This window comes from Lissotriton vulgaris, chromosome 4_1, assembly GCF_964263255.1.
Source record: "Lissotriton vulgaris chromosome 4_1, aLisVul1.2, whole genome shotgun sequence".
In the NCBI taxonomy this organism is placed as follows: domain Eukaryota; kingdom Metazoa; phylum Chordata; class Amphibia; order Caudata; family Salamandridae; genus Lissotriton; species Lissotriton vulgaris.
In genome coordinates, this window is record NC_141691.1 from 1,196,294,563 (window position 1) to 1,196,438,741 (window position 144,179).

Below are 144,179 nucleotides of genomic sequence, written 5' to 3' on the forward strand. Positions count from 1 at the left end.
CCTGTACAATTCCTTAATACATGATAGCAAAGGTGGATCCACTTCCATATCTTTTAAAAAGCTCCACAATTTATCGTGTTTTACACAATCGAATGCTGAGCTCAAATCAACGAATGACAAAAAAAGGTTTCCCTCCTTTGCTAGTGTATATTTACTTATAATTAAAGTTAAATTAAGACCCTACTCAATTGTGCCAAGCCCCGCACGAAATTCATATTGCAAGTTAGATAACACACCTGTCTCTTCGGCGCATGTTTGGAGTTCGTTTAGAATTACCCTCCCTACTACTTTCAGGAGGGAATCCAACAGGGAGATTGGACGATAGCACCTTGGTTCATTTCTATCCCTTTTTTTACAAATAGGGATCACAATTGCGTCTGATCAGGTAGGAATGAAACCATGTCGGCTACAGTTAATTAAGACATTGTTTAGAAATAGGGCCCATAGCCCAATATTAGTTTTATATACGTCCACTGGGACGACATCCAACCCTGGTGCTTTCCCAGAGGCACTCTCAGTTGTAGCCCTAGTAACTTCCTCGAGAGAAATATCAATATCTATGGGAAATACTATAGACTGTGCACATTCATCGGTCCCCAAAACTACAGAGGATATCTCATTATGACCAATGGCCTCGTCAATATAAAGACCCGCAAAAATTTCGACCCACTTATCCTTGGTAATTGCAATGTTTATAATATCAGTATCCCTATTCACAAAAAAAGGAGCATTAACCGCTGTCCAGAAACCAACATTATCCTTCCTTAAACATGCCTGGTGTAACGCCTGCCACACTTCCATTCTTAATTGTGCCTTGCGCTTTTTTATCGCTTGTCGATATAAGGTTCTCGCTTGTATGATTTTCTACTTACATCTAATTTCACTTTGCAAAGCATTCTTCAGGTGGGTATGGGCCTTACTACATTCTCTATCAAACCAGCCCTGTGACTTATGCAATCCCTGTCTCTGCTCCCTCATGAAAAATTTCTGAACCTCACCTGTAATCTTACAGAAGGCATTAAGAATTTCCTCATCATCCCTTGTCTAAGAAAGACAGACTTCAAGATTGCCACACGACCTATTTACTAGTTGCTGAATAAAAATCACAGGGTCCACTTTTGGCCAGTTTAGAGAATACCCGTTTGTGCTTGAGAGATATTAAAATTATAGTGGGCGTCCTTCTTATTTTTAATTCTCATCGACCTTTTTAGAGAAAGGACCATGCTAACTGGATAATCATCACTTATTATAAAGTCATGGGTTTTAAACGTGTGAACATTACATGAATACCTATTTGACACTAGGATAAAATCAATATTAGAATTGAATCCCCTCTCATTAAAAGTGGGCTCAAAAGGAACAAGGGGAATACACAATTCATTTGCATATCTCAAATCAAACTGAAAGAGTATTACATTGAACAAGTCCCCCAAAGTTGTATGTAAAAAATGAGTCGGCGTATCTACTCTCTCCCTTTCATGCAATGCAGTGCAGCAAACTTGCCTTTCTCCACTGCCTTGTGTAAATTCTTTATAAATATGTCCCCAAGTTTTTTTTTATCATTGTCTGAGCCCCTTTTTCAAGGATTTGATGTTAATGCTTCTGTTGATTTTGGCATTATATTCAGTATAATTAATAAGCATGAAGGCAATGTAGAACCTTTCTGTTGCAAACATCGAGAGGTCACACACGAACGAATAAATGGGAATTCATTTCCTTTTAAAAACATACAGAAAGAATACAATCAACTTGAAATGAAATACATGGTCTGCTTAAAACTCCAATCACCAAAAATGTAACACAAAAAGTCACGCTCAGCATAAATAGGGAAAAAGCATAATAAAATAAAAACACAATGGAAGACAAACAAAATACGTTTTCAATGGAAACTAACGTCAATTGTGACCACAGTAAAATCTACCTGTAAAATTGCACTCTTTATTCATTCTGGGATCACACTTTGTAAATATTAGAAAGCACCATGAACTGGCAACATTCCAAGCAATGTAAGTGGTAAAACATAGTTAGAATTGAACACGAGATAAATATCTCTGTTAAGAAATTATATCGAATGAGGGTCTGGACCTCAATAAAGTTAAGACTCAAAACTAAGGGCCTCATTTATGAGAGGGTTGCGTCGTGTTTCCACCAGACAACATGTACATGAGTGATGCAAACATCTAAGTCAGATTTTTTACCAAAGGTAGCCAATGCGCAAAATTAAATTTCCAACAATTCCTTGTTTTCGAGCAGACGTAGATGGGACTCAGAACTTCCGGCTCCTAACAGACAATATTAGAACGCACAATATCCCTGAGGATTGCAAGAAGTGCGTAGTTAGACAAGCCATGGATCAACTTGAAAGGTACTGCACAAAAAAGACTATCGAGATTGTTGTATAACAATGAAGTATAGGCCCCATTTCTGCGTTGTTTTTTGGGGTTTAACATACATCAAAAATGGCAAGAGGCTTCGAAAATGGGCTTCATTATATTTTTCCAGATATAATCAATATTGACTTGAGGCAGAGTGACTCCTGCAGTTGAGAATAACTGGGCATCACGCAGGCTGTTTATTGAGTGTTACACTAAATTGCGCACTAAACAAATATTAACCTTGACATGTACACAGGATAAATGGTGGTGCTGTAGCCCAAAAAAAGGGGCTTTCAGTTCTCTGTTCTTAATGGGGATCTCTATTGATTATAGGGCATATTATCAAGGGGGTTTATCTCCGCTTTTTTGGCTTTAAAAGCCAAGAAAGCAGAGATAAAATTATCTCCCTATTACCTAGCTGTCGCTAACACCAGTTAGCGACAGCTAGTAGGAGATAGCGACCATCTTGGGCCCCACTTTGCATGTCAGTGATATTTATCACTAATGAGATGCAAAGTGGGCGTGCCAAGATGTTAGAGACTGAAAACAGTCGCTAACATCGCTATCTCCTATTACCAACGTTTGGAGATATTCGCGCTAAGCGGGTATATCTCCAAAAGCTAACACCTGCCCTGAGCAGTTCTTAGCCATGTTATCCAATGGAGGTGGATAACATGGCTAAGAGCATTAGCTCGCTAATGCATGAATATCTCTGACTTTTCAGCGATATTCATGCTTTGCGGCGATTTTTACCGCATTTGCGTTAAACCTTGGTAATACCAAGGTTTATTTGCAGTAAAAATTGCCGCAGCGCTGCGGTAAAGTTTTGTCTCTAACCAAGCAATAGCGATAATTATCGCTATTGCTTGGTAATATGCCCCCATGTTTTTAAATAATTCAGAAGAGACTCGAATTATTGTGTATCAATATTTGAAAAGAAGACGTTATTTATGCGAAATCAAATACTCTGTTTAAATGTTTAATATTTTGTCTTCTTTCACATTAGCAGTATGTAGCTATCATGAATAAACATATTCACTTAGGCGGGTGTAGTGTATATATATTTGCAGCAAATGAAAAAACTACTATATGGACGCGCTGTGGCACAGGCCAAGAAATAAAAAAATGAATATAAATAATGAACAGCCCCAAAAAGTACTGGTGTTGGTGTATTTAAGAATACCTGATTGCTGATTGAAGGGATATTAATGTTTTGGTTGATCCTGGCAAAAAAGAATGTAAGTTGTTACCTCACGATGCATCGGAGTGCAGTATGTTACATTGTGGTAATCACATCAAGATTACAAATACATTGCTATCTTTTACTTGTGGGAGCTATACATTGCTAATGAGGTAGCACGTATCATATCCATGAATGCCCAATCCTGCACCTTACATGGTCGAGGCCCAAATCCTCCTGTGGGCACACCCCCGTGGGTGCCCCAGTCCTTTTTCTAGCTAATGCCCTTCGTCGTGCAGTGACCCATGGCCCCAGTATCCTTTTTTTTGCAGCACCACAGTACTGCTGTACTTTCACAGATTTTCACTGGGGGTCCACGTTAGCTGCTGTGGTAGTATCAAGGTACTGTGATGATGCAAAAAAAAATGTGACCAAAGGTAGGGTCCCCCTGGGAGTCCCACATGCACCAGGGGTCAGGGTACTCTCTACCCTGTCCCTTTATTACTTATTTATTTTTATTTCATATGACACATGGACAAAGTCCCAGAGTCAACAAATGGTAGGAACAAAATGATGTTCAGGTTGTAGCCAGCCAATCAGATCCTGTGTTATGAACTACTGAACAGATTTACACCAAATCTAAAGCAAGCATTCTGGATCAAGATCTAGCTTTGTGCGAAATTTGGTGTAATTCTGTTCAGCTGTTTTGGCTGTGTTACCCTAAAGCCTTCCAGGAAGGAGTTGAGTTAACTTAAATGTTTTTGTGAAGAATCACCAAATTGCATCAAATGTATCAATAAACCAAAACAAATCTATTTCCTATGGAAACCTGGTCCTAACTATAGCTACACAACAAAGAGGCAAAAAATAGGGGGGTCTAAAAATGTTGATTTCCCATGGTAATTCCATTTGGATGTTTTCTGTAGTGGTGCAGAAAAAAATGGTTTCATGGAATTACACCAAATTTGGCAGAAATTTAGAACTTTACACAGAAAGTGTGCTTTGTGTTATTTGGTGCAAAACCAATTAGCCATTTTCAAGAAAATCCATCCTGTTTAAAGAAGTGCTTGGGGTTATCATGAAGGGGTTAAAAAACAGGTATATCTGAGCTGGTGGTGTCCAGATAGGCTTTGATCTGCCATTGAAAGGAGACAAGTTTATCATGATTGGCTAACCATAATCTGAACAATACGTTGTGACAGCCAATTGAGTACTCAGGAAAATGGTCTCAGTGTCCTAAAAATGGCTTACATTTTATGAGAGCAGGGTGAGGACACCCTGACCACAAGGTGTATGTGTTTGGGGTGGGTCCAAAGGAAGCTTCCCTAGATTAACTGCCTGCAATATGAACAACACGTTGTGGCAACCACTACACTGCTTGAGCTCATGGGCCCCATTGGAATACATTGTACTGAATTGCAGTTTTTGAGGGTCACAAAAAGGAGCAAATCTATAAGATAATGACAGATTGTAGTTCCAATATAAATGATTTGTTGCTGCTACCATAGTCATTTTAGGATAAGTGGTGTATTCTAAGGTGTTTTTAACTGTGACAATGCTTATCCAATGTTTGGATTTGATAAACCATGTGTTAGAGAAAACTATTTTCTCCCATAATTTTCTCACAGATGTTATGGAAATGTGTTCCTGAAGCTAAAATGAGACATTTGCTCAATCTTCACAGTATCTTTCTCAGCCATGTGACAATAAAGTGTTACTATCCGAGTAAAACATGTACTTCCAACAGAAGCAACAATCTGTCAATTGACTTCCCAATGTTCTACTTCAGCCTTCTACAGTGTTCTAATGAATGGAGAGCACTAATATTCTGTATTTAACAAATTAGGAGTAATTCAGTTCCTCTGTTTTTTGTTATTGATTCCCAACATTTCCTATGGGAAGCAACATGGAAATCAAATGCTTTGGTACTCCCTATTATTCTTGGCACCCACTTTATGAAGTACCACAAAACGTTTCTGGGCAGGGCTGAAATGGATGAATTGCTTTTTGGAAGGTTAAGTGAGGACTCTTAAATGGCGCCAAAGTTATTAGCAAACCAAAAAAACCTCTTTCCATGGAACCTCTGTTCTAACTACCGCTATCAGGGATTTCATCAATTATGTAATTTGAGATGTAACAGGTGACTGAATGATGATGTCATTTATCATGTCATAAGTAATTTGATATGTGAGGTCATAGGCAGGGCATGGCAAGGGCACAAATTAACTATAACTGGGTAATTTCAGTATATTTGTTTCTTAATCATGTTTTTATAATATTACAACACCTAACTATGATATTACTTTAACCTTTGCTATTTTTAGTACATTTCTAGGGTTATTGAAAAGTACGCTAAAGTGTCCTGTCCAGGTCTTGTGAGTGGCCTAGAGAGAGCGCAAAAAGAAGAACAGCAGCAGCGGACCAAAAGCTGAGCCGCGGGGAGCCAGGAACCGCATGCTGTGAATTGAGAAACGCGAGCCACACCAGAAACAGGGAACTACTGCAAAGCGGAGCCGCAGGTGGCCGGTGGTGTTCACAGCCTGCAGCGGCTGTGGCAAGGCGGTATGGTGGAAAGGAGGAAAGTAGTTGATTCCTGCAGATTCCTGTGGTAGGGACGGAGGGGGCGGCAGCCGGTTAAGCCTCTTGAAGTGAGTCTCGACACCCTGTTCCCCCCCCCCCCCCAGCCACACGAGATAGCAACTTCCAACTTCCTCTGCCATAGGAATAGCCCTTGCTGGACCATGGCGTTTAACCTCAGAGCGTGCTACACTTCCCTCACCTAGTTGTGCAATTAGTTATGTGAATAGTTGTGCGATTAGTGCCTGCTTGCACCTTTGCACCTGCTCCCCCTTGACTGTGCTACTGCTTTGGTAACTGTGAGCAGGAGAAAGCTGCAGAAATTCGGCCACAACATCGTTAGAACCAGTAGCTCTTAGTAGCACCTATGAAACTCCGCCACTACCCCCCTGTAGTGTCCCAGTTACTACTGAAGCTCTTGTCCACCAGAGTGGATTGTTCTCACCTCCTCATAGTAGTTATGTGATTTCTTCACTTCCCAACTCAGGTAACATGGAAAATTCCCCATATAAAATCTCGGCTATTTCTAATGGCCAGAAGTCATCTCTTGCAACCACTTCCATACCACCGTCTAAAAATTGGAAAGCCCGAGGGCCAACTAAAACCAATCACATGCCACTAAGATCTGGGAAGCGCAAAGTGGTGTCCGCAGCTAGCTCTAGTTGTATGGTGCTAGGAAATGTTACAGCTAGTCAGTCTTGCTTAGCGGACTCGTGTGCTCCCTCTGACCCGACCATCGAGGCCGACTTCTGTACTAGGATTGAAGCTAAATTATCGGCACTGATCGGCCCACTTTTAAAGAAGTTGTCCCTGATTGAAGACAGATTAGCTAAAATAGAGCAGGGTCTCACCAAACTCCCCCTCCATCGCGCTAATGGATCATTAGTGGGAGGGGCTCCAACTCAATTGAATAAAAGGTTAGTGGAAGCTGGCACCTGGCCGGCTAGCAGCCTCGGATACTTTGCACCTGTGTCTAGGCCTATTACCCAGGTTGTACATATAGACAACCCGTCGCAAACAACAAACACCGCTCTCCCTCCCTCGAAGCAGGTTGAGAGACAGAGTAGCTATCGAACCCCCTGCCCCCTTATCACAGCCTCACGAGCTCCCAGCCCTTTCTTCACCTACCGCCAGAAGCCACTCCCGACATAGTTGTTTTGACCAACATGCCAGTGCTTGCCGCAGGCGCCCGCGAGCACTGGTCCATGTTAAGAAACAAAGCGTTACATTTGCTGAGTGCCAGGACAGGCATTAGGGAACCCCTATTCCACTAATTTATGATGGTATGCCGAGTCCCATGGGTAGGCAAACCCAACAAGATAGTCCCAGGCGATTGTGCGGTCCTTAGTTTTAGATCACCTAGATTGGTCCGGCGCATATTAGGGAGGACGGGTACACGCCACCTCATTGAGGTTAGCAATATTTGCGTCCCCTTGTTTATTTTAAATAAAATTGAAGCATTCAATGGACATATTGTGGGGAGGGGTGAATGTATCTTGTATGACCAGTTTATGCATCAGAAGTCTGCGTTCCTGATTCCCACTAGAAATCGCTTTGTAGCCCTAAACTCCTTAGAAGAACAGGACTGACTTAAAGCCCCTGGTGGCCTGACTTTAATAGGTACTTCAGGGGTCAGGGAGTCGTTTGGGCTGGCCTTGAGCCCCCATGATCGAACAAGGATAGGGGGTCGGGAATCTGGGAAGTTTTTGACCTTGGCTCTGCACATTCCAGCCCTGTTGACCCTGGCGCAGGTTGTAGCACCGGGGCAACAGTAACATCTGGTCCGGCACAAGGGGATCCTGCTTCGATTTCATTAGTTAAACATACTTGCATTCATGGTGAAGCTAATTTGCATAATACTTTTTCCTCCAAACCTATGGTAGTGTATTACCCTCCTGACTTAAATGTAAAGCAAATAGTCCAACCCACGCTGACTTTCGCCTCCTGGAATATTGCAGGATTGTCGACCAAGTCAGCCTCTGCTGACTGGGCTGAGTTTGTCGACAACTATGATATCTGTTTTTTTCAAGAAACTTGGTCACTGACCCATGTCTTTTTTCCGGGTTACTTGAATTTTTATAAATCCGCACTAGGGGGACAGAGAGGCAGGCCGTCAAGTGGACTCACATGTTGGGTAAGGCAATCAGCTGGTTGGGAGGTGCTGGAAGTTTATGTCGACAGTCTCGACATAATGGCTCTACGGATCAGAAGGGCTGGTGTGTTCGAGGCGTTGGTACTTAATGTCTAAGCCAGAGGGTTGCCTGGGGCTGAGCTTCTCCTGTAGTTGCAGAGCTCAACAGGTTTTTTGGTAACCAGGGGGATGGCTGTAACTTGATTATTGCGGGTGATTTCAACTGTACATTAGAGCCCCTCGACCAAGATGATGGTAATCTCACCATGGAAGAAGACGCCCAATGGAACATCCCGCAATTAAACCTAAGTTCCATCAAAAAGTGGACAGAGGCAGCACTAGAGCTAAAGGGGTTATACATGGGAAGAAGTCTCCGAGCAGCCAACGGCAGGACACATTCGGATGGCAAGGGCGCCCACACGTTCACCAATGGAATCTGAAGAAGTCGTATTGACTATTTCCTCCTTAATGTTGAACATTGGTCCCTTTTGTTAGACATGGAGATCCGGGAGCAGATTGGAAGCAATCACAATCCGCTAATCCTAACCCTCAATGTTCCTGGCTTATCAAGCAATGGCAATGGGCCGGCGGAGGATAGGTTAGTGGAGCCTGTTCTCTCCAACGACCTGAGGAGAGTCAGACGGGCTAGAATGTTGGACAATAAGGGGTATGTGGTCGAGATGAAATCTCTGGTTGGCATGCACTCACCAGTCTACATGGCTGTGATTTCCAGGAGGAGGTTAACTGCATTATCCCTTAGGTGCACAATGTGCTGTTTGATGAGCGTAAAAAGTTTTTCATTAAGCCAAATAAAAAGACGAGGGTCCTATCCACGAAACCAGCCGCATGGTATAATAAATCCTGTAGGGAAGCATACAAGTTTTTGGCCTCGCCATTAAATCACAGGTAGTGGGAGATATAAGAAAAGCCAGATAAAGGTACAAGGCTTCTCAGCTGCAGGTGAAGAAGGACTGAGATGAGTCTTGTTGGCATGATTTGCTAATAGGGAGCAATGAACATAATATGACCCACTTCTGACATCTTGTTAAATGGGGCAGTGGGGCTTTTTCCCCAGCTCCAGTAAATCATGTTGCTCCGGAGGGGTGGGTGTCACACTTTGAGGCTCAATTTACAGCAACTGTCTGTACGGTGTCAGCTATCAACCAATATCTATCTGATGCATGTGCATCATTTACTTGCCTCGAGGTGGTAAATGTGCTAAAGTCAATCCCGCGAGGCCGGGCTCCAGGACCAGACTGTAATCCCGGCTGACCTGTTTGTGTCGGACCAAGAGAACTGGGTTCCCTATATAAATTATCTTGCAAATGCAGTAGCGACTGGCGCCCCATCCTGAGACGTGGCACGGAGCGGAAATTCTTTCTATATACAAGAAGGGTGATCGCTCTTTACCAGGCAACTATAGGCCAATTAGCCTAATTGACTCCATCCAAAAAATTGTTACGAGGCTGGTCTTAGTAAGAATACAGGCTTGGATAGATGAGATGGATATTCTTACACTTCTACAGGCAGGCTTCAGTCCCCACATAAGCACCATTGATCAGGTGTTTAGGTTTGTTCTTGTGTACTGGAAGGTAGTCTTTATTGGAGGTGGTACGATCTATGCGGCTTTTGTAGATCTTAAGACTGCATTTCACCTAGTTCCACGTACAAAACTGTGGAGTGCCCTCCACGTTTTGGGTATGCCCAATGATATATTGAGTATCTTGACTAGACTGCACAAATCAAACTATGTGCAGGTTCGTTGGGGGAAGCAGGGAAACGTTACCAAAAAGTTTGAAGTAACCAAGAGTGTGTGTCAAGGGTGAGTCCTTCCACCAACACTTTTCATCAATAGGGTGGTTGACTATTTTGCTTCCCAGCCTCCACATGTCCCTAGGTTGGCAGGCATGCAAATACCTCATAAACAACTTAGGAGTGACTCAGTGAAACATAAAATATGTGTGATAAGAAAAACAAATAGAAGTGTCAGGTTATTCAGAGGCCCCTACCTAATTATGGCAACGTATATGATTGGGCAATTCCAATCTTAATAATCAGGAGGTAGCAACCCCGTGGACCGGAATGACTGCATCCAACAGGGAAAAACAAACAACCTCTTGTTTAAAAGGGCCCTCACTCACCACTAGTTGGTGACATGCTTCATCATCGGGTCCCCGCTGGGGTGGCTGAATGCCCCCCCAGCGTGCTACAACGCCTGAGTTACAGCGGAGCGGGATGGTGGTGAGTGTAATAGTGATTTAACTCAAAAAATGTGCAAAATATGTGCGTGCAGGATTAAAAAATACACAGTTGGAGCCCAGACAAAATGTTTAATGCGGGCCAACCTGTATTAGGGTTAAAAAACGTGAAAGGCGGACAATCCTGCGTTCTATATTAGGAGACCCGTGTCCTTAATTAAGATATCTGGTCAACATGTTTCTGCTGTAAAAGAGCAGGATCGCACAGCATTCGTCAGGACCACAACTAAATTGCACTCTGGTGGTATGTACGCGCTAAGGTACACCCTCCCGTGAGGCACTTAATGTGAAAAATAGAAAAATAGTAAATGTGTAGTTACTCATGGATATTGCCCGTGCCGGCACACTGTGGATCACAGCAGCCAAAGTTACAGACTGCAAGAAGCAAAGTAACTTCCTGGGTCAGAACGGTGCGGGAAATATTCACGCGGCGTTCAATTTTCTCGCTCGCGACTCCCCACCCGGGAACTACGTTCAAGGACTGCCGTCTGCCCAAAATACCTCTGCTCTTGTTCGCGGATGATACCCATTGCTCTCCAGGACCCAAAAAGGCCTGCAGGTTGCCCTGGAGCGCTTTGGTGTTTTCTGCAGCGAGCATGAGCTTGAGGTAAATGTGGACAAGACGAAGTTTATGGTCTTCCACAGGTCAAAGGTTGTGAAGGGGAGGGTACACATGTACAATGTTCCTTTGGAACAGACCAACACTTTCACTTATCTGGGGTTAACATTGGGAAAGAAATTGAGTTGGAAACCCCAGATAGATCTGCTGACACTCAAGCATTCCCAACTCAATTGAGCATTATTAAAGGAGCATAGGCTCTCAGAAACCAAGCCCATATTTCCCGCACTCAAAATATGCAATCTTAAAGTAGGCTCTTCTGTGTTGTAGGGGGCAGAACTATGGGGTTTTAATGACTTATCTACCCTGGCGGCTGCACAAAAACATTTTCTGACAGTTTTGACTGGCCTACCACAGTCTACTCCTCTGGCCCATATTCCTGGATTTGAGATGCGAAAAAATCATGGACCAGGCACGATTCAGACCGGTAGCTTTCTGGAGAAGACTCTGGACCACTTCGGGGCTTGCCATATATGCCCAAGCTTTTTCCGAAGTCAGGGGGTTGGATTTTACAACTCAAATACCCTGGATGATGAATTAAAAGCATACATTGACTAGACTGGGGATGAGCAAGCTGTGGGAGAATCCAGGAGACGCTGATTTCCCCGCCCAAAAAAAACTGAAAGCAGCCTACTGGAGTATGGTCAGACTGCAGAATTTTTCACAACGTCATTCCTGCTCCCTGACCCGGGTTTTTATCGATCTTAAACAAGAGCCTAATCTCGAACTATGGGGCTCATTAGGATGACGGGTGGACTTTGTCCACCCGCCATTCAGTCGGAATTCAGGACCGCCCGCCATTAGGGCAGGGGTCCAGTGGGGGGTATTAGGATGTGCCCGGCAAAATGGCGGGCTCATCCTGCATTTATAGCAATGTGGCGGGCGTTGCTCTCCGCACCACCCACCACAATTTAAATAAATGTATAAATGCATTTGCATAAACAGAGCGGCAGGCACCGTGCGGTGCCTGCCGCTTTGTTTATCCCCGTGTGCAACCCCCACCCCTCCTTCACTCTGGGGGCCCGCAGGGGGCCCCCAGAGTGAAGACTGCATGCCTTTCCATGGCGGCATTGCCACCACCGAAAGGCATTAGAAATGAGGCATCCTAATATGGCAGACACTGCCACCATAGAAACCCTTTTCCACTCCGGTCGCCTTGCGACCAGGGCGGAAAAACGGCGGACGGTCTTTCCGTCCGCCGCTGTCCCCCCTGCCATTCTAATATGGCGGAGTGGGAATACTGGAGAGGATGTTGGCGGATTGCCCCCGCCAGGCCGGCGGTGGCTACCGCCAGCCTGGCGGGGGCAATCCGCCCGACATCCTAATGGGCCCCTTGTTCAGGACTCGATTACAAGACCAGATGACAGAAAGCTGTATCACCAGTTTAGGGTGGGTTCTCTCCCTATCAAAGTGTTCACAAAAAATTGGCACACCCATGTTGATGATGAATGTCCCTTTTGTCCAGCTGAGGTGGAGTCACTAAGTCATGTTTTCTTTGTCACCCAGGCACAGATGGTTGAAACCGATATGCAAGAATGTGGGCCTCAGAGTAGCAATGGAGGCCCTCAGGATTTTAAAAACTAATACAGATGCCCCCATTATTATAGCAGTGGCTACATTTTTAAGTTGGCTGTGGGCCATCCGACGGAAAAAACTGAAGGGAGTCTAACATAATTTGTACCTCCAATATATAGTTTGTTACTGTTGTTGTAGCTGTTGCACTATTTTTATTTTCTCATTTTTATCTTTTTACTTTGTCATAGCCAATGGTTAACCAAATGTACCTTTTTCTTGCTGCTTACAGTTTTTATGATAGATGGAAAAAACCTCTTTGTGATTTAACCCCTTCACTGCGGCGGCTATTCCGCCGCAGTGCTAAGGGGGCGGGGCAGCCACGCGGCAGCCGCATGTTGGTGACGGAACCGCTCCGTCACCAGCGTCGGTGGCGCTGTGCTTATGACGGAGCGGTTCCGTCATGGCCCGCCCGCTCAATGGAACGCTCAGCGCAGGCGCGGAATTTGCGCCGCGCAGGAGCGCCGAGCGGGCCATGACTGACGGAACCGCTCCGTCATCAGCACAGCGCCACCGCAGCTGATGACGGAGCGGTTCCGTCATCAGCAGGCAAGTTATTTATTGACACTGTAGGTTACAGGACAATTGTGTATCTTTTTTCTACTTTTAATCTAATAGGTATTCAAATAGTTTGAAAGTTTGAAATGTTGGTCATATACGGTCATCATGGTACTGTACCGGGTTATATGGTTTATTGATGTATGATGTCTTTTATGATTTATTTTGTAATTCAAAATAAAGACTTAAGTAAACTGAAACTGTTATTACCTTATCTAATTGTATAATGTCTCTTCATTCTTTGTTTTTTTCAGTGAATTAACTTTTTTTTATCATAATCATCCATATGTCCTGTTGTCCAATCGGGGCAGGGATTGGCCACATGACCTAGCCTGCAGCTAAACCTTGCGATGAACCCCCTGTGGATGGCCAAAACCCCATGCATTTTTACCCAACAACTTACATATTGTTTTAAATAATTGTTTAGCATCATCCACTGGTACTGCAAGACTAGGCACACTTAAGTTTGCTTTAGTTTTGCAATAACTTGTCTCCTGCAGTTGTCACATGGTAACACACAGTTGCTGCATGGGCCCTGGAGGTGGGTTTGTTCCTCTGTTAAAGTGCCTGGGTGTCAGGATACCCCTACTTTTCTCCTTATATGAGTTTCAGATTTTGAATTCTGGACATGAGAATGAGCCGACGTGTCCTGTAATGGCGGACATAACATTTCTCTTCATGTTTCAGTCAACTTATCAGATCACTCGATCAAATAGGTCTGAGGAGACCAATAGGTAAAAAAGTCCTAATCGCTAATCACTCTTGGAAGGTGGATTATTAGTAGGGGTTATAATGCACCTATCACTAGCAATAAGGCCAACAACACAATATATGGTCCAGACAAGGTCTCGGTACATTATTCCCAAGCTCAACCGCTAGAAGCGGGCAATGAGCAGGCAGGCTTAACTTAGGAGACTGGTGTCTGCAGCATTTAAAAACACCAATATATCTAATAAGTAAGACACAACACACAATAAGAGCTAAGTTTCCACTAGGTATTGGTGTAACTTCTCTTGCACACCATGAGTTAGGTTGTGCTCCTTCAGCAACAAACTGTACTGCCCCTCATAAGTACTCACTTGGTTACCACTAATCCAGTTCTGTAGTGCCTTCACTGAGATGTCAAAATAATTTACCAAGGTCTGCGTGTTAACTTTCATGGTGTCCCGGAGCTTAACCTTGTACTGCTCTGGAGTCAGACCAAATTTCCTGACTAAACACTGTCTCATGTGGGAGTAAGATTTTGTTTCTTCCCCCTGTATGGTCAGCAGCCTATTCCTCCCAGCTACTGTGATCAGTTTCCACAGGAATGAACCCCAATACCTAGAGTGGACCCTTCTCCACACAAGTGCCCTTTCAAATGCAGTCAGCCATTTATTGATGTCATCCCTCTCTGTGTACATGGAACCTATTCCCTTGGGAAGCCTGTTAATAAACCCACCTCCCCTGGGCATCTCAGCTTCTTCTTCATTGTTAGTACCAACATTTGCTTTTATTTTTACCTCCTCCCACTCTCTCTAGCTTGTTCTAACTTCTTCTCTTGCAGGGCTACGGAAGGTAAAGAAGCCTGAAGCTCTTGTCTTCTGAGGGCTCTTTTTGTGTCCTCTGTGGAGGAGCCTCTCCTCCTCCTAATAGGTCCTCCTATGCGCTGGAAGTATGAACCTGCTACTAGAAGAAATGGAGGAGTTGTCATCATCCACATCATGGAGGTGGTTGGAGGGGTCACCCGACTTTCCCTCTCTGGAGCTGCCTGTGCCTAGGTCTTGATGGACCTGCTCAACTCTGCCTTCCTAATCTTGTTGCCATTAGGTAGTCCCATAGACCTACACTGAACCCTAAGCTCGGCCACTGTGAGTTTGTTCAGTTTAGCCAGGTCTAGCTCCATTGTATCCCTAGTTTTGAGTTAAAAAAAACTTAGCAAATCAGAAATAGAGCATATTTAGAAAAATAAAAATGATGGATACAAAATCAGCTTTAGTTTAAATTTTAAAAGTTAAAAAATCCATCAGATTTTTACAGATCTTAATTTAATTTACTGTATGGCATAATTTGAACACAAGTATTTATCCCACTACTGCCACCTAGTATCGGAAGGTGGATTATTAGTAGGGGTAGGTATGGACCGACCACTAGCAATATGGTCTCCAATGTACTTTAAGGTCCAGACAATGTCTCAATAAATTATGTCCTTGTTCACCCTTGGCAGGAGGCAACTGGAAGGAAGGCTTAACTTAGGAAACTGTCATGTGAGCATTTAAAAACACCAATACATCTAATAGGCAAGACACACCACACAATAAAAATCCATAATCAATTAATAGAAATGGGGGATAGTTTTATGTTTTCAATGACACCAAAACAACAAAAATATATACAGGGATCTGGACATATGAGTTTTTAAAAAATAATCACTTTCTAGTGCTTGAAACATTTAGCACCAACTTGGGACATCTGATTGCGATTAACAGGACAAAATCAAAATTTGAGGCCAACCGCAATGAAGCCCTGGTTGGTTGCACTAAATGGGAGGCTCTGGTCAGAAATATTACCTTTGTGCTTAGAAACATTTCTGGAGGAATTTCTTCAAGCCAGGATCCGAGTCAACGTGCAGGTTGGCTCAGCATGAGACCTCGGTGAAACCCTGGAAGTCTTGAGCTCTGGAGCTTTCAGTGGAACAAACCTGAACTCCAGACCGGGTCGGGGTTTGACGTCAGCAGCTTGACTTTCGTTGACAGGTCAATCCTCTGATGGAGCATATTTGAAAAGGTGCTTCAAACTTCTCCAAACGTCTGGACCATCTTCCTGAAGTCCAGCTTGAAGGTTCAAAGTGTCCAGCACTCAAATCCAAGAGTCTAGAATCTCTGAGATGAGCCATGGGCGTTTAGGACTGCAATTCCCACAATGCACTTGGTCAAACTCAAAAGTCCAGTGGACACACTCTAAGCAGGGGACTTCTTGGTGGAGACAGTGCAGGCGAGCTCTGTTAACCTGTTACTTTGAGGGAGTCCACTTCTTAATCCTTTTTAAAGCAAGGCAAAGTCCTCAGGTCTGTAGTTCCAAGTGTGAAGTAGGAGCAGTGCTTCAGAGAGCAATCCTTTGTGTTGCAGACCAGGGTTCCAGCAGGGCAGTCCTTCTTCTCCTTATAGTTTCAGGCAGTAGATATGAGTTGATATGTAGCTCTCACATATTTATCCAATGTTCTGGGGTACAGGGAGCCATCTAAAAGCACAACAGCTTCCTCTAAACGTGTGACATATTCTTGTCCCACAAATCACTTTACTTTAAAATTCAAGACGGAGAATTTCTCTCCTTGGGAGTAAGCACTGACTAAGCCAACCTACTGATGTGGCTAATTTCCCTTAATGTTACCTTTCCAGACCTCTTGAAAATTCCATTCCTATGGCTCCCACCTGGCTGGTGGTACAGGAAGAGGGGGTAGGCCTTGCTGGTATTCCTTGCTGTCCTGCTTTCTTTGAAGGCCAGTTTGTTTACCCAGTCCCCTTCCTGGCCTGTTCTCTACAGCTGCAGAGCTATAACCTATGTCTCTATGCAGGCCACTCAACACCTTATCAAAGCAGTTTGACTACGCCTTTGAAGGACTGGATAGTCTGAAGAAGTTGTTAAAAGAATGGATTTTGACTCACAGAAAAAAAATGTTCTACAATATATTTTCCTTATTAGTTATGATAAATTCAACAGCGGCAGGTTGTTTGATTTTTTATTACCAATCTGTTAAGTCATTGAAATATTATTTTAGTTCACTCCTGTCAATAGTTACACTGTATTACGGTATACCCTGGTTAGCCTATTGAGCTAAAATGCTACAATGGTGGGACAGTGAAATTGGTAGTTTTTTCCTCAGCCGGGCATATAACATATTTTTTAAATGCCCCTGCTTATTTTTGCATGGCAGCCTACCCTGGAGGCATCTAGGGTAGGCCTTAGAAGTGACGTATATGTCCAAGTTAGGTTGTTTAATACTCTGGAAGTACCTTTAAATCCAATGTCACATTTTCATGTTATTTCAAATTAAAAGCAGCTTGCAAAGAAGGGTTGACTTTTAATATGGCAGCAGACAATACATCAGTGCACATGCAAGTCCCTCAAAGTTGCTACTCCTCTAAACCTACATGCCCTACCATATGCTAGTTACTTACAGGTAGGTCGTCAGTACCAATTGTAATTATACCTAATTACCATATGCCTTTTTACTCAGTCAGCTACCACTAGCATCAGTCAAACAAATTGAGGGTGATGAGGGCAAAAAGGATGGCTTTCTCACAATTAAGATGCTCTATTTTCAAAATGTGCAGTCATGCAAGAGCATCAATGTACTCCAGTGAGGCACATCATCCAGATATCACTTTAATTTGAACTTTAAATTCTGGAAAATTGCATACAGATGCCTCAAATTACTACAACCCACACCTCAGCTCACATTTTTAAACCTTTAGTATCATGCTTCATGCCTGAATTAACATTTCAATGCTTTTTTGCTCAGTTTGCACTTCGTGAAAGGCTTTACATAAAATAGATATAATATCTGCTATTGCAATAAAATGGGCTCAAGAGTTCCTCAATTTGTCCTGAGTACAAAATATTACTTGCTGGACTTTTTGAAGCCTGTCTGACATGTCCCAACCCAGTCCTGTTCCTATGCTCAAGGATGGGATGAAAGGTCCATTAGAAGATAAATTGATCTTATTTGCCAGCAGGGTGTAGAAAATGTTGATCCAAGCCTGTCCAGAAGCCTGCTCCACTGAGTAGAAGATTTTGGGATGGAATCAAATCAAATTTGAGAAGGCTCATAATAACTCCAGAAAAATGTGCATACCTGACTAACAGCCTTGGTTCTTGTTGAGAAAGAAGAAGAACATATTAGTCATTCATCAAGGCATAGAACCAATAACATACTTTTAGGGTGTAAGAATCTCACCAATGGAACCAGCACCTTTGTGAATATTCTTCAGGCAGAAGCCAGTCTGAATGGAAAAATATAATTTGACAATGCAGTCCAATCAATCAAATCTTATGATGGCAAAAATATCCCTTGGAGTGATAATCTGAAGGAGGGACTTTAGAGCTGTCATTTTAAATAGCGGTTGATGCACCTCGTTTAAGTCAAGCACTGGCTTAAAATATTCTGATAACTTTAGGACCAGAAACAAGTTAGACACCACCCATGTCCCTGCTCTTCATTTGAAACTGAAAGAAGGCATTGGCGTATCAGATGGCAAGGTGGAACTGAAATCTCATTGAAACAATAAATGGGACACCCCAGAAAAATAATCCGTATATTTTTATTGCCATTTGCATAATTCAGCTGTTTGATATTGCATCTTCCCCAATCGGAGTGGCATGGTAAGGATCTAGGGACTGAAGGAATAGGATGTTTGGAGGCTGACTGGAAACAGGTCTTGTCAATATAGTGGCTTCCCAAGCCACAATGCCTGCTCCTAAGGGTCTGACAAGAACGCTTTGCTGATGAGGGAGTTCTGAAGGCTCTCCTTTGCCCAAAACCTCTGCCTCTGGAGGAGGAGCCACTGGGAGTCATGAGCTTATGGTCATCCGAGAACTTTTCGCAAGTTCATCAAGTTTAGATCCAAACAGCTTGGTGCAAGTCAATAGAATATGTGATAAGAGAGCAGCAGCCTTTGATGATCTCATCACTATATGGTGTTTACCCACTATTGATAAACTAGAATCTGTTGCAGCAACAAACAAAATGTCGAACAATATGTGACACAGGAACTTGACCTGCTGTTCCACCAATGATGAGCGCACTGAAAGGCATTCAACGTATAGCAAAATTAGAAACTGAAGAGGTGCACTTAATAGTCACTTCCTGTTTCTTATCTAGAGCATCAGAAGATGATGCCTCTTCAGAACAAAGCCCATCCTCAGATGCAAGGCCAGTCTTTAAGGAGTGCACCATAACACCTGAAGGAAACGCCTCTTGAAAAAACAGTTAAGGGATACATTTAATTTAAAATCATGGAAAACTTGAAAGATGAACTTCTTTCCACTCTCGGTTTCAAATTTTCTACAAAGCATTATGTAGAGGCAGGGAATCTGTGTCTCTACATTGACACTGAAGGAAGCAATGTTGTCCCTTTTTTACTGTAGAAGAGGACAGAACTAAATGTTAACAAAAGCGATGAAAAACCTCAGTGAATTCTTTTTCTTGGACATAATAACTTCTTAAATCAGTATACTCCTCTGCCTCCATGTCCTGATCAAGATTCTGCTCCCATATGGCGTATTAAGGAGGAGGAGGACAGACTCCTGCTCTAGAGACAGCACCCAAAGCTTGATTAATCATGGCTTGAAGCACCTAAATCTAACTGTAGAGTAGACTCCTGGTATAGCTAAGAGGGCCCTTACCCAGGTTCCTGAGGTGAAGTCTCATCACTGTGAAGCATCGCAGAATGCTTTCTGTCCTCTATGAATTTGAAGAAAAGCACATATGGATTGGAAACGCCCTCCCTATCCCCAGATGCTAAGTAATATAAACACTGACCACATGATTAACCTCGTGCAACTGCTGCCATGGATGAATACAGACATAAGTGTTGCTTACCTATTTCCCCATCAGATCGGCAAGCTCAGAGACACTATGATTTAGAGTGTAAAACCCATGCACTCCTTTGAATTCACCTCATGTTGCCCAAATCGGCTCTTAAAAGATAAAAATCACAGGTAATAACTTAACTGCCCCAAGTAGTAAGTGTCTGAATTCCAAACATGAACACCCCTCAGCAATCGTAAAAATGAACGCTGCAGAGTTTTTGATGAAGTTCGATTCCTAATCGCATTTATCCATCAAAAATACATTAAAAATCTATTTGATGAAAATCAAACACAAACTCTGTGACGTGGATATTTTCATTTAGCCCAAATTCACATACTCAGTCATCTGCCTTTTGCCGGACCACTTCCTCGGGCCTGTTGGTGGTCAATTCGTCCCGTCACTACTCTGCGAAGTGGTAGCTCTGCCCTTTTGCCCCTCAGACTGCCTTTCGGGGGTTATTTAACTTTTCAGGGCCCATCTTGTTAGAAAATGTGAGATTGGTGGTTCTAGAGAAATCAGAAGATTCAAATGAAGGACAAAGGTAAGCTGTATTAGGAACACCCCAGCCAGCTGCTCGGAACTCTCCAACTAACACCACCCAGAAAATCATGACAATCCCGGAATGTTGGCAGCGCTCTGTTCCAGAGGGCTCCATGCAAGGAGCAGGTCAAGCACAGGCAGGACCATGTGCTGGAGCAAGACAACACAACATGCAACTGTGATACTGACTAGGCATTATTTTTAGTTTGAGGAGGAATATTTTCTACACATAGGGGGGATTTTATGCCAGATACTGTGCTCCACCCTCACAGCAAATATTTACGTCCATATTTTTAAAGCAACTTCAAAATACAACAACAGAAACCTCTTTAAAGATAACATACTGTTGTGAAGTTGATATAGTGATTGCATGTTGGTTATGTTAGTAGGCTCATTAGAAGCAGCTCAGGAGGTCTAATAGTTTAATAGTACAAAACATCCACATCTATTCCTTAGAATGGGTAAAAATAGAGGAAGAAATAACCTTTCTGGACCTTTTATAAACTGCCACAAATAAAAATTCTCTACGGGTTTGGAAACCAATATATCATTGGTTTTACAAGAGAATGTACTTGTAGGCCAATTCCTATAGGTAAGGAGAAATTGCACAGATTTCTCCACCTACAACTAAGATGCCAAATATCTTGTCAAAAACACAAGAACATATCCTGAAAATGAATACATATGCCTGTAACCATAACAGGGAAATACTTGTTGTCACATGGAAAGCCTAAAACAACATGTTAACATGTGCCTCAACATTCTTCTTGTTGTTCAACAAAGTAAAAAGGATAATACAAACACTGGGGCATTTTAAACATATGTCCTAGGCATGTAGAATGACTTCTCGTCGCTTTTAGGTAAGAATGTACCATGAGAGACCAATTGATTTACTCTAAACCAGGGTACATTTCGTCAGACTGACACACTGCACTTTATGAAACATCCCGCCTTGGATAAGCCACTTACCATGAGGCATTTTCTGCGTGTGTAAAAAACTAAAACATCAAAGAACATAATTTAGCAACAATGTTTAAACACTGACTCCAATATCTATACTGTAATCTGAATGATCATTTTTCAATTTGACTAACACTACATTGTCATGGAAACTTTTATGGATAAAGCCACGATCTTAGAACATAAATGCCATATTAGCTGTGCAAGACTAGCCAACACATTAGTTGCTCACTTCAGGCAAAACCACACTAAGAGGAATATTTCAGGTCGACTGCCATTGAACTAATAACAACCAATGAGAATGTAAGAGGTATATCACATATTTTGTTGGAGAAATAACAGAGAAGAACTTTCTTTAGACATAGGAGACCTGCACGATGCAATAGAGTGTAATTCAGTGCCCTAGCCCATTTATTACCCTCATTTAATACTTATGAGGGTAGAATATATATCATCCAGAACCCATCTTTTGTTTTATTACTTTTTTTTAAGAAACCATGTGTTAGAAATGGGGGCTCCAGTTGGCAGAGGTAGGTACCTTTGTCCAAATGGGAACCCTTGCATCTAGTCAGGGTAAGGGGGATACACACTTTCGATAACCCCTGCAAATCCACAGGGTAGCTTGGCACGAGCTGACAGACTTATCCCAAAGGAAATAGGTAAATTATTCGTACTCAAAACACAGATTAATACAGTGATAACACCACAAATGGACAACACACCAGTTTAGGAAAAATAAAATATCTGTATCTAAACGCCAGAAGACCAAAACTACAAAAATCCAACATACTTGTAATAAGTATTTGACTTTAAAAAGTTTTCAAACAGCTAGGCCCATAAAAAAACTATGGATGCGGGATTTCCGACAAAGTACCTGTAGATGATGCTAAATGCACAAGGCCAAACTGCCGCAGAGATGGGAAGCGTTGAGAAACAAAGAGATGCATCAGTTTCTGAGACCATGGGTAGACGTTGCCACAGTTCTGCTGCACACAGGAGAAGTGATGCGTCAAAACCGGTCTGTAGAGGAAAGTGATTTATTGACTCCAAGATGGTTCTGCTCCACAGGTGATGCATCTGGAAAACTTGCTGCACAGGTGCGATGCCTGGAAATCTGGGATACACCAGAGAACGATACGGCGGGGTCAAGTGGCTCTTCATCAGTATCTTCAGCTGCAATCCCTCGATGAGTCAGTTCTTGCAGTGTGGAAAGGCGCTGTGTTGCTTTCAGCAGCGGCGTGGCAATTTGTGGAGATTCTTTATGACAGAGGTCCTGCACTCAGCAGTGCTGTCGAAACAACAGCTACAAGAAGAGCAATGCTTCGATTTCTTCAGCTCTTTAGGTTTCTTCCCGCTCCCAGCAGCCAGCACAACCTCCAAAGGCCCAGAACTGGAACAGGCAGCTCCTGGCAATTCAGAACTCTCAGCAGAAGGGTTCAGGGGAGCTAAGGGTGAAGTATCTGTGTTCCTGAGACTTCAGAACAGGAGGCCAGCACACACAGGCCCTTGGAGATCTTCTTCAAGCAGGTTCAATCAAAATTCCAGTCTTTGTCTTTTCCTTGGCAGAAACAGCAACTGCAGGCCATCCCCAAACAACACACTGCCAAGGGGCAGTGCTCCTCCTCAGAGCTCCTTAGCTCTTCATCTTGGCAAAGTTTACTCTTGAGTCCAGAAGTAATCTAAAAATCTAAGGTTTCAGGTGTTATACCTATACCTCAAAAAGTGTTTATTCTCCTTGTGCAAGGGTCTCTGAGCCCAGTCCAAACCAGTTCTGTTTTCACTGGTGCAGGACAACCAAAGGGGGGGCAGCACTGTGACAGGCCCTATTCAGATAAAAGGAAATCTCCTCTCACTACTCTAAATGTAGCCAAGCCACCGTTAGCTCAGCTCTGAGTCATCCAGTAAGGGCCAGGCACACCTCAACCCCCCAGTGCCTGTCCACAGTGAATCCACCTCCCCAGCCCCTGTCACTCCAAAACCAGACAGCCAATACACATACAGGCAGAGGCACACAGAATGGTAAACAAGAAAATGCCTACTTTCTAAAAGTGGCATTTTCAAACACACAACTTAAAAACCATCTTTACCAAAATACATGTTATTAAATTCTGACGTCAGAGAGGCTAAACTTTATTTCTATATCTTGTCCTAATGAGAATTTATACTTGCAAGATGTTACAAAGCATTTACCAGTCTATCCTATGGGGAAAGATAGCTTTTCAGTAGTGAAACATGAAATTGGCAGTATTTCACTTTCAGGACATATCATGTCACTCACGCCAGTACATGTTCTACTTTTCACATACACTGCACCAAGTCCAGGTGGGGTTCCTTGGGTCTACCATAGGGGTGCCTTACATGTAAGAAAGAGGGAACGTTAGGGCCTGGCACAAGGGTGCACCTACCAGGTCGACACAATAGTTACAAAGTGTGCACAGACACTGCAATGGCAGGTCTGAGATACCTTCTCAGGGCTACTCATGTGGGTGGCACAATCAGTGCTGCAGGCCCACTAGTAGCATTTGATGTACAGGCCCTGGCATACTCAGTACACTTTACTAGGGACTTACCAGTTAATAAAATGTGCCAATCTGAGAGAACCAATTGTAACAACAATATACACAGGGAGCACTTTCACTTTGACACGGATCAGCACTGGCAAAGTGCCTAAAGCCTCTAAGCCAGCAAAAACGAAATCCAGCCCAGCATCGAAAATACAGGAGGTAGAGGCAAAAATCCAGGGGAAACCACACCAAAGATGCCAAGCCTGACACCATGTTTATTAGGTTTTCCATTTTGTAACACACATGATAAACAAAGCAACAAACTGTAATGTTAGAAGTCAATCCCATAAATCTTCTGTCATAAGCAAAATGCAATTTCTTACCACGCCTACAAGCACAATTGGTCCATTAATTTTCTGTCCTGCAGTATTGTACCAGCATAGACACATACAAAATTACTTTTATGTTCCACCACTTGATTTTCAAGCAAATTTTAATGATGTAACAGAGAGTTCTTCAGATATTTCTAAATGAAAATAATACAAGAAAAATAGCGAATCCACGAATAGATACTATAGATATGCGATGTTATGAATATGTGTTTTGTGCTCTATAACTCATGAGGGTATCCTGGTACATAGCAAGTATGTGGACCCAAATGCATGTTACTCACAGAGCCACGTCTTCAGTTTCTTGTGGAACTCAAGAAGAGAGGAGGAGGAGACTGGTGTGTGATAGAACATTGTTCCATGCTTAAAGAGCCATGTATGAGAATACTTAACCTCTGACTCTCTTTCTGTGAATGCGTGGGGTGTGTGGAAGTAGGAGTCCGTCTGAGCAGAGATGTCCGACTGGTTGGTGGAAGGAAGCCAGTGGAGCTCTCTGGGGTGTGGTTGGATGTGAGCCCTAAAAGGAATGTTGAGGATAAGTATGGCTGCTGGCTTCTGCAGGTTTGTAGTCTTCTGGTGAGTTACTTGGTGATTTAGGAGTATAGGAATAAATACTTGTTTTCTCATTATATCTACACCCTTAAGCTATGTGCATCAATTTAAAAAATGGCAAACAAGAATTAGCATCTTCACAGAAATCAGGAGACTGTACATGGATCAATTGTCCAGGTAAATGAACATGTATGTAGGTCACTCTGAATCTACCTTATGTTGAGGCACTGTTATTGGATTGATTGCAAATATGGTAGATACTAATTCTATGACTACAAAAATTGAGAAAATACAATTTTCTTAATAACCAGCAAAATGTGATAAATAACCATTTTCACCATAATTAAAAAACAAATAGTTCATTAGATACCCTGATTCATGACCAAATATTCCCGCCATAGTTTCCAGTTAATTGATAGCCATCTCGGGGTTAGATGTTATTACAGAAATATCCTCACCATATGCTAATACTTTGGTTTTATACCCCCTGGTAACAGCTGGGTGATATTTGCTTGATAAAAGGGTCAATGTAGGGAGCAAATAATATGTGGGACCATGGGCACCAAGTTCCTCTAGCCACTATTATAGTATCTGATTCTTTGCCCTTTAGCCAAAGTCTGGCATACAGATCTGCATTCATTGCCTTAATGGCTGTTATCGCCCTGGGGCCAAACCTTTTAGCTGCCAGGGCTCCCCATAAATACTCCCACGCCACATGATCAAATACTTTTTTTTGCATCAAGGAAGATCATAGCCAGATGCCCACCAGTTTCTTTGGCGATGTCAAACAGGGCCACAGCTCGGCTTATGTGATCTGTTGTACCCCTTCCGGGTATGAAACCGTGCTGTCATGGTATAACAAATCGTGCTATGACCCCACCAATACGGATTGCCGAGATTTTAGAATACATTTTTGCATCTGTATTTGTTAAGTAGATAGGTCGATAAGAGGTAGGATTGTCGATAGGCTTGTTTTTTAGGAAATATGATAATGTTAGTGCCCTTCCAAGGCTCAGGTGGACAACCAGTATATTGTGATGCTAAAAATAGATCCATTAGCAAGGTGGATAAGTCTGCTTTAAATATTTTGTAGAACTCCAGTGGGATCTTGTCCAGGCCAGTTGCTTGAAGTGAGGCGAGCTGCTGTATAGTATTTTGCACATCTTCCAAATCAAATTCAGATTCCAGCTCTCCTTGACATCAGAACCTAGCTTTCTTCCTTCTTTGCATCGATACCTCTCCTGGAGAACACCTAATGGCCCCTGACCACCAGCATAATAAAGATCCTGATAAAACGTATGAAAAACTCTTAATACATCATCCGGATCTGTATATGTCATCCCCTCCTTTTTTATTTAAGATATCTGGCTGCTACGAGTCCTTTGTCTTATCCTTAGAGCTAGGAGCCTCCATGTTGCCTCCCCAAACTCATATTTCTCAATCATAGGGGTCTGACATTCTGCTGCAATTTTCCGAGTGTAGTATGCATTTATTTCTGCTTTGGTTAACATAATTTCTAGCTGGGTAAGGACTATATCGCCCCTCCTGCACTATCTTTACCAAATGTTCCTTCTCAAATCTAGTCAATTATGCTAATAGCTTCCAGTTCTCTAAATCCTGCTGTTTCCTAATATGAGAGACAAAGCTAACTATCTCCCCCCATCCGTCCCTTAAAGGCATCCCATACCATGATATGTGATGTGCTGTATTTATTAGTATTAAAAAAGTCATTTGTCCAATTTTTAATTTGATCAATGAAATTTGGTCTACCAGTAGTTTTATATCAAACGACCATTGACATTGTTGCTTTAAATTCTGTTGAATCGTTACCTCAAGAATCAGGGGATTGTGGTCTGACGTCAATTTTGGCAATTTTTTATTCCTACCTCAGTCAAAATCTGCTTTGATATTAAGAAATAGTCCAAACTGACATATTTTTTGTGAGGATACGAATAATATGTGTACCCAGGATCTGCGGGGAACTTAAATTCCTAGACATCGGTCAGTCCATGGCTTAAAATGAATTAGGATAGAGCCCTATAGACTCTCGGTTTCCTTACTTGATATCTACTGGTTGCGGTCACCGCTACTGCTTGATGAAGATTCAAATCCCCACACATGATCAAGGGAGTAGGCCAGGATACTAATTCCAACTCCAAGTCTTCTAGTATTTTCGGATCGTCTAGTTTTGAGCCATACACAGTGCCTATTGTTATCCCAACCTCTGGCTCCACCAAGGCCCATCTTCCACATGGATGAACAAGTTTGCGTTTCACCTGCCCTAATTTATTTATGGCTGAGAAGCGACCTCTCTGATGATAGAGCTCTGAGAGGAGCAAGCCAGTAGTGTATAGCCCTTAACCGCAATTAGCTCCATTTTATCCCATAAGATATGTGTCTCTTGCAGGCAGATTATGTCAGTAGCTATGGTTCTTACAATCTCCATGACCCATAAACACTTACTTCCATCAATTAGACCCCCTACATTGACCGAACAGATTGTAATCCTACCTGTTTGGGCCTCATATGCTAGCCAACTCGATTTTTGCACCCATTTTTAATATGGCTTGATAAAAGCTTTCCATATCATCTCTTAACCTTATTACAAACAAATCACTTCTTTTTTTAATTTTAGTTCCTTCTCTGAGATTTTTGTTTTGTTTTATCCCCCTAATACCCAAAGGATAAACCCCGTTCTACATACTTACAGCTCCTTCCAGAATTGGTAGCTCCTCATTCAGGCCCAATGGCTGTACTGCTTTACCCCCCTAGCTTACACCGCCCCGGTCCTGCTGCCTCTGTGTGTGTCTCTGCTGGGGAATGGAGTAGCTCTAGCAGTGTACTGCCAGTCAGGCCTCAACCAGAGGATGCCCAGCCTCTTCCTCCCTTTTCCGACAGTGTTTCACTTCCTGCAGCCGGCTTTGATGGCAGCAGTGTTCGCCTGGGTCCTTTGCGAGCTTTCACGCCTCCTGTAGAGTCCGAATATCCTGGTGGGGTGTGACAGGCTTCCCCTTTGATCGTCCAGCTGCTTTAGGACCCATCTTTTCTGCCGTCAGGCCCCCTTGACACAGATCAAAGCCGGAGTGAATGAGGACTGCCGCGATCAGTCAGCTGAGCATCAACCAGCACTCCTTAATCAGTGATGCTTCAGGACAGTCTTCAACCCCCAGACATCTCCTGCCGACAAAACACGCTGAGTCCAAGGACATGCCACACTGTAAGTAGCTTGCAGCCCTTATTCTGTCCCCTTTTCTTTAAGGTCCAGATTCACGGTTCAGTAAAGCTCTTCTAGGGCCTCAGGCGGCCACCATCTTGCTTCCCCAAAACTAAAAAGACACAGATAATATGCACTGAAAATATCTCCTTTTAAGAACGTTCGGCGAGTAGCCACCACCACATATTTGGAGGTAAAGATAAATCCAAAGGTAGAGACTATTACTCAGATTAATTTTCACCTATTGACAAGTAAAATGGCATTCAATTTGAGGTGTACAAATGCACTACATTTGACTATTATTGGTAGGAATAATGTCCTTAAGATGGTAATGTCACTTAAGATTTTATATTTGTTTAGGGCCCTCCCCGTGGAAATTGAAGGATCTATATTGAAGACACTGGAATCTATTTTCAGCAATTTCAGGACATCCCAGAAATTTCTTTCTCTGCCCCAAACCCGAGGTGGATGGGCTGCTCCTAATATTATTTATCACTGCTGGGCAGCATTAATACAACAAATAAATATACTTTCTTTTTAAATGGCTTTAGCAAGCAGTTTGAAGGGACTGAGGGTCTTCCAACTATATATGAACTTGCACTCAGAGACAGGGCAAGGGCTTTACTACTTCATCAACTAGAACCAAGCTACTACAAGGAGGTGTGATTCAAAATTATCATCAATGGCCGGAAAACCTGGGGGAAAATCTGAAAGCTCATGAAGATAGAAACATACTCCAGGTATACACCACTCTGGCGAACTGCTTTTTTCCCTCAAGCTTTTTATGATATAAAAGGGGGAACAATGGTAGCAGCTTGGCCTTATAACAATTGGGGACATCCACACAATAGACCAATTGTATCCCTTTTCTGAATTACAGAAAGATCATGATTTTACCGATAGGTCTTATTTTAAATATCTTCAAATAAAAGGGGTTTTAAATAAACGTAGACAGGGTACATTGATGGCCAATATCTCTTTTCTCAAAGCACTTGGCAAATTTGACTGTAAAATAAAACATCTATATGGTATAATGTTAGATCAAGTGGCAGACGATACAGAGAAAACTGAAATAAAGTGGGCTAGCAAATTGGAGAATGCTGATATTGATATAGATATTTCACTAGATTTGGCAAAAAAACCCTCTTCTCTCAGCTAACCTGAAGGCGCAACACTTTAAGATGGTTTTTAATTTATATTTTACTCCAGCTCAACTATTTAATTGCAAAAAAGGGAGGATGATAAATGTCCCAGATGTGGGATCGATCCGACTGAATTGGTGCACATGTTTTATGGCTGTACAAAATTATCACTGCTAAAAAGGGTCATGGAGTTCTGGGAGAAGAAACTTGGTAGGAGGGTTGGCTTGACCCCTCCTTTAATGTTACTAGGACAAAACAATAGTTTAGGGCTGCATTATAGTCAGACCTGCTTTGTATTTATTTTAGTTACAGTTGTCAGATTGCTGGTAGCAACTAAATGGAAGGATTTTTATCCCCCAACATTTCAAGCATGGCTGGCTCATTTAATTGCCATCTATAACCTAGAGCGAACGTTATATGATTATAAAGGATGTCAAGCTAGGAAGTAGGGCGAAAAATATGTGGCTTCCAATATCAAAGTGGTTAAACAGGGAAGGAAATGTAGGAGTCTGACTGTAATTTTACAGGCGGTTGGCAGCTCGAGGCTTGACTCATCTGTAGCAGCCACACGCGTCTCCCACGTTGACCCACAGTCGACCCCTAAGGGTACGTTGCACGCACCTGTTGAATTTGTCCTTTGTCTGTCTTTCCTGCTACTTCCCACTGGTCATATGGTAAACCTCCACCGCTTCTGCGTTGCACCGGATCCTGTTGCTGAGTCACACAAGAGAGGAATACATTTCCACAACAGATTGCCATGCCCTCTGTGTTTCCCGCTGCACGGGAGGTCTTACAGCCAGCTACCTGCTCCACCTGCACCCAGGACTACAGGGTCCAGCTTCCCCGGAACTCAGAGGCGTCTTGCCCTGTCCTGCCCTGCCGCGACGTCATCGACCAGCACCTGGCTTAAAGGCAGGCCTCAACTCCTGTAGTGCGGGTTCTTCTTCCTGCCAGATTGCCGTGCCCTCTGCGTTTCCCGCTATTCGGGGGGGTCTTGCAGCCAGCTACCCACTCCAGCTGCACTCAGGACTACAGGGTCCAGCATTCCCCGGACCTCGGCAGCGTTTTGCTCTATCCTGCCCTTCAGCGGTCATCGACCGGCACCTGGAGGCGCTTAAAGGCAGCCCTCAACTCCCGCAAAGCGCGATGCGCGCGGATGAAGCCCGGACCAAGGGCGGGCCCATCTGTGCCCTCCCGAGACCGGTAGAAGCTGGGCCTCCGCTCTTGGTTTTTGTCAACTGGATATTGAGAGGTGCTCCGTGTATGGAGGTAGGCCAAACTTGAAATAACCTCACTCAAAAGACTTTGCTGGACATACTGGGGTATTTTACTAGGTGGTGCTGGCACCGGGTATAGGCTGCAATTGGGAATCAAATCTTATCTTGATTTAGTGTTGGGGATTTTCCGGGGCCTATCATTTGATGCAATACTGGCCTGTGCGTATATTGTATAGATTTTATCCTCCCATTCTTTAGTGCTTGTATGTCTGTGTTTGTGGGTGTTTGCACCCGCGTTGGGACAATAAGTAAGTTCTGTAAGGGTATGGAGAGTAGAAAGGCTCAGACAGGGGCTACCGGGACTAAATCCTAGGCAGGTTTATCTTCCACTGGTTCTACAGTCACTACAATTGACTCTTTCTTCCAGAGAGCATCCCCGTCATTGACAAAGAGATAGAACTCGTGAAGAGGCGTCTTTCTAGATCACCTACCAATTGTCTGGGTCAGTCTCTACACAGTCTCAGAGTGCCTCAGGTTGATCTGACTCCACCCCGTTCTGTTAATTGCCAGGGGTCGCCTACTGTACTTGAGGTCACAGAAGGCTCATCACCTGTTAATGTTACCCCCCGTACAGTGCTTCCAGGACCCCTGCACATCCCCCTTTCCCCAGTTATCATTATTGATAGAAGAGGAAGTACAGTTTTACCTCAAGGAAATGCCAGCGCTAAAGCTCTGTGCCCCACTTTAACTCATCCACTTTCGTAGACCATTTAATCCACTGCCCAGGGAAGTATGAAATGTAAGCTCCATACCATTGGGAGTAAAGCTAAGAGTAAACTAAGTTGACCCCAGTCCCCAAACCTTTAACTAAACCTATGGTGCCCAAACTGGTAGCCTTAAATTTAGATTCACAGACTACCAAGGCTTTAAATGACTTAGTGGCCACATTACTGGACACCAAATTGAGTCAGATTCTGGAGAGACTGTCAGCAATTGAGAAAGGTCTTACGGGGGGGGGCATCTGGAATGTTGAATAAATCATAGGGTTGTCTGTACACAAGTTCCAACAGCAAATCCGAGTATAAGCTCCTCTAGAAATTGACCTAACACCCATACTGAGATGCCATCTGTACAGTTCCAATCAGTGCAGCCAGCAAATAAGGAACACACTGGCCCACAGGATGTTGTTATACCCAGTGGACCTCTGGTAGTTCCCTTGCATAAACAGGTTTCTCAAAGCACGGTAGGAAACCCGGCTGGCAATGCTGTTCTACCAGGGGAAGAATGTCAGATCCTTCCAACTATCCATCTTCCCCCAGAATCTACTCCGTACGTAGTTGTGTTGGGTAATGTCCTCCTCTTCACCCTCATATGTTTGAAGACTATAATACCTTGAAGAATAAGGTACTGCATTGGTTATCAAATAATACTGCCGCAGGCCCAAGATTAGATCGCAGTATTATCATGGTACGGCAAGTGGAATGGGTTGGCAGCTCCCCCAAGGTGGGTGGTGGGGATTGTGTCATAGTTAACTTTAACAGGGCAGCTGTGGCGAAAGAATCCTATCAGGTGCTGGCCAAGTAGGACAATTAACTCATGGTTCCTTAATATAGGCATTAACCCTGGGTTTCTTTTACAGAGTGGAAAGCCACAGGGCCATTAGGGGGAACACAGATAAGGAGCGACCCCAAGATAACTGGCCATATACAACCAACGTAGGCTATAACTATGGACACTTAACATCAAATCATAGGATTAATAACTCGTGGAGTTCCAACTCTAACTTTGTTGTACCCCCCCCCCCCCCAGCATTAGCAAATAGGTTATTTTTGCTATCAGGGTTGGAGGATTGTCACTGACTGGATACCTTGGAGGAGACGGAAGTAGAACCGAGGCACCAGGAGAAGGTCAGTCAGAGTTTGACGATGGAGTCAGAGTCTACTCTCTTGATTCCACCTCTCTTGCCACAAACTGTGCTGCTAACCCCAGAGGCGGTTAACAATGTTATGTCCTGGAATATCGCAGGCCTGACAGACAAGTTTAGTGACCCCCTGTGGCATCAGTTTATTAGGCAGATCTCTGTTATTAGTCTACAAGAGACCTGGCTAGTGGATTATAATCTGCTTCTGGAGGGATTCAAAGGTTATTTTTTTCCCTGTAACCCCCTCAACCAGCGGCAGAGCAAAAGGAGGTCTAGTCATTTACATTTCCCTGGCCGTTGACGGTGTGGTACACATTTGTCCTACTGCCACATCTGATATATTAGCAATTTCTCTTAAGAAGGGGAAAAACAAAATGACCCTTTTGAATTTTTAAAAACCACCCAATGGTAAAAAGGAGGGTAGCATCACTCAATTGAGTCACAGTATAAGGAAGTTGCGTGAACTAAGTTCATATTCTCTGATGGTACTGGGAGATTTTAACATTCACCCATGTGGTGAACCCAAGACCACGAACATGGGTGATAGGGTGATATGGGAGGCCACAGAATGGAGGGGTTTCATTACGAACATTCCATACAGGGGGTCGAATTAAACAACCTAGTCAATGAATTTGATCTGCGGGCATTGATGTCCCTTTCTGCTCCAAATAGCAAAACCTTGATTCCCACCTTTAAAGGGAGAGGCACGGGGTCTTTTATAGACCATATTTTAGTCTCTTCTCCTTTTTGTCCCTCTTTCAGGGGTTTACCATCAAAGACGTAGGTTATAGTGACCACTAACCTTCTTTGTGTGCATTTTTGTGGTTTGTTACTCTCTAGTAAACCTAGGGAAGCAGAAATGGGTAAAATGAGACCTATAGATGGTGGGCGCCGTCTAAAATGCTCCCAGATTGACCCGGATACTTTCTATAGGGAGGTAAGAGACACATGCGTAGTTGAACTTGCCCTCTGCGCTCACCCGGAGCGCCTACCTGGGAATGTTATTAGTGCCTTTAACGCCATTTTATGTAAAGCGGGAGATCTTATGAGGGGTCAAGCCCATAGGGTATTTAATCCTAACCCGAGATGGTTTGATTCCTCCTGTTCGCAAGCAGTACGTAAGTTAAGGGAAGCTTTGAAAAACGTGCCAAGGAACCCTATGCACATTCAGGCCTGCTGGAAAGGTTATAAACTGGCCCTAGCTAAACGTAAAAGTGTAATTAATGAGGAAACGTGGAGGGAGTTGGTGGAGGCAAGCACGCTGAGGACCGGCTCATGGTTCTGGGGCATCGTAAATAGACCGCTGTTCACTGAAGATAAAAGTAATACCCTTGGCTCTCATATACCGGAAGAGGAATGGGTTACCTATTTCCAACTAATGCTTAAGGACCAGATGGGCAACCTTGATCCATCATCCTATTTACCAAGCACTGATCCCATTGTTTTTGAGAGGGAAGAAATAGAGTCAAGAATTGCCGGATTATCGAGCAATAAGCCTCTGGGTCCAGATGGACTTCTGCCAGACATTTTTAAATCGGATCCCTTATTCTGGGCCCCAATCCTGACTGCTGTTTTGAATGCAGCGGCCAGGGTTGGCTGCCCTGCTGCTTGGGCACTTTCTACCATCGTCCCAATATTTGAAAAGGGGAACCGTAAAAACACACATTGTTACCGGCCTATCTCCCTCATCAACTCCGTGGTAAAGGTTATGGGGGGGGCCTTACTGCAGAGGTTATCTTCAGGGGCAGAGGATGGCAACATCATCTCCGATACCCAATATGGGTTCAGGGCAGGGAAGTCTACAGTGGCCCAATGTCTGACTTGTATTTGATTCTAGGCAAGTACACAGTGGCCCGCCTGGGTACAATCTACATGGCCTTCATGGACTTATTGTCCGAATTTGACAGTGTCAAACGGGTCAAGTTATGGCAGTCCATGAGGCCCCTGGGGGTTGAGGCCCCTATTGTGGACTTTCTGAGGGATCTGCATAGAGAAACTAAAGCAAATATTAGATATTCACAGGATCTCCGGGTCTCCATGGAATTTGATATTGAGAGAGGGGTGAGGCAGGACTGCATCCTGGCACCTTTCCTTTTTAATCTATATAGAAAATGACCTAGAGAAATCCCTGGCATCGACAGAGGCTGACTTTCCGCATGTAGGTCGACGGGGTCGCCCTGTCCTCCTATATGGGGATGACGCTGTCCTGATAGCAATAACTGCCAGAGGTTTGCAACGTTTATTGGATGCCTTTCTGAACTGTATGGGGTCCCGTGATCTTAAGATCATTAACGTTAAATCATACATTATGCAAGTGGGACCACGACAAAAGAAGAAGTTCTGTTTCTCAGTAGGCCCAAGAAGATTCCCACAATACCTGTTTTCTCTTATTTGGGGGTAGTGTTGGATGAGCGTCTGAAATGGGGGTCTCTCATTCAAAGGAAAAAGGGGGAGTTTACAAGAATGGTTGCCGCAATTTTCAGCTTTATTGCTAAGATGGGCAAGCGCCCAATTGCAGCGATGCTGAAAATCTATCAAGCGAAGGGTGTATCATCTATAAGTTACGGCAGTGAAGTGTGGGGATACACCGCAGCAGACTCACTGCAAGCGGTAGAAAACAACTTTTTAAAATGCCCGCTGGTAATGCCTAGAGGTTTATCAAATTTGATAGCTCACAAAGAATTAGGGATCCGCTTGCTAAGCGATACTTTTGCTCTGCGTCCCTTAGTTTTTTGGCTCAAGTGTTGGCTCAACACAGAATAAAAATTAACCCAGCAAATCATGATGGACTGTATGTCCCTAGATCATATGTCCAGAATTCCGTGCCTGTGGTATATCAAAGATCGCTTTTTAGAGCTGGGTAATCCTGTCCTCTTTTTAAAACCTTCAATTATCCCCAAAAAAGATGTTGTTTCTGTTAAAGAGGCTTTCCTCTCTAGAAGGAAGCTGGAAAGGGATTATCAGGAACTGTGTACACCTAGCGTTCGTAAATATCTGACCATAAAAACTGAGCCATTAACTGAGCCTTATCTTACGGGGACTTTGTCAACCTACAAGCGTTTTCTGCTGACTAGGTTCCGCCTTGACTATTTCCATCTTTTAATTGCGGTGCCGAAGGGGTCCAGTAAAGGTCAGGTGTTAGCACCCTGTGGCTGCGACAATCTGTCTCTACAGGATCTGCTTCACTTCATGTTCTTCTGTAAACATTATGCTGTGCCCCGGAGACATTTCTTACTCCCCCCTCTGAAGAGGCTTAACTTTAGCCAATTGCGCCCAGCCCTTTTGTACCTACAGTTGTTGAAACCGGAGTGCATTATTTTTATCGTAGGGTACCTGAAAGCATTGATGAGAACTAGGGCCTGTCTAGATTAATAGACAACTGTGGGGTAAGTGGTACCTATGGCTTTAAGCATGTTATTATGTGCCTATTGTGTGAAATTATGACATTCAAACTTTTAGTAATTGCACTGGTAGTACCTTTTTATGTCTTAAAGATATTCATTTTATACGTTTAATGTTTGTATTTAAGGACAGTGTATCTTTTGTATTCTGACTTTTATGGTTTACTTGATGTAAAACCAAAATAAAGTTTATTATTATGATGACTGTAATTTTAGCTCAGTTGAAGGGTATATTGGTTGGCAGAAAAGGATGACCATTGCAATCAACTGCTATAATAATCCATTTTGTATATATCAAGGGTATAGGCTTGATGGAGCACGGGTTCGAGAAAAGTATCCTGCTTGAATTAATACCCCCATAATACAGACTAACAATTGATAGAAAATGAAAACTAACGTGCACATGTATGTACTAATGTGAAATAACATATGAAAGAACTAAAACATATTTGCAGTATGCTTTGAAGAAAACAAAAAATAATGCATGTCTAGGCGGCATATGCATTTCGTAGTTTGCATCTTGCATCTTGCTTTCAAACAATAAGTAATGCTGCTTTCTGCTTAAAGCTTATGCTAGGTAACTCTAATGAGGAATAGTACAAAGGGCGGGTAAACAGTGAAAATTACATTGTCATATAATTAATAAATGGTAATTTTCCATTTATTATAGTGGGCAGATGAAACTCCATTTTTTCTATATTGTCCAATAAGGGAGGGGTCAGAAAGAGGAGTGAAAATGTCATGACAGCGCAGTCAGTAGTGCTGAGTTCTGTAAAGAAACGAACACAAGTTGAAAGTCAATGTGATGATCGTTTGCCAAGAGACGTGCATGATCGTGGCACAAGAAGAACTCTTCCGCGAGCACTGTTTAAAGTCATGTGTATTTAAAACTTGTAATAAAATGTGTGAACGGAACTATTATAATTTGTGGGAATGGTGAAGAAAAATTAATGTGCTTAAAGTTTAATGAATGCACCATGGTGTGAGAGAGCCAATTCCTTAACCCACCAATCCCTGTCAATTTACAAGAAATGTTGCAACAAATGTGGGATTGACATGTAGGTTTAGGGTATAACTGGGGTGCCTTTAGAGGTGTGGTTTACACTTAGGCTGGCAGGAGAGAGAGAGGGGAGATGCGTCGCTGTCCGTAGGTTTGCAGAGAGGCCTAGCTGTTCCTGACCTGACCTCTTCCTGTCCTTTAATCTTTGTTCCATGATTCTATTTTGGGGAACCCCTACCATCATCTAGGCCAAGGGGGTGGTTTTCTGCAGACCATTAGGTTTGTATTAGTCTGACTCATTCTTGCAAAATTACTTACAAATATGTTTTTGTCTCTGAAACTTTTGTTTCTTATTCTATCAACTCCTTCATGCATAATGTCATTGCTTCAACAATGAGTTTGTATTCATTTGAAGTTTGCTGATGTTATTCTCTCCTTTTGTGAGTTTCATGATTTTCATTTTGTGACCATATGGAAATGAGCATTTTCAATAATCTTGAGATAAAGCTTATAAACTTTACTGAGTGTCTGTAAATATTTAGCTACCTGAAGAGTTAGTTAGATAGCATTATCATTAACATCAACTATTCACCTAATTGGTCCATCAGCCTAGTGGAAGGAACGTCGATGTAAAGGTTAGATATATGTCAAAAGATGTCACATTTCAACCTATGAAAGAAAATAAATTGAACGTACATTTAAACTGACCCCTGAGCATCAGGGATTCTGGGTGGATGTGTATGGGCCATTGTAGTATGATGTTATTGAGCATTGACCCCTGATCAGGTATTGGTCTCGCGCTGCATCAGGCTCTCGCTCCAGATTTGTTATAAATTTAACTTCTAATCGTGTAACTTATTAATCATGGCATTACTGGTATTTATGTATAATGTTTTTGGTATTTATTTGTTCAATTCCTCTCTGATCAATAAAAAATATATATATATATATTAAAAAAACAAATAGTTTGTAGGGACCTAGTCCCCAATAAAGGCTCACGGTGTGGAATATTTCTAGTAGACATAGCGTCTGACATCATGTTACGTTAAGTTAATAAAATGCATAGAACACATGGCTGACCAATCAACTGGATTTACCAGCGCTTCCCACAGGGGATAAATATCATATACCAAAGGGAGAAGAAGTAAAAGGAGGACACCATAAAACCTAAGAGGCAAAGAGCCAAGTTTTAAGCTTTTTCATGAAGCAGAGATGCCTCTGTGTGTTCCTTAGTTTCAGGGGCAAACTGTTCCAAAGGACTGAGGCTAAAACTCAGAAGGAGAAGCTCCTCCAACTCTTTTCACTGCCAGGTTTGACGCGGCTGAACGAAGTACTCCACTAGGTAGATAGGGTTGCATGAGATTAGAAAGGATAAGTGTTTATAATTTTATGTGCAGTACTAAGGAATTTAAATTGAATGCGCTTCTCTATAGGCAGCCAGTGGAGCTTCTGAAGGAGCCCAGAGGCGGGACAGAAATTAGGGAAGAAGAACAGTGATCTGGCTGCTGCATATTGCTCTGACTGCAGCCTCTTTAAGATTGATTTCTTACTACCTAGATACAGGATGTTGCAGTAATCCAGGTGTGACAGGATAAGTGATTACATGATCAACTGTTGAATGTGAGTTTGAAAGATATCAATAATGGGTTTAAGTCCTATCAGAAGGCCAAAGCGAGTGCTGGAAAGGGTGGTTGTTTGGGGTCTTAAAACTGAAGGGTTCGTCCAAGCGGCTGCCCACGTTTTTTATTGATGGCTTAGGTGAGCCCAGGCGATCTCCCCAGGATTGGAAGTGCTTTTTGAACAGCAGGATCTCAGTCTTACTGGAGTTTTGGTTCAGACATTGTCTTCCATCCAGATCCCCACAGACAGCATACATCTCTGAAAGTTAGTCATTCCTTATGATGCATCAACAGACAAAGAGACAATAAGTTGGATATTGTCTGCATATGAAATGATGGAGACCACAAAAGGTGTCAGAATCTCAGCCAGAGGATCAACGGATATGTTGAAAAGAGTGGGACTCAACAAGGAGCCCTGAGGGATCCCATGCTCCAAGGCTCTGTGTGAGTATGAAAATGGGAAGAGAGATAACCTGGAATATACGGTGGCTAAGGAGGCACACCAAGAAAAGAGCCTTAACACACATTCCTATATTGCGAAAGAGCTAAAAGGGCACCTTACACAATACAGAATGAAATGTGGCACTCAAGTCCAAAAGAATAAGGGTCGAGGAGCCACCATCATCTAGCACGCTTCGAAGCATCTCTGTCCCTGTCAAGAGAGCCGATCTGAGCTCGGATCGGGTTTGAAATCATTTTGGGAAATGTTCTGGATGTGGCTGGCTTCTAGAAACTCCATCAGGACCTTGTTAATGTGTTTTCCTACCCTTTTAGCCAAAAGAGAGAGCAGGGAAATGGGGCAATAGTTTTTGGGTTTGGTTCGAACCAGAAATGTTTTTCTTTTCAGAAGGGAATCACTTTTGCCTGCTTCTAGGCCCAGAGAGCAATGGGCAAACACAGAGAGAGATTAGCAACTTCTAATATGGATAAAGGACAGCCTCATTAAGTTTTAATTCAATGTCAGGTTTAGGGGATCATCAGGAGAGCTGGATTTTACTGAGGTGGATAGAGATAATATAGAGGGTAAGTCAAGTAGAGCCAATTCGTTGAGTACTAGCATTGGTTGAGATTCCTCTGACAGTTCAGGACAAACCTCAGCATCGGCTATGGCATTTGGGCTGAAATTGGGCATAGATGACATCAATCTTTTCAACAGAAATGTCTGCTGTGATCATTGGATACCTCCACAGGCTTAGTGGTAGCTGGTTTTGTTAAACTGTCGAGGATAGAAACAATTTATTTGGCAGGGTTCGTACTGTACAAAATTGTGTTAGAAAAGAACTCTGCTCTGGTTGTCCTTATCAGTTTAAGGTACGCTTTAACTTTGTTAATGTAGTGTGCCTTTGTCCAAATGTCTAGGCCTCTCTCCATGTTGACTCAGGTAATTGCATTTCTTTTTTCCACAACTAGCATCTCATTGAACCAGGGATCGGGGGGCCTACTCTTGTCCTGAACCTAGCAAAAAGGTACAAAGTTGTCAAGAGCCGAAGTAACCCAAGCCTCTATCTCTGATTTGGCACAGTCCACATTGGGATGTAACTAGGGGGAGTGGGCAGAGATATAATTGCTGAATTCTGCCAGATTCAGTTTGTGCCAAGGCCCTTTAGCTGTAGAAATACTAGTGGTCATGGGTCTATGACCATTCACTCTGAGAGGCATAGAAATCAGATAGTGGAACGTCCAGGTAGTCTGTTGATTATGAGACCCATGAGGGTGACATTTTTACTCACAGTTATCTCGAATAAGGCCTTGAATAGAGCCAGGGACAAAGGCTACAACTTACAGTGTAATTATGGATAATAGCTATACCAGCCCCGTGGCCCATGGGTCTGTCACATTTGAGGTTGTATGACATTACAACGCAGGCTTTTACCCTCTGTGCCATTACAACGCAAGTCGTTACAACGACTTGCGCTGTAAGCGCTGGATAGTGGAATAGTTTAATTTTCTATTCCAACTCCAGCCCACGTTACAGTAGGGAAGGTGTTGGAATAGAAAATTAAAATATTCCTTTTCCAACAGTGCCCCCCAGTGCAAGTCGTTGAAACGACTTGTGTTGTAAAAGCAGCGTCGTAATGGCAGTGCATGGTAATGCCCGCGTTGTGATGGCTGCTCACCACATTTGACAATAGCTTGACAGCAGTGCCAGAAGGGCTTCAGCATAAAATCGGGACTGAGCCAAGTTTTAGTAAGGAATGCTTCATCAGGTAAGTAGTTTTGGATAAGATCAGGTACCTTAACATGGTGGCGAAACAGGAGAGCAGCAGTTAATGGCAAACAGCCTGAGCAATGAGCAATGCTTGGCCTGAAAAGAGGACGCAAGCGCAGAAGGAAAATCAGTTGCATATTTGAAGCCACACTGTCTGCTCATAAACACTCTCTGCCTGGGGAACAAGCATTGAAACAGTCAGATTGTATGATGACTTGCCTCAACATGGGTAATGCGAATGAAGAGTAAGTCATCAGATTGCTCATCAGAGAGGCAGCATTCCGGCCCCTGGTGCCGTCCATGTGTTGTTGCACATACATATTTTCTGGCAGCATATGGATGATTGGACCTGTTGACTGACAGTGCAGACCATTTGTCTCCTTCGAAACTGGTCCAAGGAGAAAACTTCTAGCAGCAACTGTAAACCTATAAATTGCTCTTGGCCACTTGGGCTGCAAAGGTCACATCATGGGGCAGATTTATTAAGGATCTGCAAAGGAGCATAATCAAGCAAAGTAATGGAAAGTGATGCAAACTCGTGCAAAATTAATTGCTTTCCCCTTTCCTGAGAGCAAATAGTGCTTTGCACTGCTTTGTATCACTTTTTGTTAACAATGTATTAGTTGGTGTAACTTGGAAAGATCAGGACATGTACCTATAGTTTATTATGTCAAAACCTATTTACTAATATAGCCAGAAATGGCTTTATGTTTAAAATGACACTACCTAGAAGTGAACATCAATAAGGAGAAATGTTTTAATTTCTCTAAACATTCCGCACATTGCATGTGTGATGCTCTGTTCAGCACATACACAATGTGTGGAATGTTTAGGAATGTGTCTATTACATAGGATTTTGTACTGGAAGGGGTATGATTCCATGCTAGACAGCACACACTCCTGTGTATCAAGGTATAAAAAAGCTGTACTTCGCCCTAGATAGGCAGCTTGTTAGTATGCCAGTGTTGGTGTATTGAGCAGTAGCCCATTTTCAATAAATATGTACTCCATGGTGCTTTCTTCCACTTGGTAAACACAAACTACCTGCCTGCTGCATTGCACTAAAAAACAATGGGCACCTATACAAGGTCTGGCACATCTCTGCAAATCAGCAAGGATGTGCCAGAATAGATGTGATACACAATTCTCCCCAAGCGCCACCACGGATGCGTCGCATTTGCAATGCGGCGCACTGTGGCGCAAGGATAGGCAGATGCATATTGCATCTTGTAGCGTAAGGGCGGCGCATTGCTGGAGTCGGGTTGCAAGCGCAACGCAACTCCAGCAATGCTATGGGGCTGCCCATACTTAACGTGGTGCGTCACTCCTTATGCCTGCTTCAAGCAGACGTAAGGGTTTGACACAGCGGCGTTGTAAAACTCACGCAGTGAAATCTTATAGATTTCAGTACGTCACTTTTACGAGGCTTTCCTGCTACGGAACGCCCACCCTGGGACGGAACGCCCACATGAAACCTGATGCATTCTTCTGGCACAGTCCTTTACAACGTGACGCATCTGCCTAGATGTGTCACATTGTAAATAAGTCGCAAAATGGCGCATGGTTTACGCCGCTGCTGCATCACAGAAGTGATGCAACAGCAGCGCAAATGTGTCGCAAGGGGCTTGTAATCTGCCCCAATGAATCTGAATCTGTGAATTATTGAAAATACATTGAACAGACTTTTATGTATGTGTTCATATCTCACAAATAATTTTCACACAGGCACTGCCCAAGCGTAATTCACATAATATGCACAATCATTGCAAAACAGTATATAGCTTTTATTTGGGGGAAAAGTAAAGGATGTCACACAAACTAAGCCAAAGTACCTTTTTTTTATTAATGACAGCACTGAGGTTTCACCTATACCACACACCCACAACTGCTGCAGGTAAGATTATGCAATCCGTGCATGTTTCCCACCTACCACTTGCAAATCGTCATAAAAGAGCAACGGTTTTCTTGACACAGTTTGACTATTTCCCAAACCTGTATTTAGCACATTTTCCAAAATGTTTTTCAGTATTCAGCATTCAGTTTTATAGGCGGTGAAGAGTCTTAAACTGATCCAAAGATGTCGGTTCGAATCAAATCCAATTAAGAAACCAATTGAATCACAAGATACAGCAAGGTTCAAAAATTTAAACTCTATCTCGAGATGCTTGAAATGATAAGAATAATTGCTAGTTTGATCTCAGATTGTAGTGTAAATTGCATTAAATTTAAACTCCACAATTTTACAGAATTCTGGGATGGTGGTGGTTAATGAAATTTTACAAATGTCAGGATTTTCTTCACACTTCACTTGCAAGAAGGAGCAAAGAGCAGAACTTGTAATTGTAGATAAGGCTTATTAATAGTTTGCAATCCCAAGCAAAATTATAATAACCCACCATACTAAGAGTAGATGCAAAGTTCATTGTTGCTGCTTCAACAGTTGCCATTAAACAATATTTAAATGTGTTTAACAAAAAAAGGAAGAGTCTGGGGTGGAGCATTCTCTGCAGCAAACACAACAGATATTGCTAAATGCCTCATGCATGTAAGCCTTAAAAACAAATGCGCTTTTGCTTTTTAGTTTACAAAAAACGTTCTTCCTGAAATGAAAAAAAAAGTCTGAGATCAGGTCTCAGGCTGTTGTTCATTCTGTGCGCAACAGGCGCTTCGAATGTTTGCACTTTAAGCCTTACATCCCACAATGAAACATTGTATAAAAAGTGCAGCCGCGGTCGGTAGGGGAGTACCTGCCGGGGCGGTGACGTGGGGAGGGGGAGGGGCAGGGTGGGGGTTAGTAATGTATGGATAATGGGGGTTTGCAGGTAAGTAAACATTTAAATAAATCAAACGAATTTCGTTGCGCGCACTGCATTGCATTTGGGAATGCTGTGCGCACAACGAAATTCATTCATTTAGTGTTATGATCATTTTTCCAAGCCAAGGGAGCCTTTACCTGTGTGGCCGGCTCCCGGAACTGCGGCCAGGGTCAAGGGCCCCACCAGTACCTACGTAGGTCCTCACATCCCTGGCTTCATCCTCCGGCCTGCCACACCACCAAGGGTCCGAGACAGGGTTCCAACAGAACCAGGAGGCCCCCCACTTTGCCTGCATGATAAGGTGACTGTGGGCCCTCGTTCAGGGCTCTGTTAGGGCCCTCCTCCAGCCTGTACCTGAGTCCTAGCTGGGGCTTCGAGCACCCAGGCTGCAGGATCTCCTGAGCCTAGCCATTTGGTCACACCCCATGCTTACCACTGGGTCGACCAGATGACCGGACTGTCTGGACATCCCGCTTAGGGCTCATTTGCTTCCTTGAAACAAGCCAGTGTTCCAAGAAGCCAGGTGCATGTGTGCCTTTGGCCCCCTCTGTCATGCGGTGCACTCAGATTACAAGAAAAGAGGGTAGCCTTCCTCTGGATTACTAGTAACAGGGTACATGCATGTCGTGAATAGGTAGGAACTACGGAGGAGTTAGATATCAACATGCATATTAGCTTTCATTGTCTGCCTGAATGACTGCATGTATTTATGTATGTGTGCATTGTTAACAAAATGTTTATATCATAGCCATGTAAAGATGAATGGTCTGAACCCTGCACTGTGAGCACATATACCCAGACAAGCAGTAATGACCATGTACTGGACTAACACCCCAGATTCTTATACAAAAAAGGCAGTTGGCATAGGTTGTTTCTTTTGTCTTTCGCTTCATCGCTTTTATCTCCTTCATATCTCAACATTTTCCAAAGAAGATGATGCAAACTTAGCAAGAATCAGCTAGAAACCAGTATCCCATGCTTCTTCCAAGTTTAGCAGACTACTGTCTCACCATTTACAAAGAAACGATTAAATTATAAGAATGTTCTAGAACTTTTCTTCAGAGGTAATGAATAGATTAACACACATATAATATGAAGTACACATTTATTAGAAGCATAGAGCAAGAGAAACACACAATAGTTACTGATAAGATAATAGGATTTCAGTTATTTTGAGGCATTTATAATTGACTGAGAATTTTAAATTCATATTTTGATTATTTGTTTTCCTTTTTAGACATGTTTTGTTCCAAAGCAAATATTGTAGCCAAATTTGGTAAAGGTATATAATTCCTAAAAATACTATTTTTATCAATTTTCTCTTTCTTATTATCTTAACTATATATGTGATTAATTATATATTTCATTTTTAGGACCTTTACCAATGTCATCTTTATTCATTTTGATATGTAAGATGTTTGAGTACCAATAGACACTAAAAGAAAACATAATCCTTCAAACCAGACCCACTGTGCTTGAAGGTGAGAAAAGACTATTAAATATAATTTGTGATTTGCTCCTGCAGAGCCTCCCTGGTCAGATTACTGTGCACGTTTGACAATAACACACAGAAACAAATTTTTGGGAACACACATTCTACTAATACAGGCACAGCACTTGGCTGTCCCCGCTTATCACCCACAATTGGGGTGTTTATTTCTCGTAAATTATTTAATTGCATGACACATATTCTCGTGTATTTGATCAGACGTTGTTGTCCTGGATTGGGTTTTTCAATATTCCTAACGATTGTCACCAAGATATTGTGGGGATTATTTAAATGAAACTAACGCAGCATGGTGCAGCAAGTTAATTTGCTGTGCCACACTGCTTTAGTTCGAGGCATAGGGATGCAACATATTTACAGCAACATGTCTCACCTCTGTGCCTTTCCCTGCGGTGGCGCACAAACTGTTGCCATGTGCCGGTGCATGCACCCTTGCACCATGGTGCAAAGATACCTTGGTCATGGGGAGATTGTTTTTATGCATAAAGGGGCACCTTCCTGAACACAAACAATCACTTGAGGTGATTTCCTCTTCCAATACATGCTGTAGAATGCTGCACGCAGTGAAAGAGGAAATAAACTAGGAGAAATGAAAACATTATTCCTCATTGCATCTTGCTACGCCACCCCTGGGGGTGGCATAGCATTCTGACGCATTTCCAGGTTTACGATTGCTCGTAAATCTGGAAATGCATCAGTGGACAAGGGTGTAGCGTTGGAACGCCCACAGCACCACCTATGTCACACACCTAACACGCAACATGTTGCGTGAAATGGGGCAATAATTACGAGCACACGTATTTTCACGCAGGGTGGCTTTACGCACGCTTGTAAATTTCAAACAGCTGTTTGCGTCACTGGTGCATGATGCACCGATGGCACAATGGGCTCATAAATAAGCCCCCGTATGCCTTGAAAAAGTTGCTCTTGTGAGGAAACGCGTGTCGGCTGCCATTGTTCACAATCAAGCTATGTGTGGAATTTTGGACAGAAATATGCATTTGCAATAAATACAACAGATTTGTTTCGACACAATATAGTTTTATGGAGTTTTGTTTGTTGGACTTCATGAAGAGTGCTTTGTTCTCAATATTTATAATTTACTAATCATACATTCTAGGTTTCATGATCCATGTACATCTGTTGGTAGCAGGGAGTAGATACCATGGGGAAAATTTACAAGAAACGGACGCATCTGTACACATGCGTCAGTTTCCCTGCGCCTCTATACAAAACCCTTGCACTACCATGGATGCACCTTATTTATAATATGGTGCTCCATGGCGCAAGTTTTGAAAGATGCATCAGAAACTCTGACGCAAATGTTGGCGCAAAACTGACGCATTGCTGGAGTTGCTCACGAAAGTGAGCAACTCCTGGTCTGAGCAGGCGTTAGAAATTTGATGCGGTCACAATGTAGAGTGACGCAGTGAATTGTAAATTTCAGCGCGTAAGTTCTACATGGGTTTTTACGTGGGAACACCCATCCTTCATACATTATACCTAATGCAGGTATAATGTGGCGCAGTGCTTTACAAGGTGATGCATCTCCCTAGATGTGTCATGTTGTAAATTTAACAACAAGGGGTGGTGATGGACAGAGTTTCTGAATTAAGCAGAATACTCTCACCCAGTCAAGAGATCAGGGCTAGATCTAACACCGTTTTTAGCTCACTGCACCATCCCAGCTCAGAACCTGGCTATATGCAAATTAGTCTGTTCCTGTCCCAGTGCATGATGGGAACAGGGCAAACCAAACTACCAAGCCAATTCTTACACTGGGAAGGAAACAAGCTTCCGGGGACCGGTTTCTGGCATTTCAGCCGTCGTCGGCCCGGCTTGCTTGAATCCTGATGGTGCAATGAGCAAGGGACTCACATCTGAGTATACCCTTTCACGCTTATGGTGGACAAAATATTTAACAACAAGGGGTGGTGATGGACAGAGTTTCTGAATTAAGCAGAATACTCTCACCCAGTCAAGAGATCAGGGCTAGATCCAACACCGTTTTTTAGCTCACTGCACCATCCCAGCTCAGAACCTGGCTATATGCAAATTAGTCTGTTCCTGTCCCAGTGCATGATGGGAACAGGGCAAACCAAACTACCAAGCCAATTCTTACACTGGGAAGGAAACAAACTTCCGGGGACCGGTTTCTGGCATTTCAGCCGTCGTCGGCCCGGCTTGCTTGAATCCTGATGGTGCAATGAGCAAGGGACTCACATCTGAGTATACCCTTCCACGCTTATGGTGGACAAAATATTTAACAACAAGGAGTGGTGATGGACAGAGTTTCTGAATTAAGCAGAATACTCTCACCCAGTCAAGAGATCAGGGCTAGATCCAACACCGTTTTTTAGCTCACTGCGCCATCCTAGCTCAGAACCTGGCTATATGCAAATTAGTCTGTTCCTGTCCCAGTGCATGATGGGAACAGGGCAAACCAAACTACGAAGCCAATTCTTACACTGGGAACGAAACAAGCTTCCGGGGACCGGTTTCTGGCATTTCAGCCGTCGTCGGCCCGGCTTGCTTGAATCCTGATGGTGCAATGAGCAAGGGACTCACATCTGAGTATACCCTTCCACGCTGTAGTCTGTCTGCCCTGTTCCCATGATGCACTGGGCCAGGGACAGACTAATTTGCATGTAGCCAGGTTCTGAGCTGGGATGGTGCAGTGAGCTAAAAAACGGTGATGGATCAAGCCCTGATCTTTGGACTGGGTAAGAGTGGTCTGCTTAATTCAGACACTCTGTTCATCACCACCCCCTTTTCTGAAATGTTGTAAATTTGCTGCAATGTGGCACATTGTTTACGCCCCTGCTGCATCACTAAAAGTGGCACAAAAGTGTTTGCCATGGGTTTGTTAATCTGCCCCCAAGTCTGCACCATTACACACAATAAGTCATTTTTGGTACCAAACCCTGTAACTATATACTTGAGGATGTGCAGTTGCTATACTGCAGCTGCCCAATAGTTTTTTCAGATGTAATTTATCTTAGCATAGTTCACTAACAGGCTGCTGTGGATCCTGTGCTTTTTCATCCAAGTTTACTCCTGTTTCGAACTCAAATGAATTAAGTACATGGATGGGCAAATAACCATTGAATAAAGACTAGATCAAGAGATGATAATACTTAGCTATTTAGACTATGATATGTTCAACTCTTAGCAAGCAATAGAGGGTGGCTGCAAGGGCGTAGTACATTAAACGGTAACGTAACACCCTGTAATAATCACTGGAAGCAATATATGGATGATGGAAAAGGAAAGGGGACCGATACAAAAACTTTCCTAATAGGAAGAGAGGAAGAAATGTGCAGGCGTGTGCAAAGTGTGTCAGTACGTAAATAAAATACTTTGCAACCTTTTCTTATGTGGCTCAAGTTTAAATAACTATTTAAATAACCTGCACACATCAGGTTTTTTATCGAACAAGAGGTTAACCTCTTAGGGCCATATGTATCATAGATCCATTTTGCGAATTCCAAATAGCGAATTTTAAGGAATCTCTATTTGGAATTCGCAAAACGGTATGTATGTACAAAATCGCTGTTTCATAGTGATTCCTTACCATTCCTAATTTGCGATTAGCAAATAGCTAATCGCAAATTACCCATTCATTTCTATGGGCCAGGAGGCCCATAGGAATGAAGGGGGAATTTGCGATTAGCAATTTGCTAATCACAAATTAGGAATATTTTCAAGGGTGCAGGGGTGTCTCAAGAACACCCTGCTGCACCCCTGAAAATGACATTTGGGGGCATATGGCGCACATACATGCCCTAAGGGCATGTATGAGCGTCATATGGCACCTTTGGTTTTTTTGAAAAAAGCTTTTTTAAAGGAATTCGCAACTTACCACCAACTAGCAGTTGGTGGTAATTTGCGAATCCTTAATGGCATTTTTGTAATATTTTTTCTTTGATAGATTGCATTTAAGGAATCGCAAAATTTGCGATTCCTTAAGTGCAATCGCAAAATAAGGAATAGCAAATTTTGCGATTCCTTATTTTGCATCAAACATGTTACATACATACCATTTAGCTAATTAGCATTCGCAAAGGCCGTAATTCGCCTGTTATCATTTTCTGGGGAAACAGGGAGAGATTCTTACATGAACTTCAAACAATAGCAGTTCAGTTCAGTTCATAAACAATAGCAGGCCTAGCGCAATAACGTTATTTGCTCAATCAAACATGCTACCACAGAATCAAATAATGGTTCTGACCGGTACTTCATCAGTTAACAAAAAAGAGGATAAATATATGTACTCCTGTTTTTCAACTCGCTTTTGAAGCTGCTGAATGTCACGACTGCCAAATAACATGTTGCCTCTTTCTTCCACCACCCTACACTTCCACAGTCTTATTTATGAACCCTTTGCGCCGCTGTTGTGTCACTTTTTGGAACATCCATAATGTCACAAGGAGGGCGCACTGAAAAGTTTATGCATCACTGATTTCACGCAGCGATGCACCACTTTTCATAAATGAGGCCCCTACTCTTTTTATCTCACTCTCGCACTGGATTCCGAGAATTCTCTTCCTCCATCCTTTTCCACCTTTTCTCGTTGGGCAGGGTAAAAAAACTTTAAAATAAGTCCCTGTCTCAAGGACCAGTGCTGGTGCACACCACCTGCAACCACCTTCACAAATTGAGCACCAGATCTCACTGACATGAGAAACCCCATTAGATTCCAGATGCAATATATCGCAGTTTGGGCATGGTGCCACTGCACCCGCTGCACCATTCAGACCTAAGCTCGTGGAAAAGGATCAAAACAGCAGAAAATCCATTTGTATGTATGTAGTTGGCACGCTATTCCTATTTTGGAACTCCCAAATGGCACTGTGCGAAAAGAAAGTAATGAGAAAGTGCACAAAGAACTTCACTGGGAGAAGAAAAACAGTATGATGAAGCATCCAGCTCCAGTGAACCTCACGCGCGTGCAAGGTTTAATTCTGCATCTCCTCCCGGGCTTATCCGGGCCCTGACTGTGAAGTAGAAACCTATATTTTATTGAACCGCTATCCATTGTCGTAATGCATTTTCCGCTACAGAGAAAGATAAAGTTTCATTGCGTATTTGTAAACAGTTTCTCCGAAGATTTAATGTCCATTCACATCGGCAGGAGATTCAATTTATTCCGCAGAAAGCCATGAATTCGGACTACACTATCAGTTGGTATGTTCCGTTATCTCCCAACAGCCACTTACTGATGTTCGCAGTTGAAAACAAGTATGAGAATGTGTTCTGTTGGCACAGCCTAGGTAATGAGATTGTCCTTTAAAAGAAGTCACGAAACAGGTAGCTAAATCGAAGTCTTGGATGGCCTGTTTCTAGTAGAGGAGCAGAGAGTAAGAACACATCAGGAAAGACGCTTCCCCTTTCAAGGAGGCATTAATGAGAATGCCCATCATCTGTAAAAGGCTAAAAAAGTGTAGTGGAAATGCTAATATTTTTGGCCAATATCTATACTAATGCCAGGAATAGTGCGAGGGTTTTGGGCAGTTCAAGCAAAACAGCATTTTATCATTGCAATACTCTCTGTGCCCAAATTGTAAACAATTTTTTCAGATTGTTCCTTGCTATGTGATACTTCATCATTGTGGTACTCTATGCTAGCTGTCTTACTTTGCATTCATAAACCACTGACCCAGAGTAAGGATTTACAATTTTCAGTAAAAAATTGCTGCAGAGGAAATGATTCTGCAAGCACTCCTCGCTTGATGCTTTGAGGACCAACGCCTACTTTTTAGGTTCTCATCAGGAGTTTCAAAATAATGATTGGATTACTTCTAATTCTTATTACTTCAATTCTTCCTTACTCGCACCAATATTTACTCCATGAGGTAATGTACCTGTTCATCATGCCCCTTCCAGAGTCTTTAACTGTCTTCACTGCTAGGCCTTTCTAAACCCTGTGCTAAGCCTCTTTTTGGATATTTGGGGTAGTTCGCACTTAGGCCCCCATAACTTTTTGTCCAAATAAGGTATCCACGCCAAATTTGCTTCCTTTTTTTCCAACATCTGCAGGATTTGAAAGGTACCCAGGTTTTGTGGATTTCCTGGGAGCGGGACTGATAATTTGCCAAAGTACAGAACAAAGTGCTGCAGAACAAAGTGTTTCTTTTTTTCTGCAAGTGGTATTCACAAAGGGTTTGCTGTGCTAAAATCACCATCTTCCCAGCTGTCAGGAACAGGCAGACCTTTGCATGAAAACCAATTTTTTCTACATAGTTTGGACATTTTACTGAGACATGGCCTATTTTTCCTATTTTTTGAGCTTTCAAACTCCTACAAGTTAGTGGTAGAAATGGCTGTGAAACCTATAATGGATGCCAGAAAGCTATAAAATTCTAAATTTAGCAAGGGTCATGTGTGCAGATCCATCAAGGTTTTCCTATCGAATGTAATAGTTAAAAAATTAAATATTGAAAATGAGTTGCAAAAGAGTCATTTGTGCCTACGTTTTCACCTGTAACAACTTCTAACTATGGCAGATATTTGAATGCACTATACCAGTACGTCCTCAGGAACCTTCTGGTTGTGGAGATATATATGGATTGTAGGTTCACTTTTTTTTCGGGGAGCATGGCCTAACCAAGCACCAAGAAGGTGGCTTGATTCAGGAGCTCCCGGTTGCCATTCAGATTTAGCTGCTCCATGCCGCTGGTTAGCATCTATCCTGGCTCCTGAGCGTTGCTGCCACCGGACACATCCGAGCGGGGACGGAGCGAGTCAGCACTTGTGAGAGGGCTCCGAATCCCCAAGAGCGCAGCTCCCATAGTGCTGCCTCACGCAGCCCTTGGATGCCCGCAATGACAGGGGTCGTGGGCGGGCCTGAATGCAGAGCCACCGCTACAGAGCGTGGCTGTGGTGGCAACAGAGGCCTCAGTTTTGCGCCCTTCGCAAGAGGAGCAGCAATGATGCCCGCACCACGGAGCATCCATCGGCAACGAAGGGGGTGAGTCATGCCCATTCTCCCAGGCTCCTTCAGTGAAATGAACGTGGCAGGCTGCACGAATGCGTTGGTGGCATAATGCCAGCGTTACCTGGATGACCGGTGCTGTTGAGGGATTGCCCGATCTATAAATAAATGTTTTATTTATTTATTTTATTTTATGGAGTTTATAAAGCGCGCAGCTACCCCCGAAGGGGTGTCCCGGCGCTGAAATCCAGGGGTTACTGAGTGGAGACGGGAAGAGAAAAAGACAGTGCAGGGGAAGTTAGAGTCCGGAGAAGAGCCAGGTTTTGAGTTTGGCTCGGAAGACGGTTTCAGAGGGGCAGAACCTCAGCTCAAGAGGAAGGGAGTTCCAAAGTCTGGCAGCAATGACACCGAAACCTCTGCCACCGGTTCTGGAAAGTCTGAAGCGGGGCAAGATGAGGAGGCGGAGGTCATTGGATCTCAGGGATCTGGTGGAGCAAGATATCGAGACCCGATTTTTCAGGTAAGTAGGACCGAAGTTGTTAACGGCTCGATAGGTAAGGGTGAGGACCTTAAACTGGATGCGGCTGGCCACAGGGAGCCAGTGGAGTTGCCTTCGATATGCAGAAACAGATTGACGGTAAGGGATGTTACCGATCAGTCTGGCCGCAGCATTCTGGACAATCTGCAGCCGGCCAATCAGGTACTGCGGAGCTCCTGCATAGAGGCTGTTCGCATAGTCCAGGTGGGACGTGATAAGGGCCTGGGTGACTGTGCGGCGGGAATCCGTGGGAAGGTACGGGAGGATCTTTTTTATCATCCGTAATTTCATGAAGCAGGCGGAGGTAACCTTATTAATCTGGGTTTTACATGACAAGGAGTCCTCAAATTGGAAGCCCAGATTCCGCGCCGAGCGAACCGGGGTTGGGGCGGGATCAAGAGCTGTCGGCCACCACCAAGACGAGGGAATAGAGGTTTTCTGATTGAAAAACAGAACCTCCGTTTTATCTGCATTCAGTCTCAAATGGTTCGTAGTCATCCAGCCGCTGATGTTATTCAGGCATTGGCGAAAGTTGAGGAATGCGGAGTCCGAGTGGTCCCGGAAGGAAAACACCAACTGAGTGTCGTCGGCGTAGGATACCACCCTGACTCCGCAGGACTCCACGACGTCAGCCAGGGGGGCCAGATAGACATTGAAAAATAGGGGGCTGAGGGCGGAGCCCTGTGGCACCCCACATGACAGAGGTTTTTTCTGTGATTTGTAGGGGCGTAGTAGTACTTTCTGACTTCTGGATGAGAGAAAGGACTCGATCCAGCCGAGGGCAGTGCCACCGACGCCTATCTGCCTGAGACGGTCCAGGAGGATGGGGTGAGAGACCGTATCGAAAGCTGCGGACAGGTCGAGGAGAACCAACATGGCCTCCTCGCCCCTGTCCACGCACTCCCGGATGGTCTCCGACACCTCCAGCAGGGCCGTTTCGGTGCTAAATCCTGCTCGGAAACCGGATTGGGATCCGTGAAGCAGAGAGTGGCTTTCCAAGTAATCAGTAAGTTGGAGCTGAACTGCTTTTTCCAGGACTTTGGCAGGTTTAGGAAGGAGGGAGATGGGACGGTAGTTAGAGAAGATCGAGGGGTCTGCGTCTGCCTTTTTCAAAATAGGGATCACCAGTGCCTCCTTCCAGGTGGTGGGGAAGAAGCCATGGTGAAGGGAGGCATTCCAGACGGAGAGGAAAGGGCAGACCAGTGAGGGTGCCAGTTCTCCCATGATTTTGGCGGGAACAGGATCAGAGGGGGCGCCAGATTTGCAGGCGATGAGCAATCTAATGGCCCACATGCTGTGTTGCAGGGCAGATAGCGGGGGCGCTGCTCCCATTTGTTATATGCACATTTATTTTGATTACTGTTTTGGGGTGAGCTGTGCGTGAGGCCCCTCCTTGCTGCATTTTACTATTCAGGCTAATTCACTGGCTGAGTGAGCATGTGGCGAAAAACCCTGGATCCCTGGCATCCCCTTCCTGGGCCTCATATTATACATAATGTGCTGTTGCAGCCTACAACAGCTGGGGATCCTTTATTGACCTTGCAATACTCAGTCCACGTGTTTTTCTGGTCGCCTGCCCGCCTGTTTGCAGTGGGGCGTGGAGACCCTAAGCAGCAGCAGCTTTCTTTCAACACAGCTAGGACTACTTGACGGGAAGGTGGAGACGACACAGCATGAGGAGAATCAACTGAGCGCCCTGATCCGCTAGACCCTGATCAGCCCGCACTGGAGGGAGCCAGCATCATAATTGCGGAGTTGCATGCAGGTTTTAAGGCTATTGACACGCGTTTCGATGACATGAGTGCGAGCATGGACGCTATAAATAAACAAGTGGTAAACATATAACCCAAATAGACGCAGCAGAAAAGAGTATCTTGGAGGTTGAGGATGCACCAACAGCAATGGATAAACGTCTAGATCACACAGAGTGCCACCTTAAAACAACGGCGGCGGAGGACTTGGAGGCGAGATCACGCGGCAACAATCTCCAGATACCAGGAGTGGCTGAGAAGACCAACACGGGCCCGGTGGAGCTCTATGTTGAGAATCTACAAACCGAACTGTTTGGCAGAGACTGTTTCTCCACTACATTTGCTGTGGAAAGAGCCCACACAGCTCTTGCTCCTAAACCAGCTTCTAGGGCTCCCCCATGCCTTATTATAGCTTGATTGCTTAATTACCGCAACCGTGATGGCGCCCTGCGTTGAGCCAGAGAGGTGGGTGAGCTACTGTTTCAGGGCATGTTATTGTCTATTTACCCTGACATTACACCAGTTGTGCAGGAGGCTAGGCGCAACTTTTAGGACATTAAATGTACTTTGAGAAATACCAATGTCCATCATACAATGCTGTCTCCCGCGCGCCTTCACATATAGGCCAATGGTAAAACGTCAGTTTTTGACACCCCTGCAGAGGCATCTGAATTCTGGAAGTGGCATAAATGTAATAGAGGCTTCTCTCCTGGAAAGTGACCTACAATTGTCTGTGATGTTTTGTGCTATGAAGAACAGCGATATTGGTGCACATATTAAACACTATGTATGCCAGCTATATGAACACTCCAAAGATGATGTAGCAGTCTCTCATGTTTTAAAATTACTAGCTCCCTGATATAACTATTGGTTTAAACTCCCTATGAGAGCAGTTATATGCACATTTGCAACTTATACCGTTTATGTTTAGTGGTTCGATCGTAAGGTTCAGTTTGTTTGTTTGTTTATATGCTGCAGGTTCTTAGCATATTCACTGGCTTGCTATTCACATTTAATCACAATGACACATTGATCCTTATGCGGCTACAGTCAACATGAAGGGTAATGTACGGGCGTGGAGGGACTGGAACTTAGGGGCAGATGTATCATGTGTTTTGCATGTCGCAAAAGCTGCGATTCTCTATTTTCCAGCGTTTGCGACATGCAAAAACGAAAATGGGATGTAACAAAGAAATCGCATCGCACATTAGGAATTCGCATGTTTGCGAATTCCTTAAGTGCGAGAAATTCAAAATCGCAGAAAATATTGCGATTCGTGATATTGCATTGGTGCAAAATTGCGAAATTCGCATGGATATGTATGAAAAAATCGCAAATTGCGATTTTGTCATATTCGCATAATAAAGAATCGCAATTAACACCAGGTACAAGCAGGTGGTAAAAAAAAAAATATATAAAAGAACACCCAGAATGCATTTTCACTTTCTCCAAAATGGCGGGACTGTACCTGATTGCCAGGAGGATGCGCATCCAAGCTCTTGCCCAGAGAAGACAACGTCAGGAAAGGATATTCCGAATACGCATTACGCTGTTCCAGCAGACACAGGAGGAGATATATGAAAAATACAGGCTACATCCTCACAGCATTTTGGACCTCATTACTGAATTGAAACCATTTTTGACACGCCAAACTGCCAGGACACAAGCCATACCAACACATGTGCAGGTATTGTGCTCACTGCACCTTTTGGCTTCTGGCTCCTTTCAAACAGTAATAGCAGAGGTTGGTGGAGTGTCACAGAGTGCCCTATCGCGTTTTTTCCATGTCTTCTTGGATGCAATGATCAGTAGACTCCAACATCATATATATTTTTCCAATACACAGCAAGCCATACAGGAAGCCAAGTTGGATTTCTATCAAATAGCAAGATTTCCACATGTGATTGGATGCATAGATGGAACCCATATTGCCATCACCCCACCAGCAGCCATTGAATATGTTTTCCGCAACAGAAAACACTACCATTCACTGAACATCCAGGTCATATGCAACGCTAAATACATAATACAGGACATTGTGGCAAAGTTTCCAGGGAGTACACATGACTCTTACATCTTCAGACATAGTGCAATACATAGACGTCTCAGTGCTGGTCAGTTTGGAGATGGATTCCTGCTAGGTAAGTAATACTCATCCATCCTCCCTTCAACCCAACCAATGTAATGTAACTCTGAGTCACTTTTCCCTCTCTAACTTGCAGGTGATAGTGCTTACGCAGTGCGTGATTTCATACTCACACCATACTTGAATCCTGCAAATGCAAGTGAAAGACGCTACAACAGGGCACACCGGTCCACACGTGGGGTAATAGAACGTACATTTGGAATTCTGAAAAGCCGTTTCAGACGCATTCACAAAAGTGGAGGTGCATTGCAATACAATCCAGAGACATGTTGCAAAATAGTGACAGCATGTGCAATGCTGCATAACATAGCAATCCGCAAAGGCACAGAAATTGAAGTGAGTGACTCAGACACATCTGATGATGAAGATGATAACCCTCCCCCAAGAATGGCAGTTGGAGGAGTAGGAGCCATGGCTGGTCGGCAAAGGAGGGCAGAGATTACACGGAACTATTTTTAGGTGAGAAAAAATACAGAAAACCATTTTCACTTTGCCATTGTTCTTTAATGCAGAACAAGAAAACAGTGCTATATGTATGTGAAATTATATGTAATCATTTTGATTTAACATGTCCTTACTCCTAATGAAATTAAACATTATCCATGCATGACTGCTGGATGGGTACTTCATGGGTACTTAAAGAAGGTAAGTTATTTTTTGCGTTGGCGACTGCCAGCAGGTTGCTCAATTGGAGGCATGGCCTCTTGCTCTGCTCCAGTAGTGGAACGCCTTCCACTCCTGCGTTGTACCATGATGTTTGTTGGTGTGGGGTTGCTGCTACTCCTACTGGAGTTGTCCTCACTTTCTCCTGAGCACAGAAGGGCCCTTGCACCTGATTGGTTTGTTTGTATACTTTCCAGTACCAAAGTCATATTGTTCACACTCTGTCCAACTGAACGTGCGCAATCACTCAATTCCCTCTGCATGTTCACACTGCGACGTGTGAAGTTGCTGGTGACTGCACATAGCCGGTTGATGGCTTTGGTGTAGCTGTGCATTGTGTCCTGCGCAGCCTGTGCAGCCCTGTCCCGTGCATCCTCTGTGTTCACAAGTGTGAGGCAAAGTTTATCAATGGCATCAGCCATGCGTTCCTGATTCTTGTTTGATTTAACAAGCTGCCTGTTGATGGATCTGAGTGCCTTATGTTGAAGGCGTTGTACCTCAAGCATGTTTTGCTCCAGGCCTGCAAACACTGTCACAACTTCACTCTGTCCTGTGTTATTTGCAGATGGCTCTATGCGGAATGCACGTGACCTCCGTGGACTTTGTGAAGGCTGTTGTGCATCTTGGCTGGACACAGTGACTGTGTCATTGGACACTGCTTCAACATCAGAGGTTTCTTCCTCTTCCATAGGTTGTAGAGGTAGCACTCGTCTGCGCTTCCTCTGTATGGTCACAGGGGCATTACTGACTTCATTGTCTAAATCTGACATCACATGGGGAGGTGACAATTCCACATCATTGTCAGTCCTGTCCTCACTGGTATGTCCTGTGAATGTAGAGTGCAAAATATTAATTTGTGTTCATGACATAATAAAGTTTACTCATGGCACTGTATTACTTGTCCTGCACTTTTTCAGTATTACGTAGTCCCACATGAAGGAGTCATATAAGTGAATGTTATTGTGAGTGTTACTAGGGCAATGGGACTACAACTCCCATGATGCATTGCTGTGGTATTGTTTCACAGTGTTCATGGCTTAATGGTAATCTCAAATGCAGTGCACACACACACACACACACATTTTTGGTACACACACATGGATGCACTTTCATATCCTCTTACCTTGTGCTGGTGCTGTGGGTTCTGAGCTGTCTATGTTGGTCACTCCACTCACACTTTCAGTTGTCAGTGTGGATTCTATCAATTCCTCATGGGGTGTTGGTTTGTCCACCATGGAGCTGCCACCACCTGTCAGGTTGCCATCTTTCAGCCTCTCTGCAAGTTTTTCCTTGGATCTCAGTCTCATATCGTACCACCTTTTTTTGATCTCTTCAATGGAGCGAGTGGTGACTCCTACTGAGTTGACCTTCTCCTGGATCTCCAGCCATATTTTCCTCTTCCTGGAGTCAGGTACCTTTAAAGATTTTTTTCCAAAGAGGTCTTCATGGTTGCAAACCATTTCTTCTATGAGCACTTCCTGCTCCCTCTCTGAAAACTTCTGCTTTCTTTTTTTCTTCTCAATTGGCTGCTCCTCCTGTGCCTTCTGTGCCTCCATAGCTGTACAAACAGGTCTGCTCTGCCTCAGCACACTCTTCCAACTGCCACTGGGTGTGGCTCTGGGGAGCAGGTGCAAGCAATCACTGGTACTTCCTGCTTGTGATGTCATCAACTTGTGCCAGCATTGCATGATTCCCGTTTTTGCGAGTTCCTAAAATGCGAAAATCGCATTTATGCGATTCGCTTTTTTCTCGCAATATTTTCTGCGAGTTTTAAGGAATCGCTATTTTCTCGCAATTTTCTTGTTACATACCATTTTGCGATTCCGAAATTGCGATTCGCTACAAATCGCTATTACGGACTCGCAAAATGGTTTTTTGATACATCTGCCCCTTAGTGTATGACATGGAATATAAGAGGACTCTCAAATCCCCACAAGGAATGACAGATACTTGCCTATTTGTCATGTCATAACATACATGTTGCGCTGCTTCAAAAGATCCATTATGCCCCGAACACAAATAATCTGTTTGCTGCATCATGGGGCAATAACAGATTTTTCGCCAATTACACCCCTTTTTACTGGGGTGTGTATATACTAATGCACAAGACACTTCCCTTTGTATCCCATTCTGTTGTTATAGACCCTGAGGGGCGATATCTGCTGGTGGCTGAAAGTACTGGTGCAAAACAAGTACTTATTATTAACGTGTAAGCCCTCAACGTGGATCCCCGGGGCTTTTTTGATACTATTGTTGTACATATCACCACCATACCAATAGATACCATCATATTTGGCGGGGATTTCAACCTCACACTGCAACTGATTGCGCACACCACAGGTATACGTCAAGTCACAAAACCGTGTTTTGTATCGGAACTTGAGACACTGTTGCGTAGGCATTTATTAGCAGACGCATGGCGCAACTAACATTCAGTAGATAATGTATTTTCATTTTATTCAGCACCACATGGCACCTAGTCTCATATAGACATATGATATATGACACCGGACCTACTGGTTACATTACAAAAGGCTGATCACTTGCCTCAAACTTTGTCCGACCGTTTACCCGTTTTATTGTCGGTCCTCCTGCCCGCAATTGCATGCCTCGTAAAGACCCTTATGTTTTCCCTCTGATGCCTTATTGGACGTGATTTTTAAGAGCAAAGTTCTGGATGCAATCGTAGTATATTTACATATAAACACGACGAGACCTCGATAAGACTGAGCGACCGTTGCAGGACCTATATGCCCAGACCCTAGCTGGGGGCGGGGCTCCCCCACTCTTGCATCTGCAAGCAACTCTTCTGAGTGATTTCCAGGATCTCTCATTGCATAAGACCGCCTATTTGGGGAAGTACGCTTGTACTGTAGTGTTCAGGGAGGGTGAGAGGTCTGAGTGCACACTGGAAAGTATTCTTTCCCCTCTACAGCACAACACCTCGATTACCCGACTGCAGACTGCAAGGGATGCCTGGTTCACACGTAATGCAGATATCAGCTCCACCTTTAAATCATATTATACTCAAATATATACTTCTTGCTCCCCGCCAACTGGTACAGCCCTCTCAGACTAAATGAATGAAATAGCTAAGTATGGGCGCATTTTGCAGATCTGCGGTCTGGGAATTCACGAGAAATTGCAAAAAAATCAGCGGATTCCCTGAGAAATCGCGGATTGTTTTGCAATTTGCACCATACTTGCTAGTGGGTAATCAGTAAGTGCTACCTCATTGGGTAAATGTATAGAGCTTTTCCTACACTGCAGCTGCGTAAAGAGCCGGATGATTTGTCCCCAGTGACCATGTGTGCCTGTGACTTTGCCACCGCGCCAAAAGGCGCCGAGGTCCCTTGAGTGAGCTGTCCATCATAGTTGGGAAAGGGCGGGAAGACGTTTGATACCGCTAGTGTGTGGTGCGGGGCCAAACGGGCAGGGCTTCTATGCGTATTCACATGCATCTTGTATATAAAGGGTCAGAGGGAGAGCAGGGCAGCAGGTGAGGAGAAAGCAGCCTCCTGGTCACATGAACTACATGGGGATTGCGCTCGAGAAACTCATGGATGCAAAGACCTCCCTCGAGTATTACAGCTAATTTGTAACAGCAGATATGGGGTTAAAGCACACTTGCCAAGTCTCAACCGTGCTCACTAATGTTTTGGGCTGATTAAAATGTTACTGAAGTTGAGCTTCAACTCGGGAACCTGCTTTATTTCTATGAAGTGCTTCCTGTTGAGGTTTAATTTTTGTGACAGGAGCCTCGTGCCAGAATGAATCCTGCCCTGCATAGTTATCAACGAAGATGCCACCGTTTTGTGCAATATCTCTACTCAACTGGAGTACTTTTACTGGCTAATCAGTAAGTGCTACCTCGTTGGGTAAATGTACAGTTTTTACTACACTGCATCTGCGTAAAGGGCCAGAAGATTTGTCTCCACTGACCATGTGTGTCAGTAACTTTGCCACCGCGCCAAAAGGCGCTGAGGTCCCTTTAGTGAGCTGTCCATCATAGTTTGGAAAGGGCGGGAAAACGTTTGATACCGCTAGTGTATGGTGCGGGGCTTCTATGCGTGTCAACATGCCTCATGTATAAAGGGTCAGAGAGCGAGCAGGGCAGCAGGTGAGGAGAAAGCAGCCTCCTAGTCACAGGAACGGGGATTGCGCTCGAGAAACTCAGGGATGCAAAGACCTCCCTCGAGTATTACAGCTAATTTTCGACTGCAGATTTGGAGTTAAAGCACATTTGCCCAGACTCGACCGTGCTCACTAATGTTTTGGACTGATTAAAACGTTACTGAATTTGAGCTTCAACTCAAGCACCTGCTTTATTTATATGAAGTGCTTCCTGTTACGAAACAGATGGGTCTACTCTAGTTACAGTAGTTTTCCTCCTCCCTGCTTTGGTTACAACCCGGTATACTGCTGACGAACAACAGACAATTTGTTCATCTACCCCGCTGTTAGCCTTCAATCAGCTATGTACCTCTAGTGGCGGCTGCCGCTTTATAGCATGACATACACCTAGACACTGTGTTACCTTGATATACCAATTTGTAAGACCACTGGCGATCTGTCTATTGCACATGTTGAAGCTTGGCCAACCATTGAATGCAATTTATCTTGAGTTTATGGAAACTGTCAAACACTTGTAATTGCTTTATATAATACCTTGATATACCAATTTGTAACACCACTTGCGATCTGTCTATTGCACATGTTGAAGCTTGCCCAACCATTGTATGCAATTCATATTGGGTTTATGGAAACTGTCAAACACTTGTAATTGCTTTACATAATACTTGCCAGTCACTTTCAATTTTTTGCCAAAGAACTCTCATCTGACGCATTGACTGTTCTCTAATTGAACATGAACTGTTTAGAACCTCATGTTGATAAAACACCATTGTTCACGATGCTTGCATTATCGGCTTTTGATTACATATTTGCCCGGTTCCATTGTCCTTTGTCTATCACCGCATGAAAAATTGAGAGCTCACACTGAACTACTCACATTGTTATGTGCGCTCTCACATGAAATCATGGCTCAAAACCCTCTATTCCTTACACCTCTAGGAGAACGCTGCACTCGCTCACACCCGCAGCTTAATACACAACAGGAACGCGCGCCGTTGCTAGGCAATGTAATCCCCAACTGTAAACGTGCACGCCGGCAGTCATGTCTACGCTGCACTATTAATGCATCACCTCAAGGGCTCACTCGCCCTGACTTTATGCAGCCTTCGGATGGGACTACGGCACTTCTGAATCTCTGCGCGCCACAAATCTTCAACTAAGGTGAGCACTGAATCCACACTCCTATATCGGCGGGTATTTCCCACATATAGTTTCATATAAGCCCTCGGCCACACATGCGAGCCTTTCAGTTGTTTAATCACCACTTTTGGTCCACGCCACACCCAGCATTTATTTAAATTGCTTTATCATACCCACGTTGCACCCGATCCTGCACGCTTCAAACGGGCGCTCATACCCACTCAGCACAGCTCAAGGCACACTGCACGCCAGGCATGTTTTGTCTTTTTAAAATCACCTATTAAAGACCCTGTTGCGCCCATTACACGCGGCATTTTTAGCTATCAAATCACGACTTTAGGTCCTTCATCACGCCGGACATCTATCTCAATCACTTATTTAAGCCCACGTCACGCCCAATTCTGCTTGCATAATACCGGCTGTCATATCCCACTAATCAGCGATCAAGGCCCACGTCACACCATGCCTGTTTCTAGTTTTTAAATCACTTATTTTAGACAATGTTGCGCCCGCACTATTTCATCCTCCCCTTAGGATACAACGCGCTTCACAAGCATCTGATGTTTAAGCGTCACTCCTTTAGGTCACCCCTTTAAGTCACACCGCGGACAGGCCTCCATGCATTCGGCCCGCTGGTAGCCCAGTCCACGACCAATTAGGAGGAATCAACTGCCTCCAACATAGTTGCACATCATGCAGTTCTTTATTACAGACCTGGCGGTCTCCAGAGCTGTGCGTTGAATTTTCATTGGTCCTAAATAGCCACTTCACAGATGCCTATAACCACTACCAATAGCAGCCTTGCCCCCGCTTTCAATCATCATTTTTTTCAGCACCAAGATGGGCATCACTTCCCAGCGGTGTGCACCCTCTTACTCAAAGTACCGTGCATGTTTAACGCGTCTTTACTTATACATGCACAATTGGGAAAATCACTTAGGTATCCCCCTTTGGGTCAGTAGGCACCTTCTGACCCCTCTGACTTTTTACCCCCCTTTGTAGAGCAGTGACCTCTTGGACACGCAACAGTATTCTCCCCGGTGGTCCTCAGCCAGTGGCTCTGATTTCCTCCAGCCACCACAGGGTGAGTACTCACTGCCCTGTTTCCAATTGTGCATCTTCAGGAGCACACCAGCAACCTCCCCTATAACACGCTACCCTTCAATTCTTCTAGGCTGTCATTCCCCCTCCCAGACACTTTGTCCTGATGAAGACCCGCTGTGATCACCTATTGGGGCACATTTAGGGTTGAAACGTTGACGCTCCCTCCAGGTCCAAACCAACCAAGCCTCCACCCAGGGAGTTATTGGTGTGAAATCAACATCTTGCCTATCATCCCCATCTTTGTATATAAAACCCACCAGCATCTTGTATATATTAAACATTTGTACAGCACTGAGCACTTATGTCACATAAATCACCCCATTGTCGTGTAAATATTTCATGTTGACAGTCTTTATTTTCTTTACTTGCTCACCATGATGATATATTGAATGAATCAATTCTGTTTATCTTAAAAAGAACTAACTTCCAGCACTTAAGCTTTGTCTTTAATTCCTCCACAGTAAATGTTTTTTTCTATAGGCGTGTTCCATTGGTTGCTAACATTTTTATTTAGCACTAGGAGCTAGATTAAGTAACATATTTTCTACCCAACAGAACCACTTGTTTAGTTGATAATTACCCAAGTTCTGAGGGACATAGAGTTACCCCATTTTTGTTAAACCATTACAAGTGCAGGTGCTGACCCGTGAGGGTTTTTACTCTCATTCGTTTGTCTTTTTGTATTGACTGTTCATAATAATCCTCATGTATGTTTTTGTCTCCAACTTTATCCTTTGCGTATGTAAAACATTTTACGCTAAAATTGAATTTTTTGTATTGACAATCGGTTGATAACACACTACCATCCACTCATAACATGTCAGATAAAGAAACGCTTTCTTATAGTGAGGACTACATAGCGAAACAAGACCAGGGCGCATCCAACTTTTTACTTGGCTCCTACCGAGTATCTGTGGACCCCACCCTCAATGAGAAGCTTATGAAAATAGGAAGGCTAGAAAAAAAGCTCATTAGGTCACGCCTACATGGTCATGTTCTGACCAAATATCTTCACGTGAATATTATCCCCAAAGGGTTACAAGTTAAAAACGAGCCTGCAATTTTCATTGACGTCCCTAAATTCAGGGAAGGCTTCAGTTTTGTGGCCAACAACTGCTTCAGACACTGGATGGTTCTGAGGGTTGAGACAGCCATCGAATATGTCAAAAGGCTCACACAAGAAATAGCCTAATTAAAAAGGGAGATATTTGAGGACAGTGCTCTATCCTAAGCCAAAGAAGCGTTGGAATGGGCTGAGAAATCATTAACAGAGTTTAACACCATCACCCTCAATAGGAAACTTTACAAATTGGCAAAAGACATTAGAAACTACAACAAGAAATACACATACCCCTACCTGGCTGACGAATATTACCAACAGGACAGCCAAGGTTTTCCACGAACAGAGGTAGGCAGGGACCAAGGAGGTTCCACATCTTCTCAGATTCCTCCTTTGGCAGCGGGTCTGACTCAGACTCCGACAGGCCATCAACTAGCAGACAGGGTAACCAGGGACAACACATTTTTTTAGAGTAGGCTTACTGACAATCCAACCGAGGGGTGAGGCACAGAACAAGGTTGGGAACGCCCGAGAGGATGGAACAGGGGGAGAGGCACACAACGGGCAACCCCAGAGTGAGGTTCTTCCCACCAGAAACACATAGGGAGATTTTTTCCACATGAAAGCAAACCTACAGATGGTAGAAATGGTTCCCACTACCTCACTTACTACCCATTTGACAGGTAGGGAGACCCCCTGCACTGAGAATCCACCATTGCTAGCGCACAGTACGCCTGGCATGTCCAACAAGACCACAGTCATCACTGGGACTACAGCTACACCCACCTTGGGAACACTAATGACACAATGGATCCTATTTTCAACCTGTCGAATTACACAATGTCGGTAGTTGAAAGAGATATACTGAGCAAGGTATACACCCGTTACAACGCATCTTTTACTCCGCACTACCATTACAACGCGACTTTTACAACGCATACCATTACAACGCATTGCGCTGGGGGGCGCTCTAGGATAGGGAATAAGTATAATTTACTATCCAACACCTTCCCTAGGGTCCACGGGGACTGGAGTTAGAATAGTAAATTATACTTACCACTATCCAGCACCTCAAAGCGCTATGCGTTGTAATGGTATGCGTTGTAATGGTCGCGTTGTAACGGTAGGTAGTTGTAACAGTATGCGTTGTAACATGGTACATCCACTGAGCAAAGGCCTTTACTTCGTGCGAACCAACAGACCAGACCCCTTCACCACGAAACTTGAATTACAAAAATGATTTCGCAAAATCAGACTGAAGTACTACTTTGACAGGAACACCTATGAACCAGTCGCAACAGCAACACCATTCAAGCCCCCATCCACCTTGACTCCAGGGTCATATCTCATGAGCCAACGCATACCGGCCTTTGAGCAAATTGTCCTGCAGGAAGTTATGGTCTCACTTGAGCAACGACAATACATCAGATATAACATCTCAAAGAAAGAAAAACTAGCGCTTAACAGTCAGCGGGAGAACAGTTCTATTGTCATCAAGGCAGCAGATAAGGGTGGTGCATTAGTTGTACAAAACACCACAGATTATACAGAAGAAATTGAACACCAACTGGCTGTATTGGAGATCAAATCCTTGATTGAAGCACTCACCAAGGATGGAGTGAATAAAGGCTTTCTGAGCACACAGGAGGAAGACTTTCTGAACAAAAAGGAACCTAAAATCCCAACAATATACACACTGCCCAATGGTGCATAAACGCATGCATAAACCACCTGGCAGGCCAATTGTCCCGGGATTTGGTTCGATCCTTGAGCCCATCAACCAATTTATTGAAAATTTCTTGCAACCATGGGTCACAGAGACTAAATCCTTTGTCCGGGACTCCATGCATATCATCTTACTGCTTAAAGACCAACCCTTTGACACCAATGCCCAATTTTTAGTTACATTGGATATTTCATCATTATATACATCGATATCACAAGGCAAAGCACTGGATGTGGCTCGGATGACTTTGGATAAATGACCCATTCCGCATTGGATTCCAACAGATTTTCTAATCGCCTTTTGGAAATCGCTATGATGAAGAATTACTTTGTATTCAAAAAACATTTTTACTTCCAGTGTAAAGGAGTAGCAATGGTCGTGATTTATGCACCCAACTTGGCAAACACCTACATGGACTACTATGAAGAGGAACACCTCTATAGTTTGAATAACCCGTTTATTGATTCAATAACAGTCTGGAATAGATACATAGATAATGTGATCATGATCTGGTTGGGCACTGAGAATCAACTGAAGGAGGTTACCATTTGCTTGAATGGAAGAGATAATGATATCCAATTCACCATGAATTACAGCATCAACTCCATTGATTTCCTCAACATCACGTTCGGAGCTGATGAAGGACGCTTATTCTGTGATTTATACAGGAAACCCACGGAGAGAAACACGCTGTTGAAATATCAGTCCCACCATCCACGCAACTTAATGGACAACTTGCCCTACAGGCAATACCTCCATCTAAGGAGAAATTGCACTTTCAGAGAGGACTTCTTCGGAGAAACAGAGGTCCTAATGAAGCACCTTCAGGAGTGAGGCTACCTTTTGGGATTGTTGAAACGCGCCAGGAAACGGGCATGGTACTGCCACAGAGATCAACTACTGCAATCAAAGGACAGGAAGTTGGGTGTTGACAACATCGTGTGCGCTACCACTTTCAATTCTAAAAGCAATGGGATCAAAAGAATTGTCAAAAAGTATTGGAACTTGGTGGCCTCTGAACTTAACACGACTGAAAATTCGCTATTCGCCTTCAAGAGAGGTAGAAATGTCAAGGACAATGTGGTGAAGGCTTATCTGGAACCAGCAAAACAGCCAGACCTACTGTTCTCTATTTGAGCATGAACTGTTTAGAACCTCGTGTTGATAAAACACCATTGTTTGCAATGCTTGCAATATCAGCTTTTTTTTGAGAGCTCACACTGGACTACTCACATTGTTATGTGCCTTCTCACCACAAATCATGGCTCAAAATCCTCTATTTCCTACACCTATAGGAGAACGCTGCACTCACTCACGCCCGCAGCGTAATACATGACAGGAACACACGTCGTTGCTAGGCAACATAATCCCCAACTGTAAACGTGCACGCCGGCAGGCACGTCTACGCCGCACTATTAATGCATCGCCTTCAGGGCTCACATGCCCTGATTTTATGCAGCCTTCGGATAGGACTACGGTCCTTCTGAAACTCCGCGCGCCACAAATCTTCGACTAAGGTGAGCACTGAACCTGTACTCCTATACAAGTGGGTATTACCCACACGTAGTTTCATATAAGCCCTCTGCCACACATGCGACCCTTTCAGTTGTTTAATCACCACTTTAGGTCCATGCCACGCCCGGCATTTATTTAAATCGCTTTATCATACCCACGTTGTGCCCGATCCCGCACGCTTCAAACCGGGGGTCATAACCCACTCAGCACTGCTCATGGCCCAGGGCATCCAGGTATGTTTTGTCTTTTTTTAAACCACCTATTAAAGACCCCGTTGCATCCGTTACATGCAGCATTTTTTGTTATCAAATCAAGACTTTAGGTCCAATGTCACGCCGGACATCTATCTCAAACACTGACTTAAGCCCATGTCACGCCCGATTCTGCTCGCATAATACCGGCTGTCATATCCCACTCATCAGCGATCAAGGCCCACGTCACACCTGGCCTGTTTCTGGTTTTTAAATCACTTATTTTAGACAACGTTGCGTCCGCACCATTTTATCCTCCCCTTAGGATACAACGCGCTTTACACGCATCTGATGTTTTAGCATCACTCCTTTAAGTCACCCCTTTAAGTCACAACGCGGATAGGCCTCCATGAATTTGGCCCGCTGGTAGCCTAGTCCACGTCCGATTAGGAGGAATCAACTGCCTCCAACATAGTTGCACAGCACGCAGTTCGTAATTATGGACTTGGCAGTCTCCAGAGCTGTGCGTTGAATTTTCCTTGGACCGAATTAGCCACTTCACAGATGCCTTTAACCACTACCAATAGCAGCCTTGCCCCAGCTTTCAATCATCACTTTTTTCAGTACCAAGATTGGCATCACTTCCCAGTGGTGTGCACCCTCTTACTCACAGGACCATGCATGTTTAACGCATCTTCACTTATACATGCACAATTGGGCAAATCATTTAGGTATCCCCCTTTGGGCCAGTGGGCACCTTCTGACCCCTCAGTCATTTTACCCCCTTTGTAGAGCAGTGACCTCTTGAACACGCAACAGAATTCTCTGCAGTTGTACTCAGCCCGTGGCTCTGACTTCCTCCAGCCACCACAGGGTGAGTACTTGCTGGCCTGTTTCCAATTGTGCATCTTCATGAGCACACCAGCAACCTCGCCTATAACACGCCGCCCTCTAATTCTTCTAGGCTGTCATTCCCCCTCCCAGACACTTTGTCCTGATGAAGACCCACATTTAACACCTATTGGGGCACATTTAGGGTTGAAACGCTGACGCTCTCTCCAGGTCCAGACCAGCCAAGCCTCCATCCAACGCAAGCCAGAAGTTATGGGTGTGAAATCAACATCTGGCCTATCATCCCCATCTTTGTATATAAAAACCTCCTGTCATGCTTGCAGTCAGGGTTGTGGTTGACAAGAAAAACAGCTACAGATGGTTGGCAAAGTACACTGTGCATGAGCGAAGATAAAGGCTCTTATCGGCATTTAATCCCTCCCCTCCTTCCCGAGAACCCTTCACGTTCCTTTTCGGTTCCGGGGTAAAGTGTTCCAGCGTCCGGGTCACGGTGGTGGCGTTTAGCGGGTCCCGTCGGGTTTGCGGCTGTCGTCGGTCCGATTTCACGGAATACTCATTGCTTTATGAAGTGCAGGTACTCTGCATCTGTTTTCATTTATGGTATAATTGCTTGCTCATTCTGGCTGGTGGAGCGATTTTTGTTCGTTACCTGAATCTCTCTCGAGGTCCTCTTTTCTGTGGACTATTTGGATATGTTAATCCCTGATTATATAAGGGATCCACATTTTTCCTGATTTGTTTCTTTGTTCCCCCTTGGACCATTTGTCCCGTATTTGGTATTATTTTGGTGAAAGGTCTTATCCTTTCAGAATTCAGGACTAGAGGAGTATTGATTCTAGTCCTGGTTTTTATTACAGTTCTCCCTCTTCCATACACAGGTAGGCCTCGAGAAAATAGAATGCTAAAGTATTCAGTTATATGTTGTATAGAGAGGTGAAATACATTTGTGTTATTTCAGGGCACACTTAGCAACTTCATTTCCTGCCTAGGACCAGTTCTCCTCTCGTTTCCATACAGAGCCCCACATAACAAGAGGTATATGCACCTAACACTATTTCTATTTTTTCTTGCATGCCAATAGGGACTACATTAACGTTTGTTATTTGTCATTATATCTAGGTAACGGTTGACAGAGGTGTATTGGTTCCCCAGGACTGACAGCCACTCCAAGTGTGTACGAAGAACCTGTGCTTCCCCTCCTTACCTTGTTTTGTTTCCCAGTTTTCCCCTTGCGGGCATCACCATTTGTGTCCAGTTATTCGATTCTGGCATATGGTGAACCGGTTAGGGGAAGTAGTGGACTAAGCCTCACTTCCGTGGTACTTCCGAGGCAACATCAGCTTCCAGCATTACAGAACGCGAAACCTATATCAATTTGCCGCCCAAGTACCATGGACGTAACACTAGGTGACCTTGCTAACATGAAGGGTAATCTCCAGAGGGAGACCCAAGCATTGGCTGGTCGATTAGATAGACTTGATTTAGAGGGGACGGAAGGAGCTTCTGGATCCCAGAATCCTGTCATACAGGTGGTTACTCCTCCTCCCCCTATACCTTTGGCCCCTCCGGAAAGGTTTTACGGAGACCCTGCTAAATGTGCTGCATTCATTAGTCAGTGCCAATTACACTTCATGTGTAAAGCAGTATGCTTTCCTTCAGATCAAGCGAAGGTTGCATTTGTGCTTTCTATTTAGGGGGCTCTGCCACTAATTGGGCTATACCATTGATTGAAAGAGATGATCCTTTGCTTCTAAACTATAACGCCTTTAAGAGAGAACTGTAGAAGTTGTTTGACAAACATACCTTCATGCATGCAGCTGATACTGAGCTCTTAAATCTTAAACAGGGTTCCAAAGATCTACCCACATATATATCCACTTTCCATAGATTAGTGGCGGAAGCAGGATGGCCTCTTGAGAAACACAGCGCCTTATTTTATAAGGGGTTGCGTGATGAATTAAAGGATGCCCTGGCTCACTTTGTAGATCCCCCTGACACCTGTACAGAGTTAATTGATTTAGTGGTGAAACTCGACCACAGATTAGGGGAAAGAAGGAAGGATAAGACACGTTTCGACTTCAATAAAATAGCTTATAGAGAAAAGAAGACAGAATCCGATGTAAGCTTATACAACACTGATCCTATGCAGATAGGGAGTGTTAAGGGGCCCCTTAGCGAAGCAGAAAAGCAATGTAGAAGGGATAATAAGCTATGCTTATATTGCGGCAAAGCTGGCATTTCCTAAGAGAATGTCCCATTAAGCCTAAACAATCTAGGAGGTCGGAAAACTAGAAGACCCGAAGCCAAGAGAGACTGAGGCATCGGGTCATTCTGGATCTATAGTCTCCTCCTTATCTCAGACTCAGAGCCATTTCTTTGTACCTTCTTTGTTGCAATGGAATAATCACCAATTAGATGTCTCCATCATGATTGATTCCAGGGCTTCCGGGAATTTTATGGATGGCCAATGGGCACAAGAAAATCACCTCTCTAGGATTCAAAAGAAAGTTATAGAAGAGGTTTATACCATTGATGGGAGCTCATTAAATCAGGCCCCATTACTCATACCACAGACATTTTGGAGGTAATTATAGCTACCACTCATTTGGAACTTCTTGGTTTTGACATTATCCAGTCGCCCCAATTCCCGGTGGTGTTAGGCCTTCCCTGGTTGTGGCAACATAATCCATCCTTTGATTGGCAGACAGGTCAGATGGAATTCAATTCCACATCATGCACAGAACACACAAAACCTTCGACCTCTGTTGTATCCAGCATAAACACGAAGAAACCAGATATAACTAACCCTTGCCCTATGATAATACCACTAGACCTGACGAAGTATGTGACTATTGTAGAGGATAGTTTAGACGAACCCGATAAGACCCTACCAGATGTTTATAGAGCATATCTTCCGATATTTGATGCCAAGGAAGCAACCAACTTACCCCCCCATAGGGTATATGACTGCAGAATAGACATACAAGCAGGGGCTCGTATTCCTACCAGCAGAGTATATGCTTTGACGGAAAAGGAGAACATATACTTGAGAGAGTATCTGGACAAAATGCTGGATTTAGGGTTCATTTGAGTCTCTAGGTCCCCCGCTTCGTCCGCTCTCTTTTTTATACCTAAATGGGAGGGCGGTCTGCGATGCTGTATTGATTATCGTGCCCTCAATGCAGTGACGATCAAAAACAGATATCCGTTGCCACTCAACTCCTCTCTTTTGGACCAGGTGTAGACAGCTACGTTTTTTACAAAGCTGGATTTGCGGGGGGCATACCACCTTGTGAGAGTACGAGAGGGAGATGAGTTGGAGACGGCGTTCTGCGCCAAGTTCGGATTATTCGAATATTTGGTAATGCCCTTTGGGCTGTGCAATGCGCCCTCTGCTTTCCAATACTTCATAAATGATGTCTTAAAAGACCTGCTAGACAAATGTGTCATTGCATATATAGATGATCTGCTCATCTATTCCGCTACTTTGGAGGAACATATAAATCACGTCCAATCAGTATTACAAAGATTGAGGACAATTTCCAATTTTGCAAACTAGATAAATGCTTTTTTCAATAGGTCTCAAGTGGCCTTCCTGGGGTATATATTATCCGCTCATGGATTGGAAATGGATCCTCACAAGGTACAAGCAGTTCTACAATGGCCATCACCTACATCGGTTAAGGATGTACAACGTTTTCTTGGCTTCGCCAATTTTTATAGACGTTTTATAGAACATTTCTCAGAGGTTGTGACACCTATCACCAGACTCTTAAAGAAAGACACGCCTTTTGTGTGGTCACTTGTGGTAAATATTTGATTTACCGTCCTAATTTCTATGCAGGTAAGTACTTAACAAAAATAACTCAATCGGAAAGAAAGAGGCAGAGTCCGTGGTGTTAGAGTTCTTAGGGGTTTATTCCTCAAAAAGGAATGGTCATGGTACCAGATCGGATATCGTGTTCCTGCCACCACTGGGGTGCAGGAAGGGATAGAGCAATATTTTATTGACAATACATAGCTTATATACTTAAATCATACAATAGAAACCAATACAGGAGGCGTAACAGCTGAGAGAAACAAGATAACAGCATACACGTGGTAGTGATACGTAATTAGAAGGCGTGAACATAGAGGCGTGTGCTAGAAACGTCACATGTAAGTGTCACGAGTAGGTGGGTACTTAGCAGAATTTGGCAATGTCAGCAGAAATCTGAGGCCTGGATGCGCGCGCAGCTGCATGACGCGTGAATGACATGGAACTGGAGGGTGCAGGGGACTTGACATTTACACTAGCGGAAAGAGACAGAAGTCTGGCATGTCAGATCAACTCGTACCTATATCATATCTGATATCTAATGTTTGGGAACCATATTATCTAGAGGAAAAGGTCTCTGGGGCAGAAGCTATTCTATACTGACTGTGAGTGCGTGTATAAGCGTCTAAGTGTCTGCATGAGATGTGAGGGGGCATGGGCCTACCATGGTAACAGAGGCTATGAATTACTTGCACGGAGACAGTGAGGCCGGGCCCTTTGCTCTGCAGCTGGAAGATGTTTACTTGAACTAGTAGGCAGGAATGTATGTTTGAGGAGCGGAACAGATAATTCGAAGGTTGAATACAGTGTTGGCAGGCAGCAGGCTGAACTAAGCGCCGTTAGCCGCACAGGAAGTAAGGCAGAGGTCACGGGTACAGAGGCAGCCTGGGCTGAGGCTTTCAGAGTCAGAAGGCAGAAAAAGGCTCGATGGCAGAATTCAGGGCCTACTTCGCCAGAGCTGAAAAACGTGTAAAGTACACCACAAAAAGACGTTGGCATGGCATATTTAGGAACAGAATATTCAACCCATTCAGGGTGGATCTGAAAGAGGACATGTTAATGTTGGACGCAAATGTATTTGCGTCTTCATAGCTGGCACAGGAGGGAAGTTACATGCACTTTAGGCTGGTACATGGAGACGGTGGGGTACACGTTAGGGAACATTTCTTGACCATAAAATTTATATTTCCTCATTCCCTCCTTGTTCCCTACGGACCCTTCATGATATATCGATTCTCATAAATCGATCAGTCTGTTCTTGTAACATTATTTGCTCTTCTTTCTTCTTTTCGCGTTTTAAGTGAAAACTGGAATGTGCAATACATGAAGTGGCGCACAGACCACAAATCGCTGGCCCACACTGTAGGCACAGGCAGCAACTGAATACTATGACAAGGGCAATGCCTAGGAAGGATAGGATCTTCCATCCCCAAGCGGTCAACGTTGTCCAGAACCAACCGGACCAAGTCCAGGTGCCTGGATTCTGATGTATCAAACTTGCAATCTTATGAAGACGTGTAATAGCTTTGTATACTGTAGGCGCGTTTTCTGGAATGAAAACACAGCAACTTGACCCGATGACCTTACAAGCTCCGCCCCTATCTGCTAGGATGACGTCAATAACAAGACGATTCTGGAGAACAACAACCCGCATGGCGGACTGCTCCTCTGTTAAGTTACCTAGGGCGGAGGCCGTTTCATTCACTACTGCTTCGAGTGTTCTAGTTAATCTGCGTATTAGTTTACTATTTTGGACAGGACCTGTGAAGAAAAAGAATCCTTTATTGAAATCTGTGTATTGCTCCCATGCCGTTTCAGTATAGTCGACAATCGGGAGATCTCTTCTGAGTCTATTCTTTACTAGATTTGTATTTCTGTGATAATCAGGAGGGGCTAGAAAAACAGGTGGCAGAAGGAATGCAATGTAACAGGTACCATCCCAATCTAGAGGTAAGCGTATGTATGCGGTATGGCCACAAACAAAATAGGAATGACGAGTAGCTCTAAAGGAAGATTTGCCTTGATCACTGAATTCGACCACAGTAGTACATTTGCTATGACCTAAGTGTACTGAACCCTTCTTTCTGACACATAAATCACCTTTGACTGGTAATACTGACATAGCAGGGAGAACTGGTGCAGCTTCGGATTCGACAGTAAGAATCATAAGGTTAATTGTATAATTACCTAATCCATATACTTCATTTTCTAGATCAGTTCCTATTCTAATGGGAAGTCCCTTTTTGTCAGGATAACAGGCGTTAAGTAGAACTAAGTTCAAGTTTCCCCAAACCCAGTTTCCTTTGAAAACAGCAATATCAGGATCTAAGGAATTAATTATTCTAAACCATGCTCCACAAGAGCCATTGTGTGTGAACGGGTACGGGAAGAGGGGCAGAACTCCCTTGTATTTCTGATAGGGAGGGAGTCGGCCACATATCCAACAATTTGTAGCATTATTAGTCTGATGGGAGTGATGTAACATACTAATGAAGGTGTTGTTGCGCAGCGCAAGTCTGTAAGATAATTCATGGGGGGGTAACTCGCTAAAAGAATGTTCGGCAGTGACATTGTAAGCAGATTGTTCACGCTTGAAGATAGGGTAATATATGGGAAGCAATATACTAGCAACAATAATCAGAAGACTTAGAAAAAACATAATCAGTAACGTCACTATACAGTGACTACGGAGTGATTTACAATATGCATGTTTCTTGAGTTGTCTCTCTCTCTCTCTATCTCGATCTAGGGGATACATGTCAGAAACTATTTAACCGATTCACCTAGGGGAGGACTTAAACAATTAAACTGTCTGACTTGCTAGATCGAAGCTTTGATCGATACTCCTCTTGGGGAGTTTTCTCTCTTTTTGGAACTTTGAAGTCTTTAGTATCGAGGCAGTCCTTTGAGGGGGTGGACGAGTCAGTTTCTGGCAACAGTTCATTACATTTTTTAATATGACTCGTGTGGATCCACCCCTTTCGGCCTTCCACCTTGATTGCGGTCCTCGTGGTAAGAAGGACGATCTTCGGCTCCTTCCAGCTGGGCTCCAGCGGGCTTTTCCTGTCGAAGTTACGAATTAGGACTGTATCCCCGGGACGGACATCGTGTGGCTTTACATCAGTGTTGTCGGGGAAAGCTGCAGCAACCTGTGAACGACATGATTGGAGTGCAGACATCAAGGAGGCAAGGTAATCTGTCAGCATGTTACAATCAACATCGGTTATTTTCTTAGGCATGGGCGTCCCCCACATATTCGGTGGTCTGCCAAAGACCACTTCATACGGGGATAGTCCTGATCTCGAATGGGGGACCATTCTCATATAGAACAGTGCAACTGGCAGGGCGACTATCCAGTCGACCCCTTTCTCTTTACAGATTTTTGCAAGGCGTGTCTTCAGTGTCTGGTTATGCCTCTCTACAAGGCCAGCGGCTTCGGGATGTCGGACGCAGTGGAATTTCCACTGATATCCCAGCAGAAGGGAAACCTGTTTCATGAGCTCGGATGAGAATGGCTGTCCGTTATCTGAGTACACGACACGAGGCAAGCCGTACCGTGGGAAGAATTCTCGAACCAGCTGCCTGGCAGTGGTCGGGGCAGTGTAATCTGGGACTGGATATGCTTCGGTCCAACGGGAAAGTGCACAAACAACTACGAGGACGTACTTAAATCCTCGACAACGGTCCATCTGGATATAATCCATCTGGAGGACTTCAAAAGGGTGATCAGGAGGATGGAATCCACCTTGCTCTACAGGGACGCTTTTACCTGGATTGAACTGACAACAGATCATGCAAGTACGCACTTTCTGTTTTGCTGCTGCTCGTAAGTGTTTGTTGTACCAGAGATTCTGTAAACTGTCTAACATAGCTTTTTCTCCTAGATGTGCTGGACTATGTGCTGTATTTATTATGACTTGGACCATAGAGTCGGGGAGAAACCATGTAGATTTTCCCTTCGTCATCCAACCTTGATCTGTCTGGATCCCTCCTAGTTCAGTCCATTTCTTGATTTCATCTGGAGTAGCATGTGTCTGAATATCGATTACATCTAGTGTGGGATCCCTAACTGTCATACAATGTGTCGGTACTATTGTCTTTGTCATATCAGTTGTCTGGGTGTGAGTCAATGCTGTATGTTTTGCTGTTTGGTCTGCCAGGTCGTTACCCTGGGAAATGGAATCTGTAACTTTAGTATGTGCTTTGCACTTCATGATGGATATGCCTGAAGGCAGATGTATTACTTCTAACAGTGCTTGGATGAGAGGACCGTGTTGGATCTTGGCACCGTGAGAGGTCAGGAAACCTCGTTCTTGCCATAATACTCCGAAGTCGTGTACAACTCCGAAAGCATAACGTGAATCTGTGTATATGTTAACATTTCTGTTCTTGGCTAGTATACAGGCTCGGGTCAGAGCGATGAGCTCTGCTGCTTGAGCAGACAGTGTATCAATACGATATGTTTCTTTAACTTCAGTTTCAGTGGTCACTGCATAGGCGGCCACTAATTCTCCTGTACTTGTTCTCATACATGAACCATCCACGTAAAGTGTCAGGTCTGGATTTGTCAATGGAACATCTGTTAAGTCTCGTCGGGGCTTTGTTACTGCATTAATGATCTCTATACAATCATGCGGGGCTGAATTTGTCATAATCGAAGGTAACAATGTAGCGGGGTTTAGAATGCTGCAGCGTCTGATTTCTATGTGTGGCTGGAATAGCGCCAATTCATAACCTGTCAGTCGTGCTATAGTCAAGTGTTGAGTCTGGGTTCGATTTAAAAGAACCTCTACAAAATGTGGAACTTGTACTGTTAATTGATGTCCTAAAACAATTGAATCGCTCTGTCTGATTGCTAGGGCTGTCGCTGCGACTGACTTTAAGCACGCAGGGAGCGCCTGGGCTACTGAATCCAATGTACTTGAAAAATAAGCGCAAGGCTTATGTGAACCTGCTTGATCTTGAGTGAGGACAGACAACGCTGTACCATCACGTTCTGTAACAAAAAGTGTAAAAGGTTTGCTGTAACATGGTGTCGCTAAAACTGGTGCTTGACATAAAGCTTTCTTTAATTCCTCAAAGGCCTGTGTATGTTCCTGAGTCCAAGGAAGGGCAGTCGAAGTCGCTGCCTCCTGTGTTGTCAACTGAATGAGTGGTTTAGCTAGAAATGCATACTGGGGAATCCATTGTCTGCAGTACGAGGTGAGGCCTATAAAGGCCCGCACTTCCTTTTGTGTCTGGGGTTGTGGCATGTTTACAATTAACTGGATGCGGTCGGGAGTGAGCTGTCTCCCCACTTTGGACAGCAAGTGACCCAAGTACACAACTTGCTGAACACAGAATTGTAGCTTCGAAGGAGACACCTTGTGTCCCTTGTCGGCCAGAAAATGTAAAACTGTCAGTGATGCTTGTTCACATTCGGGCTCACTTCGTGCGGTGATCAGCAGATCATCGACGTATTGCAGTAAAGCAGTGTTAACTGGCATTTGGATACAATCGAGTTGTCTTTTCAGTGCTTGACTATAGATGCTGGGGCTTTCTGTGAATCCTTGAGGTGCGCGTGAAAATGTGAAACTTCGTCCATTTAAACTGAATCCGAAGAGGTATTGGCTCTCTGGATCAATGGGCACACTGAAGAAGGCGTTCTTGAGGTCAATTACAGTAAAGAACGTTGCTTCTGAATCAATAGTAGTCAATAGGGAAGAGATGTCGGGAACCACAGGGTACTGTGGAACGATGCATTTATTCAGTTCTCGTAAATCAATCACCAACCGATATACTGGTGGTGCATTGGGATCAGTACGTTTAAGAATCGGAATGATAGGGGAATTACAGATATTGGAGTCGGTCTCTACGACCACTCCTTGGGCAATGAGCTCTTCAATGATTTCCAGTAAAGCCACTACAGCATCGGGTGGTAACTTGTATTGTCTGATTCTTGGTAAAACAACTCCTTGTTTGAGTGTAACACGGTATGGTGTAATGTGCATGCAACCTACATTGGTCGGGCCTTGTGCCCACAGGTGCTTCGGTACATTTTTCAATCTGACATCAAACTCTCGTAGTACATAGTGACCCTTAAAGTCACGCAAAAAGAGTCTAACTCCTTCCGGAGAACAACATATCACAACTCCCAGAGCCTTCAATGTTTTGATACCTAACAGATTTTCGGGACATGATTTCGTAAGTAACAAGTCTGTAACACGTGATAATGGACCCACAGCCAGGGGGACTGGTTTCGATACCTCATTTACAATAGGCTGTCCTGAAAAACCAAGGGAAACATTCTGTGAGCCTGAGAGGGGTGCCCCTGGGACTTCATTATGGCTGATTGTTGTGCGGCTTGCCCCTGTGTCAATTAAAAACTTTCTATCTTTTCCCAATACTCGACTGTGTACGTAAGGACCGTCTTGATCTACAGGAATCTCAATAAGAGGCAAGCCAACCTCCCTCTCTAGGCTGTTTCATGTGTATCGCTGATAATCGGGATAATCAGATTGGGCATACTGGCACATCTGTCGTGAAACTTGCTGTGTCGCGGCAATGGGCTGTGACTGTGGCTGTGATACCGCTGCGGTCTGTGCTGTATGTGGTGGAGCATGCATAGGTTGTGAATTCTGTGAAGTCTGTTGCTGACCCTGATCTTGTCTAGGCGGATGCTGTCTTTCTTTAGTTTTACCTGTTGCTATATTGTGTTTCAGGACTGGACATTCATGTACGTAGTGACCTGGCTGCTTGCAATAATTGCATGTCCCTTTAACTGGAGCTGCGGCATTACCTGTCTGGGTCGTACCCTTTCTCTGGCCGTCGGCTGGAACCGACTGGGCCACTAACATTTTCATTTGTGTCTTTCATACGTCTCTGTTCGTGATCCTGTTCTTCTCTAATTCTGTTCTGATGGTATTGTAACATTTGTAACATCTGGGATGGCGTATTTGCTTGCCATGTACTTTCAACTTTATATACACGGTTTTTGACTGCTGTCAAGGAATTCTCGACTAACTTTGATACAAAAAGATGTGGGTACGACTCGCTACCTGGTTTTAGGCCACTATTAATAATGAAACATTTCTCGAATCTTGAATAGAAGTCACTGGTATCTTCATCGTGTTTCTGTTTACAGGCTGAGATTGCGTCCCAGTCTTCCTTTTTGGTGGTCAGTAATCTTGGTAGAACCTGTACTATCAAACCTGGTAATGCTTTAGCTTTCTCCCCAAGGCCTAGCCCTGGGGTACGAGTTTTCTCCTCGTCTTCTATTTCTGTCCATATAATCTTTTTGTCTCCCACCTCCCATTCTCTTTCCTTGAGTTTCTCGTAGATGCCGGTGGGCAGCAGTACCTTTAACATTTTCATGATATCTGCATATGTGTAATCTCCCATCAGTAACATGTCTTTAAGTTCTCTGTGAAAACCTGCAGGGTCTTTATCGTGACAGGGTACTAGTTTCTTCATTTCCAATAGTTCTAACTTAGTCAGAGGTGTGTGTACATACACACGTTTCAAGGTATTATCGGTACCCATAACTGGATGTACTTCTCGTAAAGGGTTCTGCCTTTCTAAACGTTCCATATGATACATTTTTCTTTCTGGGGGCGGAGCGGGAACATATTGTGGGCCTAGGAAAGTGTTATATCTGTGCCGTTGTTCTAGAATTATTTGAATTAACTTGGTACTTAGGCCTCTCCATCTATCCATGAGTAGTGCTTCTAATGTATCGTGTAAGGGACCTGGATCAGAATGTTTATTTCTGTATAACGTGAGGAGGTGCTGAATCATATATATACCTGCTAATTTCTGCTCGTCTGGGGATAGGTTCAGAAATGTCTGCGCTACTGTGTCATCATTGTATATATTAGGATTGTCAGCCCATAGTACTGCGGACCGGGCTAGTTCTTGTTCATCCATAGAATTGAGTACATGGTACCCCATTCGTTCTCGAAGCATTTTATCAGTGTCTTGAAACAGATATTCAGGAGAATTCGGTTTTGATATACCAGAGAGAAAAACTCTCTTACTTTCTGGACGAATGCCTTTCCTAAGGTAATTTCCCTTACCTACATATGCTATCGTATCTGTAGTTATTTCTGGTTCTTCAGGTCCTTCCTCCTCCTCGGAGGAGGCATTCTCTTTTTCTTTTTCGTGTATTTCTATTACTGCTTTTCTTATTTTCTTGTACATGCTTGATATACAGTTCACTTTATCATGTTTTCCTTCGGCTATATTTTGACCCCACTTGTTTAGTGCGTCCATTTCATCCTGGTCTGTCCCAGGCCTGTCTCGTTCTCTTATTAAGCAATTTATGAAAAAACGTAATATATATGCTTGAGTGTCAACTTTCTGATGTGCCAGGGCCTCCTTAATACTTTCAGGATTTTCCCCAGTCTGGACAAAATGATATATTCTATCTAGGTGATCAGTCATCCCTGAGAATAACACTAGGTAATCTGTAGCTTGTCGCAAACGTAATGATGCTATCAACATTCTATCGTCTTTGCCGGGTACTGGATTGTATCTGCAAACTGGAAGTTGTTCTTTGAGTATGTCGAGACGGGGTGACTGGAGTGTAGGGTGCTTCTGCATGTCTCTAAGGTGTAATCTGTGTGTTGCTGGCGGGGTCTGGTAACCCCCGGTTGCACCTCCTGAGGCGGAGGCTTGGGCATTATCCCTCGGTGGAGTCTGTATGTGTACTTGAACTTGTCTCTTAATAGGATCAGGCAAAAACGGATTTGGTATCTTAACCTTAAGCGTGGGAAGTGGTGGAGGTGGAGGAACGACCGGTAGTCGGACGGGGGAACCTTGTTGCGGTAATGGCGGGATATGGTCTGTAGGCGGGTTGCCACCTCCGTCCCCGTCACCGTCAGTAGGCGGGGCGTGTGAATTGGTGTAAGCGGGTGCTACATCGTCTAGATAAGAATTCAAAAATATGTCTTTAGTAGTCCTGTGCTTTACTTTAGTTGGAACCAATGGTGGCGGCAGATTTTTCGGTATTTCTGAAGTGGTTTCAGGCGAACCCTCGGCCACAAGGTACATGCCATTTACAAGATTGTTTCGTGCGCGGTCTACTTGTTCTGCTTTTACTCGGATTCCTTCATTAACTAATTCGTTCTCTCGGGCTCTATCTGACTCTTCTCTATGTCTGTCTTCTCTACGGAGCTCTTTCTCGGCTCGTTTATGTGATTCTTTACGCCACAATTCTATGGCATCTTTCTGTGATTGTCTGGCTTTCTTTCTCCATAGTGCTTCTTCTACTTTCAGGATGCACTCAGCATCCCACGTTCCTGTAACGGGCCATCTGTGTTTTTCTTCTAGGTGCTTAGTATAATCGGCCCATAAATCTAGATACAATATGGCATCTAAGCCATGCTTATGGTACATGAAATTTCCAGGAGTGTCCCTAGGGGGGATAGGAATTTCTTCCTCTAGTATCCCTTTCCTAGTTCCTATCTGTCTTAGTTTATTGAAGAACGGCATCTTGTTACTTAGTACTGGATACTTGGTACTGGTTACTTATTCTGAACACAGCTAATTACATAAAAACACAATAATGCATATTAAACAATCACTCATACCACGACATTAATCACATGAAAAGCATTTTGAACATATATCTCTACCCTAGATACTGGATGTACTGCTAAACAGCACAGATACACTGTCAAAGACAGTGCAAGAACTTGAATAACTGATATACTGCTAAACAGTACAGATACACTGTCTAAAACAGTGCAGACCGCGTTTGTTTACCCAAACCCGTCTTTACCGGATACATAATAATGCACCCGTCTAGATACGTCCCAGCAATGGTACTCACCGGGAAGCACGGAATCGGAAGGCCTCGGAAAACTCGACTGGACTAGACCGGACTGGACTCGACTCGACTCGACACGTGGATACTTCGGAAACTGGTGGGCCTCTTGACACCTCGGACCTTGCTTCTTTCGGCTAGGCTCTGGTCGGGATCCTCCGCACTCCTCACCGCCTCGTCTGGGTGCTGATCGCAGTCTCCGTCACCTCCGTGGGCCAGAGGGAGAAACAGGAAATCCTGCGGGTACGCGTAGTTCCGTCTTGACTGATGGCAGGGGGCAAAGCTTGCAACGCACCATCCGGCGCGTGGGGTGGGGGAGGGGTCCCTGTTCGGGCACCAAAATAATGTGGTAAATATTTGATTTACCGTCCTAATTTCTATGCAGGTAAGTACTTAACAAAAATAACTCAATCGGAAAGAAAGAGGCAGAGTCCGTGGTGTTAGAGTTCTTAGGGGTTTATTCCTCAAAAAGGAATGGTCATGGTACCAGATCGGATATCGTGTTCCTGCCACCACTGGGGTGCAGGAAGGGATAGAGCAATATTTTATTGACAATACATAGCTTATATACTTAAATCATACAATAGAAACCAATACAGGAGGCGTAACAGCTGAGAGAAACAAGATAACAGCATACACGTGGTAGTGATACGTAATTAGAAGGCGTGAACATAGAGGCGTGTGCTAGAAACGTCACATGTAAGTGTCACGAGTAGGTGGGTACTTAGCAGAATTTGGCAATGTCAGCAGAAATCTGAGGCCTGGATGCGCGCGCAGCTGCATGACGCGTGAATGACGTGGAACTGGAGGGTGCAGGGGACTTGACATTTACACTAGCGGAAAGAGACAGAAGTCTGGCATGTCAGATCAACTCGTACCTATATCATATCTGATATCTAATGTTTGGGAACCATATTATCTAGAGGAAAAGGTCTCTGGGGCAGAAGCTATTCTATACTGACTGTGAGTGCGTGTATAAGCGTCTAAGTGTCTGCATGAGATGTGAGGGGGCATGGGCCTACCATGGTAACAGAGGCTATGAATTACTTGCACGGAGACAGTGAGGCCGGGCCCTTTGCTCTGCAGCTGGAAGATGTTTACTTGAACTAGTAGGCAGGAATGTATGTTTGAGGAGCGGAACAGATAATTCGAAGGTTGAATACAGTGTTGGCAGGCAGCAGGCTGAACTAAGCGCCGTTAGCCGCACAGGGAGTAAGGCAGAGGTCACGGGTACAGAGGCAGCCTGGGCTGAGGCTTTCAGAGTCAGAAGGCAGAAAAAGGCTCGATGGCAGAATTCAGGGCCTACTTCGCCAGAGCTGAAAAACGTGTAAAGTACACCACAAAAAGACGTTGGCATGGCATATTTAGGAACAGAATATTCAACCCATTCAGGGTGGATCTGAAAGAGGACATGTTAATGTTGGACGCAAATGTATTTGCGTCTTCATAGCTGGCACAGGAGGGAAGTTACATGCACTTTAGGCTGGTACATGGAGACGGTGGGGTACACGTTAGGGAACATTTCTTGACCATAAAATTTATATTTCCTCACACTTGCAGCCGAGAATTGCTTTAATACACTGAAGAAGGCTTTTACAGATGCCCCCATTCTAGACATCCTGACCAACAGAGCCCTTTTGGGGTAGAGGTTGATGCTTCCCAGTTGGCAGTAGGGGGAGTGTTATCACAAGTCCACCCAGAAACAGGAGAATTACATCCAGTGGCCTATTATTCACACAAACTCACTACAGCAGAACTCAATTATGCCATTGCTTGCAATAAAGAAGGTATTGGAGGAATGGAGGCAATATCTGTTAGGTACGAAATACACAATCACCATCATAACAGATCATCGTAATTTGCAGTATCTCAAGACCACTAAGGCATTGTCCATGAGACAGCTTAGATGGACTCAATTCTTTAGTGGCTATGATTTTGAGATTCACTTCAGAGCAGGAAAAAAGAATGGGAAAGCAGATGCTTTATCCGGTATTGGCTTTAAAAAAACTCTGATTGATGAACACCCACCCAACATCATAGACACTAATAAGATAATAGGAGTGCTTACAGCAGAAGAACGGTTCCTTAAGGAAGTAGCTGAAGCACAACAGAATCCGAACACTATTGAGTTCCTTAACTCCCAGACCACCCACATAAGACAAGGATTGCATTATGTGCAGGGAGGGTTATACATTCCCGATTCTCAACAAAGACAAAGAGTCCTAGACTGGTGTCATTCACAAGGAATAGCAGGACACCCAGGGTATAAGAAAACGATTGAAATGGTGAAACGCTATTGTTGGTGGCCGACCTTGACTCATGATGTACAAGAGTATGTCAAGACATGTTCTGTGTGTGCCCAAGGCAAAGCCTCTCATATTAAACCTGTAGGTCTTGTATGTCCTATTCCTACTCCACCTAGCCCATGGCACACACCATTGTTGAATTACCCCGTACGAAGAAGGGAAACACCACATTATTAGTAGTGGCAGACTTGTTCACAAAGACAGCACATTTCATTCCTCTGCCAAGCCTTCCTACATCAGCTACACTAGCACAGGTCTTTCTACAAAACATAGTTAGACTACATGGTATCCCTTTTGTTCTTATCACTGATAGAGGAGCGCAGTTTGTCTCTAAGTTCTGGAGGCATTTATGTGACTTGTTACAGATTGATGTTCGTTTGTCCTCCAGCCACCATCCTCAGGCGGATGGACAAACAGAACGCGTCAATCAGTGTTTTGAACAATTTGTGAGATGTCAGTTCATTCAGACGAATCAGGACTGGGATGAGATCATCTGGTTAGCTGAACTGTCATACAACAACAGCCATCATTTCTCTACATTATTTACTTCCTTCTATGGGCCCCATGGTTTCCATCCCAGGGTTTTACCTATTCCTCTTTCTGTCTCCTGTAACACTCCTGCAGTATCGACATTTGTCCAACACTTACAGACTGTACATAACTCCATACATGATAACCTAGATAAAGCAAAGGTGGCCTTCAAGAAGGGGGCGGATGCACATAGACCACCAGAACCCACTTATCAGCTAGGGAACAAGGTTTGGCTGTCTACTAAACACATTACACTACGAGGTTCATGTAAATTCAAACCTAAGTTCATAGGACCTTTTCCGGTTGTGAAGGTAGTGAATCCTGTTGCCATGAAGCTTGAACTGCCTCCATCTATGAGAATACACCCAGTGTTCCATGTGTCTCTCCTTAAACCCGTTGAGCCTGGTACACGTCTTCCAGTAACTCCTAGTCCTGTAATCGTTGATTCAGATGAACAATACGAAATAGAGGCCATTATTGATTCCAGAAGATGCAGAGGTAGACTGCAATATTTGATTCATTGGAAGGGCTATGGTATTGAGGAACGAAGTTGGGAACCTGCGAGTCAGGTACATGCACCCCATCTGTTGCGCCTGTTTCACAGACGTTATCCCAATAAGCCCAAACCAGTGGGAGGGGGAGGAGGAGGGGTGTACTGTCGTGCTTGCAGTCAGGGTCGTGGTTGGCAAGAACAACAGCTACAGATGGTTGGCAAAGTACACTGCGCATGTGCGAAGATCCGCGCATACGCCTAAAGGCTCTTATCGGCATTTAATCCCTCCCCTCCTTCCCGAGAATGCTTTGCGTTCCTTTTCGGTTCCGGGGTCAAGTGTTCCGGCCTCAGGGTCACGGTGGTGGCGTTCAGCGGGTCTCGTCAGGTTTGCGGCTGTCGTCGGTCCGACTTCACGAAATTCTCATTGCTTGCTCATTCTGGCTGGTGGAGCGATTTTTGTTCGTTACCAGAATTTCTCTCTAGGTCCTCATTTCTGTGGACTATGTGGATATGTTAATCCCTGATTATATAAGGGATCCACATTTTTCCTGATTTGTTTCTTTGTTCCCCTTGGACCATTTGTCCCGTATTTGGTATTATTTTGGTGAAAGGTCTTATCCTTTCACAATTCAGGACTAGAGGAGTATTGATTCTAGTCCTGGTTTTTATTACAGTTCTCCCTCTTCCATACACAGGTAGGCCTCGAGAAAATAGAATGCAAAAGTATTCAGTTATATGTTGTATAGAGAGGTGAAATACATTTGTGTTATTTCAGGGCACACTTAGCAATTTCATTTCCTGCCTAGGACCAGTTCTCCTCTTGTTTCCATACAGAGCCCCACATAACAAGAGGTATATACACCTAAAACTATTTCTATTTTTTCTTGCATGCCAATAGGGACTACATTATTGTTTGTTATTTATCATTATATCTAGGTAACGGTTGACAGAGGTGTATTGGTTCCCCAGGACTGACAGCCACTCCAAGTGTGTATGAAGAACCTGTGTTTCCCCTCCTTACCTTGTATTGTTTCCCTGTTTTCCCCTTGCGGGCATCACCATTTGTGTCCAGTTATTTGATTCTGGCATATGGTGAACTGGTTAGGGGAAGTAGTGGACTAAGCATCACTTCCGTGGTACTTCAGAGGCAACATCAGCTTCCAGCATTACACCTCCAGCATCTTGTACATATTACACATTTGTACAGCACTGAGCACTTATGTCACATAAATCGCCCCATTGTCATGTAAATATTTCATGTTGACAGTCTTTATTTTCTTTACTTGCTCACCATGATGATATATTGAATGAATCGATTCTGTTTATCACTAAAAAGAAATCAATTCCAGCACTTACGCTTTGTCTTTAATTCCTCCACAGTAAATGTTTTTTCCAGTGGCGTGTTCCATTGGTTGAGATCATTTGTATTTAGCACTAAGAGCTAGATTAAGTAGCGTACTTTCTACCCGACAGAACCACTTGTTTCCCTGCTCCTCATGGGAACAGTCCAGCCTGAACTGCCAAGCAAGGTCCTCCCTAGACATGAATCAAGCATCCTGGGACTGATTTCGGGTATCACTCCCTCATCAGCCAGGCTAGCTAGAAACCAGTGGCGCAGTGAGCACAGGATACATGTCTGGACATATCCTTCCAACTTAGGGTGACAAAAGCAAAAAGAACAGATAATGGACGAAATGCTAAACAATGCAAACGTTCACCCCCAGTTAACAGATCTGGGTTTAATCCATTTTTAGTGAGGCACAGAATGATGGATTTAACTCAGATCTTGACTGGGGGTAAATGTTTGATTCATTCAGCATTCTATCCATCATTTGGTGCCGCAGCACCACAGGTTTATCCAGCACCTCTGTAGTAAAAGAGCAGGGAAACCGCCAACGAAATGGACATTGGTAAGGAACAAAAGAACTAGCAGAAAATACAAAAAATGACATGTCGATCACCACCAGAAGTGAACGTAGGCATCTAATAAAAGTGGCACCTTGAAACTAACAGTGTGAAATAGGTTCCTTCAGCCTACCTCTGGTTGCAAGAAAGAGAGAAACGTTGGTGTGAAAAGTGGTCAGTGATCACCAATCAACTGCCCCATAGAAAAGACCTGTTGAGGGAGCATACACAATGAATACCCAAGAGCATTTCTAGTTTCTATGAGAGGAAAACCCACCAGAGGGCATTTGTATACGGTTCTGAACAAGGAAAGCCAATGAGAAAATTGCTTTTGGGTTTTGGACAATTTTGGCAAAATCTGTACCTTTCAACCACAGCAGAAAGCACTGTCCAAGAGGACAATTGTGCCAATTCTGGAATTAATTTGTTCCTATTTTAATTATTTGAATCTAGCTGAAAGTGTTAACCATGCTTTATGTTCATAAAGTCTTATTCTTTATTGGTTAGGAAAGTTCATAATCTAGTTTGGTTTAATTTGTGTTTTTATAGTCTTTTTTTTTTTTCTTTTTTTGTCCTCATACGCCAGTAAAGATATTTTCGGTGTTGATTATACCAAGAATCTTTATGGAAGCTCTTTTTGCTGACACCCAGTATAAATCTCACGGTACCACCATGTCAACAGTCAGCTCAGTCTCCCATTTTACCAGACCCTTGGACTAATCTTAGGGTGGTTCATTCGGCAAAAAGGCATAATCATTGGACAAAGTTAATTCATAGTCCATCGAGCCAGTTAATACAGGGAGTCCAAAAATGCTTCCTTCTCTTCCATACCACTTTATCCAAACTAAGAGTATGCCTGATTGCCCTAATCCAATCTAAATATGTTGGTACAGTAGTGCTCACCCACAATTTACATATTTCCCTACGGGCTAGGATAATTAAATAAAGAAATAACTTATTACTGTCTTGAGGTACTTCCTCATAATTGGAGGGAATTCCAAAAAAAACTTGTTGTGTACTAACATGTGTTTCATACCAGAAAAGGGCTTTCATACCTTCTTGTACCTCAAACCAAAATTGTATAAGTGCAGGACAGGTCATAAACATATGGAGGTCATCTGCTTTTTACAAATTGCACTTTGGACAGCTAGGAGTAGGCCCCTTTGAAAATTTGGCAAGCCTAGCCGGAGATCAGTATACCCTATGAAGAGAAAACAAGTGATTCCGCTTTAAATTGGCAGGTGAGACCGTAAGATGTAGTAAATCAAAGGATACTTGCTATAGATTCTGCAAGTCGACATCCAAAACTTGGTCCCTCCATAGTTGTTCCGGAAGGCTGAACTCTCCATCTTCTCCCTCGAGTATTGTCCAATAAAGTACTGATGTTTTAAGGATTCTTGTTTTCTTCATTAAGAGTTTATCCAAAATAGATTTAGCACCTTTATCCTCCGTAAAACCCTGGGCCCAGCTTTTAATTTGTAAATACTTGAATTTAGATAAGTTTTTGTCTGTAAAAACAGAAATGTCCTCCCAACTCAAAAGGTTCCCTTCAGGCTATAGCTGGCCCCATAATCTGATGTTTGCGCTCTGCAGAGCTATAGATAGTAGGTCTTTAGTCCATTCGGGAGAGCCAGGGGAGTCCCAGATTGGGGCTATAGCAGCATAATATGGAATATTCAGCGTTTTCCTTACTCTGGCCCACACATATGCCATATCTCTAAGAACCTTTAATCACACTTTTTTGAAAAAAACGCATGTCTCCAAACTTAAACATAAATGCATGAGACCCTCCCTGAATTTCAGATAGCATATTTTGAAACATAAAGTCTGTTTCTCTCCCCCCTAAGGTATCAAATAACCGTATTCCAGCTTTCAAAAATAGGGTCCAGGCATAAACTCTCAAATCTGGTGCACATAGTCCACCCTTGCCTTTTTTTCTACGAAGCTTTTTCCAAGAAATTCTTATGCCTTTTGAGGCCCAGATAAAAGAGTTCCATTTGGCTTGGATCTTAGTTAGTCTGACTTCTTTAAAAGCGAGTGGGATATTCTGGAATATATATATTATTTTGGGTAACAGCATCATTTTTACTATATTGATCCTACCAATTAGAGTCAAAGGGAGAAATGACCAGTTTCTTAGGGATTCCGCCATTTCTTTATCGATCTTTACAAGGTTTTTTTCTGCAAGTTGATTTATGTCCTGTGTGATTTGAATTCCCAGATATCTAATTTGATTTTTCAAAATTGGAATGTGATTAGCCTGGGTTATATTCCAGCACATACATTCTGATTTAGCTTGATTAATCAGATATCTAGAAACTTGGACAAACTGCTCTGCAGCTTTGTATATGAGAGAAATTGATTTGAAAGGGTCAATAGTATATAGCATCAAATCGCCCGCATATAGGGCGACTTTTTTCACCCAGTTTTTGTATTTAAAGGGTAGAATATCTTGGTCTTGTCTGATCTTTTCTGCAAATGATTCCATATATAGATCAAAAGCAAGGGTGATAGCGGGCACCCTTGTCTTGTCCCTCTTTGGATTTTCATAGGAGAAGATAAACTGCAGTTTATTAATGATCTGGCTATCGGAGCTTGGTAAAATGCTGCTATTACCCTACAAAGGTTTTTTCCTAAGTTAACCTTTTCTAATACTTTGGACAGGAATTCCCAATTAACGCGGTCAAAAGCCTTTGCGGCATCTAATGTTATAACCGCTAGTGGAACTAAATATTGAGAAGCAACATCTATTGCACCCACCAAAGCTTGTGTGAGATCTTGTATAGAGCGACCTCTGACAAAGCCCTTTTGATCTAAGTGTAATAGTTGGCCTGCTGTGCCGTTTAATCTCTCCGCTAATATATTTGCCATAAGCTTGTAATCAGTGTTAAGAAGGGAGATTGACCTGTATGAATCACACTGAAATGTTCTCTTCATTGGTTTTAAGATAAGGACCACTAAGGCATCATTCCAAGAAACAGGAATTTTGCCTCCTTCCTCAAATATAAAGGTAAATAACAATTTCAGAATTGGTATTACTACAGGTGCTAATACTTTATAGATCTCTGAAGGTAGCCCATCAGGGCCCAGGGCCTTACTTCTCTTGGTGGAATCTATCGCCGAGGCTATTTCAGAGGAGCTAATCCCTCTATTAATATTATGCAAAGCCTGCTCATCTAAAGCTTGAACCTGATATTGGTCAAGCCATGACTGTATTAATTTTGTTGTGGGTGTAGATCTTCTCTATAGACTTCATCAAAGTGATGGTAAAAAGCCTGCTCAATATCTGTTCTATTATCTGAAATCACATCCGTATTTATGATCTGTACTTCCTTTATAGAGTTCTTCTTGATATCCTTTTTTGTTTTCCAGGCTAAGAGCTTTCCACTGGCCTCTCCAAATTCAAAGTGAGCTAATGAGCTAGCCTGCCAACGTTTCCTCAACCTTCCATCTAATACCTGCTCTAGCTGTAATTTACAAGTTAATAAATCTTTTTTATTGTTGTTCTCTCCATCTGGTAGACCTGGAGCTAATACAACTTGTTCTAGGGCCTTTATTCTTGCTTCGATCTGTGAAATTTGCACCCTATATGCTCGGTGTTTTGCAATCTGAATGTGTCCCAGACGATCGGGAGTGTAGCTGTACCTAGATTGAGAGTAAAAAACTTGTTTGATTCCTCAATCTATTACCTCTTCATCCAACAGAATGCTTCTATCTATAGTCCATCTCTTGACCAACTGTGGACCTGATAATTTTATGGTTAGAGTAACCGCTGAGTGGTCGGAAATATGGGCAACAAGATGCTTTATCTCCTCCACTTGCTGAGCTAGGTGTTCTGCAATTAGAAAAAAATCTAATCTAGATTTGTGTCGTCATTTCTTATTGTGGAATGTGAATTCTCTTTTTGTGCCACTTTTTTGACGCCAAATGTCTTTCCAGCCAAACCGAGTAATCGCATTAGATAATACAGCCCTGGTTTTGGGATTATGTGAGAACCTAGCAGTTGATGGCTTGTCCAGATTTGGATCAAGTACTAGATTAAAGTCCCCTGCAAGAATCACCAGATCCTCAAAATCTAGGAGTTCAACCAAAAGGTCTTTTAGAGGGAGGGTGTCATCTAAGTTAGGACCATAGTATCCGACGATCGTAAATTTATACGAATGTTGTTTTATATTTGCTATAACCCATCTCCCCTTTTCATCAGCCTTAGATTGTAGCAAATTTATCTCTAAATTAGATTTGATCAATATGGCAACCCCTTTAGTGGAAGTTTGTTGCGAAGAGGTTATCAACTGCTGGATCCATTTTTTTTCATAAAGATATCTCTTAATTCTTGTTTGGTAGAGTGAGTCTTTTGTAAAATAAATATATTTTCAGGTGCGTCCTTTAAATACTGAAGGATTCTCTCTCTTCTATGTTTAACTCGTAACCCGTTCACATTCCACAACAGGATCTTAATATACGATGCAAGAGCTACCATACCTTGCACTATTTCTCCTGACAAAGGTATAAACAAATAAAATTTGAATATGGCGATTTGGACATTTTTTAACTTTTTTTCCCCAATGCTCCCCACCCAGTGCCCTCACTTCCCCCCCCCCCTGTCCTGACCCTCCCGTGCTCCCCTGGAGAACCCCCCTCCTTCTCTTGGCCTAACTTGGCCATTGAGACTCCTCCACCCGGGTGTATCATCTGTATAAGTTGAGAGTGGTGAGAATGTACGGCTAACCAAGGTAATAATAGAGAATGCATAATCTGAGGTCTTCAATAGTTTCAAGATTTATTAGCTTGCTCTCTTTGGTTATCATCTGTGAGTAATTGTAAATAATCTTCTGCCTCATCCAACCTTTTTAGGACTTTCATTTTATTTTTATACATCACTTTCAGCGATGCAGGAAATTTAAGCTGAGCAGTAGCGCCTAGTTGTTTGAAGGGCTCTAACAGCTTACCAAGCTCCCATTGCCTTGACGATGTAATAGAAGAGACATCAGATCTAATCTGATAAGAAAATCCACTCTATTGAGGATCTCTTCTTTTAGATTATAGGTCAAAAAATGCACTAGAATCTTTCTAGGTCTGCTTTTATTCGGATTCAACCTGAATGGGTCTCTGTGAACTCTTTGAATATCTTTTATTATTTCTTCTTCTGATACTTCCAGCTCAATAGTTTGTTTGATCAATCTGGCCACAAACTCTTTAATATTGCCCGCCTCTGCCCCTTCTGGGACTTTCAGTAGGCGCAGATTATTTCGCCTTTGTGCGTTTTCTAAGGACTCCATCTTTTTCTTTTATTTATTTATTTATTTAATTTCTTGTATAGCGCAAGAATCGACCCCGGTCGGGGTATCTCCGCGCTTTGCTCGCTAAGATGGAAGGAAGGAGGACTTTGCAGATGAGCTATGGTCTTGTAAGCTAACCAAGGCCAGTTATTCCTCTAGGAACAGGTTGGTTTTAAGCGTTTTCCTGAAGGAAAGGTGGTTGGAAATTTGCCTAAGACTGAAGGGCAAGTTATTCCACAGGGTTGGCCCCACAAGGGAAAAAGTACGGCCACCTTGTCTGGTCTTTTTAACAAGGGGAGGTTTTATTAACAGTTGATTGCTTGAGCGCAAAGATCTATCTGGTTTGTAGAGTTGTAGTTTTTGAGTCAGATAGTTGGGGCCATTTCCGAACAGGCACTTATGAACGGTGCAACAGATTTTAAATTTGACACGTTGCCGTATAGGGAGCCAATGAAGATCTCTCAATAGGGGCCTGGAAAGGGTTCTTGTAGGGGCGTTCAGAATCAGTCTTGCCGCTGTATTCTGGACCACCTGTAGACGATTTATGGCATCCTCGTTAGCTAGTATCAGGAGCCCATTACAATAGTCTAATCGACTTATCACCATGGTCTGTACAAGGGTCTTTCTGTAATTATCCGGCAGAAAAGGGAAGACTCGCCTCAACAGGCCAATGGTATGGAAGCATGCTCCAGCGATCACATTCACATGTTCCTTTAGAGTTAGATTTTGATCTAACTTCACCCCCAGATTTTTAACAGTCAATTTTGGGGAGGGCGCTGGTCCTAAGTCCAGGGGCCACCAATCAGGGGACCATAGTATGGTTGCTTTCCCAAAGAGCATTACCTCCGTCTTCCCAACATTACATTGGAGACGGTTCGAAGCCATCCAATTAGAAATAGCCCTCATACCTTCAGCAACATTTTCCCTAACATTAGGGTTAAGGGAGTGGAAAGGGTAGAGAAGTTGGGTGTCATCGGCGTAAGACACCGGTGTGAATCCGTACTTTCTCACAATTTCAGCAAGGGGGCCACGTACACATTGAATAATGTGGGGCTTAGGCATGAGCCCTGTGGCACCCCCTTCGTGAGCGCCCTTGAGGTGGAACAATAGGGGCCCAAGCTGACAGATTGTGAGCGCCCGGAAAGGAAACTCTCCAACCAAGAAAGGGTCTGTCCTCCAATGCCCACTCCCTGCAAACGGCTCAGAAGAATCTTGTGGGACACAGTATCAAAAGCGGCCGACAGGTCTAGCAGCACCACAATCATTGAGCCTCCTCTATCCTGTGACATCTTGATGTTATCAGTCACGGAGAGGAGTGCTGATTCGGTGCTGTAGTTGGGCCTGAACCCAGATTGTGAGTGGTCCAGGCCTCCTGTCTCCTCTATGAAACTGGACATGTGGGTATTGACATGTTTCTCAGCCAGTTTGCTCAGGAGGGGCAGAAGAGAGATAGGGCGGAGATTGGAGAGTTCCGTCCAGGGAGAGGTGGAATTTTTACGTATAGGATTCACTACTGCCTCTTTCCATTGCTGCAGGAGCTTTCCTTCTTTGAAAGAGAGGTTCAGGATTTTTCGAATGATGGGGCAGAGTGTTATGCTCAGATTGTTCATCACTCTGGCAGGAAGAAGGTCAAGGGGGGAACCAGTTTTTATATTGTTCAGTAGTGATATTATGTCATCCTCAGTGACTTCAGGGATATCAATGAAAGTGTCTGTGTATGTCTTTGAGCAAGGGACACTAGAGGCCTCAAAGGTACTGGGATGTTTGGCCAGAATTTTATTGTAGATGGTGTCAATCTTATCTTCAAAGAATTGAGAGATATTATTACACAGCTCTTGAGAGAATGTGTCAGGGCTTTCACATGCTGAGGGATAAGTAAAAGTTCGGAGAATTTTGTATAATTCTCTAGTCGAGTTGCCAGCTTCATCTATCTGGGATATGAGGCATGTTTTTCTTGCCTTTTTTATATTTTTATAATAGGTGTAGATTGCCTGCTGGTAAAGCTCCTTACTTTCACTGGAGTGATTCTTCCTCCATAGTTTTTCTAGCTTTCTACATCTTTGCTCCCTTAGTCTAAGATCCTCAAGCTTCTTACTATGCTGAGTGGCAAACTTTTTTAAATCTGTTACTGAAGATTCCAGTTCAGTAGTTCTGGCGGCTAATGCATCAAATTTCTCTTTTAACTCCTGCTGGTTGGTTAGTGTCACTTCAAAACAACTTTTTACCTCAGTCATAACTCAGAGCTTTTAGCATCGCTATGACCGACTGATCCGTAGTTTCTGCGTTAGAGGGAGCCGCAAATACATCATCCTCAATAGTAGTATTCATTGTTTGCGTTGATACTTCCCCTTCTAATTCAGGTTCAGGTTCAGGTTCCTTGTCCTCAAAACTATGCGTGGTGTTTTGTTTTGAGGTTTCTGCTGACTCAATAATTTGCTCCAGCTCCAGATCCATCCCTAAACCTTCTAAGGGTTGAAATTTATTAGCAGTTAGCACCCCCTTAATAGACACTCCAGCTGATACCTCGTCGGACAATTTAAGTTCCAAAACTGAAGGTACGGTTTTAAAATATGCCTTCAAAGATGGAGGTGGCTTTGCCCTTTCAACTGTCTTCTGTACTTTAATGTTTTTTTCCCAATTTTCTTTAAAGATTTTGCCTTGGTTTTAGCTGAAGAAAGGGTATCTGTCGGAACATTTAGCATAGGTTGCTTCCCCCCTTGCTTCTGAGGGTATATCCCAAAGCCTGGGAGCCTGGAATCTCTTTTTCTGACATATACAAATCAGGGTCTGAAAAAACTGTTTCCAGAAAAGTCCTACTTAGCCCATTGCATTGTGGACTTAGTGGTTTTAATTTGATAGTTTTAATGCTTCCCCCTAAACAGAGAGACCTATATCTGTAACCAGCTCTTCTCCCCTTCTTCAGCTCATGCGCTGCATTTACCCATCGTATCAACCCCTGTTTTGAGACATGATCCTAACTTTGGGATACAAGGAGCAGTTTGTGAAAGAAGAGGAGTTACGGCTCCCACCGTAACAGTGTGGATGTTCCTCTCCAGACTGCCTCAACTGCCGATTTCCAGCGAGGAGAATATCAAGCTGCTGTCAGCTAAAAGCCGGTCTGCTTCCTCACAATGTAAGTTAATGTGTTTCGGCGTTCGCTGCTGCCGCTGCCATTCCCTCCGTTGCCGGCGCGCACTTCATGGCCCCGCCTGCTTTCTGCCGACTCAGAATTGTTATTTTGTTAGTTTGTAGTTTTTCATCAGAAAATTGATTTTTTGGACTGTACCAAAAATGATTCAAAATGTCAATTGGATCGTGCCTCAGGTTGAATAACCACTTTTCAAACCCTCACAGTGACCAAAATTGCCATTTTTACAGAGTTTTGCTTACTCAGAAGCTTCAATTTTGACCAATTTCAGGCACAGAAATGACTTTTGTATTTGTGGGTATTTATTAAGCGCAGCCTTTCACTCCGGAAGGAGCATCTTGGCGCTGAGCGAGCGTGTATGAGATTGGATGATAAAGGATCTAGATGGCTGCCATCACATAGGTATCGGATTGCTGATAGACCCAAGTCTTCAGTTGTTTCCTGAAAAGACTCTCAGTCTCAATCAGTCTGAGGTTTACGGGCAGGTTGTTCCAAGCCCTTGCAGCAAGGACTGTGAAAGTTTTTCCACCCCTGGTTTTATATTTATACCTTGGGATCTTGGTGAGGTTGGTCCCTGAGGAACTCAGACAGCGTGCGGGGTCATAGTGGATAAAACAGTTGGCGAGGTATTTAGGACCTATGTTTTTCAGGGCTTTAAAAACTGTTAGTAAGAGTTTGAAAAGGATTCTCTTATGCAGAGGCAACCAGTGGAGACAATTTAATGCTGCTGAGGCTGAAGATTTCCTGGGTAGTTTCAACACTAATCTTGCAGCAGCGTGCTGTACACTTTGCAACTTCTTCAGAGTGGACTTTTTCACTTTGGCCATCAGCCCATTGCAATAATCGAGTCGGGAGAGTATTAATGCAACCACAACCGATTTCCTAGAAGCAATGGGGAGGAAGTCACATTTTTTTTTTAGAGATTTGATGAGTCCGAAACAGCAACCGGCCGTAATCCTGACGTGATCGTCAAAGGAGAGGGTTGCGTTAAATTGCACGCCCAGGTTGCGAGCAGAAGTCACTGCACTATGCGGGGCCTCTGAATCTTTGGGCCACCAATCCTTAGGGCAAAAGAGTAAATCTTTCCCTAATGGTATGATTTCAGTTTTCCCGCTGTTGCACTTCAAGTGGTTTGTATTCAACCACTGAAATACCTCCGTGAGACAATTCTGAAACCGCAACTCTCTATCCATGCAGTTTTTGTCGATAGAGACGACGAGTTGGGTGTCGTCAGCATATGACGTGACAAGGATCCCATAAGACTCTATCACAGACAGGAGGGGTGCCATATAGATATTGAAAAGTAATGGGCTTAATATGGACCCCTGCGGTACTCCCGATGTAATGGTTTTTTCGCTGGCTAGGTAGGGACCCAAAGACACAGATTGGGACCTATTGGTCAGGAAAGATTTTACCCATGCCAAAGCTGTGTCTGTCACGCCAATCTCACGCATCCTATCAATCAGGATGACATGAGAGATTGTATCGAACGCTGCTGTGAGATCAAGCAGGATGAGGACGGCTTTCCTTCCCTCATCCTGCAGGAACTTGATGGAATCGGAGAGTTCTATCAGGGCCGTTTCGGTAGAGTGGCTGGGGCGAAAGCCAGATTGCTGTGGGTGCAGAATGTTATGGTTCTCCACAAATGCTTTTAGCTCCCAGAACACTATCTGTTCCGTGATCTTTCCTAGAACAGGCAGGAGTGAGATGGGGCGCATGTTCATCAGATCCGTAGGGGATTTATTCTGCTTTTTCATCAGGGGTTTCACGATGGCCTTTTTCCATTCGTTAGGCACTACCCCTGAGTCTAAGGAAGCATTTATGATAGCGTTGATGTTAGGATTAACTACCTCAATTAAATGATGCAGTATGCGAGGGGGACAGGAGTCAGTTAGTGCTCCTGATTTGCAGGCCAGAATCGCCTTGCGGGTCTGTTGGAGGGAGACAGATTGGAAACCGCAAAGAGAATGATGGTGATCGCCTACCTGTTTCTGGGGTCCAAGAGTGGGACTGGTCAGGGGGGGCGGGAAATCCTTTTGAATGATTGCAATTTTTTCCCCAAAGAAATCTGCAATTTGGTTGCACAGAGTTTCAGAGGGGGGGATTTCGGGCTGAAGACTTTAAACACACTTATTTTAATTGAAAAAGTAATAATTCACATCCAACAGTCATTTACAGTCAAAAGATTAAATGGTAAAATTTCATCAAAATTGACCATTTTGGGAACGTTCGACAGCTCCGCGGTCATCGTTTTTCATCAGAAAATTGATTTTTTGGACTGTACCAAAAATGATTCAAAATGTCAATTGGATCGTGCCTCATGTTGAACAACCACTTTTTAAACACTCAAAGTACCCAAAATTGCCATTTTTACAGAGTTTTGCTTACTCAGAAGCTTCAATTTTCACCAATTTCAGGCACAGAAATGACTTTAAACACACTTATTTTAGTTGAAAAAGTAATAATTCACATCCAACAGTCATTTACAGTCAAAAAAGATGAAAAGGTAAAATTTCATCAAAATTGACCATTTTGGGAACGTTCGATAGGTCCGCGGTCATCGTTTTTCATCAGAAAATAGATTTTTTGGACTGTACCAAAAATGGTTCAAAATGTCAATTGGATCGTTCCTCATGTTGAATAACCACTTTTCAAACCCTCACAATGACCAAAATTGGCATTTTTACAGAGTTTTGCTTACTCAGAAGCTTCAATTTTGACCAATTTCAGGCACAGAAATGACTTTAAACACACTTATTTTAATTGAAAAAGTAATAATTCACATCCAAAAGTCATTTACAGTCAAAAGATTAAATGGTAAAATTTCATCAAAATTGACCATTTTGGGAACGTTCGACAGGTCCGCGGTCATCGTTTTTCATCAGAAAATTGATTTTTTTGGACTGTACCAAAAATGATTCAAAATGTCAATTGGATCGTGCCTCATGTTGAATAACCACTTTCTAAACCCTCAAAGTGACCAAAATTGCCATTTTTACAGAGTTTTGCTTACTCAGAAGCTTCAATATTGACAAATTTCAGGCACAGAAATGACTTTAAACACACTTATTTAGTTGAAAAAGTAATAATTCACATCCAACAGTCATTTACAGTCAAAAGATTAAATGGTAAAATTTCATCAAAATTTACCATTTTGGGAACGTTCGATAGGTCAGCGGTCATCGTTTTTCATCAGAAAATTTATTTTTGTGGACTGTACCAAAAATGATTCAAAATGTCAATTGGATCGTGCCTCATGTTGAATAACCACTTTTCAAACCCTCACAGTGACCAAAATTGCCATTTTTACAGAGTTTTGCTTACTCAGAAGCTTCCATTTTGACCAATTTCAGGGACAGAAATGACTTATACTAAACCCCTTTCAAGCACATGCTTCTGCAAACCTATTTTCCTAGACTTTCTTAATAGTAAGATCTTCCACATATCTAACTCGTGTCTCTATGTCTAGGCATTTTATATCTGGAAAAAAACTCTTTCACAATGTGTATGCTAGTGCAACGTAATTATTAACCCCAATCATGAGGGAATGCATCTTGTTATATAAATTATTTTTTAAAACATATTTAACTGACACTGATGCCCTGTGTCTTCTAATACTAACAGAAGGGTGAAACTCTTTATGTGAGAATTACTTAAAGACAAGTTAAATATATACCCCTTTCTTGTAATTATGAAGTATCCCACAGTGTTATAATGTTTTATTTAAACCAACAAAACAAAAATTTAGATAGACCCTTTACTCGAACACCCTTTGATCCCAAACGGTTTTATCAGGGGATGCTCAGAATATTAAATTACATCAGGTTATTTTAGGATATGAGTGTGTAATGATCTTAAACAGGGTTGACAAGGAGTCTACAAAAAGGTGAATAGTTTATACCACATGAATATTAGCACACGCTTAAGAATTAAAGCATGCGTTCTTTGGGGAAAACGCAGTGAGAGGGGGAAGGGCGAGGCAATTAAATGCAAAGGGTATAATAAACAATCTTGGTGGTTAAATTCTTTTCAGCTGATCTGCAATACTTAGAAGACATGATATGAGATTAAAAAGAAGAATGGGATGTTTTGTTAGTTAGTGGTATAAAGCTTTAGACAACCATAACGTTGAACAGTTTACTGCTGAGATGTAAATAAGGAACCAGAGCAGGGGAAATGGAATACGGAAGGAGTTCTCTTTCTCAAAACGTTAGCCAGACATGGGGGTGGTGCATTATGGGCAGCTAGCTTTGGTGCTCGGGCTTCAGTTCAAGCAAAAGTTACTAGCGGCAAGAAATTCCAAGTAGAATTGGTAAACTAACAAAAACAATTCACCAATTTTCAAAAAACCCACATAGAGGTAAAACTGAGCAAAAGCAAAGGAAAACATGCCTGTTCCTTCAGGAAAGGGGACTGGCGGAGGAAGCAGTGTCCGATGGAACTTCAAATTCTAGATTTCTTACTACATCCACAAAATCACTGTTAATAAAGGGTCTGAAAAGTGAGATGACTTATCACAAACCAATGCTCTGCAAGCTTGGTTCTGCACACACTTAAATTCTAAAATTGAATGAAGTTGGCTTTTCATCCCTTGACGAAAACAAAAGATATCACAGTGGTTTGAAAATTCAGTAATTTCTCAATTCGCTGTACAATCATTCTCAAATGAAAACCTGCATGACTTAGTCTTCTGTAAAAAAGCCCTCGGAAAAGTTTGCGATACTTGGAAGTTGGTTTATGTATAGACACTGTTGTAGGAGCGAATGCTGGCAGGGCCACTCAGTCAACCAATTTCTCCTCCAGCTGCCATACCACTGGCACCTACTGATCCAGTCTCACTGGTTCTTGCAGTCACTGCATCCATCACCCTCCTTTGTTCAAGGCTTGAGATAGTGTTCCTTACTGTGACCTCATCAGTTTTGCTGAACGAGAGCATAACATATTTACTGTCTTTCTTGTGAAGAGCATTGTCTCCATCTTGACCAATATTCTAGAGAAGTATTGAAGACACCTGTGTGGCAGGCACTAAGATGACAAGAATGATATAAAAAAAAAATAGGTGAACCCCCCCCCAATAAAGCACATGTGGCCGGTGCATTAACAAGTGCCACTTCATAAGCCAGGTATACGGTGAAAAAACAGAGTGTCCAATTCTCCTCAAATTCATCAACTGTCTGAAGACATTTCCAAATTTTTGTTGTTCCAAAATGCTTGCCTCAGATAAGGTTTCTGTCCTTCCAAGCTTGAGCGCATAATCATTTCATCCTCTATTCCTACTATTCATGAGATAGCAGCATTTCTCATGACATATTGTCAAACTAAGACGTTTGGCTGATGCATAGCACGCCTAAATTCACAGTTTAAACACAAAAGGATGTCTAAACAGTCATAAGCACTGGCAAAGCACATGAGTCTCGGATGAGCTACTGGCTTTGCAAACGATTTTTGCAGCTTGCACAAGTGTGCATGTATCAAGGTGCATCGCTTCGCCTGGCTAGCATTCTTGAAGTGGGTTTTGCATTTACCACCATCCATTCCATGATGGTCACTGATATGCATGCACATGTCACAACGAAGCAATGCTTCATGAAGCATACCTTGCGAGGCATGTGGACATTTCTAATATGGTAGGTGGCCACGTTAGAAAATAAAAGTGCCCGCAAAGGATGAAAAGGATGCAAGTGGCACAGCAGCTCTTTGAAGCCACCGGGCTCCTGTAAAAAAAATGCTCATGTAACAAGAGGACTGGGTTTGGGGTACTGGGAGCGGAGCAGGGACCATTGGTGAGAGGAGAAGGGAAAGAGGGCATGGGGTTGGAAAATCAGGGTGACAATCAGTCAGTCAGTCAAAAACACTTTTATTCGATAATTTAAAATCATAAAAAGACACAGGTACTATCATGTCACGTAAACTAGACAATAACCATATTATATAAATATTTTAAAAAAGATGTTTCAAATCATCAGAGTACTGCTGACAGAGCAAGAAAACACATGCACTCTGTTGGAATGGTAAAAAGAAATTAAAAAATAGAGACCCAAGAAAGTTACATAGAACATATAGAGCAGGATGGCCACAAGGTGCGTAGCATTGGGTGCAAGGGGGAGCCGAAGACAAGCATATGAAAGACCAGAAAACAGGTAGAGAGCAAGAAAAGGTGTACTCGGATGGAGTGCTGAAAATAAACATGAGTACGGTGGAAAACCATTGAATCAGGAGCAGGGGAGTAAGACAGACAACAAAGCCATCCAATCATAAGCTAATGGCTGACATTAAACCTACTCTATTAAGAAGTAATGTCCTAAAATAATAGGTTTCGACAACAGACAGCTAAAGCTGTCTGTAGTTGAAACCTAAAAAGGAATAAAGAAAAGAATATCACATAAAAATTATTCCGTCACCACTCCTGGTAACGAAGAGCACTTCTTTTTAGGCTGATGTGCACATCGGATCACACACAATGATGTGAAAGTCTGTGCAAGAGAGCCAAAGACTGAAGCACTGACCGTTATCCTGTATTGTATGCCACGGCTGGTGGGAGCAAAATGTGGATGGCAATTGAACAGACTAATCAATATATGTATGTTTTATGGAATGAGGCCATTTAGACAGCAAAAGCTGATTCTGGCCCAGATCTAACAAACACTAAAAAAAGATCAATTTATAAAATTCTAAAGGATTGTTGTGCTATGGTCTGTGTAGCTTAGGCACAATGACCCTATACAAGCTAGGGTCCCTTTTTGCACTTGAAGAGAACTTACATATAACTTACACTATTAGCAAATCTACTTAATCAAATGATTTAAGGATGGAAGGGTCTTAACTCCATCAAATAAGGATGGTGTATAGGTGAGCAAAGAAATTTAGCAGGCAAACAATTTGACGAGGGCATAGGGAGAAGGCAAAACATTTTTGTGAGTGCCCATAGATAAAGAAATATTTTCAGCAGAAAATGGAGCTTGTGAAATACATGCAATTGGCAAGGCTTATGTGGAGTACTGCATCCTGCCAAAATAAGGACTGTAGCTTCAAAATCTGCATTCACCTCTAGAATATATGTTAAAACCGTCAAATATTGTGTTCCCCATCTATGTTGCTGGCACTCAATCCAATGTAGGCCTACGAGGGCATCGATCACATCAAACCATCCAAATCACAGACAGTGAAATGCACCAAAGCTTGGATGATCTCAAAAATCGCTTTGCTCAGACACGTTTCGCCTGCAGAGGAAAAAGTGTGGGGAAGATGGGTGACTGAACATCGATACACAAAACTGCCCCAGTTCTGCATCGCATCGTATTGACCAACATCTGGCCCGCAAAATTAAAAAAACAAGCATTGGCATAGCCAATAGGTCTCGCTTTTGGGACCTTTTAAGTATTTAGTTATGCAGCACAATATCCTTGGTTCAACAACATCAACTGTTGCATGGCTAAACACTTATAAGTTCCCAAAGGCGAGACCTATTGGCTATGCCAATGCTTGTTATAAATGGTGGGTAAAGGGCTAGTAAAAAATATATGCACTAAATATATTTTTTCTGAGTGAACACTTAAGAACTGGCTCAAAAGAGTCTGACAGTTTTCAAGTCCCATGTATGATAATCATCCTTCTAAATCCATCTAAAACGCCCCAATAATTTGTTTTTGAAACAATCCACCACCTCCTAAACCTTAGCATATGCTCTCAACAGATTAGTATACATTAGTTGAAGCATGGACAAATGTATTAGCAATCTTTAAACTGCACTGTTAAATGGCTGACGTTGACTTTTAAAGGGGTTTCTAACATCTATAAGGACACTATAACATTTTATTTCATTGAACAGCAAATCCTAGTTGTGCACCTTTCAACCTTGTCAAGGGCCATGAGTCTTCCAAGTAATTGCAAAAAAGATAAATCGTTCATGTGCGGGGACTCGGCACTCGTAAGAATACTAGCAGTAAATCACTAGATGACAGGAGGTGCAAGGCATGTGGAGCCACTTCTTACTCATACTGAGTTTCAGCAAAGAACATTTACCAAGATCTGAGTTTGGGGCCTTTACAAATCAGGTGAGATTAGGCTCAGACTGAAGTATTTGCAAGGTGTTCTCAATAAAATACCAGCACCGGCAGTTTAATAATTTGTAAATTTCCTGAGACTTTTGTCACATTCCTTAGTACACTCACATTTTGGTCTACACAACCTAATGGATGCATTTTTTTAAGAGGTAGCGCTTCTGGTAAATAGGAATAAACTTGAATGAGTGTGGAAGGGATGATGAGAACACCAATGCTTTGATTTTTGAGAAGCAAACAACCATAAACTTACACAAAAGGGTAAATTTACCTTTGTGAATCACTCCGTAAGTTACCAGGAGGTAGGCTGCTAAGGAGATTAACTTCGCATACGACTACTAACTGAAGGGCAATAAGTTAAGTGACAGTAGATTGTGATGTTCCAAAAAACTTCTATATGTTGTAACTGACAACTCCATTAAGTGGGAGAATCAAGGTCCTCTGTTCATTGTTAGTGCTATGAAAATCATGGTCATCTGGGATAGATACCAGCGGCACTGATGTAAACGCTCAAGCAAATGTGGAATACAATATGAATATTGCGGTGCCCCTGGACTGCTACTGTGGATATGTGGAAGAGTAGTTTAGGCATTTATCTTTTCCAATACAGTAAACAGATCTCACTCTGGTATGGCTCTTACATGGAAAATGTACAGTATTCACGGTAGAGAGACAAAATATCGAAATTAAAATATTGATATACAATAATATCGATGTTTTAATTTCGATGGTATAGAATATCGATGTGCAAAATATCGACAGACAGAATATCGTTTTTATGGTTTGTATGTTACTAATATCAAAATTTATTAATATCGACATTTTGTTTAGTGTTATGTATTTTATTATGTTGTTTATATGTTTGTTAAATATGTTTTTAATGTATGTTTGAAAATTAGTAATTTTGTTTGCATTTTGTGTTTTAGTATCAGAGCGGGTTGTGGGTTTATAGGGGAATAGGGTGGGAAGTAATTTAATAATAATTAATTAATTAATATATTGTTTAAATAATTTTAATTAATAATTCATTGGTAATTCATTAATAATAATTAGTTAATAAAAGTAATTAGAGTTAATGTGCTAATATATTAATTTTTAGTTATTGTTAATTCATATTTAATTGATAATTATTTAATATTAATTAGTTACTTACATTAATTAGAGTTAATGTGCTAATATATTTATTTTTTTGTTATTGTTAATTTTTTATTAATTGGTAATTAATTAATAATAATTAGTTAATTAAAGTAATTGGAGTTAATGTGTTAATATATTTAATTTTTGGTTATTGTTGAATAATAATTAATTAGTAATTACATAATATTAATTAGTTAAATAAAGTAATTAGAGTTAATGTGGTAATATATTTTATTGTTTGGTATTGTTGAATAATAATTAATTAGTAATTACATAATATGAATTATTTAATTAAATTAATTATAGTTAATGTGCTAATGTATTTAATTATTTGTTATTGTTAAATAATAATTCATTGGTAATTATTAATTATTAAGTAATTACATGATGTGATTTATTTATGTGTAGTGGGTTGTGTGTTTATAGGGGAATAGGGTGTGATATAATTAAATTTAATTAATTAAAGAGATTGCATTTATTTTTTTGTATTTATTGTTAATTAATTGGTAAATAATATGTGTTAATTAGTTCATTTATAATGACATCAATTTAATAATATTAATTGTTATTAATTGATTAATTGATATTTATATTAATTTGTTTTTTTTGTATGGGTACTGTGTTGTGTGTTAAAGGGGGAGTAGTGTGTGAAGTAATATTTACCCCCATGCAATCCAATGCTTTCCCTACTGTTGCACCCTCTGGAGTGGGAATAGTAATTTTTACCCCTACACTATGCAACACTTTCCCTACTGTTGCACCCTTTGGAGTGGGAATAGTAATTTTTACCCCTACGCTATCCAACACTTTCCCTACTGTTGCACCCTCTGGAGTCGGAAAAGTCATTTTTACCCCTACGCTATCCAACGTTTTCTCTACTGTTGCACCCTCTGGAGTGGGAATAGTAATTTTTACCCCTACGCTATCCAACACTTTCCCTACTGTTGCACCCTCTGGAGTGGGAATAGTAAGTTTTACCCCTACGCTCTCCAACGCTTTCCCTACTGTTGCACCCTCTGGAGTGGGAATAGTAATTTTTACCCCTACACTATCCAACACTTTCCCTACTGTTGCACCCTCTGGAGTCGGAATAGTAATTTTTATCCCTACGCTATCCAACGTGTTCCCTACTGTTGCACCCTCTGGAGTGGGAATAGTAATTTTTACCCCTACGCTATCCAACGCTTTCCCTACTGTTGCACCCTCTGGAGTGGGAATAGTAATTTTTACCCCTACGCTATCCAACACTTTCCCTACTGTAGCACCCTCTGGAGTGGGAATAGTAATTTTTACCCCTACGCTATCCAACACTTTCCCTACTGTTGCACCCTCTGGAGTCGGAATAGTAATTTTTACCCCTACGCTATCCAACGTTTTCCCTACTGTTGCACCCTCTGGAGTGGGAATAGTAATTTTTACCCCTACGCTATCCCACGCTTTCCCTACTGTTGCACCCTCTGGAGTGGGAATAGTAACTTTTACCCCTACGCTATCCAACACTTTCCCTACTGTCCCATATCCTTATCCAATCACTCTCCCAAAACCCAAGCACTTATAAATTCTTCATGCACTCTCGTTGCAGCACTCTAAATATCCAGTCACTATCCATGTACTCATACATTGACTCAGGCACTAAGACATGCAGTGCTACAATCACATGTGCACTATCTGTGCAGTCCTCTAACCACCTACACACTACTGATTCAGTCTTCCAATTACCCAGGTAGCACCCGCACAGACCAGCAATTACACTGTCACTCCCCATGCATTTTTCCAGTCACCCAGCTAGTGTACTAATCCAATCACTCTGTTAATACCCAAGCACTTATACATTCACCATACACTCTCCTTGCAGTATTTTAATAATCCTGTCACTACCCAGATACTCATGCAATGACCCAGATACTAACACATGCAGTGCTACAATGTGCACTATCCATACAGTTCTCTATCCACTTATACACTGCTTATTCACAGCTTCATTTTCCCAGGTAGTACCCATGCAGTCAGGCAATCGCACTGTCACTCCCCATTCATTTCACCAGTCACCCAGCCAGTACCATATACTATTCAAATCACTCCTCCAATACCCAAGTATTTATAAATTCACCATACACTCTCCTTGCGGTACTCTAATCATCGAGTTAATACCCATGTACTCATGCAATGGCGCAGACACTAACACATGCAGTATTACAATAACATGTTCACTATCCATGCATTCATGTAACCGCTTATACACTGTTTATTCACACCTTCATTTTCCCAGGTAGTACCCGTACAGTCCTGCAATCACACTGTTACTCCCCATACACACCTCCAGTCACCCAGCCAATCACTCCATCAATACCCAAGCACTTTTAAATTCACCATACACTCTCCTTGCAGTACTGTAATCATCCAGTCACTACCCATGTTCTCATTCAATGATCCAGGCAGTAACTCATGCACTACTACAAAACTCCATGCACTTTCCATGCAGACCTCTAACCACCTGCACACCACTCATTCACTCCTCCAATTACCCAGGTAGTACCCATGTACTCCATCAATCCCCTCTCACTTCCCATGCACTCCTCCAATCACCCATGCAGCACCATAGACTTATCCAAACACACCACCAATACCCAAGCACTTATGAATTAACCATGCATTCTCTTTGCAGTACTCTAATCATCCAGTCACTACCCATGTACGCATACAATGTCCCAGGTACTAATTCATGCACTGCTACAATCCTCCATAAACTACTCATCCTGACCTCTAACCACATTCACACTACTGATTCACTCCTCCAATTACTCAGCTAGCACCTATGCACTCCAGCAATCCCCCTGATACTTCCCATGCACTCTTCCAAAACCCATCCAGCACCATGTACTTATCCAATCACTCCGCCAATACCTAAGCACTTATAAATTCAACATGCAGTCTCATTACAGTACTCTAAGCATTCAGTCAGTAGGCATGTACTCATTGAATGACCCAGGCAGTAAACATCCACTACTACAATCACTTGTGCACTACACACACACTCATCTAATCACTTACACACTACTCATGCACTTCTCCAATTACCTTGCTATTATCCCTGAACTCATTCGATCGCCACTTCTCAAACATTCTTAAAATAACTATGCACTATACTTGCATTTCTCAGATCACCCACATAGTGTCATACTCTCAAGCAATCACTCAGGTAATTTTTATTTTTTTAACCAGTAGATGTCCTCGTCCCTCTGGATATGGCCACTGGATTAGTTAAAGAGCCGTTAACTAGGACGCTAGCTTCTGAAGCTCGATAAAACACTGCCAATGCCCTGCAAAAATGTGTTCCTAAGTTCAGTGGGACTGCCACAGATTTCAAGTAGATCCAGTTCACTCGGTCAATGGCCTTGGTGGCATCCAAGGCCACCATGGCCAAGAGGTAGCCAGATCTATTTCACCAATTAATTTAAAAGTCAGATCTCTCAAAGACCTTCCCCGAATTAACCCTTTCTGGTCAATGTGTATCAGCTCAGCCATTCTACCGTTCAATCTGTCAGCCAAGATTTTAGTGTAGATCTTGTAGTCGCTATTTAGTAACGAAATTGGCCGATAGGTATTGCATTTTGTACGGCATTTTCCTGTCTTTAAAATTACCGAAATTGTAGCTTCCTTCTAAGAGGTAGGCAATTCAGACCCGTTGACATAGAGATCATTGAAGAAATTTACTAAGATGGGAGTTAATGTACTTGCCAAGATTTTATAGCCCTCTTGGGGTATACTGTCGGGCCCCGGGGTTTTCCCCTTCTTGAGCTGATTGATTGTCTTTTCGACCTCACTCCTATCAATATCTCTATTTAACTGTCCAGATTTTCCTGGTGTGATAGGGGTTACAATGTCTTTTCCTAACCATTCTTTTAAGTTATTTTCAGATGGATTTAGCTCCTCTTGGAAGACCTTGCTAAAGTACTTATAGAACTCTTTCCTCCTGTGTAGCCATCTCTTTGTAGTAACATTTCCTCTTCTCCACAGCCAAAGCCCATAGTGTGCCCCTGAAGCAGGACTTATACGCATCCTAGACCACTCCCGAAGCTGTGGATTCCCAATTTTGCTCGGAAAAAATCTTCTGTCTCTCTATTGAGTAACTCAGTGACTCCCTTGTCCAGCAGTATAGTGTGATCGAGAGTCCATCTCAATTGAGTGACTGCCTTGCTGATCTTTAAATGAAGTATTACTGCTGAGTTGTCGGACAGGTGAACTCCAACATGTTTTCGATGTCAATCTGTTTTACATCATCTTTTTTTTTGCCATCAATGAGGAAGTAATCTATCCTAGACTGATGTCAATATTTTGTAAAAAGTGTAACCTTTTTGTGGACCTGCTTTTTACCTCCAAACATCATGCAGACCTAGTTGTTCCATCATTTGTTTTATTAATCATAGCATTTTAGGGTTAACCAGTGCTATGCTGTGGGAAGACTTATCTGAAACAAAATTTAACACCACAATAAAGTCTCCAGCTAAAATGATTGGGTCGGAAAAATTTAAAAGTTCGGCCATCAATTCACCTAAAGGTTTCGTTTCGTCCTGATTTGAGCCATAATAACCTGCAAGTGTGTAAGGAAGTGCTAGATTTTTTACTTTATCTACTATCCACCTGCCCGCTTTGTCTGATACAAAGGAGTCTAGGTTCACTTCCAGCCCTCGTTTGAATAAGATCGCTACCCCTTTTTTCACGGCTGACTGAGCTGTGTATGCCACCTGGGCAATCCATTTTTTTAACTTAAACAGCTCCGTTGTCTCCTTCTCTGTAAGATGTGTCTCCTGAATTATTATGATTTGGGTTGGGCAGTCTTTAAGATACTGCAGCATTTTCTCTCTCCTTCCACTTACACTAATGCCATTTACCAACTAATAGAAAACTGAATTCTGAAAAATTAAAAGAGACTTCAGAGGAACTCATTTTTTTCCTTTTTCTCCCAATGCTCCCCACCCTGTGCTCCCCCCCTCCCATAGAAATCCCTTCCCTACCTCTACATGGCCAAATGTCATATGGGTATCCCCTCAGAGCGAACTACTCTTTAAGACGTTTTACATCTGAGTAAGCTTATAACCTTGTTTAAAGCAAGGAGAATTTGTATTGGTGTGTTCTTTTTATTGTTATTGTTGTTTTTGTGTCTTTATATGTTTTAAATTTGTTTTTGTTTTTCTTCTTCCATTCCCTCCTCTTCTCTTCTGTCCCTTTTTTATTTTTATCCTTTTTTTCCCCTAATCTTTACTTGCAATGATTTCAACAGATTAAACCTGACTAAACCTGATAAGTTAGGATCAGAGATTACAAACCACCTGCCTGAAGGTCTTTGATGAATTCATCTACCTTTTTTCAGGAATGGAAAATGTGCATTTTATTAAGTATGGGCGAAATTTGCGAATTCGTGTTCGTCGAATTCGCGCGAAATCGAACTCGCAATCCGCAAAATCTGCAAATTCGTGCGAATTTGCGGATTTTTGTTTTTTTTGTGTGTTTGCAGGGTTTTTTGCGTGTTCACTGGGTTTTTTGCATGTTCGCAGGGCTTTTTGAGTGTTCGCGGGCCGCTTGCATGGCGAAGTTACCCATGCGGTCGTGTATGGGCACAGCACCCTCTGGTTCACCACTGCCACCCTTTGGTTCATCACTGCCACCCTCTGGTTCACCACTGCCACCCTCTGGTTCACCCCTGCCACCCTCTGGTTCACCACTGCCACCCTCTGGTTCAGCACTGCCACTCTCTGGTTCACCCCTGACACCTTCTGGTTCAGCACTGTCACCCTCTGGTTCACCCCTGCCACCCTCTGCTTCACAGCTACCACCCTCTGGTTTATCACAGCACCCTCTGGTTCACCCCTGCCACCCTCTGGTACAGCACTGTCACCCTCTGGTTCACCACTGCCACCCTCTAGTTCACGACTGCCACCCTCTGGTTCATCACAGCACCTCTGATTCACCCCTGCCACCCTCTGGTAGAGCACTTTCACCCTCTGGTTCACCACTGCCACCCTCTGGTTCACCACTGCCACCCTCTGATTCAATGTAGCACCTCTGGTTCACCACTGCCACCCTCTGGTTAACCACTGTCACCCTCTGGTTCAGCACTGCTACCCTCTGGTTCACCACTGCCACCCTTTGGTTCACCTCTGTCACCCTCTGGTTCACCACTGCCACCCTCTGGTTTATCACAGCACCCTCTGGTTCACCCCTGCCACCCTCTGGTACAGCACTGTCACCCTCTGGTTCACCACTGCCACCCTCTGGTTCACGACTGCCACCCTCTGGTTCAGCACTGCCACCCTCTGGTTCACCACTGCGACTCTCTGGTTCACCACTGCCACTCTCTGGTTCACCCATGCCACCCTCTGGTTCACCATTGCCACCCTCTGGTTCACCCCTGCAACCATCTGGTTCATCACTGCCACCCTGTGGTTCACCCCTGCCACCCTCTGGATCAGTACTGTCACCGTCTGGTTCAGCACTGTCACCCTCTGGTTCACCACTGCCACCCTCTGGTTCATCACTGTCACCCTCTGGTTCATCACTGCCACCCTCTGGTTAACCACTCCCACCCTCTACCGAGACCTTTTGTGATGCAGCGGCAGCACAAAAGATGCGCCATGGTGCTGGGTATTAACAACGTGACGCAGCTGAGAGATGCATCACGTTGTAAAGCCCTGCGCCATCAGGAGGCATTCCGGCGCAGGGGAGGGCGTTCCTACGCAGGAACGCCTCCTAAAAGTGGCTGAGTGAAATCTACAAGAATTCACTCAGCCACTTTTAGGCCAATGCTGCGTCAAAACCCTGCGCCTGCTTGAAGCAGGCGCAAGGCTTAATGCAGCATTGGGGAGATAGGTCCCCCTAGAGCATTGCTGGAGCTGCATCGCAAGCTGGACACAGCTCCAGCAATGCGCTGCTTTTACGGCACAGATGCGTGACGCATCTGTGCTGTTTTTGCCACATGGTGCTCCGCATTGTAAATGCGGCGCACCATGGGTGGCGGAGCTGCGGCGCACAATAACTGGCGCAACCCAGAGGATGCGCCAGTTATTGTAAATCTGCCCCTATACATTTAGCCAACGAGGGAGCACTTACTGATTAGACAGTAGAAAGTACTCCAGTTGAGTAGAGGTATTGCACAAAAAGGTGGCATCTTCGTGGAAAAACACGCAGGGCGGGATCCATTCTGCCCCCTGTTAGACTCGTTTTTTGTGCCCTTCTGCCCTCTGTTAGACTCGTTTTTCCCTTGTTTTTCTGCCCTTCTGCCCTCTGTTAGACTCATTTTTCTCTTGTTTTTCTGCCCTTCTGCCCTCTGTTAGACTTCTTTTTTGTGCCCTTCTGCCCTGTTATTCCCTTGTTTTTGTGCCCTTCTGCCCTATGTTAGACTCGTTTTTTGTGCCCTTCTGCCCTCTGTTAGACTCGTTTATGTGCCTTTCTGCCCCGTTAGACTATTTTGTTGTGCCCTTCTGCCCTCTGTTAGACTCGTTTTTCCCTTGTTTTTCTGCCCTTCTGTCCTCTGTTAGACTGGTTTTTTGTGCCCTTCTGCCCTCTGTTAGACTCATTTTTCCCTTGTTTTTTTGCCCTTCTGCCCTTTGTTAGACTGCTTTTTGTGCCTTTCTGCCCTCTGCATCACCACATCATCACTCAGCGCTACCCCAGAATCACTCAGCACCACCACATTATCACTCAGCACCACCACAGCACCACTCAGCGCCACCACAGCATCACTCAGCGCCACCACAGTATCACTCAGTGCCACCACATTATCACTCAGCACCACAACAGCACCACTCAGCACCACCACAGCATCACTCAGCACCACCACAGCATCACTCAGCACCACCACAGCACCAATCAGCACCACCACAGCACCACTCAGCGCCACTACAGCATCACTCAGCACCACCACCAGCACCACGTCTCCCCAGACGTGGATGGCGCAAAATGCAACCAAATGGCAGAGTTCTTTTTGGCAAAAATTGCTAAAATCCTGACTTCCCTTCCAGCCCCATCCACCACTCAAGCACTTCTTGGCTCCTCCCCTCTCCAAGACTCCCCGAGACTAACCTCTTTCTCCCAAATCTCCACTGAAACGTTTCTCAACGTTTTACATAAAGTCAAAAGTGGCTCCCCATCAGACCCAGCCCCCATTAGTAAATTGAAGCTAGTTGCTCCCACTATTGCTCCCCTGTTCACTAAGCTGATCAACGCCTCCTTTGAAAACGGTATAGTCCCGGCGAACTGGAAAAAAGCCACAGTTAAAGCTCTCATAAAAAAACCGCACTTAGATCCCACAGACCCTTCCAATTTCAGACCAATCTCATTGCTACCAGCTATGAGTAAAATAGCCGAACGAGTAGCAAATCAGCAACTTTCGGATTTTTTAGAGACCAACCATCTTCTCCGCATATCCCAGACAGGCTTTAGACCAGGACAGGGGACTGACACCGCTTTGTTAGCCGTTGTCGAGGAAGCCAGGGGCATATTGGACGCAGGAGGATCAGTGGCAGTGATCCTCCTCGACCTGAGTGCCGCCTTCGACACGGTGGACCATGCAACCCTTGTCCAGCGCCTTGGCCTAATAGGAGTGGCTGACTCCACCCTGGCCTGGATATCATCCTTTCTCAAAGACAGGTCATTCCAAGTGGCTGACGGGTACTCCGTCTCCACTGCTCAGTCTCTTAGGTGTGGTGTGCCTCAGGGATCTTCCCTGAGCCCCACACTTTTTAATGCTTACATGGCTCCCCTTGAGGATGTTGTAAAGCCGTTTGGCATTAAATCAATAATGTATGCTGATGACACCCAGCTGATCGTCTCCCTTAACCAGGCTGACAACGCCCTGGCCAATCTGAGCAGCTGTCTGGAGAAGGTGCATCAATGGATGTGCGAATCAAGGCTAAAACTAAATGGGGAGAAATCGGAAATACTCCTCTTAGGAACCTCCAACAAAATTCCCACTTCCCTTCCTTGGCCACCGTGCATGGGAACACCACCCATTCCCAAATCCGAAGTCAAGAGTTTAGGGATATGGCTTGACCAGGATCTAAGTTTCAAAACTCAGGCGAGAAAAACGGCGGGAACCTGCTTCGGCCTGATAAAAATGGCTCTAAAGAATTTACTTCTACTTCCGCTCCAGTCCAGGAAACTTTTGCTGCAGGGGCTTGTGAACTCCAGACTGGACTACGGAAATGTCCTGTATCTGGGGGCCCCAGCCTCGGTGATCCATAGACTTCAATGCGCACAGAACGCGGCGGCGAGAATCCTCACAGGCACTTCAACGAGGAATTCGGCCAAACCAGCTCTCAGAAGTCTGCACTGGCTGCCAGTAAAGGAGAGGGTCAATTTTAAGACCCTGTGCATTACTCACAGAATTTTGCACAATGAAGGCCCTCCCATTCTCAGGACACTGGTGACTCAACAACAGTCAAGTCATCAACTAAGATCCAACTCTCTTTCCCTCGCCAATGTCCCTAGAATTAGGAAGGCCAGAACAGGCGGCCGCCTGTTCTCCTATAATGCTCCTAGACTGTGGAACGCCCTTCCTCTTTCCCTGAGGCAAGAACATAACCACCTCAGGTTCAGGAAACGCCTAAAAACCCTGCTTTTCCCTTGAGCTCGCCTTCCTGACCATTCCTTCCCTCAGTACCGTGGTCTTTTAGCGCCGGGATGCCTTAGGGTAGCTGCGCGCTCTAGAAAACATAAAATCAAATCAAATCAATCAAATCACCACTGCATCACTCAGCATCACCACAGCACCACTCAGCACCACCACAGCACCACTCAGCGCCACCCCAGCATCAATCTGCGCAACCATTCAACAACAACTGGTTCAAATATGTTCTCTCAATGTTTCAAACTTTATTACAAATGTCACAAAAAGATGTTAATATTTCACTTCTGTTCTTGGATTTTCGTCACAATAAAATACTCTGAACATAATTTTCACAAAAGTTATTTACAAAAGTTTAAGCTATTGCCATTATAAATTAAAATCACTTTTATTCAAGTATTAATTATTTAAAGAAATTAAAAGCCATTGTAATTTGTAATATCAATACAGCTAAGTCACGTAAATACAAAACATGTTGCATTACAAATGCTATAGGTGTCACATTTGCGAAAGTTATAACTAGTTGCAAGTAGGCAACGAGGTGCCAGGAAGCACTTACAGGCTTACAGCAGCAGGTGCCCAAGATGAAGTTAATTTCTTTGTAACCCTTTTGTAAAAGGTTACAAAAAATTAGCAAAAAACACAACAGGGATGCAAAGGGTCTAAAGAGAAAGCTACAAAGAACCTGGCACTCGCTCAGGTCAAAAAAGAGGCCCCGCTCTGTCGGTCGGTACCTCCTGCTACCTTCTGAGCCGAGGCCATCTCTATATATATTTATGGGAGAGTTCTTTGTTCATGATGTTGAGACCACCACATAAATAAATAATTTATATCTGGTAGGTCATTTATTTTTATTTTCTCACTTTTTACAGTTGCAGTAGTGTAAATCCAACAGGTCCTGACCAAAGCCTTGTATGGCTGAAACATGTTGACCATTCTACTTTCACAACTGGTAGTGATATTTATTTAACACACTATCTTCACTCTGCTTTTAATCTTGCCAGTATGATGACCCCCCTTAATAAAGTTGTTTCTTGGCATCACACTAGGCAATCTTAACACACACACCCTTTCACCACTTCATAAAATGTCTTTTTAGCACTGCAACAATACTCCATCTTCAACCCACCTATACTTTTTTGCTGGCTCTCTATCACTGGTGGATCTGTCGCTAGTATTCCTCAACATACAATCAAGGAGGCACTTAGCAGATACCAGTTCTTAACAAAACCCAGATGACGAGACTCCGCCATTGGGTGGGCTGATGGGTATTATTTCACACTCTTCCTGCTCTCCTTATACAAACTACTTATGAATGTACTGGTTCTTTGTAGCTTTCTCTTTAGACCCTTAGCATCCCTGTTGTGTTTTTTGTTAGCTAGATTGGGGGATAGGATGCAAGCTGGTCTTTAAATACTCCCCTTAGACCCCTCTCAGGTTGTGTTTTTTAAAAAAAAAATTTGCTTCAACTTTTGCACCTGCTGCTGTAACCCTGTAAGTGCTTGGCTGAAAATTCGTCAACGCTGATTCGCGGATTTTACCGCGATTTCGCGAGATTCGCGGATCGCGGAAAATCCTCAAATCCCGCGAGCGGAACGAATTTTCAGCCCATGCTTACATTTTATTATCAAACATCACCTTCAAAAAGGCCTGGAATCTGAGTTGAACCACCTAAACATTTATGTTGATCCATCCTTTTTCCTAACTCCCATTGCCTGTTTGAGGTAGCTGTTGAAATGTCTGACCTAAACTCATATTTAGCCCCCTCAACCTCTATCTTTTTCAAACTCAATGCTTTTGACAGTATCTCCTCCTTCAGATTTTGGGGAAAACATGGCGGCTAGCATGTATCCGGTCGCGGGAGCACCCTTAGAGCGGAACGAAGAATGTCAAGAAATGCGTTTGAAATCTGAGTAGGACGGAGGTTTATGGTAATATGCGGACTAAACTGGGCTCATTTATGAAAACCAACAAAGCATTTCCACTTACAAAAGTCTTGGAATGGTGGCAGCGGTTCGGAATAAAGAACACATCGATAGAAGTGAAGGAAGCGTTAGCAACGGCAACAACAAAGCAACCGTGGAGAAGGGCGGCCCTGGAGCTCCGCAAGGGCAGAGGCGCATCGGCTAGGATCTCCTCAAAGTGGAGAGGAGGACACTGCAGTAGCGGGCTCTGATACACGACCAAAAGTGGTTGCAGCCCGGAAAAGCAGCCAAGGAGAGTGGAGGGGAGTCGATCGGAAATTAAAGCTGACCTCTTTACAAAGAACTGGCGGCGGACTTAGAACCTGGTACAACGGGGGATTTGAGAACATCGTGCACTAACGGCAGGGATCCCCATATCAAGGCAAAAGCAAATAGAGGCAGCAAGAAGGAGTTACAAGGTCAGATATCCCTGTTTACGCACATCGTAGCTGAGGCAAGCCAAGGGGGGGACAAAGGGGTGCAATAGGTTCATCTAAGCTCGCAGGGAACTTGCAAGTACTGGGAGATGAGACTGACGGTGAAATAACGAAAGGCAAGGCAGGTTCAAAGAAAAAAACAGCAAGAAAGCGAACAGCAGATCAGAATATAAAGGTTACCCCGTCCCTAAAAACATACTTTAAAGTCCTGCCCCAAACAAGAATACTGGCTGACAATAGAATGGAGAAAGATATACCTACAGAGAATGGAGCTAGCATAAAGCAGACCAAAGTTCTTGCAGGAACGGGTTCGGAGGACTTGACAGGCTGGAGTATAGCTACATCTCCAAATAGGTATCAAGTGCTTGCCACGCCCCCTTTAGAAGAACGTATGGATAATGTTCAGCCGCCAATAGTGGTGGCACGGGGGGGGGTAACACAATCAGATCTGGAGCAAATTCCAAGTCAAGCTGAGAGGGAGGACCCATCCTTAGGTATGCTTTTAAGGGCTCTGACTGTTGAGATTAAAAGTAGGTTTGAGACTTTGGAGGGAAATCAGAAGGAAATAAGGCAAATGTGTGACATCTTAGGGAGAAAGATAGATGGCCTCAGCAATAGAACAACTATGTTAGAGGGTGAAGTTAAAGAGCTTAGAGAGAAGGTAGTCACAAATTCAGCCTAGATCACAAAATTAAAGTCTTTGGAGAAGGAGTACCTAGACAGAGTCGAGAAGTTGGAGAACTTTCAGAGAAGAAATACCATAAAAATTCTGAAGGTACCTGGAGGAAGGGAGGGTGAGGATTTTAAAGCCTATGTAGTGCGACTGATCAAAAAAGAGCTACAAATAGAAAAATCTGAAGAGGAAAAAGGGAGAGATATAAAACGCGTTCATAGAGACCCTTACAGGCTAAACACAAATAGGACAAAGACTAGAAAGATTTTGATCAACTTTTTAACTTTTACCTCAAAGTCCATAGGAAACTTTTGTCACGGCTATGATGTAATATGTGACGTCATCAGCAATGCATTGCAGGGGCGCAAGTTATAATTAGCTCAAGTAATTATAACTGCCAAATTTCTCCAGTATAGTACAAGTGAAATGTCCAACTAACTATAACGTCCCTGAAACCTGTGTTTTTTTTCAGTGAATATATATATATTTTCTTCCAGTGAATATATATATATATATATATATATATATATATATATATATATATATATATATATATATATATATATATATACATATGTATATCACTCCCAACATTCCCTCTAGACCTCCGTTTTCCGGCGAAAAGAGAGAGACGGGCCACAAGGTACTGGCAGGAAGGTATTTTATTTAATCCTCCTCTCTGCGATGCGTTTCGCGCACAGCCGTGCTCTTGATCACACACATTGAAATGCTGCAAATGCCATTATTTTGAACTTTGTTTGGTGTCCACCCCCTATGAGAATCACGTGGTTGTCCAAAGCTAAACATAAAGGAAACCCTACGCAAATGCATCATTCATTTTACATCATTGCGGTGAACCAGTTTCATGGTAATATTACTTCTTTGAGGTTTTGTTTTTTTGAATTTGCTTTTTGTTATCAACAAAAATTGTTAAATCAGCATAAATGCATGCATGTGCAAATAAAGCAAAATCATAATCAATATAAATATAGAAAATATATAAATGTATAAATACCGATAAAACCCCAAAAGGTCATACATATAATAAGAAATTAGGAAACCATATTCCCAACTTACATATAAAAAAGACAATTATATGTGTATATAAACAGTACATTGAGCAAACATTAAGCCAATTGTGCAAAAAGCTGCAATACTGGGTCTACCTGCGACCAACTGTACCGTAGGCACATTCTAAGTTCATACATGTATGTATTGGAATTGTTCAGCCAAATATAATCTTCTGCGTAAATGCAGTGGCTAAACATCACCACCTCTTAGTATTCACAAGTTACCATGAACATAATTTAGCTATATAGAAAACCTACCAAAAAAGTGCTTAAGTGTAAAAAGTGCTAAAGTACTCTATCTAAGTCTATTTATTTAAAAAAAACACCTCAACCTGTACTTAATTACAAATCAATTCTAAAAACACCTCATCAAAAATTCTGTTCTAATTCCCCTGTTGTGCAAAGACTAGCGGGTAAAAAACATATATATTTATATTCATCAATTTTACTAACAAAGCGAGACAAAATCAATTTTTCAAAGATCATGAAGATTCATTAATATGTTGAAGACATTACAAGACATAATGGTAAAGTCATCCGACCTAACCCCTGGATGGTCCTGCTTCGATATTTCAGAATCTTACCCAAATAAAGTGCAAATTGCAAAATTCCTTCTTCATCACAATGACCTTTCTAAATAAATACTAAAATTGTCGATAATAAACACTCAAATAGCATACAAATTCATAAATAATTGTGCAAATCTCCGGTGTTATTTAACCCATTTGGACTCTTACTATCCAATTCCACAATCATGCGTGTCTCTAATTTCCTTAAGAGTTTCTCTCTGTCCCCACCCCTTCCCAGTGGGACCATCGCATTAATTACATAGTATGTAAGGCACTTTAAATCACTGTTATGTTTTGCCCTAAAGTGCCTGGCAACTGGATATGATGTATCATTGTTAACTATGGCCCTGAGATGCAGCAAAATTTTGACGTGCACCTATAGCTTGGTGCTACCCACATAGCGCAATCTACAGGTGCACGTCAGAACATACAAAGCATACTCAGTACGGCATCCATAACTCCCTTTAATTGCCACACTCATGTTAGAAAAGGAAGTATTGTAATGGGTTGTAATAACTCAGAATTTACATGCAGGACATGATGAGCATTTATGAAATCCTGCTCTAGGTTTGAGCCGAGAACCTCCAGTGTTGTTTTCAGGACTCCTCTTGACCAATTGACTCCTCATAGACCTCGATCTTCTATATGTGATGGTAGGTGTTATGGGCATCCTACTTCCAAGCACACCATCAGTAAGTATAATGGGCCAGTTCTTTTTACCAATTGATTTAATTTTCCTCTCCTGCTTACTGAATGTGGTGACATGTCTAGGACTTTCCTCCCCATTAATCACCCAGAATAACTTTAGGAGTTAACAAAGATTCTTTTGTCCTATCCTTTGCCCTGCTCAAAGCTCATGCGAGAAGTGTTTTAGAACACCCTCTCTCTTGTTTCCTCACCATCATCTTCTCTGAACATTTGTTATAATCTTGTGGTGAGCTGCAGATACGTTTAAGTCTCAGCAGCTCCCCCAATGGGATACTGTCTATGAGGTGTCTTGGGTGACTACTGGCAGCATTCAATATGATGTTGCCTGCTGTCTTTTTCCTGAGTAAAGTTGTCAATAAGTTGTTATCAATAATTGAGACCCGTACATCCAAAAATTCAACTGTGGACTGGCTGATGTTGGACGTGAAATTGAGGTTGCATGAGTTGCGGTTTAGATTATTTACAAACTCATGTGCACTTTCTACATCACCCTCCCATACTGCAAAAACATCATCAACCAGTATTTGGCTTTGTGTCTGTTGGGTATTTTGCTTAGGACCTGTTCCGCCCACCAGCCAACATGCAAGCATGCGTAGCTGGGGAAGAAACAGGATCCCATAGCTACACCCCTTTCTTGCTTCCAGGTCTCCTTACCAATAGGAAGAAATTGTTGTTAAGACACCAAGCAGTCAATTCACACAACATCTTATTATGCCCATAATATTCACAAGACTTTTTACTCAAGAAATAATTAACTGCTTGTAATCCAGACTCATGATTAATGCTGGTATATAATGACTCGATGTCTAATGTAATCATGCACCAGTCACTCTCCCATTTAATGGTGTTGAGTTTGTTCAGGAAATCCCCAGTGTCTTTCACATAGCTGACATGAAGACATGTATTTTCAGTTGTAGAAATCAAGCCATCTCTTTTATATTCGTACAGCAGTTTTTTTATACTCTCTTTTGCATTTTTGTATTCCAATCCATTAGATTTCTTATAGCAGTGTGCATCATTCAGCTGTCTCTTATATTCTTTGAAAAAAGATAGGTTTTACAGACGTTATAGTTAGGAATTAACATTTAAAAACCTTTGAAATTGACAGAAAAAACATAGATTTTAGGGACGTTATAGTTAGTTGGACATTTCACTCATACAAAACGATAGAAATTCTGCTGTTATAGTTAGTTGAGCTAACTATATCTCATGCCCCCGCAATGCACTGCTGATGACGTCACATATTACATCATTCATGACATGGTCAGTGACATCACTGATGACATCACTGATGACATCTCAAATGACATCACTGATGACATCATCCATGTGAAAATCTGATGCACCTCAGCAGACCTTAATATAACACTTGATGACCCATTCTAAAATACAGACTATATTTTTCGAAACCACGAACACACAAATTCATTCATTGACCCATACAGTCACTCATATATATAGTTAGCCATCAATACATCATTATCATATCCAGTCACATATCTATACAGTCACTCAGACACTGCCTCTCATTCATAGAGTTTTTCACATACCTAGTCAGTAATAGAAATAATAAACCACACTTTCATGTACTCACCTGTACAGTTATACACATACCCCCTCACTCATTTAAACATATACTAACACATACTTACACAAACCTCTCCATGTGGAGATATACTATTGATACTTGTAGTGTAGTGCACAGTGGACACAACCATGTTACCGCAGGCAGTGGGGAAGATCTTGGTCATGTAGCTGTGTTGTCCCCCCTGGAAGTGGAAGCAGAGTAGGCTGGTCCAATGTATGCCACTCCAGCTTAGGAGTATGAATAAATAGGCCAGGCCCTGGGCGTGGTTCACTTGTGGGAAGACCAACGAGTCTGCAGAGCGGCAGCCCTCACACTGGCCCATGGCTGCCGCCATAACCGCGGGTCTCCGCCACACAGGCTCCCTGCGAACCCAGCAGCACAGCACCACAGACTTATGTCTGCACCCACTACTGCCTTCGATCTACACTGCAGACAGCAGGGTTCACAATTTGAATTCAGCCTTGATTTATTAATTGCACAGAGAATTGTACTCTATGTCCTCGGATTTTGGCAAGAAGAAGTGACAAAAAGCATTCCTCAATGTCTATGCTAACTTCTGCCTTCGATCTACACTACGGACAACAGGGCTCACAATTCAGATGCAGTGGTGATTGCAGATGATGCAGTCCACTTTGCAAGATGTGTTGCTCCCAGTGCGGCCCGCCGGGACCAACCCTCATTACAGAATGCGCACATGCTGTGTGCTTCAGGTGCTACTAACTCCCTGCACCATATTTCATTTCTACGTGGCCTTATCAAGGCAAGACATTTCTCCCAGTGCGGCCCGCCGGGACCACCTATCATCGCAGGGTGCGCACACGTCGAGTACTCCAGGTGCCACTAACTGTGCAGCTCAACTCAACACCACGTGGCTGTGCGCCCATCCTGACCGCTGCCTGCCCCCTATACTGGGGTTACACGGTTCACAATTCAAGATTTGTAGCAACGCAATTTGTGTAAGAGACTATAATGGGTTAAGACCAAATGCTCCCAATCTGTGCAGCTCAAGTCAACGTCACCTGCCTTTGGGCCTTTGCTGACCGTTGCCTCCGGCCTACATTGTGGAAGACCGGTGACATGTGGTGCCAACTAACCCTGTTCAACACACGCAGATCCAACATGTGTAACTAGTTCCTGAGTACTGAATGGCAGTGACCCCAACTTCATGGCAGCGACCACAGCACCAGACTCCCTTCAATCAGTGAAGGATATTTGGATATGCAAGGCCAGCGACACGTGGTGCCACTGAACCTGTACTACGCAGGCCGGTGGGGCCACCAACCTATGCACATGGCTATGTGCCCTTGCTCACCGCTACCTCTGACCTACACTATGGAAGAGCGGCAAAACATGGTACCACTAACCATCTTCAAGACAAGTCAATCCCACAAGTGTAACTGTGTCCTGAGTCCTCAATGGCAGTGACCCCAAATCCATGAGACAAACACAGCAGCAGACTCCCTTCAATCAGTGAGGCATATTTCCATATGGAAGGCCGGCAACACATGCTTCCACTACCTCTGTTCATCACAAGCTGATCCCTCATGTGTAACTGTGTCCTGAGTCCTGAATGACAGTGACCCCTAGTCCGTGGCAGCGACCACAGCACCAGACGCCCTTTGATCAGTGAGGCATATTTCCGTATGCAACGGCGCCGACACGTGGTGCCACTAACTCTCTTTAACACAAGCCGATCCCATATGTGTAACTGTGTCCTGAATGGCAGTAACCCAAAGTGCCACTGAACCTGCACTACGCAAGCCGGTGGGGCCACCAACGTATGCACTTAGCTGTGGGCCCTTCCTCATCGCTACCTCTGGCCTGCACTATGGCCAGCAGGCCTCACAATTCAGATACAGTCCCGATTCCACATGACGCAATCCAGTGGGCAAGACACATTGCTCCCAGTGCGACCCGTCCACATCAAGCATCATCACAGGCTTATACAGTCTTAATGCTTCTGGTACCACTAACCCTATTTAACACAAAACAATCCAACATGTTTAACTGTGTCCTGAGTCCTGAACGGCAGTGACCCAAACTTCGTGGCTGCGACCATAGCACCAGACTCCCTTCAGTCTTATTTGTTGTTCTTTACTTTAAATACATTTTTTTATATATAAATCTGTACAAGAATAGGATTCTTCTTTGTCGAACTGCACAGGGACAGGGAGGCCCAAAAAGGTTGTTGGCGGTATGTTGGTAAGGTGGGAAGAGAGTACATTACCTGATAATGTGGGGAGAGGGAGAGTCAAAGGGGTATCACTCACAGAAAGAACTCCGATATGTTTTCACAAATACCTCAGACAGATGCCAGCTGACGGACTGAATCACAAAATGGGTTTTCAATACTTACATAGTGTGAGTTATGAACAGTTCGGACCCAGGCTCACAGAGGGACAGCTGTGGCCCGTCCGCTGGACTCCCAGATGCAGTACTACGAGCCATCTGCATCATTTTGTCTATCCCTGCCCTGTTCCGTCGTACGCCATGCCACACCAACCCGATTACGTTCCAGCGTTGTCCCCACATAGCTACCTGTCGCAGGCGTACTCGCTGTTGGTCTGCAGGTCAGTGGTCTAGTTCTCAACATCTAACAGCCACTCCCTGAGGGCAGATTTGCACACACACCACACCCATCCGGCACATTAGGCACACCCATTGTGACCACACAAATATAATAGATCGACAACGTCACATCCATTAGTGCCGGTGCTGACTAGCTGGCGAACACTCCACGGGTCTCAGTCATAAAGAGTCCATAAAAAGTTGCGCAAAAGGTTAATCGCACCCTCAACTGTATGGCCATCAGCGGCCTACCATCCCCTTGGCGCGGACTTCATATGCATAATGTTAGTGTCACCTCAAACTCATGTGGCCATCGGGAGCCTACCACCCGTAGCACAAGCTTGAGTTCCACAGGCTCAGCGAAACCAAACCTTGAGGTAGTCTCCGCCATTGACGACTCAGGACTCAGTGACATGTGTGAGATCTGCCGGGCCGCGGAGAAGCTGAAGTGATCTCCACCATTCAAGACTCAGCGACATCTGTCAGATCTGCGAAGAAGCTGATGTGGTCTCCACCATTCAGGACTCAATGACATCTGTAAGATCCACGCAGTATCTGATGTGGTCTTCGCCATTTATGACTCAGGACTCAGCAACACCTCTGAGATTGGCAGGATTTTGACGGGCACGTGGAGTCTGCCCAATGCTGCACACTCCGCTTGCACCAGGTAATTATTTGCTCATGGATGCGCAGAGGCAACAGTCTCTCTCTCGCTCTCTCTGTCTCTTTCTCTCACTTCCCTCTCTTCTCTCTCTCTCTCTCTCTCTCTCTCACACTCTTCATTCCTTTCCTTCTATCTCTCTCGCCCTTCTCCCTTTCTCACTCCCTTTTTTTCCTTCCCTCTCTTTTTCTCTCTGGCTTGTTTTTCCTTTCTGTTTCTCTATCCAGTCCTTTGATATGCACATTACACCCGTCCTTATTTTGTGCTTTATTTTCCAGGCTCTGTCGTCGACATCCATGGTCCCCACAGGAGTCTTCCACCTTGTTGTTTTCTAATATATTTGTAAAATGTAGTCTATTAGTTTATTTTATATATATATATATATATATATATATATACACCAACCTCCGTTCTCCTCTCGCAATCGTCTTAGCTCCCGATCGCGCTGGAAACAGACACGGACCAAACATGAGATGCTGGTTTTCAAAATTTATTCAGCTGTCGTTGTCGCCATAACGTTTCGGCACAAAGCCTTGATCACATGACCATGATATATATATATATATATATATATATATATATATATATATATATATATTCACTGAAAAAACCATAGGTTTTACACACGTTATAGTTAGGAAATAGCATTTGAAAAACCTATGAAATTCACTGAAAAAAACATAGGTTTGACACCAGTTATAGTTAGCTGGAAATTTTACTGACATAAAACCAATTAAATTCCACGTTATAGTTAGTTGGACTCACTATAACTTGCGCGTGTAATGCACTGCTGATGACATTACATATTACATCACTCATGACATGGTCAGTGACATCACTCATGACATCACTGATGACAGACCTCCTTTAAGTGTAACTTAACCCTTAAAACACATATTGGAAAATAGAAATTAACATTTTCAAAAAAATGGAGATACCCATACCAGTTACAACAACCAATTCAGTAATTCCACCATCTATATACACATTCTCTCATTCAACAACAGTTCTATATAGTCACTCATACATATACTCACTCATCATATGTAGTGATACACCTATACATCCTGTTACACACCGACAATCATCCAAAAGTTACTCACACACATACTCACACATGCAAATAAACTATTGAACATCCATTTATTTGCATATACAACTATACACACACTACCACGTTACTTCTAAGGAAAGTTCCTAAGTATGAAATCACGTTCGTAACTAGATAGTGTCACCGCCTACACGTCCTGAGAAGCGCATCTAAAGTCATGTGACTTGAAAACAAGACTTCCAATTGGTTCTTAGTAGTTTCTGTTCTGGAATTTACACGAAGCACTCCACCCACTTTCCTCACAATCTTTTCTACTCTCAAGATACAACAACGTCAAGCATCTTCCGGAAAACTTTGCTGAAATGGCTGCCCTTTCGCATTCATCTTCTGAATCTGAAGGAAATGAGCGACCACCGTTAAGAAGAAAAAAGGAATCTTTCATTTGGCAATTTTTTACTTATCCTGAAGATCAAAAGAAAGTGAATGCGCCAAAAGTAACCTGCACGATATGCAATTCGGAGCTCTCAAGGGGAAATCCAAATAGAAAATATTCCTTTTCTATACACACCATGCTGCGGCATGTTAAACAAAGGCACCCTGAGCATTATGCAAAAGCATCGACAAGAGCCCTGGCCACGCTATTACCATGAGAGGTGGCCAGCACATCTTCTGGTGGACGACCTGTATCTCCATCGAGTGCTGAGATGGACTTGAGACCATATCTTGCGAAGGTGCACATGAAATGCAACGAGTGTGGAGAAATTCTTTTGTACGGAGAGCAGAGCCTCGTTCTTATTCAACTCAAAATTGAAAGTCATAAATGCCCCAAGAAAAGATACATTTCTTTACTTCATTTTCATAGTATTACATACTGAAAAATGTAGTAGCAACTTTAAAAAATCGAAAGCATCATAACACTTGTTTCCAAAAAACAGAACTACCTCTTTCTACCAAAACGTGCTCCAAGAGCATAATATGAGATGTTTTTTCGCCGCTTTATTTTAGTGCGAGACCGGGTGCGCGCACCCTCCTATCGCGTACAGGACCTGACACTTGCATGTGAAGTCATGTGACTTCAAAACAACACTTCTAATTGGTTCTTGGTAGTTTCTATTCTGGAATTTACACGCAGCACTCCACCCACTTCCATCACTTTCTTTTCTACTCTCAAGAGAGAACAACGTTGAACATCTTCCCGAAGACTTCGCTGCAATGGCTACCGTTCCGCATTCATCTTCCGAATCTGAAGGAAATGAGCGACCACCTTTGACAAGAAAAACGGAGGCCACGCTATTACCATCAGAAGTAATCAGCACATCTTCCGGTGGACGACCTGTATCTCCATCGAGTGCTGAAATGGACTTGAAACCATATCTGGCGAACGTGCACATGAAATGCACGAACTGTGGAAAACTTCTTGCATACGGAGAGCAAAGCTTTACTCTAATTAAACACAAAATTGAGAGTCATAAATGCTCCAAGAAAAGTTAAATTTCTTCACTTTATTTGGATAGTATGACATACTGAAAAATGTCGTAGCAACTTTAAGAAATCAAAAGCATCATAACACTTGTTTCCAAAAAAAAAAAAAAAAAAAGTTCTTTTCAGAACTAACTCTTTCTACCAAAACGTGCTCCAAGAGCATATTATAGGATGTTTTTTCACCGCTTACATTTAGTGCGCGACCGGGTGCGCGCACCCACCTATCGCGTACAGGCGTCGAGACACGCATGTGCAGTCATGTGACTTTAAAACAACACTTCCAATTGGTTCTTACTAGTTTCTATTCTGCAATTTACACGGAACACTCCACCCACTTCCCTGGAAAACCAGTTTATCGAAAAACTTTTAAAGCCTCCTCTTATGAAATATTCGACATCGTTCACATAGCAGAGTAGTAAATAGCACTATATACACTCCGTCCCTTAATTATAAGAGACTTATTGCTATGTGAGAACAACTTTTGTTTTCACGCGATAATGTGAAATGCTGAGCCTGTTACATAATTTTATTTCACATATATGTTACTATTCTCCTTCGAGCACTAACACCGTAGAAAATACCACCAATAGCGGTGATATTTTTTACACCGAGAACGGGTGATTTGTATCGCTTAGAGCCCTTACAATTATAAAGTTTTATTTCCTAAGTCTCTGATCTCACACTGTGCAACGTGGCTCCCCTGTGTGTCGTAATAAGGTCCATAAACAAAAACTACAGGGCCAGCATTATACACATGCACAGAACCACAAAACGACAAGAGCCACCATGTTAATATATATCCTTAATATAATAAACCTCTGAGAATAAATACATATTTCCGTGGCACCCCATAAAAGAAATTTGGCGTCCTCTGACTCTGCTTCATTACCAAACACCCTAACCCCCCGCCACCCTCACTCTTCACTAAACTCCACACTCCACCCCACCCGGACCCCCTATTACAAACCCCCAACCTACCCTCCCTGCCCAAGCCCACCATGAACCTCAAACCGCCCCTGGAAAACTTATAAGACACAGGATTACTAAAACTCAAAGAATAGGCAACAGGCAGATAATCTAAATAGTACATAAAGGCACATATTTTTTCCATAATACTATTGAAAAACATGTTCTATTTTTTATAAATCTATCATGCATCTGACCCTCTAGAACCGCTTTCAAAACGTGAACTATAAACCTCTACTTTTCATTTTCAAACCATACACTTTCAATTACATTATTTATTTTTTTACAATTCATGTAATGTTACACACCTTTTCTAAAATACACCAGTCCCTGTTATTTATAAGGATTTATTTTCAGTCTTCATCAGGGACACTTTCTTAACATATAATGAAAATCACTGTAACTTTTTAAACGACAATGCTAACGCGGTAAAAATAACCCTTCATTTCCTTTCCTTTAAGAATGCAGACTATCTACCCCACGCATGCGTTTCTTGATCTTTGTATTTGGCAGCGAATACCGACCTTGAATCGGAAGACATGAACAAGAGCTCCATTGTCACATTTAAAACTGAACGTTGCATCTGCTCACACACATATCTTTCACTTAGCTAACATTCACAGAAAACAGCATTGATGTAAAAAAAAATTGACCTTGCTTTACAACTTGGTCAAATGACTCCCTTATTTTTTAACGCATCCTCCACTTCAAGAAAAGCTACTTTTTTGATAACTACTAAGCAATATATAAGTGACTAGACTCCTAGAAAATTTATCAAGTCATTCTGCTCCTCTCCACTGCATAGCCGGCGACCTAATTCTAGTTGCTATACAACCGGCAGTGCTGCGCCGTTTCCTTTACCATCTTGGGAAATTCAAAATGGATGTCCCTCCTGCCTTCGCAAACGAGCCGGACTACTTAGAACTATTTCGACAGAGAATGCTTCTGTACTACGGCACCTTACCACTCTCAACTTTGAATACTTCATATCGATTAACATTTCGATATTCGTATTTCACCTGTGTGCAGCCTGTATTTCATTGCCTGAGCTGTGATTTCACGTGGGCCCTGGATTTATGTCTCTGCAATTTGGTACCTCCTGAACCGAATTACAATCACCTCATGAATCCGTTACTTGATCATGAACAGCTTTGTTACAACGGAGGGTTTATGGCCTTTGCAGCGATACAAGGAGTTCTGGGTCATTAGAATATATTCGCAGCGGCGCAAGATTTCCTAACAGAGAGCTACATCGAAAACCCACCGAGCTGCCCTATGATGGTAAAAGACACTCCAATAATGACAGATCATGAATGCTCCTTTCATCTTCTCAATTGGATGGCTGACATGTTTTCAGATGATAACAGTGATTTCCTGTTAGAAACACTTGCTGCATACTTTGCCTACACAATGGACGGTTAACTCTTTCCTAACAGAGAACTACATCGAAAACCCACGAGCTGCCCTCTGATAATAAAAGAGGCTCCGATTTTAACAGATCATGAGTACTGCTTTACTCTTTTCCATTGGATAGCTGACATACTTTCAAATCATAAAAGTGATTTCCTGTTACAAGCAGAAGTTACCTATTTTGCCTAAACAATGCTTCAATAACTCTTATACAAGCCATTGACGTCCTCATTTCCTTTTGCTTCCCTATATTCTTCACGTTCTTTTCCATATTTTCTTTTGAATAACAGACCTATTGGCTTTACTAACAGTGGACATTATGATTTCGTGTTGTTTAAATTTTGGTCTTTTATGTGGACTACATTTGTTTCTTCAGCTACTCGATTTTCAACTTTATTTTTTTACAGTCTAATCTCAACAATTCTATTGCATATCTTATCTAAGGTTATTTCAAACGTACTCGATGCAAAACTCGCTAATATATGCTACATGTACCCTAATTAATGTGTAAATTTTAAACGAGTTTTTTATAACTGTAAATGCCATTTCGCATCTCAACTGCTTATTTCCGCCTCACACGCCTCTGCTCCTTTAATTTTCTATAAAATTATTAATTTAAAATACTTTACAGAAAAATATGTTCTTTCAACAATATTTCCATTGTTACTTGTGCTGTATTTCAAATGCAATACTGCAACCTTAAAAAGATATCTCAATACAGTAGTTCTCCTCAATAGTGATTTGCGCAGCATCCAACAGATTACATACATGCATCTCTCGCCATTTTGTCGCTTTTGGCGCCTTTTTTTCCCCGTACACAGTAACATAACACAAACTTGATAGTGCTTCGCATGTAGACAGCTGATTGATAAAGTAATGATGTATAACCACTTGCATTTTCATATATCGTTCCTAAACTGAAAGGCCAGAGACCTTCTTCCATTTATTAAAATATAATATACTTCCTTGTAAGAGTATACAATGTTTTTTTCCAACTATATTCATTTTTCTTCAACTATAGCGTTTGTATTCCATGTACTACTGACAATACCAATTACTGTGTTTTTTGCAATTTCTGTACTCATATTACATAATGATTTGCCTTTAAAACAGTACATTTCTAAATAAACATTTCAAATATTCACGGTTTCTCTTTTAATCCATAATCTCAACTGAAATGATTTCATATTGAAAAACTATTCATGGGTTCCACATAACCTTAACTGTAGTCACTGAGGACCTTATTTATGAAGACCTTCCGCCGCCGGTGCCTCATTTTTTAAAATGGGAAACAGTGACGCACCGGTGGCGCAAGGCCTTCATAAATAAAGTCCTGAATGTTTTCTTTTCTCAACCTCACTTACTGATACTAGAACCTGCAAGCCAATTACGGCCCGTGAACTCTTTCTTAGTAGGTCGCGCACCGTACAGACAGTTATACCACTGTTAAAAAAATTTTTTTACTGTTACCAAGCACCGCCACAGTTCCGCTTCACTCAGACTTAATCACTGCTCCCACGCTTCTACAGGCCAAACTCTATGTCGTATTTCTCTCCTTATCACCCTTTCATCTCTACAATAACAAACAGTTGTCCGCCTGCCACCACAGAACAGAGTCAGACACAGAGGCACCAAAGAGTGAACCCATCACCAACTGCCATCTCCGGCTGTTTCCATGGTTACACCTCATTCTGCACCTTGCTGAAGGCACAGGTCAAAAGTTCATGTCTCAACGTTCTACAACAAATTAAGAAGACTATTTTCCCTCCAGAAACACCTGCCAATCTACAGCTCTGTTACATGTCTTGTTTTTTCACACCCAATAGTACTTCTCGTTTAACATAAACATTAATATGCAACGTACTGTTCAATCTCCACTTATTACAATCAACCAATCATTTTTATTTTTTTAATCACACCCAGCCTCTTCCTTTTTCTTTATTTAGAATTTCAACTTCTAACTACCATTCCACTTCCAGAACCGATCGGAGGACGACTACAAATCCCTTGAAAATGAAGGTCTGGCTTATAGGACACAGTTATATTCACTGGAGTGAAAAATATGCAGTAAGCAGACGAATTTGCAACCTCGGCTTACCAAATGTACACATAACATGGATTGCCAAAAGAGGATTGAAATGTCACCAATTGATTCCATTGGTGAAAACTTTTATGCATCTCCCAGAACCAGACCTTATAATTGTGCACTGTGGTGGGAACGATCTAGGCACAATCACTGGGGTAGGTCTGGAAATGCTTCTAAAAGACACCTTTCGACAATTGATGACACTTTTTCCTCCATCTGCCTTGGTATATTCCAATATATGCCAAAGACAGAAATGGAATTGGTCCAATCAACATTGTGCACAATTTGAGAAAGCAAGGAGACATGTAAATAAATCTGTTTCTGCGTTCCTCAGAGATTATAACATGGGTTCTATTTACCACAACAACTTGCGATACCACATGCAAGACGTCTATAGGAGAGACGGTGTTCATTTCACGAATGAGGGAAACAGAATCTTCCTCTGCAACATCAGGCTCTGCATCGGTACTTACTTATAAATGCAGAAAACACTCAATTAACACAATGGCTCTTTTCAGAGTCACCTTATATCTAAGCACTCAAACTTCTGATTTATCTCCATTTTCACACTCTTGTAAATAGGTGTGCGCGACCGGGTGCGCGCACTCCATATTTTTTTCGGGAACAAATTATATCTTTTTGCGTTTAAGGGCCTTACTGCACACCCCAAGAAAAGCTACGCAGCAAAACAATCTCTACCTTCTCCCCTTTCCATGTTTCAACGCTTTGAAATGAACAATATATTTACTCGCAGTGACAAAATGGCGAACAAAACTTCCTGATTTCCTTCGAATCGAACGTTAACAGACGTCACGCAGCAAAAAAAAATTCCGCTGACGTGCAGCCGCTTGAGTGCGCGCACGCGTGCGCGCCTATAGATATATAATTGACTTTAACTTTAATTTTCTCAACAACTACTGAACGGATTTACACCATTCCAAAAAAAGCGTAATCTGCGAACCGGACTCTATAGTTTTGCCAAATTTCTTATAAATCCATTCAGCCGTTCGACCTGTAGCCGAGTCTAAAGGTCCTATGGAAAATAACATGCAGAAAACACGTTTTGGGACCCCCCTTATATCTCAGCCCCCACTTGACCAATACCCCCAAACTTTCAGGGAAGGAGCGCAGCGGACCGAGCCATCTTCTTTGAGAAATTCGCTAAGATTCTTCAACCAGGGCCAAAGTTATTCCAAATAGAATGTTGAGGATTTCCTATGGAAAACAATCCTAACTATAACTACCTACTGGCGACCGCCAGTAGGTAATATATATATATATATATATATTCACTGAAAAAACCATAGGTTATAGACCATATATAGTTAGGAATTCGCATTTACAAAACCATATTTTACTCACACAAAACCATTGAAATTCCATATATAGTTAGTTGCACTAACTATATATCGCGCACCCGCAATCCACTGCTGATGATGTCACATATTACATCATTCATGACATGGTCAGTGACATCACTGATGCCATCACTGATGACATCTCAAATGACATCACTGATGACATCTCAAATGACATCACTGATGACATCACTGATGACATCTCATTTGACATTACTGATCACATCACTGATGATATCATTCATGTGATAATACGATGAACCTCTTCAGACTCTAATATAACCTTAGATACAATCAGTGTAAACAGACACTCACAGACTGTCACTCATCCATGGAGTTACTCACACACCTAGTCAGTCATGCAAAGAATCAATCACACCTCCATTTCCTCAACTATACAGTTATACAAACTTTACTTATTCAAACATATACTAACACATATTTACTCTCTTATACAATCCCTGATACAAGTTCACAATGATCCATACAGCCACTCACACATTCACTGGCTCTTATGCACAGTTGTTTATATATGTCAACTCTCACATGTACTGTGTTTTACATATGTACTTACTTTGACATGTAGCACTGAGATATCCATTCACTCACCAATACACTCATGCACACAGTCAACCGCCCATACAGCTGTTTCCACATGCACTTTTGAAACCATACATCTAGTGAATCAACTGCTCACACATCTATGCACAGAGTCATACACCTCCCAGCCACCCACACACACACTCAGTCTCCCATACAAATACTTGGGCAACCAATCAATAACCCATATAGTTACTCATATAGCTACTTATCAACACATGCAACAGTTTACAGAACAACAGACATAATGATGCACAAATTAAGACAGTTTAGTCACTAACCCATGCACTCAGTGAGACACATTTAATCACTCACTCATACAGTCAGCCATGCACCTACTAAATCCTTCATCCAGACACTTATACATCCACTCATTCTTCAATATGTAAGACATATTTTAACTTTACAGAAACATACAGTCACTGGATGTTGTCATCAGTGATGTCATCAGTGATGTCATTTGAGATGTCATCAGTGATGTCATCAGTGATGTCACTGACCATGTCATGAATGATGTAATATGTGACATCATCAGCAGTGGATTGCGGGTGCGCGATATATAGTTAGTGCAACTAACTATATATGGAATTTCAATGGTTTTGTGTGAGTAAAATATGGTTTTGTAAATGCGAATTCCTAACTATATATGGTCTATAACCTATGGTTTTTTCAGTGAATTTTCAAGGTTTTGTAAATGCTAATTCCTAACTATATATGGTCTATAACCTATGGTTTTTTCAGTGAATTTTCAAGGTTTTGTAAATGCTAATTCCTGACTATATATGGTCTATAACCTATGGTTTTTTCAGTGAATATATATATATACATACATATATAAACATATATCATCTGTATATCTATATAAATACAAACATAAATGCATGCATACATATACTTATATGCATACAGATGCATGTTATTTACATAAAAGTTGAAAAAACACTAATAAAAGCAAAGCTAAAAAGCCACCTCATTACAAACAGAATGGCTTTAACTTAAACGAGGGCGAGATCTATTGCATTTTCATTGCTTGTTTACTTTGGTTCCATCAAGAAGGCATTCAGATGTGTCACACATTTGCCATAAATTCTGAATGTTAGCACTCTAGTTGCACATTAGATCACTGTAGTAAAGCTACTGCTCACCAGGGACGCCTGCTGCTGGTATTCAAAGTGCATGTTTCAGTCTGCATGTCAGAATTTTTTTAATGAAATTGAAGAGGGTTTGAGAAGTCACTCAAAATGTGCCCTAATTTTTCTTTCTGCAGCACTAATCATAATTCATATGTCAAAATATACCCCCTCATTTTGTTCCTTTTTAAGTTAAATGTTTTAAGAGTTACCACTTTATTCCAATCAAGATGGCTTCAGGTGTGCCATACCTTTGTAATAAGTAGGACTGTTAGCGCTCTAGTTGTTCTTTAGAACACTCTGGGACATTCTGTCATTGGGCTATACTTGGGCTACATCTGGGTGATATTTGGGCTACATTTGGGCTCTTTTGTCTCTGGTGGCCATTTTGGGAGACTGCATGTCAGAATTTTTTAATGAAATAGAAGAGGATTTGAAAAGTCACTCAAAATGTGCCCTAATTTTTCTTTCTGCAGCACTAATAATACCTTCTATTGCATAATATACCCCCTCATTTTGTTCCTTTTTAAATTAAATGTTTTAAGAGTTACCACTTTATTCCCATCACGATGGCTCCAGGTGTGCTATACCTTTGTAATAAGTAGGACTGTTAGCGCTCTAGTTGTTCTTTAGAACACTCTGGGACATTCTGTCATTGGGCTATACTTGGGCTACATCTGGGTGATATTTGGGCTACATTTGGGCTCTTTTGTCTCTGGTGGCCATTTTGGGAGACTGCATGTCAGAATGTTTTAATGAAATAGAAAAGGATTTGAGAAGTCACTCAAAATGTGCCCTAATTTTTCATTCTGCAGCACTAATCATACTTTCTATGGCAAAATATACCCCCTCATGTTGTTTCTTTTTAAATTAAATGTTTTAAGAGTTACCACTTTATTCCAATCAAGATGGCTTCAGGTGTGCCATACCTTTGTAATAAGTAGGACTGTTAGCGCTCTAGTTGTTCTTTAGAACACTCTGGGACATTCTGTCATTGGGCTATACTTGGGCTACATCTGGGTGATATTTGGGCTACATTTGGGCTCTTTTGTCTCTGGTGGCCATTTTGGGAGACTGCATGTCAGAATGTTTTAATGAAATAGAAAAGGATTTGAGAAGTCACTCAAAATGTGCCCTAATTTTTCATTCTGCAGCACTAATCATACTTTCTATGGCAAAATATACCCCCTCATGTTGTTTCTTTTTAAATTAAATGTTTTAAGAGTTACCACTTTATTCCAATCAAGATGGCTTCAGGTGTGCCATACCTTTGTAATAAGTAGGACTGTTAGCGCTCTAGTTGTTCTTTAGAACACTCTAGGAGGCTGCAGTAGAACACAAAGGAATCAACTGACAGTCTCTGTCCTTGTTGGATGTACATGTTTTACTGAGAATGTCAGACTTCATTTTCACATGACTGAGAAAGATAATGTGAATTTACAGAAAATATGCTTTCAGTTTAGCTTATAGATCCCCTTCCAAACCACTGTGGGAAAATCATGAGATATTAGTTTTCTTTCAAACAATATTCATGATATCACAGCAGAAGGTTTTTTCACATGGTAAAATCACCTTAGAACCCACCACAATTCCTAAAACGAGTATGGTACCATCAACAAATGATTTATAATGTAACTAAAGTCCTAAAACCCTCTATTAACTACAATGCTTTTTAATGAGGTGCTATCATGTATATTGGTCCCAAGATGGCTGCCAACGCTTCTTGGATGAATTGCTGACAGCCAATCAGATCAGATGTGTGGTTAGGCTCCGCCCAGATATATATCTTTTTTTGAACCTATATTACTCAAAATCCACTGGAGCACATATATTGAGACCTAGCAAAGGCACATCGGGCTAACAGTCCCTACAATTTTGCCAAGTTTCGTGCAAATCCATTCAGCCGTTCGAGCTAAAAGTGAGGCCAACCGCCCTATGGAAATTAACATGGGAAAAATGCGTTTTGGGACCCCCCTTTTTTCTCGGCCCCCCCTTGATGAAACCCCCCCAAATTGTCAGGGGCTGCTCAGAAACAAAATGTTCCATTTTCCTGGAAATTTCAGCCAATTCCGTCCACAAACGCCAAAGTTATTAGACATAGAATTTTCAAAAATCCCATAGAGAAAAAATCCTAACTATATATACCTACTGGCGACCGCCAGTAGGTATATATATATATATATATATATATATATATATATATATATATATATATATATATATATATATATTCACTGAAAAAACCATAGGTTATAGACCATATATAGTTAGGGATTAGCATTTACAAAACCTTATTTTACTCGCATAAAACCATTGAAATTTCATATATAGTTAGTTGCGCTAACTATATATCGCGCACCCGCAATCCACTCCTGATGATGTCACATATTACATCATTCATGACATGGTCAGTGACATCACTGATGACATCACTGATGACATTATCCAGTGACTGTATGTTTCTGTAAAGTTAAAATATGTCTTACATATTGAAGAATGAGTGGATGTATAAGTGTCTGGATGAAGGATTTAGTAGGTGCATGACTGACTGTATGAGTGAGTGATTAAATGTGTCTCACTGAGTGCATGAGTTAGTGACTAAACTGTCTTAATTTGTGCATCATTATGTCTGTTGTTCTGTAAACTGCTGCATGTGTTGATCAGTAGCTATATGAGTAACTATATGGGTTATTGATTGGTTGCCCAAGTATTTGTATGGGACACTGAGTGTGTGTGTGGGTGGCTGGGAGGTGTATGACTCTGTGCATAGATGTGTGAGCAGTGGATTCACTAGATGTATGGGTTCAAAAGAGCATGTGGAAACAGCTGTATGGGCGGTTGACTGTGTGCATGAGTCTATTGGTGAGTGAATGGATATCTTAGTGCTACATGTCAAAGTAAGTACATATGTAAAACACAGTACATGTGAGAGTTGACATATATAAATAACTGTGCATGAGAGCCAGTAAATGTGTGAGTGGCTGTATGGATCATTGTGAACTTGTATCAGGGATTGTATAAGAGAGTAAATGTGTGTTAGTATATGTTTGAATAAGTAAGGTGTGTATAACTGTATAGTTGAGGAAATGGAGGTGTGATTGATTCTTTGCATGACTGACTAGGTGTGTGAGTAACTCCATGGATGAGTGACAGTCTGTGAGTGTCTGTTTACACTGATTGTATCTAAGGTTATATTAGAGTCTGAACAGGTTCATCGTATTATCACATGAATGATATCATCAGTGATGTGATCAGTAATATCAAATGAGATGTCATCAGTGATGTCATTTGAGATGTCATCAGTGATGTCATTTGAGATGTCATCAGTGATGTCATCAGTGATGTCATTTGAGATGTCATCAGTGATGTCATCAGTGATGTCACTGACCATGTCATGAATGATGTAATATGTGACATCATCAGCAGTGGATTGCGGGTGCGCGATATATAGTTAGCGCAACTAACTATATATGAAATTTCAATGGTTTTATGCGAGTAAAATAAGGTTTTGTAAATGCTAATCCCTAACTATATATGGTCTATAACCTATGGTTTTTTCAGTGAATTTTCAAGGTTTTGTAAATGCAAATTCCTAACTATATATGGTCTATAACCTATGGTTTTTTCTGTGAATTTCATTGGTTTTTTAAAAGCTAACATCTGTAGCTGTAAAATGTATTCTTCTTTAAATCCCAAAATATATTTTAGATGTTTATTGATAATTTTTTTTAAAATATTTTTTTTCTTCGCTTCCGGTAAGCGAACCGGGAAGCTTTCCGTTAGCTCATCTTGATGCCGCGACCTATCCGCGAACCGGTAAACGTTTCGTTAGCGCAACTGTGACGCGTCGCGGAAGCGCGACGTATCATTGTCGCGTAATGCGTCTTATGACGCGCCGCGTTAGCGCTCCCGGAAGTGCTCCGGACCGCGAACCGGAAACGATCCGGGACGCGGCGCGCACCGCGTAACGTAAGCGGAACAGGTCATGTGACTTGTTTATCAAACTTTTCATTGGTTCATTTCACTTTTGGTTTCCAAATGATGTATGACTAGGTCATGTGACCTAAAAATAACACTTTTCATTGGTTCAGAACTTTTGCTTTTCCCAAATCATGAAAACCCCTCCTTCTTTCCTCACTCTGACTTTCATCTTGGTGAGAGAAAGACCATTTTCCAGTAGTTCAGCAATGGCTTCTATCCTTGCTTCAGCTGGTGGACCCCCACCACCACCTCAACCTCCTCATGAGAAGAGAGGACCACCATCTCAATTCATCTCCAACAGAGAGGAGGAAGAGGAGGACCTAGAAGAAGAGGACACAGATGAACCACAGTTTATACATGAGTTGCCCCGTGTTTCCCGAAGGAAAACAAGTTTCATTTGGCAGTTTTTTTCAATCCCTCGAGGGGAGAAGAAGGTCAATGCGAAGTATGCCACCTGCCTCATTTGCAAATACAGATTATCTAGAGGCACTGATAAAAAGTATAGTATGGGCAACTATACTATGCATCGCCATATGGCCAGGTGGCATCCATTAAACTACAGCCGGGCAGAGTTAAGGGACCTGCAAGATAATCCCCCGACAACTCCTGTGGCCAGGTCAACGTCAACTATCTCTTTGACAGGAAGAGAGGCACAGGAAACTGTGCCAAACATACAGCAAAACTTCAAACACATGAAGTTTACCTGCATATATTGTGGTGCTCTGCTCTCATGTGGGAACATGAGCGTGAAATTAATCAACATTGCGTACGAAAACCACAATTGCCCTAACCCACCCAAACAGTAATTTTTTTTTTGCTCCTGTTGAGCCCTTTTCAATGCCTGTTTTTTGTTGTTTTCCCTCCATGAAAAACACAAAAAAAACATAAAACTGTTCTAAAAATACAAAAAAAACAAAAAATGTTCAGAAAAAATAAATAAATAAATAAAACAACAAAAACATTAAAAAAAGTTCTTTTCAGAACTACCTCCCCTTTCAAATAAAATTGCTAGAATGTTTAGCACTCTGGCAAGCTCTATTTCTTTTGGTTCGCTTTCCGGTTCGCTGCCAGGTTCGGGAACTTGAAGCGAACCAAAAAAATATTTTTTTTTTAAAAAGAAGAGTTAGTATAAGGGAAGTAAACAGAGAGTAATGTTAAAAGAAAGACAGCTATAGGGAGTAAACCAGAGATACTGTTTAATAGATCTATTTATTAATTCAGGATGACGATAAGGTGTGATCTCTCCTGAGGTTTGTTTAAGGTGAGACTTACTCAGGGTTACAGATCAATTTTACACTTGTTGAAGAATACAGAGCAGATAATGCATGTGAAGGCCTACCAATGAAGTAAGTCATGTCCTCTTATTACATCATTCATGACATGGTCAGTGACATCATCAGCAGTGCATTGCGGGTAAAAAGAGTAGAAAACATTTACCTTATGATTCTTGTTAACTTTTTAAAATATTTTTTCATACTTTCAATCTGTAAAAGAGAGAACAAACATTTCCAAAAATATTAAAATATGTATTTAAAAATTAGAAAAGAAAAGGGAAAAGGTTCAAGAAGAAACAGTTTTTCAACAACTTTGACATTTACAGAAGCCTCTGCTTCTCTACGTCCCCTACACAATCCTAAAGATATATATTTTAAACAAACAGTATCTTCATGCTGATGAACTGAGGCCTATTTTGGAACATGGTGCTTCTTTTGCACTGCTGATGTCTCACAATAGTGATGCAATAGCAGCGCAAAAAAGATGTAAAGCCATCATAAAATTGTGTCTAACATTTTAAATGATTGTTTCAGGATGCAAATAAGATGTGTGCTTTCAAGAGCTTTCTTTGAGGTGAGGCCTATTCCTTTTTTTAAAAAAAACAGTACCCAGAAGTACAGCACTGTAAGCATTAAAATTGACACTTACAGAAGACTCAGTTTCTCCATATCTACCTCACATTTCTAAATGTATATCATAAGTACAAAAAGCAGAACATTAATTATACATGTTAAATGGTTTATTTTTGCTGTTCTCAGAATGTATCAAATTTCACTTAAATCAGTGACTTGAAGGTATTCATCATGTAACAGCGGGGAAAAAAAAACACAATCAAAATGATTGTGTTTAAAAAACCCATACAACCTAAGAAATCTGAATTCAAAACTCCTTAAAATTAACTTACTTTCAATGACGTCGAAGGATGTCCTATGAACAGCGTCCACTCTGTTGTGCTATAAATATTTTCAGCCCGCCACTTTCTGAAAGAAAACCTCCATCGTTTTGAAAAATATGTTACATACAAGAAAAGACTTCTCACATTCTACCACATGTTTCCACTAGGCCAAATCATGTTGCAGCGATTCACAACTCTTGTAATTCTTCCAATCAAATCCCGTCATTTTCTATTTTCGCAACTTTCAAAAAGAAAACATTTAAGATTATTTTCACAATCCTGGACTACTAATATCTTACCCTTCTTTGTCACTCATGTTCTCCTTTTCCTATGACACTGATACTGCTTACTATGAAGCAAACTTACTTGCATCAGGTTTATATAGTTGGATTTTTAAATTGACATTATAATTAAAAGTTTTGGACCAATAATCTAGACAGCATTGCAGACTTACATTCCCTCTACTTGATGAACCTTTTGCAATTCCTCACAGGAAATCCCGAGATTCTTTCTTTAAAATTTTGGTTTTAAAAACACCAGATAAGAATTTTTAAGGTCAAACGGCAATTTTTTTTTTAAAGTTACAACGGAATCATTGCAGAATGACCAGCCGTTTCGAGACTTTAAATAAGCTGTATAATGTCCTGATGTTGTTGAAGGACCATCGTGATAGATAATTGCTACAGTTACAAAAGTCCTTCCTGATATTGACAGCTGAGAAGCCACAATTTTTTTTATTAAAGTTGACAATTTTGATCCATCAGGCCTACATCGTTGGATCATTAAAATGACATACTGGCCATATCTACGTATAAATAATGTTGACATCATTTCAGATTTACATTGGCTACACTCCATGTTGTGATCCGCTGCATTTACAAGCTTATTAAAGGAGACTGATTTACTGTCTGGCAAAGTTAAATATATAAATCTTTCTGAGTCTACACTAGTAGTACTTGATACCATACAGTTCTCGCAGTCATGCTGCCATTGATAAGAAAGCCCAAACAGGTGATCTACATCTACACCCTCTTCTTGCAATACATCAAGCATATACATTAAAAACTCCTGACAATCTTGCTGATTATTTTCAGAGAAGTCTGTTTGACCTGAACATTCATCTAACAGATAACGAACTTCAGACACACTTTCTACTTTTGTTCGATCAGTGCTACATTTCTCGAAAACAGAATTCAACAAACAGCATAAAATTTGTTCTGAATTCAACAGAATCTGTTCTTTTAAACTCTCTAGTGAAAAGAGAACATTAACCACTACATTTGCATAGCAGTTGACACCAGAACTGTTTTCAAATTGAAAACCGACAACATCTTCAACAGAATCCACTTTCTTTCTGCTAACAATTTTCGGTTCATTGACTTTTGGTCTTTTTGTTACAACCTCCCTACTATTACTGATATTTCTACGTTTCCGGCCTACCACACGTTTCTCAAACAAAGGATATTGAGGCAAATGTGGCGCATACTCTCTTCTTAACCTATTGTATTCCTTAACACAATCTAGATCCGCACAAATGTTTGTGACATCACAGTCAATCAAGTACAATCCCGATAAAGTTCTAACTCGTGACAATGCCACATATGCCATACCCTCCTTGAACACAGAACTGCCAATATTCACCAATGCACTGTCTACACTTAAACCTTGCGATTTATGGATTGTCACCGCATATGCCAAGCAAACAGGAAACTGTTTACGGCGAACATATAAGTCTTTAACAAGCAAAAACCTAGCAGAACAACGACCAATTAGCTGTACTTCCTCAATGCCATCAAATTTAATTTTTAAAAATTCTATTCCATCTCTATTTCTGTATTTCTCAAAATCAACAACATTACCCATTGATCCATTTACCAGACCTCTTTCAACATGTAAATTCCTTCTCAAAATGATTCGGCAATTTAAACACACATTCAAAGTCTTTTCAAAACCCGCTGTTTTAGATATAGTCTTCTCTAATGAATCCAATTTTGATTTCAAATTCTCTGACAAAATAATTGTTGATCCCATATGCTCTATTTTGTCAATAGATTCAAGTTTCACAATCTCTTGCTTTTCTAAATTCAACATTTTGTTGTTGAAGATGGCACATTCTGCAAGAGTTGGCATCAAACATATTCCGGATTTCTTCTCAGTAATTTTCTGAAAAATATTCTCAGGCACAATCTCTTGTTCGGGATATAAATTTGAAAGTAATCGTGCATTTAAAGCTTCTTTTCCATGCTCGGTCACTTTTCCAATTCTAATATCTTGTAGAATATTCTTGTAATCTTCATCCTTCGCCTGACGCATATTTTCATGCAGTTCAGCATAATTGAAGTTTAACCATATATTGACGTTGCCAATGCTCCCTAGGCACTTCCTGGTATCTTCATGCGTGAGTATTTTGAACACAGGTTGACCTTTTACTGGTGTCAGCTGCAGAAGATCTCCGAAAACAATGATGTGTTTGCCACCAAATAACACATCATATTCAGTTTTAAGTACTTCTTGCATTCTCAAATGCACAAAGGCAAGCATGACATTGGAAACCATGCTTACTTCGTCAATGATAAGTGGATTCATTTTCCTCAAGACTCTTGAAACTTCACAGCAAGCATCCCCAGATAACTTGTGGTATTGTAATTTGTTGTCATGCTCCACTGGCAGCATCAGTAGACGATGCAAAGTAATACCTTTAATGTTATGTGCTGCCAGTCCAGTAGGAGCGGTGACAACACAAGACAGCGATGACTCAGTCCTTTCCTGCAAATAACAAGAAATTGCTTTAATGAGGAAACTTTTTCCAGTTCCCGCTTCTCCACTCACGTACAGTCGGACAGGCTTCAACGATGCACATGAGCACTCTTTCTTCTCATGACTTAATCCGTGCTCAATTTGCTTGGTAACTTCATCATATATTTTCCTCTGCTCAACGTTGACTTGTTTTTCCAAGTCTTCTAAGTTAACTGAATCCTCCTGAGCATGTGCCATGGCTCTTTCCACTTCATTCATAGC